The following is a 142,689-nucleotide window of genomic DNA, read 5'->3' as shown; positions in this document are numbered from 1 at the left end:
AGTGTGAATCATTGTATATAGGATAATAAAATTAAACGCATAAAGATATTTGAAGTTTGGGTCTAAAACTTTCAGTTTATATATTTATAATCTCAAGAACATGACAGACATTTCAGTATTAGGATAATAATTTGTACTGTATCAAGCTGATTAAAGGATATGCTGGCTGTACTTTCAGGAGGAGAGGCTAAAATCTTTTTAGATTATGGATTAGCCTATAGAAAAATGTCTGTTGTAAATCAAACAGTGAAGGGGTAGATGAACAGGAATCACACTTACACAACTTAAGTAAATCATAGCTCTCTGAACAGATGAAGATAGGTCTCTTCTGTATCCCAGAATCTAATATTTATATTATATTATATTATATATATATATATATATATATATATATATATATATATATATATATATATATCAGCTATTATTTGGCTTAAAAGGGCTTATAGGGAAATGTTATCATTTTTACTATTTTCTACAGAGAAGATTATTTTCCTGTTTCAAATAACCCTGGACTTTTGAATTAAAACCTGTTTTTATGTTCAAGTTATCTGTGTATTATTTCTCCTGCAGTTGTACATAAAATGTTTTTACATTAAAAAAGGACAGATACTAAAAAAAAATACACTGTTGGTGTCAGTGATTATAATGGCACTGTGAAACTTTTGGGAAAGGCAGTAAGATACACATGGTAAATCAGTTACACTTTGTGTAAATTTATATTTAAAAATAAATATAAATATTTTAAGACATAAATTTTTTTAAAAAAACAAACATTCAATATACTGAGTAAATAAATGCTTTTTTATTCTTGGCTATGTGGTGATGTAGACAGAGGCATATATATTTTTGAGCTAACTATATGTAAAATGCCTTGTCACTGTGGACAGGACTGCTCAAAATGTTAAGCTTACAAAATTGGGAAACTAAAGATTTATTACCTGTATATTCAGTTAGAAGGAAAATAGTCAGTGTATTCAACAAAATTTTAGCACTTAGAAGAAAACCAGAATTGGGGACAATTCAAGGATTTAATTTTTTTTATATTTAAGATACTTTATGTGGTAAATAACATTGCATTCATTAAAAGGTCAAAGATCTGGGACAAAGAGACAAAGGCACTTACAGTCAACCCTGACAACTTGAGATCAGGATGGACAACAGAAACCAACCCCTGTATGTTTTCCTCTAACTTCCTCATATGCACTGTGGCATGTTGTGTATGTGGTCCTTGCCACATACATACAAAATACATAAATGCAATAAGACATTTAAAAATCATCAGTCCATATCTTGTGTGCATGGTTGGTTGATGTAAATCAGCATACATACATACATATTTGAAATGTATAAATCATAGACTTGAAGTATACTCACTAGTCAAGCATATATGTATCTATCAAAACTTTTGGCCTCTTTAAGTTCAACATTTCCAGTCTTTGATAAGTGGTATTAATGGAGATTTGAGAGGTAATAAGTAGATAAGGAGTATTGACATGTATATTGCTTTGTTAACTTACTTCTATTCTTTTTATACTATTCTGAAGCATTTCTAGTTGATTTCATAATATGATATAGAGAAAACTTTCAGTATGTCTAGAAATCACAAATGACGACATTGGAAAAAAAACTAAAGAAACAGAATTCTAAGTTTAAAAATTGAATAATCATGGGCTGGAGAGATGATTCAGCAGTTAAGAGCACAGGCTGCTCTTCCAGAGGACCCAGGTTCAATTCCCAGCACCCTCATGGCAGCTCACAACTGTCTATAACTCCAGTTCCAGGGGATCTGACACCTTCACACCAGTGCACATAAAATAAAAAGGAAAAAATTGAACAATCACATATTTATAATTTTTAATGTGTTTACGGTTACTTATTGGGGTGAGGGGATATGTCAGGAGAGAGGATAGATTGCAGGTTATCTCTTTCTACCACACAGGTTCCAGGGATCAAATGAGAAAATGATAACAAATATGGATGGTTTAGGAAATATTCGAATGTGTTTATGATATAGACGAAGAAAAGCCAAAGAACAGAGACTAAAAACACTAGGTGAAGAATGGAATATACACATAGGAAAGAGCAACTGAAGTGGTAATTTTTTGCTTTATTATACATGTAGACATAGGATGCCCACTTAGTGGGTTTCCTCTAAACACAAACTGTTCTAAGAGCTGTAACCAACCTCTTAGTAATACATCTCTCTCAACTGAACCTCAATGGAGCAAAGTGGATTCTGATCACCTGATGAGAACTGGATGTCAATATGTAAAAGATTACAAATAGATCCATATCTGTCACCATGCACAAAACTCAAGTCCAAGTGGATCAAAGACATAAACATAAATCCAGTTACACTAAACTTAATAGAAAAGAAAATAGGAAGCACTCTTGAACGCATTGGCACCGGAGACCATTTCCTAAATAAAACACCAACAGCACAGACCCTGAGCACAACAATTAATAAATGGGACCTCTCGAAATCCAGAAGCTTTTGCAGGGCAAAAGACACAGTCAATAAGACAAAAAGACAGCCAACAGATTGGGAAAAGATCTTCACCAACCCCACATCTGACAGAGGATTGATCTCCACAATATATAAAGAACTCAAGAAACTAGACATCAAAGTACTGAACAGTCCAGTTAAAAAATGGGCTAAAGAGCTAAACAGAGAATTCACAAAACAAGAACTACAAATGGCTGAAAGACAAAGAAATGCTCAACATCCTTAATCATCAGAGAAATACAAATCAAAACGACTCTGAGATACCACCTTACACCTGTCAGAATGGCTATGATCAAAAACACCAATGACAACCAATGTTGGAGAGGATGTGGAGCAAAGGGAACACTCCTCCACTGTTGGTGGGAATGTAAACTTGTACAACCACTGTGGAAATCGGTATGGCGGTTTCTCAGAAAATTAGGAATCGAACTACCTCAAGACCCAGCCATCCCACTCTTGGGCATATACCCAAGGAATGCTGATTCATACCATAAAGATACATGCTCAGCTATGTTCATAGCAGCACTATTTGTAATAGCCAGAACCTGGAAACAACCTAGATGCCCATCAACGGAAGAATGGATGAAAAAAATGTGGTACATATACACAATGGAGTACTACTCAGCAGAGAAAAACAACGAAAGCATGAAATTTGCAGGCAAATGGATGGAACTAGAAAAAATCATCCTGAGTGAGGTAACCCAAACCCAGAAAGACAGTTATGGTATGTACTCACTCATAGGTGGATTCTAGATATAAAATAAAGAACAATCAGACCACAACCCATAGAACCATAGAGGCTATATATATATAGCATGGAGGTCCCTAGGACGACTGTGGCATATAATAAATTTCAGTTTTACTCAATTATTGAAAAAAAAATAGCCAAATGAATGGAAACACATGAACTATGAACCAAAGGCTGAGGGGCCCCCAGCTGGATCAGGCCCTCTGAATAGGTCAGACAGTTGATTGGCTTGATCTGTTTGGGAGGCAACTAGGCAGTGGGACCAAGTCCTGTGCTCATTGCATGAGTTGGCTGTTTGAAACCTGGAACTTATGCAGGGACACTTGGCTGAGTCTGGGAGGAAGGGACTGGACCTCCCTGGACTGAGTCTACCAGGTTGATCGCAGTCCTCGGGGAGGACTTGTCCTGGAGGAGGTGGGAATGGAGGGTGGGCTGGAGGTAAGGGGAGAGGGCGGGAGGGGGGAGAATAGGGGAACCCATGGCTGATATGTAGAACTGAATGGTATTGTAAAATAAAATATATATATATATATAAATTAATTAATTAATTAATTAATTCAAAGATTTGACAGGAAAAAATAATAATAATAATATTATGTGATACCAAGTTTTGAAAGCTTTAAGATTCCTCATTAAGATACTTCACTCACAGCTTCTACCCAGACTGAAATTGGGTCATTAGTGGTGTTTATTTAGAGTAACATGGTACATCGAGTAAAGAATGAAAGCTCTGGAGAAAGGGGAAAAATGAAAAAAAAATCCAATTTATTAAATTTATTTAATTTAGGGGTTGGGGATTTAGCTCAGTGGTAGAGTGCTTGACTAGCAAGCGCAATGGTTCGGTCTTCAGCTCCAGAAAAAAAAAATTATTTAATTTTAGAAAAACAAGTGTAGCTAGAGTTTTCCTGCCTTGCCCACAGTCAGGACAAGTCTCTGTCACCCGCCAGTCCCACAGCCGCTCAGACCCAACCAAGTAAACACAGAGACTTATATTGCTTCAAACTGTATGGCCGTGGCAGGCTTTTTGCTAACTGTTCTTATAGCTTAAATTAATCCATTTCCACAAATCTATACCCTACCACGCAGCTTGTGGCTTACCGGCATCTTTTCATGCTGCTTGTCAGGGTGGTGGCTGGCAGTGACTCCTTCTGCCTTCCTGTTCTTTTATTTCTCCTCTCTGTTAGTCCTGCCTATACTTCCTGCCTAGCCACGGGCCAATCAGTGTTTTATTTATTGACCAATCAGAACAACTTGACATACAGACCATCCCACAGCACAGCCAAGTGCAGACCATTTCAGACACCTGCACTCAGGCCCATGGTCCTAATCATCGTCTATGCAGACCTGCTGGGTAAAGTCATGAGGAACCCAAGAACGGGCTCCCACAGGACATACAGAATATCCCACAGCAAACAAGCAACAAATTACCATATGTAATTTTTAAAGACAATTTAAAGAATGAAGATTATTCCATTTAAACTATCAGTTTTATTTATAATCACTTGCTAGTTAATATTATTCTTGTTTACATATTTCTTTAGACAGTGTTTATATTTCATCCTTGTACAGTAGCTGTTCTAACTCTGTAATATTCAAGGTGTTTATGAAATACTACATTGAGATTCCCTGGGAACCCACCTGCCACACTGGCCAGGGAAGGTGCTAATTAGATAAAACTAGAAAAAAGATAATCCTGAGCGAGTTAACCCAGACCCAGAAATACAAATATGGTAAATATTCAGTTCTATGTGGATGTTAACTTTTAAGTCAATAACTAAGTTACAATCCATAGAACCACAGAGAGTAAGTATAGAATAAGGGACTAGGAGTGGACAGATTCCTGAGGAAAGGGAAACAGAATAGATAGTTATGAATGGGTGATGGGGGAAGTACTGGAATTAGAGGCTTAAGTAGGAAGATGAAGGGAAAATAGGCTGGGGGGGTAAATACAGAGAGACAGATAAAATTAAGGACCATTTGAGAGGTACTATGGAAAGTTAATATAGTAGAAACTTCTTAAAATATATACATATATGAAGGGGATCTAAATGAAATCTCCGAATAACACAACAGGACATCGCCTGTCACCAAATAAAGCTTCCAGTACTAGGAACAGATTACATCTAATTGAGTTATTGGCCAAAGGGGTACAATGGAAATCCCCAAACAGCCCAGGCTGTTGTCAGTACTGTAGGTTGTTCTCCACAAACTTTTAGTCCCCTATTGCTAAAGACAATACCTACACAACTCATTGAACATGGAGAAGTTGAGCCGGTGCCTCCCTAAAGCCTTCATTCCTACACACTAGTGTTCTTGGTACTTGAAGGTACTCTGCATACAACCAAGGGAGAAATGTAAAAGCCAACCCAACTACAAAGGTTCAATCTACAAAGGTGTCCTGCCTCTAAGATATGCTAGTCCAATAGTGGAACAAAGCTTGTGGGTGTAATCAACCAATATCTATCTGATTTGACTTCAGGTCCACTCCACAAAATGAATCACATATGCTGCTTGGGTGACCAAGAACCTGAGAGTAGATAGGTTGGGGGTATCAGGTAAAACTAAATAACACTGTTCTAAAGGAATGTAGCAGTAAAATGACTCCCAAATGACATTCTTCTGTACTCATTGATCAGTGCCTTGCTCAACCATCATCAGAGAAGCTTCCTTCTCCAGCAGATGGGAACACATACAGAGACCCACAGCCAGATAATAATCTGAGAATGGGAGACCGCTGAACATTCAGCTCTAAATTAGATGTCTCCAACAAATCCCTCCCCTCCGGGCTCAGAGAACCCTGAAAAAGAGGAGACAAAAGGGTGTAAGAGCCAAAGTGAACAGAGGACACCAAAGAAACAAGGCCTTCTAAACACGGCAGGATCAACACATATATGAACACAGTGGCTGAGACAGCATACACAGGGCCTGCACAGGTCTGCATCAGATGGGGTCCTAGAGCCAAAAGGAGAAATGGGCACACATGCTTCCATCCCTAACCCAGAAGCTATCTCCAATGGACAAACCTTGCAAATGGAAATTAGGTTTCTCCAGGGTCGTTTCAGTGGGGGAGGCAAACTACTCTTAAGGGCAGAACACATGCCCAGCTTTAGATGGCCAATCGAAAATGAACTCAACAGAATCTTTGGCGTTTCCTTGTCACATAAGGTCATGTTGACCAATTTTCTTTTGCAAGATTTATCATTTTTAATTTTTATTTTTATCTCTTATTTTATCATACTGTTCCTTTGCATATATATTATGGCTTCTAGTTTTGTGTTTTTATGGGATTCCTGAACATGATAATGAATGGGTCTCTGCATCTGTAGCTGTTTCTTATGCTTCTTCTTGGGCTGTTTTCCTTCTGTTTGTTAGTTTTGTCCTGTTCCAATGTGTTTGTTTCTGTTTTATCTTATTTCATTGTACTAGTATCCCTTAGAAGCCTGTTTGTTTTCTAATGAGAGACAGAAAGGGAGTGGGTCCAGATGGGAGGAGAGATGGGGAGAAACTTGGAGGAATAGAGGGAGGGGAAACCATAATCAGGATATATTCTATGAAAAATAATCAATTTTTGAAAAAGAAAAAACACTACATTGAAACTTTTATTGCATGGCACTTATTTTTAATAACATTATTCGTAAATGAAGTTTGTATTGGTGTTTCACATTTATTCCTTTTTCTAATTTTAGTTCCAGATTGATCTGTACAAATCCACTTATAATTGACATTACAGTAGAAATAGTAGTATTTTTATCTCACCAGCTCTATTATTATATATTGGTTTGGCCTATGAAAATCAAATGCCCAAAGCTGACTGGTTTAAATTTAGAAAGAAATGTATTTTCTCATGATTATGAAGATCAAATTCCCAAATCAAGGTTTTGGCAAGGCTGCGTTCCCTCTGAAAACACTAGTGCTGAGATCTATTATTTACTTTATTACCCTTCACATTTTTTTTTTATTCCTTTGTATTTAGTCTCTTAAAGTAGAAGCTGTGGCTATTGACTTACGACATTCCTTTTTCTAAAAGTTTTGTGGGAATTTTTTCCCTAGAGTTGTTTTAAATATCCCAGAAATGATTATATGCGTTTCATTTTCATTTCTGTTCTACTTTCTGTTGAGTCCAAACAGAAAAGCCCTAAGCACCCCAAAAGGGCAAGCCCACTGACTGGGTGCCATCTGGCCTCAGTTCAGAGCTTACCAGGACTGTGACCTGAACACAGCATTCCTCAGAAATCTTGTAAAGTGGGCTTCTGTTGTCCAGGAAAAGCCAGTACTTTCTTATACACTCCTATAATGCCCAACCTCTGGAAAGGACATCTAGTTTTCTGTTAACTCAAACAAGCTTCCAACAGACCAAAGCCGAATGCCGGTTCACAGGCTGCTGTAGCTGACTTTCCATCCACCTTCTCTAATATAACCCTTTATGATTGGCAAGACCCCCACCCCACCCCTGTGTGCCACCATCCTTGCTCTTCCCTCTACCCCCAAGAGAGAACCATGGCAACTTTGAATTTCCCTAAATAAACCTGGCTTCTCACCCATGGAGCAATCCACTGCAATGGTTTCACTGAGCTCTAACATCTGGTGCTGAAACCTGAAAACAAGTAAAGTTTGTTTAAAATCAGGTATACTTAATAGATTAGATGATGGTCCTGAAACCCCTCAGATCCGTTGAATATTGTATTTAAGGTGTTTAAAGAAAAAGACTTCCCATGATAGACAGAAATATCAACTTCTGACAGCAGCCATTACCAAAGATGTCCTGTGGCTATCTCCCAAGAAGATGGGGTACCTATGGACTCTACCCAGAGACTGCTTCAAGTGTGGTAACACTTACTACTGGACAAAGCCTCGCCCACTGCAAGGGCCTTGCTCCAACTGTAGACACTGTAGGGTTGAGTGTCCCACTCTGCTTCACCAAGATGGATGGGTCAGTCCCCCAAGTTCCTTCTCCGCAGGAAACTCTCCAGTCTTCTGGATCTGGTGTCTGAGACAGGTGGTACCCTAAGACTTCTGTCCCCAACAAAGCCATAGAGATTACCATGGAGGACCCCAGGCTGACTGTTCAAGCAGCTTGTAAGTCTCTGTTGTGTTGGTCTATACTTCCTGCTCACATTTAAATGTCTCATGTCTTGAAGGTTGTGATAGTGGGTCTCATCTCGTCCCAGGCCCTAGCTTTATCAGAGACTTTAGCATTCGTACCACCTACCACTACAGCAGCAAACCCACCTCAGCCACCTCAGCCAGCCCCTCTCCCAAGCTCCCCAAGGCTACAGCTGCTTGGTTAGTCTATCCGTTAGTGAAAGCCTAAGCCTGCTTCTTTTTCTCTCTGCTCTGAACTCTTCCAGATGCTTCTGGCTCCTCTCTCTCTCTCTCTCTCTCTCTCTCTCTCTCTCTCTCTCTCTCTCTCTCTCTCTCTCTCTCTCCCTCTCTCTCTCCCTCTCCCTCTCTTCCTGTCTCTCACTTATCTACAATAAAAACCTGACCCCCACCCACGGAGTGGTCATTTCAGAGATTTCTTTACTACACCCTCTCTTGAACTTTCACCCATCAGCATGAATCAGAGCCCGGCATTGCTCAAACACTATTCTGTTGTTGTTGATCTTGTTCTTGTTGCGCTGGTTTTGCTCTTTTGAGGTAGGGATATGGCCTTAAACCAACCAATCCCCAGTCCTGAGGTATCCGTGTCACCCAGCCGGTGTTACCATACCAGTGAAAATAATTGTATTTATTTTCAGTGCCCTTCTTCAAAACCAATGTATTAGATATTAAATATAGGCCAGCATTGTGTGAGCATTTCTGAGCAGACAAAGAAACCAATAGCAGTGCATATAAATGACTCCACCCAAATCTAGCTTTAGTTACTTACAGAATTGGGGGTAAGTGGTTATTTACAAGAGCGTGAGCAACTTACAAAGGGTCATACCACTAGAAAAAAAAATTCTTTCTCAGAGAACTGTACCTGACTATACATCCTCAGGGATGGGCAGAGTCTTGTGGAACCTGCCCCCCACTCCAGGACGAAATGTATATAGGCTCAATTTTGTACAGGTTTCATGTGGGTAATCACAGCCATAGAGCTCAAGAGGGCAAATACTATATTGTGCCCAGAGTATAGCACTCCACAGCACTCTGTCCCTTCCTCCAGTTCTTATAATTGTTTAAGCTCTCTTTTACAATGTTTACTAAGCCATAAAGGGTTGATACAAATAGCTTACTTACCCTGAGCATTCATCAATCACTTATTTTCAACATTGCTTTAGTTGGGCTTTTATTGCTGTGAAGAGACACTATGACCACAGCAACTTTTACAAAGGAAGATATTTAATTGGGGCTGCCTTACAGTTTAGTCCATTATTGTCATAGTGGGAAGCATGGTGTCGTGTGGGCAGACTTAGTGCTAGAGAACCAGCTGCAAGTTCTACATCTGGATCCGTAGGCAGCAGGCAGAGAACTGTGAGCCACTAGGCCTGGTTTGAGCTTCTGGGACCTTAAAGCTCACTCTTTAGAGACACACTTCCTCCAACAAAGCCACACCTACTCCAACAAGGTCATACCTCCTAATAGTTCCACTCCTATGGCCAAGCATTCAAAGACATGGATGTAGTGGGTAGCCATTCCAGCTTGGATCTGGAAGTTCCAACCCCCATTGAGACTCTGGCAACTGTCACGCAGAGCGAGGGGAGGCGCCTGGGGACCGGAGAGCTGGATGGGCCAGCGCTCTCTGTGTACTCGCTCGGTGCCAGGATGCTGAACGGTGAAGGTGGACTGTGCAGAGCTCCGGAGAACACCGCTGGACTGCGTTACACCTTCCCCAGACCCTGCGACCTACCCATTACTTAATTTGTGAGTTACGCCATTAAATAAATATCCTTTTAACTACGTGGAGTGGCCAAAATAATTTCACCAATACATGAGTCTATGGGGACCATTCCTATTCAAACCACACTTTGACGAGTTGTGAATCTATGCACATTCACTGAGGAAAAATGTTTTCTTGACCAAGGATAACACTGAGAATAGCCTATGAGCATAAGCAAGATCATCACAAGGTAATGGCAGGCACATCATATCCATTTAGCAAACCACCACAATGTTTACCCTCTAGGACCCATGGGTTCTCATCTGCTGGACTTTGCCCTGTTTTATAGTACTGAGTGGGGAGTCCCTCTTGTGGTGCATGTTTTTAAATCTGATTAGAGCTGGGTGTGATGGGTGTACACCTTTAATATCAGCACTTAGGGGGCAGCGGTAGGCGGATCTCTGTGAGTCTGAGGTCAGGTTGGTTGGTCTACATAGCAAATATCAAGACAGCCAGGACTCCATAGAGAGACCCTGTCTCAAAAAAATATCAAATTAGAAAGCAATTGATTGTACCCACATCAACTGTGCCATAGATTACACCAGTGGGCACATCCAGCCTTTCATGTTTATAGCATAGCACACAGGGGCCACAGATGAGTAGGATTATGATGGCAGTTTCCCCCATCTGACTACATATACCTTCTGGCACTATGAAGGCAAGCCAATAGGGAATAAGATTCCAGCCAAATCCAAGCTTGACTTCTTCAGAGCATGCAGTGCCTTCAGCAATGGGGTCTTAGTGTCTAGTTCTGTTGGGAACTAGTGGCGTGAGCCTGTATAGTTTCAGGGCCAAACATCCTCCGTGGCCAAAACCTCTTAAGAAGGTAGCCCACCCCTGGGACTGGTACTCTTAATAATAACCTTATAGTTTGGGGGAGTATCGTTTTTATATCCACACAAGGCACCTTCTTTCAGTTCTTTAACCATTGTTTTAATATTTTCAGGCACAGGTGTTGGAATTCCTGGCCACTCCCCCAGCTACATGACTGCACATGTGCAGTTCAGTAGCCAAGTAGAGGGCCTTACATCCTACATAACCTGTGCTCCATTAAGTCCATATGCTCATGTGCAGGGGAATCCATAAGAAGCAGATTCCTCCCCCTTCTCTCTTCCTCCTCTCTCTCTGTGCACGTGTCTTCCACAGGCCTGGTCATGTTCTTTCCTGTCCCTCCCTTCTCCTAATAAAACTCTGATATTGGATTTTGTCGTGCCTTGTGGCCTTCCTCAAATGATAACAACGTCCTTTAATGAATAACATTTCACCGCCACATTAAAACCAACAGGCCATTGAATGACTTTTCTTGCTCACCCTGTTGTATACGCTCTGAGCCTTACTCAACTACAAAGTTCCCAAGGATTTTATGGCTGTGCCTGGTTCTCACAGCCTGTGTGCCTGGATTTCACATTCTTTTTTTTTTGTTGTTGTTGTTGTTGTTTGTTTGTTTGTTTGTTTTTCAAGATGGGGTTTCACTGTGCAGCTTTTGGAGCCTATCCTGGAACTCACTCTGTAGACTAAGCTGGCCTTGAGATCTGCCTCCCCAGTGCTGTGATTAAAGGTGTGCACCACCACCACCACCACCACCACCACCACCACCACCACCCGGCGGATTTTACATTCTTAATTGTTGTGTGCTTGCACAACTTTCAGATACTTCCCTATGTCCATAAAACACTTAAGAGTTCAGCATCATATCTATGAAATGAAACCATTTTGGGTGTCAGTAAGATGGCTTAGCAGACAAAAGCATTTACCACACAGGCCTGGTAGCCTGTGTTTAATCTCCAGAACTCAATAAAAAGCTGGATGTGGTGGTGTGTGTCTGAAATCCCAGTGAATTGAAAGGTAGGCTGGAAGCTTGTAGGCCACCCAACTTGGAATAGGCTACACAGGGACAGAAACAGACTAGGCCCTGCCTCAGCATCGCAGAAGGCAATGAAACTGACCCCAGAAAGTTCACAAGTTCACACACACACACACACACACACACACACACAAATAAATGAAGTCCCACAACCCTCCCTAGAAAATTCCAGTTAATCCCAGCTAAGGGAATAAAAAAGAAAAAGAAAAAAAAAAAAAGGTAGCAAAGTCCAATAGAGCATGGAAAAATTTCATCACTTGTATCAGTTGTTTCCTCGAAATATCAATGTTGAGTATAGTGGCAAAAATGGCAGGCACCCCACATAGCAGCTACCCTCCCAGAGTCATCCTGCCTTCTCAACTTGGGGTGCTGCCACACCAGGCTGTCACGAACCTTCCAGCACTTTCAACAGGTTGGATGGCCCTGCGATGCCTGCTGTTGCTCTGACAAGCCGAAGGCAAGGCAGAGTGCAGCCAGACTGTCACCTGCTGTGTCCGGACCCACAGGCTCCCCAGATCCGATAGTCTCAGGGCTTGAGCTGCAACTGGCTGTTGTCCTCCATTGATTACCTGCCTGCTGAGAGGACGCTGGGCTAGGCAAATGATTTCCACACACATCCGTTTTCCTGCAGGAGAGGAATGTACACAGCTTACTAGGCGGGGGTGGGGTGGGGAGGAGCTGGGCATAACTGCCCATCCCTAGAACAGGCTTAGTCTTTTCCCTGCACTGCATTAGCACTTTACAAATTTGATTGTATGCCAGCCTAATTCATACAGGTCTACTCGAGTCTCTCCTAGCTCATGAAGATCATGTCATAGGCTGGCGTTCAGCTGTACCACTTCTGGAGGTGGTGTTTGGTGGCCAGTTCACTAGACCTGACAGGATTGTCACAGGCGACTTAGGAAAGGGGTTGCTTCGGTGCTGAGTTCATCACATAGGACGCAATCGGGAGTATATAATTTCTATTAAAAAAGTGAAATTTGGGGGCTGGAGAGATGGCTTAGCAGTTAAGGACAGTAATGCTCTTCCAGAGGACCCAGATTCGATTCTAATTCCCAGCATCACATGGCAGCTCGAAACTGTCTGTAACTCCAGTTGCAGAGGATTTGACAACCTCACACAGACATACATGCAGGTAAAACACCAATGCTGGAGAGACAGATGGTTTAGAGGTTGAGAGCATTGAATGTTCTTCAAGCAGACCTGAGTTCAATTCTCAGCAACCACATGGTAACTCACAACCATCTATAATACGATCTGATGCTCTCTTCTGGCATGCAGGTAAATATGCAAACTATGCACATAATAAATAAATTAATCTTTTAAAATGCACATAAAATAATTAAGTTTTTTTTTTTTTTAAAAAAGACAGTGAAATTTCTGGGTCAAACTCTTACGTTTGTGGTACCTGAGATCATAGAACTCTTTTTTTTTTTTTCTTTCTGAGACAGGGTTTCTCTGTGTAGCTTTGGAACCTTTCCTGGAACTCACTTGGTAGCCCAGGCTGGCCTTGAACTCACAGAGATCTGCTTGCCTCTGCCTCCCGAGTGCTGGGATTAAAGGTGTGTGCCACCACCGCCTGGCTGCGCTTCACCTTTTTAAACAAACATTTATAATCATTTTTTTATACAGATACAGATATGTAAATATAACATCGAGTTCAGTGGTCCTTCAGCATTTTCCACTTCAATGTTTTTTTTTAAAACATAAAAACAAGTTATAATTTCAAAGTCCAGAGTTATTTGAAATTGGAAAATATTTTCTCTGTAGAAAATAGTAAAAATGATAACATTTCCCAATAAGCCCCTTTAAGCCAATTAATAGCTGAATTATACATAAAAATATTGATTAGATTCTGGGATACAGAAGAAACCTATCTTCATCTGTTCAGAGAGCTGTGTTTTACTTAAGTTGTTTAAGTGAGATTCCTGTTCATCTTCCCCTTAACTGTTTGATTTATGGCAGACATTTTTCTACAGGCTAATCCATAATCTTTTTTTTTTTTTTTTTTAGTTTTCCAAATCAATTTATTCGTATCCTGACAGTTGGCAGCACCAATGTCAACAAAACAATTAAAATTAGCCAAATATCTAAGAAGACAATGTACAAAAGATATACAAATTAAAACCATTTAAAAAGCAATGGATACCATAATTTGTGGCTATACCATCTACATTCTCAAATGATTGTAAAATTAAAACTCAAGATAAAAACTGTACAGTGTGAACTCTGAGTGACTCTCATTTTAAACAAAGGTAGTCTTTCATTCTTACACTTTTAGTGTCTCTGGTGGGTTGAGAAGAGAATCATCATAATATTTTGAATGATTTTACTTTTCACTAATTGACTGTTGGGCATGCTGTGGTGCTCTGAGGTAGGTCTGGTGAAGGTCCATGAGACAAGTCTTAAGACTTTCCAGGGTATATCCAGCCTTTTGTACTAATGACTCAGGCCAGCTTTGTCCTGTGACTGTATAGAGTGCTAAATGAAAGGCAACTGTTTTGGAGACTTTCAATATCAGGATATGGAGATTAGTATCATTCTCTTTAGATCTGTACTTATCACATTATAGAAATATATCTAATATGTCCCAAGTGTTGATGTTTCTAGCCTTTTTTATTGTTCAAATATACAGAATTGTGTTATAGTAGATAATAAATGTAATACAATGTTGATGGATTCGTGTGTGTATATTTATATATGTGTGTATATATATGTCATATATATATATATGTATATATATCTCAAAGGGTTAAATGGATTTTCTTTTTAAAGTAATATTGAGGCTGGGATGGAGGTAAACATTAGACTTGCCTAGAATATGTGAAGTTTTAGGTTTGGTTCCCCAGGACTGGGAAAAAATATTTGTAATGTTAATCTTACCTTTGAGGATTTATTGTTCAGTTTGAGCTGCCATAAAAATACAAGAGATTTCAGGGTGTACAAAGGTCCAAGATAAAAGGTAGCAGGTTTGTGGGCAGGTAAAAGCTCTCCTCCTGACTTGAAGGTGGTCACACTTATGTAACTGTGTCTTTAAGTAACATTTCCCCTCGCATGCTTGATGAGAGAGCAAACTAATTAGCGCTACTGCCTTTTCCTAAAGGAATGCTATTTCAAGCCAGAGATGGCTCAGCAGTAAAAACACAGCCAAGAAGCCTGAGGACCTGAGTTTGATTCCTAAACCTCTCATAGTGGAAAAAGAATTGATTCCTGCCAGGTGTCCTCTCACCTACACACATGCATGCACACAAACAGGTAGATGTAACCACCCCCATCCCCACCATCCCCCCCACACCCATACTAATTTTGTTCAATTAGGGCTCCACCTTATTATACCATCAACTTCACCATATCCTAAATGTCCTTTCTCTGAAAATATATGTACCATGGGGTTGAGGCAATTTCAAGGAGAGAACATTATTCACTCACAGCTACATTAGCTCACTCTTTTTTATACAAAAATAAAAACCTATTATTAATGGTGTCCAAGAGAAGTTTTATAAAGCTATTTTGATAGGTTTTCAAATGCAGGCCAATATTAGTCAAATTACATATGACAAGAAACACTTTTACACAAGTGCAAATTCAAATAGAACTCTGCATTTACATGAAATGTATTATTACAGTCACTTGGATGATATGCATGACTCAATCAAGATAAAGTACCATTTTTCTGGGCTTTGTTTTGTTACTTCTTGGCTTTGGGGGGTTTTGTCTTTTGTTTTTTGACAGGATCTCTTGTAGCTCAACAGGCAATGAATTCTCTATGTAGCTGAGGATGACCTTGAACTCCTAATCTACCTGCCTCCACCTCTGCAGTGCTGAGATTATAGGCACAGGATATCACATATTTTGTTTATGTTAAGATAATACAGGTGTTTAGCAATGTACTAGGATAGGTTAAAAGTAAACAAGTGTATTGTATATCTCCTTGACTAGCATTGCACCTTTTCTTAGCTTAATTCACAAGTATTTCTTTTTTAAAAAAAAAAAAAGATTTATTTATTTATTATGTACACAGTGTTCTGTCAGCATGTATGCCTGCATGACAGAAGAGGGCACCATATCTCACTATAGATGGCTGTGAGCCACCATGTGGTTGCTGGGAATTGAACTCAGGCAAGACCTCTGGAAGAGCAGCCAGTACTCTTAATCTCTGAGCCATCTCTCCTGCCCCACAAATATTTCTAAAGATTTTGAGAATACAATAAAGTAAACTAATAACCAATAGGAACATTATTCAAATTGAGAGCATTTATTTGGAGAAACTAACAAAGAGGCCAAGTGGTTAACAATAATACAACAAAACAATTTGGGAATGAGAAAAATGTTCTGTTCTAAAAGTTAAATATTTCCATAAAGAAAAATATTTCCTCCTAACAATTCTTTTAAGCTAGGTACAGTGGCTTATGTCTACAATCCTAGCATTTAACTATCAGAAATTGTAAGAGTGCTGTGAATTCAAGGCCAGCCACAGTTATACAGTGTACTAATCAGGATTCTCTAAAGAAACAGAACCAAAAGAATGGATATATGTTAAAGGGGGTTTTATTATATTGGCTTACACAATATCTGTCTGGGTTGTCCAACAATGTCTGTCTTCATCCTGGAAAGGCTAAGAACATGGTAATTGATTACTACACTAGGCTAAGTGCCTCAGCAGTTCCACTTTGGTGCCAAAGGCTAGGAGGGTTCATGGAAATTCACTGTCTATCAGTCTATGTTGAAGGGCTGAAGAATCTAGTTCCAGATGTCAGTGAATAGCAGAAGCAGCAGCAGCAACAGCAGCAGAGTATGTGAATTCACCAGCAAGATACAAAGGAAAGCAGGCAAAAACCCAAATGCTTTTCCATAGGCTTTCCTCATATCTAGACCACTCCCATTTAGGTTTGGTCTTCCTGCTTTCATGAACTTAATTAAAAAAATCATTCCCAGGCATTCTCAGTGGCTAGCCCAATCTAAATAATCTCTCAAATGTGTGTCTGCTGGCTTTTCTCATGGGTGATTCTAAATCTTGTCAAGTTGCCATTCAACATTTATTTACCACACGTTGTAAGTTCCAGGCCAACCTCGGTACAGTACAGTGAAACAAACCTCAAACAACAAACAACCTGAAACCTCAAACAAAAATCTCTTTTAATTATAAGATATAAACACAGATTTCTGACAGTGCACAGACTGCTTGGCTTGGATAACTGTGGTATAAGACTCCAATATTGCATCTTCTATTCCTGCAAAACCTGTACCACGAAAAAGACATCATCAAGTTCTGCTGCTACCTTAAGATGGACCCTTGGGTCACAGTTGCACCAGCTTCTGTGTGCTGATCCTGGGGAAACAATTCTCTAAGCAATTGCTTTCCAGAAGCAGGAAATCCCACCTGCATTCTGAATTTAAGGTCTTTCCTTTCAAATAAATTGCACATTTTAACTATCTTTTTGCTGCTCCTTTTCACTAGACCTGGATCTACAGTGGTAAACAATAACCATTCCACAGCTTAGAGGATGTCCGGCCTTGAAATGTCCTCTGCCATGCAAATTAATCCCTTACTCCTAAGCAGCAGCCTCACTCATGTTCTCAAGACAGTGCAGAGGAATAGTCCACATCACTTCCTGATTGAGTCTTTGCTCCTGTCTGAAAGCTCATGAACCAGCCTTCCACTATACACATTTTTTTCAGCCTTTCCGGCCTTTCAAATTCCAATCAGAATATCCCAATAAGCTTGGTTGACAGCACTTAAGAACTTTTTCTTTTTAGTTAGATGTTTGAAACTCTTCTACATTTCTCTTGAAAACTAGTTCCAAAACCTAAAAACCGCATGTTCAGGTCTACCACAATGATCCCACTCTCAGTAACAGTTTCCTGTGCTAAGCTACTTTTCTCACTAGTGTGACAAAAAAGCCTGACAAGAAGCAACTTAGCAGAGGGAGGGGTTACTTTGGCTTACAATTCAAGGTGATACAGTCTATTGAGACAGGGGAACCAGGACAGCAGGTGCAGGAGGCTTCTAGTCATGTCCCACTGAAGTCAGGAAGTAGAGACTGTGAACTTTGGGAGTCTGATGCCATGCAGTTTACTGCCAGCATTTTTAAACACAGCACAATTTGGGGGAAAAAAAAAACCCAAACAAACAAAAACCCAAAACAACAACAAAAGCCCAACCTTCTGCTGTAATACAATCCCCAGTGTAGCCATAAGTTTTCTCAGGTCCCGCCTGGCCCTGCAGTCCCTTGTTCCTCCAGTCCCACCATTCTTAGCTGCTTATAAAATACTCACTCAGAGACTTAATATTAATTACCAATTGTATGGCCTATGGCAGGCTTCTTCCTCTCTAGCTCTTATAGCTTAACCCATTTCTATTAATCTATACTTTGCCACATAGCTGTGGCATTACCGGTCTGTTGGCATCTTGCTATTCCTTCAGGGACAGCTGGCATCTCTCTCCCACATCGCCTCTCTTTTTCCTCTTTCTCTCCTTGGATTTCCTGCCTGCCTCTAAGCTGACTTGCCATAGGCCAAAGCAGTTTATTTATTAACCAATGGGAACAATATATATTCACAGTGTACGGAAAGACATCCCCCAGCACACTAGTGCACAAGGACACATAATTACATCAACTCATGGTACATGTCATTTCTTCCAAGAAGATGGGTCCTAGAGATAGGCTACCTGTATTAGCTCAAGGGTCAAGGGAAGGCTCTAGTGTGGACTCAGTCATATGATAGCACATAGGTTATTTAGGCTGTTAGTCTTTGTTGTGGGAGCTTGAGGGTGCTCCTGGATATACAGATAAGGTAAGGGTCATTTAGGCTACTAGCCATCTCTGGTCCTGGTTGTGGGAACTTGAGGGTGTCCCTGGCTGTACAGATAAGGTAAGGGTCATTTAACCTACAAGCCATCTCTGGTCCTGTTTGTGGGAGCTTGTCATGGCCTGGCCCTACAGATAAAGTAGATTACCAGGCTATTATCCCAGCCTTCTGGATGGAAAAACCAGTTATACACCTTTTTCTTTGAAAGGACAATCCTTCATACTTAACATTCCTGGTTTCCTTGGTGATCTGTGGGTACAAGGACCTTCATGCTCCCAACAAGAGGATCAACAGGAAGTGGGGCAAGTTTGTAAAACATCAAGTTCTACTCCCAGTGACCCCAGTTTCCTCCAACACAGCACCACCACCCCCTTAATGTTCAATAGCATTCTCAAAACGCACCACTAGCTGGGGGCCATGTTCAAACACATGAGCTTATAGAGGGTATTTCACATTCAACAGGGAATTATATAAATATGGATTTAAAGGGACAGTATCAAATGAAAGGAGTCCTTTGTGACTCCAATTCTCTTTTGGCAGCAGGCAGGCTGAAAAAGCCACTCAGCTGTCAATAGGAGGCATATGTTACAGAAAAGAATGAATTCAGTGGAAGACCAAGAGGGATGGAGAACAGTAGACAGAAAATGGAATAGCAGAGGAAACAGAATTGTGTCCTAATGAAGGAGAATCCTGTGCTGATCTACACAAGTGAGCAGTAACATGCTCGCCAGTACATTTCAGAATTCTGCTCTCCCTAAGGGGCTGAACATGTAGAGTCACATCAAAGAGCTTTGTGTGAACCTGAACTGGACATAGGTGACAAGAGACACCAAGTTGATTTGGGTAATTTTCTTAGTTTATTTTCTGTTGCTGTAACAGAATACCCAAGAATGGAAAATTGGCAAGAAACAAACAAATAAACAAAAATAAAGAAAAAAATACCCAAAACAAAAAACCAAAAAAGTTTATTTTGGCTCATGTTTCTGAGTCTAGAAAGTCCAAAGTTGAGGGAGCGCATTTGGTGAGGATAACTTTGCTGGTGGGGACTGACAGAGGCCTGAGCTAAACTGGCTTCTATACTAGATCCAATCTGGGATGGCACTAACCCCTTAATTCATCAGGGGGTTCCTGTGTAGGCTCTTAGATGTTACACTGCTTCCGTCTCTATACCTCACAATGGAGACTAATTAAACCTCCACATTAGTTTCTGTAAGGACTTCCAAAACACAGTGTGGGTACAACAAACTTTTTCTAAGTTGCCTTTTCCTGAAGAGGATGCAGACCATTGGGAAAGAAGACAAACTGTACAAGTGCTTCAAACAATCATGTCCTCTTATGTTCCATGCCCCTTTGCAATGTGATTGCTGGTTCTCCCACCAAGAAACAGTGCCTATTCCTCCACTGGCCTTGTAACCTGGACCACAAAAGGAGACCTCTAGGCATCCAACTGTGGGCCAAAGGCAGGCTGAGAAAGCAGCTGGTGGTGGAAGCAGGTTATGGAAGTGACATTGTTTTGACCTCTTTGGCTTCCTCTTGGAGTACCAACAGACACATGAGAAAGTCTGGGATGAGGATTATGTGAAGATGCCAGCAGCCTCATATGTTCCAACTGAAACCAGTCATCAGCAAACTTGCCAGCTAAGCTCAGCTGGCTACGTTCAGGCAAGTCTGACCAGATAATCACCAATCACCCTACAGAAAGTCATGAAAAACAAGTCATGTTGTTTAAAGCCACAAGCTTTTGATGTGGTTTGTTATGCAGCAAATAATTAGGGTAGCAGTTTAGCAGTTTAGCCCCATTACAATCTCATATATTCTTGTGTGGACAAAACCTTTTATTCTGACAGATGTATTAGCTTCTCTAGTGAATAAAGATAATAGATGTCATAAAAATGAAATATCATGAATTGGTGAGTGTTTTTTAACCTTTATTGAGTAACTATAAGTCATAGTTTATCCTGCAACCAGAATGAAGTTTAAGAAATTTTTTGTCTGATTTGGCATTACTGTAAATACAATCTCCATGTATCTACTACTTTTTTTTTTTTTTTTTTTTTTTTTTTTGGTTTTTCGAGAGAGGGTTTCTCTGTGTAGCTTTGTGCCTTTCCTGGAACTCGCTTTGGAGACCAGGCTGATATCTACTACCTTTTACAGTGTAGGAGTAACTGCCATTAGCTTCAAATAAGTTCTAAGTTTAATGGGGAAGCTGTATAACAGAGTAAAGAAAAATAACCATATAATGAAGTAAAAGGGGAAACATTCTTCAGACTTACCACTCTTCTAGGTACAACTATAGTTGGAGAGGCACAATGCAACAATAAAAAAATATTATTTGGTCAAATGGCAATACTGTCATCTTCATTAAAAAACCATGAAGGGACTGTAAAGATGGCTCAGCATTTAAGAGCTCATACTACCCTTGCAAAGGACCCAAGTTCCGTTCCCTGATAGGTGGATCACAACTTCTGATAACTCCAGCTCCAAGGGATCCAATGTTTCTGGAATCTTCAGGCACTTGCATGCATGCACATATGCCCATGCTGATACAGAATTTTTTAAGTCAAGAAATGAGCTGGCCACAGTGGTACACACTTAGAGTTTCAGATGCTTCAAAGGTTGAGACAGGACACAGAAGGATTGCTGGATCCCAAGATATCTCAACCAGCTTAAGCACAGGGGATGCCCCCACCCTTACCCTGAAACAGAATATCATCACAGTCCACGATGGCCTGCACCTTGTTATGTACTTGAAGCTGGCTTTGAACTTCTTTCTGTTACTGCTACCTCCACCTGCTTAGTGCTGGGATTACAGCCCTGTACTACCACATCCTGTTTATGTGGTACTGTGGATTGAACACAGGGCCTTGTACATGGTGTGCAAGCACTCTACCAACTAAGCTATATCCCCAGCTCTGATCTTGACTTTTCCATGTTGAAGAATTTTATTAAGATACTGGGATTGACTGGACGGTGGTGACACATGTCTTTGATCCCAGCACTCAGGAGGCAAAGCCAGGTGGATCTCTGTGAGTTCAAGGACAGCCTGGTCTACAAAGCGAGATCCAGGACAGGTGCACAGAGAAACCCTGTCTCGAAAAGCACCCCCCCCCCAAAGAAAAGGATACTGGGATTTTGTTTATTTGTTGTATTTGTTTATTCAATCATTTTCTTATTTGTTTGGCAAATAGCATATGCTTGTTTATGTGCTAGGCATTGTATTAGACATTGGAGACATATTGTGAATAAGATACATGGCTTCTTCCTCCCCAGGGACCAGCTTTCACAGTACCAGGAGGTGCTTGCTATTCCAGCTGCCAAATCGGGGAACAATCAATAGCCCTCCCCTGTAGTCGGAAGTTTTCCTGTGTCCCACCAGCTGGCTCCTGAGGTATTTTGTTTTACTAATAAGACCTTTTAAGATTCGTGCTACACTACCCAGAGGAGACATCTCTGAGCCACAACAAGGACCAACATGGTAAGAGGTTCCAAAGGTGCAATTGTGGTCCTCATATCCTGGTGGTAAGCAATAGAAGTCTGACTGGACTTATTGTCCACTCAACAAGAGGGAAATCATGCTTGGTACTGGAAACCTGCCCAACTACCTGGGGCTGGGGAGGTCATGGACCTTAGTGGAGACCATACCATCTCCACTTTCTTAGACCAGTATAATTCCAAATTTCATTCTAAATACTAATCCTGATACTCACATATGAATGTAGTTTTCACTACTTATCAGAGAAGCTTCTCTTGCAGCCTACAGAGACTGACTACCCCAGAAAACCACAAGCCATCAAAATACAGAGAACTGATGGTGAGTGCCCAGCCCTGCAGGATACAGCTACAACATAACTCCTGTACCCCAGGCTCAGGGAATTATATCTCTTAGAAATGACAAAGAACCTGTACCCATGATTCCTCAACAATATGTCTGTCTAAACAAGATCCAATCAATGACAATAATAATAGACATACTAACATGGAAGGGAGAACTCTCAAGGGGCCCCATTCCTAGACAAAGAATTACAGTCAATGCTGAGAGGAAGAATTAGTCTTCCTTAGGGATGAGCCACTAACTGATTATATAATACGATTGGTTGGCCTTGAAATCATGTACATACAAACAATAAATAGACTCAGCTATTTGTATTTATAAATTATGCATAGATATGCAGTAATAGTAATCAAAGAAAAAGGGGCCATGAATTTCAGAGGAAGAGAGGGTCTGGGAAGGGGTTTGAAGGAGGAAAGGAAAGGGAGAATGATGTACTTAAAATTTTAAAAAGGACCCTCCCTGTAGCTAGAGTTTTTCTGGTCCTGCCTGTCCCATAGTCAGGACAAATCTGTCACCTGCCAGTCCCATAGCTGCTCAGACCCAACCAAGTAAACACAGAGACGTATATTGCTTACAAACTGCATGGACGTGGCAGGCTTCTTGCTAACTGTTCTTATATCTTAAATTAATCCATTTCTATAGATCTATACCTTGCCACATGGCTCATGGCTTACCAGCATCTTCACATGCTCCTTGTCATGGTGGCGGCTGACAGTGTCTCTCTGCCTCAGCCTTCCACTTCCCAGAATTCTCTTCTCTGCTTCCTGCCTGGCCATTGACCAATCAGCATTTTATTTATACAGTGATATCCACAGCACCCTCCCAAAAAAGATATATGTCTTCTGACTTCATTTGTCAACTGGGGGTAGAGAAGAGGATAATACAAATGCAAATATACTATTAAAATGGAGTTTGAGCTGGGCGGTGCTGGTGCATGTCTTTAATCCCAGCACTCAGGAGGCAGAGGCAGGCAGATCTCTGTGACTTCAAGGCCAACCTGGCCTACACAGTGAGGTCCAGGACAGCCATGTCATGCAGTGAAACCCTGTCTCAAAAAAACCAAAAATAAAATAAAATAAAATAAAATAAATGGAGTTTGAGGAGTGGAGAATATGATATTTATTGGTCATCTTTGCATTACTACAACCAAATACACGAGGCAATTAACTGACAGACAGAAGGCTTATTTAGCTTACTCTGCAAATTCAAATACAAGGCATTAGCTGTCCTCTGATGAGGGCTGTGGATGGCAATGGAAAAATCAACTTTGGGAGAAACTGTCTATATCGCACATGATGCAGTGTGGAGACCAGAAAGTTATAACTCACCAATGCAATCTCTTTCAAGGCTATATACCTTTGATGACTCAAAGGCTCCACATCTTAACCCTCTACAGCACCTCCCAATTCTGCTAGTGTGGGGAACCTTTGTAGGACAAGCCAAACCATAACTAGGGTATGAGTAGGGTTCTTTGGATTTTTTGTAACTTTCTTCAACTCAGTAGTTTTCAGACTCCAACTGTGAAGTATTGCCACTCCTTTTGCAAGGGATAAACTATTTTTTGCAGGGAGTGCTACATCTTGAGTCTTCATATCCTAGGCTACTAGAGACCCATCTATGCCCGTAGGGAATCATACCATATGGGGATACTTATATGTGTTGTATCTTCTTGTTATTGACCATCCAAAGATGCTGCATGAAGGAAAACATCATTCTTTATCTTCCCTTAGGGTTTCCAGCTGGTACTTAATTGATTAGGAAGAAAGATATGTCTTTAGAGAGCAAATTGGGGATTCTGGGTGTGATTTCAAATGTCTGATATCTGCTGCTTATACTCATGGTAATGGAAGGGTGCAACTACCAGCTCCCTGCATAGCTGTTTTCCTGCAGTGCCTTTCAGCCACCTTGAACACAGACCACTGGATACGTGAGGACACCCAAGTAAGTGAGTAACTGACTCTTCCCAAGTGACCATAGCAGGAAAGCTATCATCCCAGGGTACAATTTTTATTCCTGTTGCATTTTTATTTGGTTGTGTTCTAAATTTTGATTTGCTTTTTTAAAAAATGTAAACTATGTTGGACTCATATGGCAAGCCATCAAAAGAAGAAAAATGTAAATAGAAAGAAAATAAGACAGTAAATACGCTGAATGTTTTAAAAAGATTATAAGTAAGGCAGTGGTGGCACATGCCTTTAATCCCAGCACTTGGGAGGCAGAGGCAGGTGGATCTCTGAGAGTTTGAAGCCAGCCTGGTCTACAGAGTGAGTTCCAGGATGGCCAGCGCTGTTACACAGAGAAACCCTGTCTCAAAAAACAAAACAACAACAAAAAAATTGTGTGTGTGTGTGTGTGTGTGTGTGTGTGTGTGTGTGTGGTGTGTAGGACAGAAGAAGACATTAGATTGCGTGTGCTGCAGTTATAGGTGTTTGTGAACTACCTAATATGGGTGCTGAGAACTGGATTTGTGTCCTAAGCAAGTCCAGTGGGCACCTTAACCATTGAACCATCTCTTCATCCCAATGGCTTTTTAAAAAATTACCTTTTGTGAGAAAAAGATTTAATTGTCTTACATAAGTCTCATTACTGTAAAAACTGAAATGACAGCCTATTTTGTGAAACAAAAGTTGGGAAAATCAACATCTATGCTTAAAGTGCCGAAATCAAATGTCAGCACTGATATTGCTAAAAATTCACCAAGGAAAAGAGGAAACCCAACGAGTGCGCACAAATCTTCCTTAGTCGACAGATACTGGGCTATGATTCACAACAAAGGAGAAACTTCCAAGAAGGAATTGATACCCAAGAAATAAACTTTCTTTATCCAACTGCAAAGTTTATCAGCAAAGTTAGACCCCCCCCCTCCTTCCTGGAGGAGCTGAACTTGATTGCTCTAATTTTCCCGTAATCAAGTACAGGCCTTTTCTTTTAGTGCTTTTCAAAGCAGCTCTTTATCCTCTTTCTCTAAGTTTAAAAGATTCCTTACCCTCTCATGCCATTGGTCCCTCCTCGTGCTTACTTGATCTCTTCCCCTCCCCCATTTCCTAAACAGTCCTAATCTGTTCCCTCTTTTCTCAGACTGGCTGGGTGCCCCTCCACCACCTCTTCCCTTCCTCCTCCTCCTCCTCCTCCTCCTCCTCCGGGGCTCTTTCTTCCCTCTCCCCTCCCCTCCCCCAGCCAGCCTCCCGGCGTGCTTCCCTTCCCCCCGTCCCTCGGTCCCGCACCCTCCCCTCCCCCGCCTCCTGCCTTGTGACACATCCTGGGCCCTCCCGGAGGCCGTAGCTGCAGCTCGGCAGCCGTGCCGGCCACCACCTCCTCCTCCGGAGCCGCAACCCAGCTCAGCCTGCGGCGGGCCTGCTACTGCTGCTGCTGCAGTCATGGCCGCTGACGGGGTGGACGAACGCTCGCCTCTGCTGTCAGCCTCCCATTCCGGGAATGTCACTCCCACCGCCCCGCCGTACTTGCAGGAGAGCAGCCCAAGAGGTAAGGCCCGCATAGACCTTCCTGCTGCTCACGGAAAGGTCTGGAAGGATGAATGCCGGGGAGCTCTGGCGCGGGGGCGGAGAGCCTCTCACTTGGGCTGGGGGAGAAGGATGCGGACTGTTGCCTTCCCAGGCGGTGCGTGCCGGCCCGAGAGCCTCGCTGCAGGGCTTCGCTGCTGCTGCTGCTGCTAGTGGTGTGGGGAGTGTGTGCTTGAGCACTTCTTACCCGGGTTTGGGATCTGACGTGAATCTCCCGGGCTCTGTGCTGCTGTTTCCCAAGCAGCCCCTAAATGTAGCTGGGCGGTGGTGCAGATCCTTCAGTCATTCACAAGTGCTTTGGGTTGCTGAAAAACCCGGGGTACTGCTCACCTTGGCATCTGTCCTTGAGAGGACTTGAGCACCAAACATCTTCGTCTCTTACACTCACCCCACAGCCCGATGCAACCAGGGAAGTGCCTAACCAGAAGGGACAGAGTTAATCAATATTCCTAATATGTCTGAAATCCCTAGGCTTTGGGTAATAGTCCTGCCTGTGAGGAGAAGTGTGTGTCACGGCTTCAGTGGTGAATGAAGAACTTGCAGATAGAAGGGAAAGTGAAGTATTTTTTATATACATATCTGGGTGAGGTTGAAATTAACTTCCAAAAAGTTACCCAAGTTTATACTGCATATATTTTTATTTTTGTTTTCAGTGTAGAATAAATAGGAATTCGGGTAAATGGTGCGGTGAGGAAAAAGAAGTCTGTTTACCAAAGGATTCGACTTATTCAAAGATCTGTCTTTGTTCAAAGCCTTCTGGATGATTACTCCAGTAGTCTGGAAGGCAAGCCTTGCAGAGACCATTAAATATGGCACGTGCAAACATAGCTTCCTTCGTCTTTCTCTTTTGGCTGAATGTGAATGAAGTGTAAAAACCTAAGGAGGCAAAAGCTAATGCTTTTGAAATATAAGCAGGTCACATGTCTTGTAACACAACTTTTTCTAAGTTCGTGTCTGAAATTGGAGACACACTGGAACAGGTTGAAGTTGTCTGGCATTTAGCATTTCTATTTAACATTGTATAACTTGAAAATAAGCTCCGAGGATCCCAGTCCACCCCAGCAAGACAAAGGAAAACTATGGTTAGTTGGGAGTATTCAGTGTGATTGACAGCTTGAGAGGAAAGGGGAAAAGTCCAACAGAACTCACCCACAGAAAACCTACAAGTTATACTTGTTGGTCAGAATTCACCAGGTACCAAGTTGGGGATTTCCCTTAGTGGGCTAGTTCAATATTAATATTGTACTATTCAGTATTGTAATAAATATTGAATAATATTTATTCACCGATTCCCTAACGAATGTTTCAATTTCATTAACTTAGTCATCTAAGAGAAAGTATTTGACAATTTATTAGGGGACTGAGTTTGGACTTAAATTACTGATGGAGGACATGTTTTCATGCTCTGTCATGGAGCTGTCTTTTCCTACCTTTAGTCAGGCTGTAGTTACAACAGTACATGATTGATACTCATACACACGGACCTGCATAGACCTTCGTTATTTTCTATAGATTTCCTTAATTTGATCAGATTCCTCAAACCACAAAGGAAGTGTGATACTTATAGATCAACCGCCGAAGAGAAGTAATTTCACTCTAAATAACTTTTAAACCAGCACTTTTGAGGGTGTGTTTAATCAAAAAGCCCGTTTGGCCTTACAGTAGAATCATTTCTTCAGTACTGATGAAGGAGATAGGTGAGATATTTAAAACACTAATTTCATATGGCCAATACGTATGACGCAAGAAACATAAATGTGAAATAACGTCGTTTTATTTGCATCTCGACAGTATTTTTTTCGTGATTAATAACAAATAACTGTTTGCACACTTGAACTCCATCAGCATTCATTCATTCAGCAGCTTTAGGGCAGCACAGTGTGCCACGTGCTGTACTGCCCTGAGCAAGCCTGACCAAAACTGTGCCTTCATGGGGCTCATGCAGTGGGGAAAGAATAAATAAACTTCAGGCTTAATCAGTTCAGACTTAAGATTTCTGTTATCACCAGACTCTGTTAATAGATGAAAACAGTAAAATTCTTAGTTGGAATCCAAAGACAAGAAATTGAATGCATGTTTTGATGATTAACTTTAGTTTATGATACCATTTATAATTATTCAGACTGTGTGTGTGTGTGTGTGTGTGTGTGTGTGTGTGTGTGTATGTGCGCCATGTCTTTGCAAGTGGTCGAGGATGCCAGAAGAGAGCATTGGATGGCCTGAACTGAAGTTCCAGTTGATTGTGAGCCACCCATTGTGAGTGGTGGTAACCAAACATGGATCCTCTGCAAGAATAATGTGTGCCCTTAACCACTGGGCCCCCTTTTCAACTCCTCTTTTCCTCACTTTCTAAGGAACATAAATTTTAGTTCCTGTCTCCTGTGAAGAAATAGTGCATTTGGGTTGAAAGTTATGGTGTGTTTATTTCTAGGTAGACTGTTAATAATGTAGTGGAGGGTATTTAACATTGGACACTAGGTTTTGCCCCAAAAGAGTCACATGTAGTCCTTGGAACTATCCACCTGAGTTTCTAAGTAGAAAGCTAGTGGTCTCCGCTGTCAGCACTGGGTAGCTACAGAGTGCAACTTCTCTCCTGTCTGCAATGCTCTATGGTATATCGACTAGCTTTTGTTCAGGCATAGAAATTAAAATCAAACACAGCTTTAGTCTCATTTGAAAGGGAAGTAGGGACGAAAAATACCACAAGCGTTAATAGTTTGGCTATATTAATTGATTCTCTTACAGATCTACTAATACTTTCGACAATGTAGGGGAGAATGACATAACTTGTGCATTTGTATTCTAGTTTGCTTCTCTGTTGATGTAATAAAACACCATCACCAAAAGAAATTTGGGAGGATAGGGTTTATTCTAGCTTACAAGTTACAGCTCAAGGTAGGAATCTCTTGGCAGAATCTGAAGCAGAGACTGGTGGAGGAATGTTGCTTATTGGCTCATTTTTTCCATGGCTCGCTCAGCTTGCTTCCTTATACAACCCAGAACCACCTGCTCGAAGGTGGTACTGCCTGCAGTGGGCTGCTACTTCCCATAGCAATCATTAATTAGGAAAATGTCTGACAGACATGCCCACAGTCCATTCTGGGGGGAGCAGTTTCTCAGCTGAGCAAAAATTAATTGGCTCACTTTGCAAAATCTGTGAAAATGTTTTGAATTCCAGATTGTCTAATTGTGCAGAGTATTGACAATGGGAACGTGACTTATTGCTTGAGTGTAATTCAGAAAGGGAGGAGATACTTGGTTACATACAGAGGGACAGGTCTAGGTTTGTTTCTTTCCTTTATTCATCAACGAATCCTACCATGCTAGCCAAGCTGTGGTAGGAAAGGGAAAACTGACTAGTTTCCTTTCTCTTATGATGTAATGTATTTCACTCACAGAAATACAAAATGCAAAGGGGACAAGGACTGTGTTAGAAACATGTCTAGTACAAAGATACATGCTCAACTATGTTCATAGCAGCATTATTCATAATAGCCAGAACCTGGAAACAACCTAGATGCCCGCCAACTGAAGAATGGGTTAAGAAAATGTGGTACATATATACAATGGAGTATTACTCAGCACAGAAAAACAATGACATCATGAAATTTGCAGGCAAATGGATGGAACTAGAAAATATCATCCTGAGTGAGGTAACCCAGACTCAGAAAGACAAACATGGTATGTACTCACTCATAATCGGATACCAGATACACCAAGGACCATCAGACTGCAACCCACAGATCCAGGGAGGCTACCTAGCAGGGAGGATCCTAGGATGACTGTGGCTTATAATAAGTTTTGGGTTTGCCCAATCACTGGGCATCTTTAGTGAAACATTTCACTATTACAATAAGAATTTGTACTGTATCAAGCTGATGAAAGGATATGCTGGCTGTACTTTCAGGAGGGGAGGCTAAAATCTTTTTAGATTATGGATTAGCCTATAGAAAAATGTCTGCTGTAAATCAAACAGTGAAGGGGAAGTGAATAGGAATCTCACAACTTAAGTAAAACATAGCTCTCTGAACAGATGAAGATAGGATTCTTCTGTATCTCAGAATCTAATCAATAATTTTATGTATAATTCAGGTATTATTTGGCTTAAAAGGGCTTATCGGGAAATGTTATCATTTTTATTATTTTCTACAGAGAAAATATTTTCCAGTTTCAAATAACTCTGGACGTTGGAGTTATAACCTGTTTTTATGTTTAAAAAAAAATTAAGTGGAAAATGCTAAAGGACCACTGTACTCGATGTTGTATTTACATATCTATATCTGTATAAAATAATGATTATAAATGTTTGTTTAAAAAGGTGAAGTGTGGGGTTGGGGATTTAGCTCAGTGGTAGAGTGCTTGCCTAGCAAGTGCAAGGCCCTGGGTTCGGTACTCAGCTCCAGAAAAAAAAAAAAAGGTGGAGTGCAAATATGAATTTAACAAGAAGTTGTAGATTTTCAACACTATACACTCCTTTGTTACAAATAAATATTTATGCTTTTTACAAAAAAGAAAGAAAGGAAGGGAGGGAGGGAGGGAGGGAGAGAGAGAGAGAAGGAAAGAAAGAAAGAAAGAAAGAAAGAAAGAAAGAAAGAAAGAAAGAAAGAAAGGAAAAGAAAGAGAGAAAGAAACATGTCCAATACATTGTGATTTAACCTGGTTAAAGGAGACTGGAAAGGCTTTCCTGAGCTTTGATTGGAATTTAAAGATGGGACAGAGGTTATCTAGATGAAAAGCATACCAGATTGTAGGCAAAGAAAGTATGGAAAAAAACTTCAGCAGAATGGGGTAATGTAAGCCCTAGTGGGGAAAGAAGTCCAATGTTGCTAGAGTGGAGATAGATGTAGGGCACATGCTGTGAAATGAGATCAGAGAGGTCAATTTCACCAGATCCTTCGTTCTTCCAACGAAGAAAAAGATGGAAATCAAACCCAGTGGCATAGCATTTAACTAGCAGACAAGAGGCCATGGGCTTAATTCCCAGTCAAAACCCAAAGCAAATCTAAGAGTAGATGAGATTGAACTTGTTGGTGGATGGCTCTTAGGAGTGAGATGGCGATGGCAAAGATCCAAGAATTCTGCTTCTATAGCTTTATGGTTTATTTGTCTGCGCCGAAACAGAGAACACCAGAGGACTGCACTTTGGAGAAGATCGATCCCGAACTTAGCTTTAGATGTGAGGCATTTTAAAGGAGCTCCTCGGAGTCCTATGAGTGTGCCAGGGCATATGCATGTGTCCATGTAAAGTGTTATGTGAAAAAAAAAATTTAATTGCTTGAGTGTTTACAGCTCTAGCTGGTGGCATGCAGGGCCTAAAAATAGGGTGCACTAAAGTCTCACAATAGTCAACTGTGCTCGAGCGTCAGGCAATTTATACTCAGTTAATTTATACTCTGAGGATTAAGGGCAGTGGTGGTACATGCTTTTAATCTCAGCACTTGGGAGGCAGAGGCAGGGGGATCTCTGAGTTTGAGGCTAGCCTGGTCTCCAGAGTGAGTTCCAGTCAGTAACGGCTACACAGATAAAATCCTGTCTCAAAAAACAAACAGAAAACAAAAACAAAACCAAAATCACATAAGTAAGGTGTTCAATCACAAGGACAAGCCACACATGGCACAAACATGTTTTTCCACAGAGGCCTATGAATAACAGCAGTTGAAGTCAGCTCACTCCTATCTGATGCCGCTGGGAGGGGCACAAAAGCACATTCCAAGAAAAATTCCCTGTTTTTGAAGAAAGTGAGGTCACGAGACTTTTTTCTGGGACAGGGTTTCCTTGTATAGTTTTGGTGCCTGTCCTTGATCTGGCTCTGAAGACCAGGCTGGCTTCAAACTCACAGAGATCCGCCTGGCTCTGCCTCCCTAGTGCTGGGATTAAAGGTGTGTGCCACCACTGCCTGGCAACAAAACTTTTATCTTGTTTTCTAACAAGCGGTTAGAATTGCCCTTGCACGACCCCATTCTTGGACTAAGATTGTTAGGGTCTGTGAGAAGTCCCAAGAAGACCACCAGTCACAATTCAGTCAGCAGGAGCATTTATTATACCACATGCATGTTGGGTCGCTTACCTGTACAAAATGTCGATCAGACCAAAGGAGACGTGTAAGCTCCTTTTAAGCACAGCTGAAGGAATTCTAAAAGCAGTGTGACCATTCTACCTAGCATTGGCTTACACAAGTGGCAATCATATTAGTACATTTCTGATTGTTTAGGGCTGGCAGGGGTGGGCTAAGGCTAGAGCTTTTACATTCTTGGCAAGACTGGACAAGTCCAAGGCTTTTGTCCTTGTTTGATTATTAGTTGGGGGAGGGGTGAGGAAAGGGAGTTGCTCAGACATATGGCTTCATCCAGTGTCAGGGGCATTGGTGATTGATTGCCCCTTGTTTGTGAACTGAGGCCTAGTTCTTAACTGAGTTATTGGGGGCCTGTCATGATATTTGCCTGGCCCTCTCAAGGTCGGAGACTGGAGGACATGTTTTCAGTGGTGAAATGGTAAGTTTATTAATCTCATTGGGTGAGAATAAGACCACTACCACAGTTTTGAGCCAAATTTGAAGCAAGCTTTAGTTAAACACTGACCAGGTGCGGCGAGCTCCTCGGCCAGCGAGGAAGAACGACCACCATGCGAGGATTCTTCTCAGAACACACTTTATTGGAGCACCTCTTGGTTAAGGGAGAGCGGGAGGTGAGGGGCCCCGAGGACTAAACTGCAGCTGCTTATATAGGGAATCAGGCAAACGTGCCGTACTGTGATTGGGTCCCGCCAGAATGCCAGCACGGGGAGCCACGGGATAGGCTGAGGACATAAGGCCAATTACCATACTCGTGCATCATAGCCAAATATGGAGTTGTTTACAGCTAGGCTACCAGGAAGCCAGCGCCATCTTTGAATAGCGGCTCCCTACTGCCAGGATGATGGACTCTGGCCAGGTCCATTCCAGGGTTCTCAGAAAATGGTGAAGAGTCACATTTCAGAGGCTTAAAAAGACCAGATCCAATCAGGGGCAAGCATATATCCTGACATGCTTCCTGTCTGCGTACCTCCTGCTTATATTCGATTAAGCACATCCAGTGTAGTTGGGTCAAACAAACTTGTTTAGGGGATCAAAAACATGTGATTTGTTGTCTTACATAAATAGCCTCCATCATCTCAGAGAGTATCTGTCCTTGGGCAAGGGGCTTACAGATTAGAGGCATTTCTGTTTTATGGATCTCTTAGGCACAGTAATTAAAACTTCAGACATAAATTTAGTTCTCACAAGTTGTCATTTATTATGCACTATTGTGATCTTTAGGAAATACCTCTTGGTTTGGAAGTATGTTCTTAGTGACCCTCTTACGTCTTATCCTTGGAAAAATCTGAATTTAGAGAGTGTACCTTAGTTCAAACTGGATGTGTAATCTTAGTTCTTTCGGAACTGCATTTTTCTATATTTCAGTAGACTGATACTGAGTCTTTAGATGTACTTTGTCATTTGAATTTCCAAATCTTCTTGCATACCTGAAGAACCAAGATTGGTTATGTGTTGATAAGAAGAAATGATTTATATGCAAGGCTCTTTTCTGCACACACTCCCTGGGGAAGTTTATTTAAATGTTCATGTTGTTTGCCAAAGACCCACTGAGAAGTCACATTGTCATGATAAGCAAGAAATGTGAAGCGTTTTGGAGAAAAGTGTCATTAAGCTCCTTCAGTGTCCTGGCACAGCGCATACCTTCTATGATGCTGAACAAACAGGGTCTTGATGAACATGAAAACTTGACTTTTGTGTTAATATAACCCACTTATGCCATTTTAGGGATGTCTTTCATATTGTTTCTTAAGTCAAACTTTGCTTCACTGAGACCAAATCTTCAGTAAGGATGAAGTGTACCTGCTCCTGGCACACTAGTGGAACACCATGCCCATTTCCTGTTAGAATCTTACCCCTAGTTCTGTAAGCACTGGCCTTCAAGGTTCTTTTATTCTGTTTTTATAATTCTCACATTTCACTCAGGTTCTTTCCGGCATCTTTAAATGTTAAATCAAGACCCCCTCCTGCACTCGTCCATTCAGCCATCCTTTCAAATATTTGAGTGCTTATTTTGCTATTCATATGCTGAAGAACTTCCATTCATTTGAGCTATGTACAGTAAGCACTGTAATTTAAGAATAATAAGCAAGGAACAAAGGCAGAAAGTATTTCAGATGGGCGACCAGGAAAGACATTTCAGAGGTAACAATCAGAGCCCTGAAAAATGAGTCAGAATCAGCCATCAAAACTTTAAGGGAAAGAAGAGTTTTCTGGACAATGGGGACAGCAAATGTAACAGCTGCAGTTTTTCAGAGCTGGGGATACCATGGGTTAGAGCATGGAGATTGGGGGAAGAGCAGTAGAAGAGGTCATAGCTATAGACTGAGACCAGGAGGCTTGGTGAGTCACCATCCAGGGAGGGATTTTGAGGGTAATGAGAGTGAAGGAGACACCTAGAACTTTGACTTTTTAAGACTGTCCTGATTTGCATATGGAAAATGAATACTTAGAGATGATGAGGAGAAACTAATAAGATACAACACTAACTAAGGGCTGTCAGTTGTGGACTGATGTTCTCAACTGTGGTGGACGGGATTGAGAAACTGAAAATGCTGAGATGTGGTTGAAGTCAGTGTCCATCCATCTACTCATTCATGTTCATGTTTGGAGACAGGGTCTCACTAGGTAGCTCAGGCTGTCTGGGAACGTGTGCTTCTCCTGCCTCAGCCTCCACACCTGTCTAAGCACAGATCAAGTGTAGAGCACTGCCACCTGCTGATGGCGCTGGCGGATGGGCAGAGGTGTTGCAGGGGAGAGCTAGCAAAGTAGTTCATAACTGTCTACCAGGGTAGTAATCCTTGGGAAACGATTCGGGGATGCAAATGAAAACCGTAATCCTATTATGGGGTGAAGTAGGCAATTCTGGAGAAGATTTTGGGCTCATTTCTTTTGCATTGTATTTCATCATCACTAAGAGGTATTAAATATAATGGGAATAACATCATTTTCATAGTTTCTAAAAGGAATAAATACGTGCTTTCAGAGTTTGGGGTTTTGTTTTTGACAAAGCTTCTGTACTTGTGTGGGTAGGGAAGGAAGAGTTCTAATGGATTTGTGTTGCATTTATTATTTATTTATTTATTTATTTATTTATTTATTTATTTATATTTATTTATTTTTGGTTTTTTGAGACAGAGTTTCTCTGTGTAGCTTTGTGCCTTTCCTGGAACTCACTCTGTAGCCCAGCCTTGAACTCACAGAGATCTGCCTGCCTCTGCCTCCCAAGTGCTGGGACTAAAGGCGTGCACCACCACCGCCTGGCTGTGTTTCTTTTATATGTTTCTAGATATGTTTCTTTAATCATGTTGCTGTTATAAAATAACCCCATTGATCCCTTTTTATGTTCTATGAGAATAAAAATAAGATATGTGCAAAGACTTGCTCTTTTCCCTGACTTCAGGAGAGTCCCAGGCACCATGGAACTCCATTCCTTCATAGCCTCAGAGTCGTTCTTACTGCTGCTGGGTGCTACCTATTTCATTTCAGAGCCCTGGTTTCTCATACCAGAAACAGTATATAGTGTGACCTTTGTTTGGCTTTTATGTTTTATGGCCCAATTGTTTTGTTTTTTGTTTATAAGGAATTGGAAGCACCTGGAATATACCTACACAGAATATCTCTCATCCAAAGTTTTTGGGATGAGGAGTGTTCTAGTTAATTAATTAACTAATTAATTAGAATATTTGCATAGGCTCTATAGATTGAGCATCCCTAATCTGAAAAGGTAAAATCCGCTATGCTCTGAATCTGAAATACTCTGACTGCCATGCTAGTGTTCAAAAAGTTATATATTTCAAAACATTTTAGAGGTTAGATTTTTGTTGTTGTTAGAGATGCTCAAACTGTATTTACCTTAAAAATATATGCTTAACCCGTATTACCTTTCTTATCTCACACCTTTACTTCCAAAGTCTCATCTTTGTTTAAATTCTTTTTTTTTTTCTTAAAGATTTATTTATTTTGTGTACAAGTGGTCTGCCTGGATGTATGCCTGCATGCATGAGAGAAGAGGGCACCAGATCTTATTACAGATGGTTGTGAGCCACCATGTGGTTTCTGGGAATTGAACTCAGGACCTCTGGAAGAGCATCCAGTGCTCTTAACCTCTGAGCCATCTCTCCAGCCCCTTAAATTCTAAATGTTATAGTATTTAGAAATTGGAAAGACAATATGTGAATCTTTTAGAACTATTACACATTTCTTCTTTTCAGAATTAGAAGTCTGACTAGCATGGAATATTTCATTTCTCTGTATATGTATACGCTATGTGACTGATTAGAGAACATTTGTTCTCAGCATGGGTGGGTGCTTAGAGGGAGTCGCAGATTATTTCTTCTACTCCTGTTTTACTGAGTTATTTAAACTTGGTTGATGCATAATATGAATTTCAAAATAGTTTATAAGAAAGGCCCTAATTTCCCTAGATTTGAGTATATGATTTCAGTAAAGGAAGAAGTTGAGGATGGCATAGTACAATATAATAACCTTATGGTGTCAAAAATTAAGAAAAGTACTAAGATTCATCATCCAGAAGAGAAGTAATATGTAGAAATGAGAGTGATTTAAATAGAAAGATTTTCATGGGATGTTACCAAAACAAAACAAAACAAAACAAAACAAACCCAAAACCAAAAAAACCAAACCAATCCAAATCAAATCAAAACAACCCCCCCAAACCAAACCAAACCAAACCAAACCAAAACAACAACAACAACAACAAAAACTCATTGATTTCTATTGAGCTCTGTGAATTCTATACATGAATACAAAATTATTTTAAAATTTGATAGTTTCCAAACTCATAGAACTGTCTTTGTTCTCTGTATAGGACACTTTGCTAAGCTCAGCATAAGTAAGATTTGCTACCAATCTCTAATGAGAACAAAAATCATAAAATCTCTAAGACATGCTTCAATACAGGATGCTCCAAGTGGAAGCCAGATAGTATGTATGACAGAGGCTAAAAGTCAGATGATCATCACATCTGCCAACTTATTGGTTTGTAATTACAAATCACCTGGGTTCAAAATGGAGGAACTTTATCTTTTCATCCTAAGAGTGCCTCAGAACTCATGGCCATGTTACAAAACCACCACAATAAGCCACAACATATATATTGAGAATAAAATGCTTTGCAGCTGGAAAAGTAAGAAGTTTTTGTTTTGTTTTTCTTTCTTTCTTTCTTTCTTTTTTTTTTTTTTTTCTGGAGCTGAGGATCGAACCCAGGGCCTTGCGCTTGCTAGGCAAATTCTCTACCACTGAGCTAAATCCCCAGCCCCGTTTTGTTTTTCAAGACAGGGATTCTCTGTATAACAGCCCTGGCTGTCCTGGACCGTGCTTTGTAGACCAAGCTAGACACCAATTCACAGAGATCTGCTTGCCTCTGCCTCCAGTGCTGAGATTAAGGCCTGTGCCACCACACCTGGTTTGCAACTGGAAATGTAAATGAGGCACCAGTATATACCATTAGCACACTAGTGAGGGAAGATTGCCAGAATATGCTGTGAGGTGACAAAACATGAAGTATAGTGTAAGGCACACATCTTGTGTGTGTACAAATATAGGGCAAATGAGAATGTACATATGTGCATAGTATATGCAATAGCCCAGAGAGACACAGGAAGGGTATTTAAAAGGTGTGGCCCCTGTGATCTATAGTGAGAAGACTCTCATACCAGCATATAAATAACATTGATATGATAATGGTAGACTACAGTTTTTTAAAATAAAAGTTATGGCAATATAAGCATAAAATAAAGTTTGCATGGGGGAGAAAAACCCACTATTACTAACAAGCACATGATAATAATGACTCTTAACATGAAAAGGAAAACTTCATAACTTTAAGTTAATGAATATTATCTTTTAAGGGATTTTAAGGTATCTGCACTTTCTCGTCATAATTATGAATTAAAGCAAGTTTACAAGTTTCAGATGTTTTCCCTTTTCCAGATTGAGATTTACATTTTCCTTCCCGCGGATAGACAAATGGGAAGGCAACTGTGGAACTATAAAAAGTAAAACTGAAGTAGCCCAGCAAAGCTCTTTGTTTTGTGAAGGTTTTGCCAGGACTACATGTCCCCTCAACAGTGTGTGTCCAGTTTGTGTCCTAATACTTGTGTGTGTGTGATCCTACAGAAACAAGGCACGACATAGGATCCCTGTCTTTGCCATCTCTTTCGTGTGACCTCGTACAGCCTCCACATCTAGACACTCAGAGTCTCCATCCCTAATGTGAATAAATGGGTGACAGGGTGGGACATCACGGTGACACTGAATTCTCTGAGGGACTGAAGGTGCTGGAGGGGTGCAGGAACAAAAGGTGGTGTGATCCAGTGGAAGAGGTGGACACATTGGTTGCTTCCCCAGAAATGTCCACAGGGTGGAGGAAGGCACTCCAAGGCTGTCACTCCTGTCAATAGTGAAGACCTGCCACTTTAATTGCTCTATTTCTTTGTGAATTTTTATTGGAAATGAAATTTAGCTGATCCATTAGCTAAAAATGGGATTTGTTTACTAATATGTTTTTTTTTTTTTTTTTTTGGCAATTACTGTATGCCTATAAAATAAGTATTGATCCTAAGGGTCTTATTAGCTCTCTTGTATTCATCTGATTTTTCTAAGATGTAGAGTGAATGACTCAAATTATAAAGTTATCTAATTATTTATTTTTTTATCATTCTTTTTTTATTAAGAAATTTTTTATTCATCCCACATACCAACCACAGATCCCCCCTTATCCCTCCTCCTGTTCCTCCCAGTCTTCCCCCCCATCCCATCCCCCATCCCCTCCTCCAAAAAGGTAAGGCCTCCCATGGTGAGTCAGCAAAGCCTGGCACATTCAGGTGAGGCAGGTCCAAGCCCCTCCCCATGCATCAGGGCTGTGCAAGGTGTCCCACCATAGGCAATGGGCTCCAAAAAGCCAGTTCATGCACCAGGACTGGATCCTATTCCCACTGTCAGGGGTCCCTCACACAGACCAAGCTACACAACTGTCTCGCCCATGCAGAGGGCCCAGTCCAGTCCCATGCAGGCTCCACATTATTGATTTTTTTTTAAAATTGGTTAATCACTGATTCACTTAAAATTCATTAAAGGTAATAATTCATAATTAGAAAGATGCAGAGTATAATATACTAGTTTACATATTTATACTATCTAATACCATGAGATCTTAACAGAATGCCATACCGTGTAACATCTTTTTTTTTTTTTCCCCGAGACAGGGTTTCTCTGTGTAGTTTTGGTGCCTGTCCTGGATCTCACTCTTTAAGCAAACAAAACATTACTAAACCAGTTTGGCTGTTTCCTTTTCCCATATACTTGGTTTATCTTCCCCTTCCTCTCCCCATATCATCTCTCGGTCTAACATGTCTTTAAACAGACCTGGGATAAGTAGACTTTATTATTAGTGACTTATGAATACCTGTGGTTAGTACACACACACACACACACACACACACACACACACACACACACACACATATACAGTTAGGGTTTCTATTGCTGTAAAGAGACATCATTACCATGTTAACTCTTTTTTTTTTTTTTTTTTTTTTTTTTTTTTTTGGTTTTTCGAGACAGGGTTTCTCTGTGTAGCTTTGCGCCTTTCCTGGGACTCACTTGGTAGCCCAGGCTGGCCTCGAACTCACAGAGATCCGCCTGGCTCTGCCTCCCGAGTGCTGGGATTAAAGGCGTGCGCCACCACCGCCCAGCACCATGTTAACTCTTATAAAGGAAAATATTTAATTGTGAGGTTCAGTCCATTATCATCATGGTGGGACATGATGGCATGCAGGCAGACATGGTGCTAGAGAAGGAGCTGAGGGTTTGTTCTACATCTTGATCTGCAGGCAACAGGAAGTGGTATGAGCAAAGGAGACCTCAAAGCCCACCCCCACAGTGACACACTTCCTCCAAAGGCCACACCTACTCTAACAAGGCCATACCTCTTATAGTGCCACTCGATTTGGGGCCCATTTCCTTTCAAAATACCACACCTAGTTATGTACAAAGGACAGTCATACTTTCTCTTAGAAAATACAGTTTGTCATCCTCAGTGAAATGTGATGGATGAGAAGAGTAACAGCAGAGGAGTCCTTCACCTGCTTAGGCAGGAGAGAAATTTCTTTTCTTTCCTTCTTTTTTTGTCATGGAAGTAATTATTTGTTCTATGCAACAAAGGAGAATCTTCGTATTTTTTTGACACATGTATCTGAAAGCAATATTATAAATGTCAAACTGAGAATGGAGCCATGCAAATAATCAGTGTGATTCTACATAAATCAATGCCAGAAAATTTTGTATTTCTGGAAATAGCAACAAATGGAATAATTGAAAAGCAAGATAAAAATACATTGTAAGACATCATGTCTTGGAAGCAATTGCAATGCCACAGGTGAAATGCATTGTTCAGGTCCAAGGAAAGCAGAAATCAGAGCAGAAGCTGTTGCTATCTAGAACCTGGTTATTGGCATGTCATTAAGTATTTCTTGCCAGGATCTCCAATTATGTGGCCGTTCTTTGACACAGTCTATAACCTGAGACCCTAAGACAGTGCAAGATAGATGATAATAGTTCATAGAAAAATTTCACATTCATTGTTGACTGATAGAAATAGCTGATTTGTTGGTGCCTCAGGTCTACCCTGGCTTCATGTAAGCACCTATAAGGAGGAATAATGCCCTGGGATGTAAACTGATGTTGGTCTCAAGCCGTACGTAAGGTGTGGCTGTTTTTCTAGAGATGTTGATTGGAGGACGACATTAATGGTAAAGTTATATGAAAGTGTTGCAGTATTTAAAGGAATAAATGTAAATTTTGCAGAAAGGACTGTGCTCACATCCTTTCCCTCTCCACTTGCAACCCTGGCACATGCTCTGCCTTCATCAGATTTTTCTTTTTCTTTTTCTTTTCTTTTCTTTTTTTTTTTTTAGCTAGTCTATTTTTATTTTATTTTATTTTTTTCTGAATGCCGTTTATTGAAGAAGGGAGGAGGTCTTAAATACAGGCTTACAGCATAATGGGAGAACCCCAGAGGGCAGAAGTTCACTACTGATGTTTTACAATCTTGGATCTAAGCTGTTAAAGCCCATTATGCAGGATACACAGACAAGGAACTTCCCTTAAGCACTCAGGAGGGTGGAACCTGGCAGGGAATTAGCATAGGGAGGATATCAAGGTCAAGGTCAGCAAGCAAGGCAACAATTACCCAAAACGGGGTGGGGGCAGGGAAAATGAGCTTCTGACTAGGGTTGAGTGGGATGTCAGCAGGTTACCTTACTTGTCATGGAGATGCCTGCCCAGGCCTCACAGGTGCTCTGTCTTAGGTTGGTGAATGCCCCTCAGGAATTACCCATCTCTGAATACTCATTATCATACAGGCTTAATCATGTGTGAGCTGCAGAGTTAACTGCTGCCAAAGATCTCAAAGTGGCACTGGGCTTGCAATCTCTCTCTCTCTCTCTCTCTCTCTCTCTCTCTCTCTCTCTCTCTCTCTCTCTCTCTCTCTCTCTCTGTGTGTGTGTGTGTGTGTTTTCATTTGTAGTTAGAGTTTTCTCTCCAGGACCTGCCAAACCCTGCAGTCTGACAGCCCACTTATAAAATAATCACTCAGACGCTTATATTATTTAAACTGTTTGGCCTAATGGCTCAGGCTTCTTGCTATCTAGTTCTTCTATCTTAAATTAACCCATTTCTACTAATCTATACTTTGCCACGTGGCTCGTGGCTTACCTGTACCTTACATCTTGTCGTGGCAGCGGCTGGCAGCATCTCTCTGCCTCAGCCTTCCACTTCCCAGAATTCTCTTCTCTGCTTGTTCTGCCTATACTTCCTGCCTGGCTACTGGCCAATCAGCATTTTATTTATACAGAGCGATATCCACAGCACTTCCCCTTTTCTTTTTTTTTTTAAAGGAAGGTTTTAACTTTCACATAGTAAAATTACATACAACAAAATAGTTATCTAGCAAGAATTACAGTTACAATCTCTAGTCTATTTATAATATCTAGTCTATTTGTATTTGGCAAAATCAAAGAAGATATCCTATCTATCCTATATTTGTGAGTCTAAGGTTTCATATATAACTTATCTTTTATCATAACTGAGGAAATAACAATCTAGTCTTCAACTACATCAAAGGCCCCAGAAGAACATAATATTATCTGAGAACCGGAAGGACACAAGCAACTTTCAGGAGTCTTGCAGAGTAGACAGAGACAGTTGGCGGCCTGGACAGTCACCTAATGCTCCATTGTAAAGTTGGGGCATCCGTCTTCAGCCCACAGGCCTAGAGTCTCTCAGTCATTTCTCTCTGTGTCCTGTAAAATGTCTGGCAGTTTCCTCTGTGAAGCAGGAACCTGAAGGACCATTTTCCCAAGCAAAATTCAGTGGTCACATTCCTATGAGTCCTGCATGTCCAGTTGATCAAACAGTCCAGGCAAGAACAGTTTCTTGCCCAAATGGCTATTTTTGCCAAGAAGAAGATAAACAACTCGATATAGAGTTTCTTCAATGCCCATCCTCCTCTCTGAAGTAAATTGGTGCTGCCAGGAGCAGACATGTTTCATTGTCCAGAAAGTCTAAATTTTTTAAAACATTTTAAATGCCATATTCTGTAGGTCTTTTAAGTATTTGAAGATTACCTATCTATCAAAAATATACCTATATATACCTAGAAAACTAATATGCTACAAGTTCGACTATCATAGAAGACTAATTATTAATCTGTTTTTCTTTTTTTAATTTAATTTAATTTAATTTTACAATATAATTTAGTTCTACATATCAGCCACGGATTCCCTTGTTATCCCTCCTCCCACCCCCTCCCCTTCCCCCCAGCCCACCCCCCATTCCTACCTCCTCCAGGGCAAAGCCTCCCCCGAGGATTGAGATCAACCTGGTAGACTCAGTCCAGGCAGGTCCAGTCCCCTCCTCCCAGGCTGAGCCAAATGTAAATTTTGCAGAAAGGACTGTGCTCACATCCTTTCCCCCTCCACTTGCAATCCTGGCACATGCTCTGCCTTCATCAGATTTTTCTTTTATAAAAAAAATTATATTTCTGTTACCATACAAAGTAATGATTGTCACTGTGGCATTGTTATACATATATAATTGTTACGCTTTGCTCTAATTTGCTCTCTCACTGCCTTCAGTGATCCTTCCTTCCCCAAATATTTTAATGCCACATATCTTCTGTTAGCTTCTTGACCTCTTACTTGCTCCATTTAAACCTCTTCTACATCTTTCATAGCCCTGTTTCTGTTCCCATCTCATATATATGTGTGTGTGTGTATACATAAACATATATGTGCATAGATACACATATATTTAAAGTCTAGATTCTGTAAATGAGAGAACATGACATTTCTTTTTCTGAATCTGCTTTATTTCACTCAACATAATGATCTCTAATACAGCCCATTATTCTGCAAATGTCATAATTTCATTTACTTTATGGCTGCAAAAATTTTGTTTTGTACATGTACATTTTCATTATCTATTCTTCCATTTAAGGACATCTAGGCTGATTTCATAGCATATCCTGGATACTGTGAACAGTATCATAACATGGATGCTCAAGCACCTCTATGGAAGCTGACTTAGGGTCTTTCAGGTCCATACCCAGGAGCTGAATAGCTGGGTCAATAGAAGTTTTAGTTTTAGCTTTTAAGAACTGTACTGATTTCGACAGTGGGTGCACCAGTTGATGATATTCCCAGCAGTGGATTAGGTTTCCTTCTCCAGATGCTCACCAGCATTTGTTCCTTCCTTCCTTCCTCCCTCCCTTCCTCCCTTCCTTCCTTCCTCTCTCCATTCTCATCCCCCCCTCTCCTATCACCACCTCTTCACCTTTCAAGTCTACCACAATGGCTCTAACACCTGCTATTCTTCCAGGGATGTGGTATTGCTTTCTGTGAAAATTCCAGAGACTTCCACTCAGCCTTCTTCGTGAGCCAGAGAAAAAAGTTGGCAATTAAATGGTTGTCAAGATGTTTGCTTAAATTATGTTTTCAAGAACTATTAAAATACCTTTCGAGTGGGTTCCAAGATATACTGGAACTACTGTGAATTGTGTCCAATGAAAGACTCCATTATCACTTGATGGCCATTTTGAGTCTATTCACAGTGAACATTATTTGAAAGTCAGTTTAATTGCATTTTCTTTCCTCTGTAAACAATCAAATTACTTACTTCAGCTTTCTTTGCAGAAGTTCATAGCAAGACTCACAGTGTATATACTAAGGCAGGTGCTTCCTCTCAATCACAAGTCACGCAGTCCGTATAGATGCTCTGGTTCTGTGAAGCTGCTTTTATTGGAAACCAGTTGAAAGACTGTGGTTCTGCTGTAGCTTCTGAAGTTACATTGCTGGTTAGGATACCTAGAGTTTTTTCTATACAGCCAAGCAATATTTTTGCAGATTAGCTAACCATTTAATCCCTGGCTAATTTTAATTTGGCAATTAGTCATTGCCAAAGGTTCCCATGAGTCAGTATTTGAAAATGCATGACCTTCTGTAGCTAGAGTTTTCCTGCCTTGCCCACAGTCAGGACAAATCTTTGTCACCCGCCAGTCCCACAGCCGCTCAGACCCAACCAAGTAAACACAGAGACGTATATTGCATACAAACTGTATGGCCGTGGCAGGCGTCTTGCTAACTGTTCTTATAGCTTAAATTAATCCATTTCCATAAATCTATACCTTGCCACGTGGCTGGTGGCTTACCGGCGTCTTCACATGCTGCTGGTCATGGCGGCGGCTGGCGGTGTCTCTGCCTCAGCCTTCTGCTTCCCAGAATTCTCCTCTCTCCTTGTCCTACCTACTTCCTGCCTGGCCACTGGCCAATCAGTGTTTTATTTATTGACCAATCAGAGCAACAGATTTGACATACAGACCGTCCCACAGCAACCTTCCTTCATAATCCATGTACTCCTGTGTCTTTAGTGTGGATGTCTGCTAGTTTACAAGTTATTCTACAATCCTTGTTCCCTACTGACACCAGACATCCCATCTGTGAGGGTAGTGTTAACTGTCAACTTCATGAAATCTAGAATTACCTGGAACACTCTGGACATGCCCTGGACGGGGTGGGGGGGGTGGGGGGGTGGGGGGGAGTTATTTTGATTTCATGAATTAAGGTACAAAGACCTACCCATTGGGGGTGGCACCATGGCCTGGATAGGACCCTGGACTGTCTCCACAGAAAAAAGATGCTGAGCTGCAGGAATTCCTAATTGTTCTCTGATTCCTGATGTTGATGTGATGTAACCAGCTGCTTCAACTCCTGCTCTCTGAACCCTATTGTAGTAGTCAATATCCTTGAACTAGTCGTCAGAATAAACCTTCTCTCCCTTAAGGTGCTTTTGCCACAGCAACACATACACACAACTAAGACACATTCTAAGTGTATTGTGCCATACAGTGTTTTTTCTGTATTGGAAAGTAACCACAAGGATGCCTGATTTTCTATAAATGATGCTTCATTTATTGGTTTATCTATCTATCTATCTTTCTATATCTATCTATCTATCTATCTATCTATCTATCTATCTATCTATCTATCTATCTATTTTGGTTTTTCAAGACAGGGTTCCTCTGTATAACATCTCTGGTTGTCCTGGAACTCACTCTGTAGTTCAGGCTGGCCTCAAACTCAGAGATCCACCTGCCTCTGCCTCCCAAGTGCTTGGATTAAAGCTGTGCACCACCACCACCTTTGAAATGATGGTTTTTGATTTCTTAGTGAAGGGAGGAGCATGTTGTGAGCCATCTTAGGAGATGTAGCGATGTACACTTATGTGTACAGCTTTCTTGTGAGAAATCCACTCTAACATTCTCAACTCTCTGAACCTATGATTGCTTCTTCAGAAACATAGTCCAAATGTTTTGACATTGTATCAACAGCAAAGTAAACTCTCAGAGCTAATTCTGGTGATATATACATATATGTGTATATATTTTTAAAATTGAAAACAAATTCTTGTTATACAGTATGTTCTGAACAGTTTCCCTTCCTCCTAGATCCTCCCCACTTTCCCACTCTCCCAGTTCCAAGTTCTTTCTTTCTCCCTTTAGAAAACAGGCAACCAACCAAACAAAAACCAGTCAAATCAGAATAAAAAACAAAACAAAAACAAAAAAGCATAAGAAAGGCACACACACACACACACACACACACACACACACACACCTTAAAAATACAAAATTGGAAACCATAAGGTACAAACAAAAGACCAACAAGACCAAAAAAAAAAAAAATACCCAAACAAAACCATATGAGACCAAAAGTCTACAAAAATAACACTGAGTTCATTTTGTGTTGGCCAACTACTGCTGGGCATGGGGCCTACCTTTGAGTGTGGTTCATGCACCCAGTGAAACTCCACTGGACTAAACTAAATTTTTCTTTGCAAGTAGCTGGAGAGAATTTTTTGGTTAGGTATGGGAGCTTGTGTCTACTTCTCCCTCCCAGTTCTGGAACCCCATCTGGGTTGAACTTATGCAGGCCCTGTGCATGCTGCTATAGTCTCTGTGAGTTCATATGTACCTCAGCTAATTCCAGCTTTTAAACAAGAAGTGAGTCTAGAAAATCTGGCTCAATTCAGCATTATATTTTATCTACTTTTGCTCATTCCTTGAAGATCTACTCAAAAATATTTTCAGGTTTGAGGTGATACGTATCACCAGAAATCTTGCAGTTCTCTTAATGTATAAGTCAATTCTGTTTTAGAGTTTGATTTTACTTATTAAATTATTTTTAAGATTCATTTAATTTTACTTTATGTGCATCAATGTTTTGCAGTATGTACATGCGTGTGTGTGTGTGTGTGTGTGTGTGTGTGTGTGTGTGTGTGTGTGTGTGGTGCCTCTGGATCCCCAGAACTGGAGTTACAAATGCCTGTGAGCCACTGTGTGGATACTGAGAACTAAACCTGGTCCTCTGCAAGAGCAGCAAATGCTCTTAATCACAGAGACAGCTCTCCAGCCCCCATTTCATTCTTTTAAAGCACGCTGAGATTTTGCCATCATGCTGGATCTTGAGGCAATAAGGGATTTTAATGGTTGATCGTAAGGAAAATGGCCAGCCATCTTCTTGTAGGTCCCACTCCCTCAAGGGAAGGCTGGTCTCCACAGATACTGAGAAAGCTATTTTCTACTTGTGAGAGTCTTAGGGTCAGGGTTGTAATCTCAGCTCTGCTTGCATACATTCCAAGTTCCAGAATTCCACTCTTTTGTAACCAGCACTCTTCTTGGCTTCAATGGCAGACTCAGCCTGTGGATTTACCTGACATAGTTTTTAATCACCACAACTAAATTTTGTGTTTGGTTTCTAATAAGGGCTTCACACTTGCCTGCTTCCTTTTGTTGTTGTTGTTGTTTGTTTTTTTCGAGACAAGGTTTCCTCTGTGTAGCCCTGGCTGTCCTGGAACTCATTCTGTAGACCAGGCTGGCCTTGAACTCAGATTCACCTGCCTCTGCTTCCCTAGCGCTGTGATTAAAGGTGTCGCCACCATCACCTGGCACTTCCTTCTTTTGTTCTGAGGAGTAGGAAATTTATTAGAAGATGTATTAATACCATCAATTGAGAAACAAAGGGGCAGAGCATGCAAGCTCTGAGAGTTTAGGTCTCATCACTAGAGACAGACAGTCTGGCAGGGTCTCTGAAGAGAATCAGACTTCATGTGCCAGGGGAAGGAGTCTCTTTGTATGCCTTTAGTAATCATTTTTTAATTAAAAATACATAATAATTTTAAAGCTGTAGCAGTTCTTTGCTTCTCTGATGAGCTGAGAGTTTGAAGATTTGAGCCTTCTTTTCTTCAAGGACCTGTATATTCATGTAAATTCTTTCATATTCCAGCCTGTATAGTAGTTATTACTGTTGTAATAATCGAATGAACCAGCCATAGACATCAGCTGTAACCCCAGGGTTAATCAGGTTCATCAGAATGACACTATACATTGTGGATGAGTACCCTCCTGTTTCTCATCGATGAGGAGTTCAGCATGCTGGTCAAATCCAGACTCATCCAACCACTTCTCTTATTCCATCCTTGTTTCTCCTGAGGTATCTCCTTATGTTAGTTTCTGTAGCAGTCAAGATCTCATCAGAATATGGAAACAACTCAACAGAATTGAATATAAAGCATCGTTAGCTAGGTATGGCATTGCTAACTAGACAACTGAAAGGTAAGTATCTTCCTCTCAAGTGCCCAGGAGGTAACAAAATGCAGTGATCACTGTGAGGGCCCAGGGAACTGTTAAAGCTCCTGAAGAGCTGAAACACGGCTTCTGAAGACGCCCCAAACAGCTGGCCCTGGTGTCTCTGAATGCTAGAAAAGACCATGCACTCCAGGGGGGAAGCGCTGTCTGGAAGTTGGGGTACACAGTGAAGTTAGTAGTTGAAGACCGCAAACAGGATTCAGTGTTGCCGTGGGAAAGTGCTCTAGCCACTGTGAAGGAGTGCTCCTGGCCAGACATTGAGATGACCAGCGGGTGGTTTGGAAGCAAACAGGTAACAAACAGAAGAGACAAGTCCCTTCCTCCTCTGGTAGACTCCCTCAAGCACCTACTAACCGAGCACCTGCAGGCAGCTTACAGAGTCAGGGGGTGGCTGCCCAGTTTCAGCTCTGTAGTCACAATACAGGACAAAGGATGGTGAATGTAGGTCCCTGAATAAGGGTCAGGAACCTGACCACCAACGCACTGTCCTAGTCGGATTAGTGCCAGATACCTCCTCCAAACAGAGGCATGGTTCTGGGAGAGCCCGAGAGTCTCTAGAAATGACGTAATTTCTTTGGTTTCTGAGAAGGGGAGGAAGAGGAGCATCCTTTCCCTTTCTCTGTGTTGAACTGCATTGGAGAGAGTGGCCACTGAAAGCAGATGTCCCATGACAGCTCAGCTGACTATGTCTTTAACCCACATTCTCCCAATGACCATGAAGAAAGTGATCCTGAGATGGAAACAGGGGGAGGATAAAGCAGACCTTTCTCTCAGGCAGCTCCTCTGTAGTAGGTTCCTAGACCATCTCAGACTTTAATCTGATGTCATTTTTCTGTTATTTATTCATGCATTTTTGTCAAGGGTCTGTAGGGCTGGATATAGTGAGTGTCTGGGTGAAGGAAGTGAATGCAGTGGGCAGGCATTGAAGGGGAGTGATTTAGATAGTAAAGGTCAGAGCAGCCAGGGAGGCAATGCCAACCTTTAAAATACAGAGAGATGTATCTGTAAACAGAGAGTACAGGTTAATACACTAGGATGAATTGGCAAAAATGAATTGGGCTGTTTGGTGCAGAATGGATGAACAGTGCTGATGCTTGTGATGGGAAACTGCAATCTGATCACTTGTGGGTTTGCAGGGTGGTTCTGCTTCCTTCTGAGTGTTTCAGGAGCAGCATGATGCATGTCCTTTGATCCTTGGCTTTCATTCTGTCTTTTCAGAGTCTCAGTTTTTCTATGAAGTTTTTATTACCATGAAATGGTTCCTTCATACTATTCATTTTTTAACATCCCCTGACTTTCATCTTTTTCTTTATCCACTGTACCCCAGATCTGACTCTTCAGAAGCCTTCACTAAAAGGTTCTTGCCTGTTTCCATCACCTCCCTTGTCTTCTCACCTTTCCCCCACATAAAGTCTTTGCCTATTGAACAGTGACTGTGTTCCGGGAGTGGCGGAATCTCTCCGGAGTCCTGCAGTGGTCAGCATCTCTAGGCTTCTTTTTAAAGAAAACATTAGACTTCATAGATTGATTCCACTTATAATGTGGTACAATCCTGAAGATTTGATGGGGTGGTTTAGAATTAAGGGCTGCAAATACATAGAAAGACAAGATCTTTCATTTAATATAACCGCATGGAGGAAATGCCCATTGTTTAAGTGTCTACCAAAACTCTGAAAAATGAAGAATTTTTGACTTGAAAATTAGTGAGCTGCAATTCTGAGATCACTCTACCCTTTTTATCTAGAAATTTCACGGAAGTACAAGTGGTTTCTTGGCTGTTTAAACAGTGAAAATAGATGATGTGAGAAAAATCTAAATCCCAATTGTTGGAGTAACTGACTACATTTCCAGAATTGCAGGTCCCTTATGGGAGGAGATAGAGCTGTGGGTGAAGGTTTCCTTGGGGGTAAATTCCAAATGAGAGCTCAGTGTCCCTGAATTGCCTTAGGACTAGAATGATGCTCAGACAATGGGAAGGAAAGGCCTAGAAGTGCTGGCTAGTGGAGCAGTAGGTTGCAGTGTCTGCCATTCTACTGACTGCATTTGTGTGTTGGGTCAAGCTGGTGTTCCCAGCTTCCTCACCTCCGAGGGCGAGGTTTGGAAGGACCATTTTTCCACAAGGAAGAGAGCTTTCTTCTTTTCCCCCTTCTAATGTTGAGCCATTCTTTTGTAAGGACCCTAGCTCCTGTATGAGAAGACTGGCAGTTATTTATTCATTTAGTCTTATTTTTCCGAGAGACATTATCAGTAACCATGTAGTGAACGTCAGCCACATATAGGGCATCGTGGCAGTGTTAGGGACTGAGCTATTAACAAACCAGGCATGCCTATCATCACTGGTTACTCCACCATTCTTCCAAAAGAGCAGACTTGAACTTATTTTTGTCATTAAGGGCTTTTCCTGTTTGGCAGATTAAAAATTATAGTGCAAGTCCTTGAGGATAAATTATAGGATTTTGTATTTCAAGTGATTGTTACAACACTGATGTTTTATTCTTAAAAACCAAAACCTGAACCAAAAGAGACACAGGAGCTCGAGAGTTGACTTGGTGGTTGAGAGCACTGGCTGCCCTTCTGGATGACCCAGGTTCAGTTCTCAGCATCCACAATGGCTGGTTACCACTGTCTGTAATTCCAGCTCTAGGGGGATTTGATGCCCTCTTCTGGCCTCCTCAGGTACCAGGAATACATGGGGTGAACAGGCATACATGCAGACAGAATCTCTATATACACACAAATAATGATAAGATACTAATAAAAAAAAACACTGTATTTTGTTATTTTCATGTATGCATCTGTGTGAGTGAAAGCCACTTGTGTGCAGGTACCAGGGGAAGCCAGAAGAGGGCATCAGATCGTTTGGAGCTGGAATTACAAGTGGTTATGAATTGCCCAGCATGGGTGCTGGAGACTGTAGGCCCTCTGAAAAAGTGCAAACATTCTTCGCTGCTCAGCCACCTCTGCAGCCTGTCCTTCCTTCTTTCCATCCTTTTTTTATTCTCTCTCACAATTTTGAAAAATGTGTGTGTGTGTGTGTGTGTAAATTGCAAGGCCTTTACTCACTATGGCTTTGACCTGCTCTTGTCTTCTTCAAGCATGATGAGTCACTCTAGACCAACTTTAATGTTCTTTCAAGAATTTCAAACTATTTTTGTGATTTAAGACATGTATAGTTCTCTTTCATATTCAGTCTTGGGCAGAGCTCTGGCACAAGCTTCCCAGAAATGTAAGTGATAGTGTCATTTCAAAATGGCCGCTTGCTTAGAACCTTGACTGCCTCAGGAATCCACCTCAGGGATCATTTGACTGCACAGCACTTGCCGCTAAATGTCTGAAAAACAGTCACTTTAATAAGGCTATGCAATAAAAAAACCACATGTGGATTTTGTTGATTTATTTTATTCATTTTACATACCAACCGCAGATCCCCCTCTCATCCCTCCTCCCACTCCCCTCACCCCTCGACCCCCGACCCCTCTTCCCCTCCTCCAACAGGGTAAGTTCACCCAGGGGGAGATGGGGGGACAGCTAAGCCTGGTTCATTCAGTTGAGGCAGGATCAAGCCCTTGCCCACTTCATCAAGGTTTCCGACCATAGGAATGGGATCCCGAAAGCCAGCTCATGCTCCAGGGATAGATCCTGATCATGCTGCCAGGGGCCCCTCAAACAGACCCAGCTACACAACTGTCTCCCGTGTGCAGAGGGTCTAGTCCGGTCCAAGGCAGGTTCCCAGCTGTAGGTCTAAAGTTCGTGACTTCCTTTGAGCTTGGTTCCATATGTGGATTTTAAATGCACCGATTGTACTGTTCTCCGACACTTTGAAAAAAACGTCACATGATTCTGAATCTGAATTTCAAAAGTAGCTCATTTCATGTAGTTGTTTTCTGTGTTGCATTCAGTTTTCTTTGGCGATGCTTCAGTCATGTGTTTGGTGGGTCTTTGTAGACGTCCTAAGATAATCCCTGACACCAAAAAGGCTTTCGATCCTAGAGGAGACGTATGTCCCTTAGTGATAGAGTATTGGCCTACCTTGTGCAAGGCTTTGATCTCCAGCACCGTTAAAAAATATCATATAGTTAGAACCAATTTGATAGCCTTGTAATCCCAGAATTTGAAAGGCTAAGGAAAGAGAATCATGAGTTCAAGACCAGCTTGGGCTAAATAATGAGTTAAAGCATTGGGCCTAACATACAAAGGAGCAAACAGAAAACACACAGACTGGGGCCAAGCATTCCCTGTGGAACCCCTTTCCTAGAGTGCCATATCAGGACCCTTTCTCCAGCTGACTTTTTTTCTTTTGAAAAATAAATGTATATTTGATTATTTGAAATTAAAATATGATTGCATTATCCTCCCTTCCTTCAACCCCTTCCATGTGTACCCTCCCTGCCAACCTCCTCTTAAATTCATTGCCTCTTTTTCTTTGTTATTTGTTACCTATATGAATAAATGTGCAAATACACACACATATTTGTACATACACACATACACACACACATATACGTAAATTGCTAAGTCCATTTAGTGTATGATTACAGGGCTGAAGTGGAATAGGATAACAAATCGGGGCCTCATTCCTAGGGAGGACTGTTTCTCATGTTCTCAGAGGCTCTCTGTTGCCTGTCGTCCTTTGTCTAGGGTGCAGCCCTGTGAGATTTACTTCTAGAATATCAGATGATTGTAAACTAGGCATAACTCTTTACCCACTCAATCCAATTTAGACATCTCACAAAGCAAAGCTACAGCAGCAGGAAATAGCTGTGTGTATGTTTGTGTGTCTCTTTGAGGTGTGGGGATTTTCAAAGGTTTTACTTTTCTGGGTACTTAGGTTTATAAACCTGCTGCCTTCTTGCCTCATATTTGAAAAGAAATTGGGAAACAAAATTTGGTAAAGGAAAAGGGATGTGTTTGCAGTTTGCCCATCAATAGGTAGGGATGCCTAATTTCCTGCTCATCTCACCTGTGACCATCTTGTAATTTATAAGAAGCCATGAGAAAAGGGGGAATTTATCCATAAGACGGCAAAGCAGTTCCTGGAGGAAGGGACCCAGACGCCAGGCTCTCTGTTTTCTGTTATGATGTCAGCTTTTTATCTAATCCCTGGCCAAAGAAAGTAGAATCTTAAAGATGCTTCATTTTGAAGGGAAAGGAATCTGGGAGCTTTGTGGTTCATAAGATCTCTGTGTATACCTAGAACGCCGGTGCTTTTCAGCTTGGCGGAATTCTTTGTCCATTCTTTCACTGTAGCTCCATTCACATGGAGGCAAAAAAAAAGACAGGTGATGACCGAATAGCTGGAGTGAGGGGCACAAGTATCTTCTTCCCTGCCAAGTCTTTGGCTTAAGATCAAGGTTAAAAAATATGTGAAACACATGTTCTTTTGTATCATTATATTCACCAGCTGTCATTGGTCACTCATGTGTTTCCAGTCCTTTTTGTTGTGATTGTCCCTGGATTACCTTGTCTCAGGCGTCATTTTATTTTACTCATAACTCCTACGTCTTTTAATGTTCTCAATGGTAAGTAACCACTTGAAACTAGGAATTGTTAAATTTACTTCATTTTGTTTGTGTCTGAAATGTGGATAGTCCCCATCTTTGACTCATCCTGTTAAGTTCAGTTTGCCTGGGTTAATTTGTCTCTCTTTAACTTTCTCATAATCCTTATTTTATTCTGATCATAGTCAGTCATTTTACTGGCCCAGTATATAGAGAAAGCACAACAGTATTCAACTTATGCTATGTGTGAGTGATTATAATACTTCAGGGTGTTGACTATTTTTATTTTCTAGTAGTGAGAACATTTATTTATTTATTATTCCCCAAAACAGTCTTTTATGGCCATGTGAAACAATGTCTTGAGGGCTGGACATGACATGAATGTGGGTAAAAAAGAATTTACCAAGGGTCCAAACAGCCAGAGCAAAAATTGATTGACGTATACTTCACGAAAGGCAGGTTCTTAGAAAGGATGTAGCTGAGGCAATCTTGGCTGTAGGAGGGAATGGGGATTTTTTAATGACAGTATAATAATTAGCAGAGAAGTTACTTGGTCTTATTCTTTGAGCTGTTTGCAGGCATCCACATGTGGCAGGCTTCTTAGTATCTTAAGGAGTAAATTTTACAGTGCTGTCTCTGATCATTTAGAGTGTTGGGTGTCAGCTGTAAATGTCGTTGTAAGTCACTGTGATTAGCCTCCAAGTAGGTCACAGCCCAGTTGTTAAAGTATGGGACTCTCCAGCCTTTTGTCCCTTCACCCATGTAGTAGTGCTGTTTGGCTTTGTTTTTGCAATCCTCCTGTCTCAGTTTACCAAGTACTGCAATTACACGTGCACTAATATATGATTTTCAGTTAGACACAAACTGCTACTACCACCTATCCAGATGAATGCAGAGGAATGGGGTGGATGTTTTGAGTAAAGGAAATTCCCCACTGTAAGAGACCTAAACCATCAAAATTCGGGTTTTATCAGAGTTAAGAATCATTCTGCTTGACAACATGGTCACATGCATGTTTACTCCCTGCAGCTAGGACAGGTCAGCTAGTGTTCTATCTTAAGTGTGGAGGAAATGTTTTCGCAGTTTCTACTGCATGGCTAATTCGTCTATGCCCAAACTAGCCACGGCAATTTTGAAGACTCTGACTCTGTGTCAAATCCTTTCAGCTGAACTCCCACCTCCGTACACAGCCATCGCCAGTCCAGGAGCCAGTGGCGTTCCCGTGATCAACTGCCGGGTGTGCCAGTCCCTCATCAACTTGGATGGTAAACTTCACCAGCATGTGGTTAAATGCACAGTTTGCAATGAAGCTACGGTAAGTGGCGATTTTCATCAAAATCATAGCTCACTAATGGATGTCTTATTTCTAAAGGAAGCCCTTCGGTAGTGTTATTTAAGTGCCAATGTGGGCGTGTTATATAAGGATGCCTCTACATGTTTAGGATAACAGCACTACAGTTTTTCTTGGTTAACTATAATGTCTTTTTCATTCTTTACATATGGTAGGTATTTATATTTCTCTTTAGTATCTGTCCATTTTTATTTTAGTACAAATCTTACTGGGCTTTACTGTAAATGTGGTCTGCATCTATTTTGTAGAAAACTGTTTATTTAATATCCATATAATATCAGCATTCTTTTTCTTTGATTATAAATTTATTATTTCCTTTTGTGCCAAACTGCTTATTTTTTTAAAAAAGATTTATTTATTTATTATGTATACAGCATGTATGACTGCAGGCCAGAAGAGGGCACCAGATCTTGTTACAGACGGTTGTGAGCCACCATGTAGTTGCTGGGAATTGAACTCAGGACCTCTGGAAGAGCAGTCAGTGCTCTTAACCTCTGAGCCATCTCTCCAGCCCCTACAAACTGCTTATTTTTAAATAGCCTAGCATTTAATCTGTTTGCTAGATATTAATGCAATGAAAATTTTAAATAATCGAAGAGTGCTTTTAAAAAACTGATCTTTGGGAAGAATAACTAAATCTAAGCAAAATTTATACAGTTTCAAATAGAATGTGGTAAGGGATGTACTATTTAGTTGCTCTCTGTTCCTACTTGTATAGTTAGACTTTAAAATTTTTCAGTCTCTTTTGAAATCTGCAATTAACTATGAATCAAATTTTGGTGTTTGTATTTTATTCCTGTTTGGAAAACTGTTATGAAGTTTGCTAGGGATCATTGTCTGTAATAACCACAAATCATAGATACTGGGCTTCATATGTTTGATAGAAAGTTGTAAAATAAAACTAATTTGGAAAGCAGTGTATTTCATTGCAATTTTTTTTTCCTGCAAGGTATAGCCCATCATTTAGAGAAATTTGTCATGATAAATAGTCATAACTACAAAGCTAGCTAACATGTAAGTTGATCAATGACCGGTGAACTTAATTAGGATCATCTTCTGTTGTGCTCTATGTAGGCTAGGCTAGCAAATAAAAGTGGTCAGACATAAGTACTGATTTTAAAAGGCAGAGCTTTGAAGCTTTTCTTGGATTTAATATTTTCTCCCATTCTGCTATATCTATCCATGTATATTTGAGATGGTGTCTGTCTTAGATGGTTTCTATTGCTGTGAAGAGACACCATGACCATGGCAAATCTTAAAGAAAACATTTAATTAGGTGGCTTGCTTATAGTTTCAGAGGTTCAGTCCATTATTATCATGACAGGGAGCATGGAGGCGTGCAGGCAGACATGGTTTTGGAGAAATAGCGGCGTGTCCTACATCTTGCAGGCAACAGAAAGTTGACTTACCAGTACACTAAGGGAAGCTTCAACAAAAGAGACCTCAAAGCCCACCCCTACAGTGACACACTTCCTCCAACAAGGCTACAGCTCCTAGTAGTGCCACTCCCTTTGGGGGGAATTTTCTTTTATCTTTTCTTTTTTTAAAATTTATTTATTGTGTATACAGTGTTTACTTGCATGTGTCCCTGGAGGCCAGAGGAGGGCTCCAGATCTCATTATAGAGGGTTGAGAGCCACCATGTGGTTGCTGAGAATTGAACTCAGAACCTCTGGGAGAACAGCCAGTGCTCTTAACTACTGAGCCATCTTTTCAGCCCCATAGCCATATATCTACTTTTTTTGTTTTTTAAATTATATTTATTTATTATGCATACAGTGTTCTGCCTGCTCCCTACAGGCCGGAAGAGGGCACCAGATTTCATTACAGATAGATGTAAACCATCGTGTGACTGCTGGGAATTGAACTCAGGACCTCTAGAAGAACAGCTAGTGCTCTTAACTTCTGAGCCATCTCTCCTGCCCTTTCTTTTTCTGTTTGTTTTTTGAGACAGGGTTTCTCTGTATAGCTTTGGAGCCTTTCCTGGGACTCACTCTGTAGACCAGGCTGGCCTCAAACTCACAGAGATCTGCCTGCCTCTGCCTCCCAAGTGCTGGGATTAAAGGTGTGTGCCACCACTGCCCAGCAGGGGACATTTTCTTTCAAACCACCACAGTGATTTGGGGATGTGGGTGTGGGTGGGGGTGTGTGGTACATGTGCATGTGGAGGCCAGAGAGGGAGTTAGGATGCCTTCCTCTGTTACTCGGCCTTACTCCCTTAGACAGGCTTTCTCACTGAAGCAGAAGCTCAGCCTTTCAGCTAGGCTGACTGTCTAGAGATTCCTCTACCTCTGACTGTCCCTGCACCCTACAACGCTGGAGTTACAGGGGTGTGCAGTCATGCCTATCTCTTTATGTAGATGTTGGGAGTGCGAATTCAGGTTCTCAGGCTTGCACAGCAAGTACTTTTACCCATGAGCCATCTCTCCAGTCCCTTTAGGCACATCGTCTTACTACATAGTTCAGTTTCCCTCAAGGTCGTGATCCTCCTGCCTCAGCTCCTGAAAGTGTTAGGATTACAAGAATGAGTCACCATGCCTAGCTTTTGTTAATGATAGGAACACACACACACACACACACACACACACACACACACACACACACACACACACACAGTTTTAAGGCTTTGTGTTTACTCTTCGGAAGTAAACAGAACAAAGTAGGTCGTTCATGCTGAAACAAAGTTTCTGAAGGTTCAACAAACAGGATCAGTCGGTCAGTAATTCATTTGTACAGGACCAGTGCAGTTCAGGACTTTGGTGCCTAAAGGAAAGTATGGCGATTCTTTCCCCTGTGGAGTAAAGAAATGTAAACAATCATGGAGACACTAGACTAGCTAATAGCATGTAAGCAGACTGACTTGTTTCCTAGCTCTAACTTTACAAAAGAGGACAGAGGTGAAAAGAAAGTTTGGAGGAGTGCCTTGACGTGTGACTCGATAATGTCCACATGTAATTTGATCATAAGCTTGTACATGAATTGTTGTGAGGCACCCGAAACTGGTTTCAGAGAAAATGTCAGAAGTAATGAATGGAATGGGCTCAGGTCCAACAGTGAATCTCTGCACCCACTGTCTCTCCCCTACGGCATTCCCTTCCCAAGCACCTGAAATGGGGCCCCAGAGTCTGTTCTTTGTGGTAGCCACTCTGATAAGAACCTGGTATGTCTGTCAAGATTAAATGGCCCAGAGCTAATTGTGGGCGTGAGATTCAAAGGCAGACAGCCTGGACTGTGAGTCCCTGTTTTCTGCTCAGTAACTGTATCTTGGGGGACTTCATATCTTAAACTATGACTTCATAAAATAATACCAATTTGTATAATTGTTGTGGGAAACAGGAGTAAAATACCCAGCATAGTTATTGACAAAGCTACTTTTAATATTGTTATTGTTGTTATTTGAGACAGGATCTCACTGTGTAGCTCTGGCTGTTCTGGAACTATGTTGACCAGGGTGGCCGGGAACTCAGAGAGATCCACCTGCTTCTGGCTTCTGAGTGCTGGGATTAAAGGCATGCGTCACCATGCCCAGCTAGACAACTTTGTTTTGCCAAATAGTAATTTTAAAACATGTGCTTGGGCTGGAGAAACGGCTCAAAGGCTGTTCAACCACTTGTTGCTCTTGCAGAGGACCTGGGTTCAGTTCCCAGCACCGTTTGGTAGCCAGCAAGATTCTATTGTAACTCCAGTTCCAGACGACCCTGGAACTGTGCTCTTGCAGAGGACCTGGGTTCAGTTCCCAGCACCGTTTGGTAGCCAGCAAGATTCTATTGTAACTACAGTTCCAGATGACCCTGGAACTGTGCTCTTGCAGAGGACCTGGGTTCAGTTCCCAGCACCGTTTGGTAGCCAGCAAGATTCTATTGTAACTCCAGTTCCAGACGACCCATTGCTCTCTTCTGGCCACAGGCACTGCACACACGTGCTGCACAGACACACCTGCAGGCAAAACGGCCATATACATAAAATAAAATAAATAAGTCTTATAACAAAACAAAAGTGTGCTCCAGGGCATGTCTCTCCCCGTTTCCCACGCAGACCAAACACGACACGGCGAGGGGTGGCACTGAGGGCTAGGGCTCAAAATCTTTCTTGCCGCGTGTTATAAGCGAAGGGACTGATGTCTAGAAGTGAGAAAGTAATAAAGTGTGTGTGAAAAATCTTATCCATTGTCAAACATACATTTTATTTGCCAAGCAAACATACATAAAAAAGTAACAAACATAAATAAGCCCAAATTCTGTTTTTCTGGGTGCTTTTCATACTATAGATATACATATCCTTGATGTTTGTGAGCATTAAATATTCAGATTTAGTTACCTGAAATATAATTTTAATTAATTATAGATTGTTTTTTTTTTTTTTTACTAACATTTATGTATTTCTATCACAGTTCTTTGCTTAAAATATTTGGAATTCTTTTTGCATTTTTTTAAAGAATAAGTGTTAAAAAAATGTGCTTTGTATGGATGCTTCTCGAGTTCCATCACTTATGTAACAATATGCCCATAGGAAACATTTAGTACACATACGTGCTGAGCATCCCAGCTTGCCTGCACAGTATGCTCACTGTGCAGTGTAGGGTTCTTCCCATGCTGATCAAGGGGCTGAGAGCTGTAGCTTGCTGCTGATGCCCAAGAACTTCTTCAGAGAATCTCATACTTCATATTGCTAGCACTGAAAAAGATTAAAAAAAAAATCAACATTCTAAGAATGCTTTCTACTGAACACAGACTTCTTTCTTCACATCACCAAGTTACTGACAAGCTGCAAGTGGGACTATTATAATTTAAGGACTCCCTGCAGTTAAATATGAAACATTCCCAAATGCCCATCATCCTATTCTACAAATGTTAACACACTATACATGCTTTTCTTCCTAAATAAATTTTACTAGAATAATTTATCAAATGCAGAAAATTAATATTGACATCATTTTGCTGTCTAATCTTATTATTTTTTCAATTTTATTTATTTACTTTTCTTTTTCTCTTCCTTCCTTCTTTCATTCCTCCCTTCCTTCCTTTTTCTCTCTCTCTTTCTTTTTTTCTTTATGTGTATGAGAATTTTGCCTGCTTGGGTATCTGTGTACCACATGTGTATAGTGCCTGTAGAAGCCAGAAGAGGGAGTCAGATTCTTTAGAACTGGAGTTCTCGATCTCTTTCTCTCTCTCTGTCTGTCTGTGTTTCTGTCTCTCTTTCTCTGTCTCTGTCTCTGTCTGTCTGTCTGTCTGTCTGTCTCTCTCTCTCTCTCTCTCACACACACACACACACACACACACACACACACACACACACACACACACACACGGTCCTCTGGAAGAGTAGCTAGCTAGTGCTTCTAAGCACTGAGCGTCTCCCCGGCTCCTGCTGTACAATGTTATGACCTACTCCATGTTTCCCAAACTGTCTCATTAGTGTCTTTAGGAAAGAAAAATTTCTGCTTCAGAAGTAAAACCAGAATCACATGTAGCATATGTTTGTCATATTGCTTTAACATTCTTTTATCTGTAATTTGTTCTCTTTTATCTTTCTATTTATTGCTTTTATGTTTGGATCAGTTTAGGCAAGATATTTTGTAGACTGTCTCCCAGTTCGAGCTGTCTCCTGTTTTCCCATGCTTGGCTTCAGGTCATGTGTTTTGGAAGGAATATCACAGAAGAGGTCTGTTCTTTTCAGCATGACCATTCAGTTGAGCAAGCCCAAGTTCTAATATTGCAAGGAATGTTTGCTTCTATGCTATTTATTCTCACTTTAAATTTACTGTAAATTAAAAAAATATATATACTAGTATTTGGAACAGTTGCATTTTTTTTTTTTTTTTTTTTTTTTTGAGACAGGATTTTTCTGTGTCGTTTTGGTGCCAGTCCTGGATCTTGTTCTGTAGAGCAGGCTGACCTCGAACTGACAGAGATCTGCCTGGCTCTGCCTCCCGAGTGCTGGGATTAAAGGCATGTGCCACTGCCGCCCAGCCATAATTAATTACAAATTTTTAAGTTAGATATGCCATTAAAATTAATCACTTGTATTGAGTAGTTGAAGAAAAGGTCAAATGAGCCCATTTTTCTCTAATATTGCTTTTGTTGAGCGTGGGCCAGGTATGGTAGTCCTGTGTATGTTTCTACTTAAGTGGCCAGGTATGTGACCTTCATTTGTGAACTTTAAGGAGAAAACAACCAGCATGCAAGATAACTGTTCTTACCCTATGTAAAGGCCAGCTCTAACTCACTTTGAAATGGGTTCTTTACAATCAAATCCTCAGTCCCTGAATTTCTGAGTGCTTGCCAGCATTTGAACCATGTGCTGTGAGCTCTTTGTTAGACTGTACCTTGGTAGTACTGTGGGGCCTTCCATGGTCAAGTCATTGTTTCCTCCTTAGACACAAATGATTTGTGACAATTTGTATTTTGGTTGATTTCCTGTGTTTGCATTTTCTCCATTATCTAGCCAATCAAAACCCCCCCAACAGGGAAGAAATATGTTAGATGCCCTTGTAATTGTCTCCTCATATGTAAGGACACATCTCGGCGAATAGGATGTCCGAGACCCAACTGGTAAGAGATAAAGATTCCTTCCTTCATTCGTTTGTTCATTGAACAAGTGTTTGCTAAGGCTCATTATGTGCCAGGCTTTGTCCTCAGTCACTACAGAGCATAGATTTTTCTTGTTAAAGAGATTGTAGACCTAGAACCTGGCAGTCAGAAGTATTTGTAGATTTGTAGGATATGATGTTTTTAAATGGACAATGGATAGTCTCTTTTTCATATGTGGGTATTTAATGAACTATAATAAATCGGTGGCTCACTTAAGTTACTTAAAAATAACTACTTAGCTTACCTTTGATATAATTAATTTTTACCCAGGAGACTTTTTTTTTTATTGTGCATCTCCTTGTATGCTACATGAGTATCTATATAATATGTATTAATGGCTGGGGTTGTTTCCTATACCAAATGCCATTATGCATGTGCTGACATGCAAGTATATAAACACCTTCACCATTTTCTTTTTCCTGCAACTTCTCTGGCCTTTTGACCATCAAATGCATCATCTGAAAGACTGGAGAGTAGAAAGGAAACATGGGCCCCACTTTACTTTCGTTACATCTCTGAGTGAATAATTATTAAGGACTGCTAGGTTTTTCAGAGAAGTTTGGTTTTAGCTCAGTGCTGGGTCCTTTCATGACAGATGTATTTATTAATGTGGAAAATATTTTGTGCTTTCAGTCTTCTTCCAAATTCAAGTCACCTGTGTAGATTAAGAAAAAAATGACCTTTCTGATTTGAAGTTATAATAATTTGGAAATAGTAGTTAAATTGTTCCCAAGGCCATTGATTAGAACTGATGACACAGTATGACTTATATTTGAAAAACATATACTTTTTGCTTTACTTTCGAGGGATTATTGATACCAGCTGTGATTTGGGGCCCAGGGTTTGCTACTTGATTCAGTTAACCTGCCTTACTGTCGTCTGTTTCTGGCCGTGTGTTCTGGGTTTGCCCTCAGTCTGCTTGTGGATTCATGGGTTTGTTTGCCTTTTCTTTCCACAGTCGGCGCATAATTAACCTTGGTCCTGTAATGCTCATTTCTGAAGAACAACCGGCCCAGCCTGCATTGCCAATCCAGCCAGAAGGCACAAGGGTGGTGTGTGGGCACTGCGGCAACACTTTCCTGGTAAGGAGCTGTGCCTCGGTCACTGGATCCTAACCTGTAAATCTAGGCCATGAGCTCGTAGATCTCAGGACTGTTTATAACGGTATGGTTCTATCCAAGTGTACAATGGTCAAAATGTTAAGATAGAGCCTGGTTTATGAAGATAAGGAGTCCAGCATATAGCAGGGATATGTAACATCCTTGTGCATTAGACAAAGATGCATCCACTTTTAGCTCCATGGGGTATCTTATGAGCAAATAAATCATCGCTCTCTTACCTTACTTAGTGGCAAAGTACACATGTTCAACCTGGTTTTTGGCTTCTAGATTCAAGAGCCATTCTTATTATGATTTATGAAAAATTTTCTGAGTTTAAAAATTGTACTTGGTACCGTGCAGTGATGGCACATGCCTTTAATCCCAGCACTCGGGTGACAGAGGCAGGTTGATTTCTGTGACTTTGAGGCCAGCCTGGTATACAGAGCAAGTTCCAGGACAGCCAGGCCTACACACAGAGAAACCCTGTCTTGAAAAATAAAACAAAACAACAAAAACAAAAATTACATTTGAATTAAAGGAAATTAAATTCTGATACTTATGATTAGAGTAACCACTGAACAAAATCTAAACTGGAAGTATTTGATATGAGCAAATCTATAGCTGTTTTCATACTTCTAGTTTCACCTCACAGTTGATTTCTAAAGAATTATTTTCATCATGACTCACCCATCTGGGAAGGTAAGAGGGGATTTCTATTGTTATTCAACACCTAGGAGAGAAGAGAGTTATTTTAGGTCCTTAATACTAAATACTTTCTTGAGTCTTGGAAAGGAAATCCATGAATGCTGCCATGGAACGAATAAGCTTAAGACCTGTGATTGGCTCTTTTCCTTTTAAGTGTTTTTTGTATTAAAGCAGTTTGTGTGCATACATTCTAAATGTCAAATCAGGCTTGGGACCACCTCACCGCTCTGATAGTGTTCCTCAAATGCTTTCAGCTCTTCCAGCGACTTGACTAACAGTAGTTCTCTCTGTTCAAGCTGTTTCTTTTCCTGTTTCTTTCTGACTTGTCGAGTTTGGGTCTTAGTCACTACTTTGTAAGATGGAACTTGAACATTTACACTCGCACCGCCTTCTTTGTATTCCCACCCTCAATTCCTTTCCTTATTTGCAGTGGACTGACTGGGTTACTTAAGGTTTGTGGACTTTACATGATTAGGGTAATTGTGTTCATGGCTGAGCCAGTGATGTAGTACATTTTCCTCACATGACTTTTAGCATTTTGTTTGATCTGTAAATAGTTGGCCCTCTGCTTTGGTTTCTTTAGTTTTCTATGTCTACATTCCTTGTTCCTTACGTGGTGTCTTAGATCTATAAAATTGCCGTATCTAGTCAGATGTAGCTAAGATCTCCTGCTTTCTGCTCCGTAGCTATCATCTTGGGGCCTCCTCCACCACCATCCTGAAAGGTCTTTTTCAGTCTGCAGATTTGTCCTTCATGCTGACTTCGAGACTGTTGACTTTGCCCTGAGAAGAGACAGGAAGTAAAACTTATTTCTTGGGTGGTTTTTAATCTAATGTCAAATTTCCATAATGATTTCTTTAGATATTGAATTTGAAATTTCTGTTGTTCTTTCAGAAAATTACAGACTTTCCCATTGATAATGAGATTTTTACTGTTTTGATTCCAAGTTCTTCCTATTTGGCCTATTCTCTATTTCTCCTTCTTTTCTTTCATTTTCCTCATTGATTTGAAATTTCATGAGGCTGTGCCCGGGGAGAGTATTTTATGGGCCTTTGGATTTATTTTAGATGATCTAACTTAATTTTAAATACCCAAGAGGCCTTCCAAATTCTGTTTCCTTTTGACTGTAATCTCTTCCTCATTCAGAAAGGACTAATTATACTTTTTAGGAGGTGTTATTTTTCTCAGTGCTTTTTCTCTGCTTCGTCCTCATTTTTCTGTTTGTGTTTCTTTCCTAACAGAGATTTTACTCTAGTGTTTATTTAAGTTCCCCTATTGGACTCTACATGTAGATAGAGGAGGCTAGATGATTTCTTTTCCATTTTCTCTGAAAATTTGTTATTCATTAATACTTGTAAATCTGCTGGGGGGCCAGTTTCTCTGGGGAAAGTTAGATCTGGGATCCAGCATTCTAGGCACTGATAGAGCAAAATTCTTACCTCCTGCTCAGACGGTAGACTTTAATTCCTTTGTTTTTAGAATACTTCTGCTTTTCGTAGAGTTTCGTAGGCTTGACTGCTCAATTTCTTTTCAGAATAAATCATTCATTTCTTGCATGTGTTGAGTGAAGAGTGCTTCTGGCTTTGTAGTTTGGAGAGAGAGTTTACAAGGAATACTTGGTTATTTGGTTTTCAGCCTTGTGATATAACCGACAATGCGAAATCATATGTATTTAGGAGGTACAAGTTATATTTATACACATGTGTACATTAAAATCATCACAATCTAACTAGTGGACATTTAGATCACTTGGTATATTCCCTTATTAGTGTAAGTATCATAAAAAAAACAGCAGTTCTACACTTAATATCTGCTTTCTTCATAGATTCAGGAAGATGAGACAGTACCTTCCTATCTACTGTAGTTCCACAATAGACAGCTCCTGATTCTTCTTCATCCTTCTGGAGCTACTGGAACAAAGCTTGTCTTCTCTGCCTCCATAGGTTTCATTGTTTTCAGTTCTGTATACAGACATGGTCACACAGAGTTACTCTTTCTATGTCTGGTTTATTTTGTTTAACATAATATCCTCCACATTGACCTATGTCATCATAATGTGCCTTCCTTTTTAAGACTGAATTATTTCATTTCATGTGTGTACCACCATTTCTTGATCTGTAAGTGAATTTATGAGTTGCTTCTGCATTTTGGTTATGGTGACTAATGCTTCAGTGAGCACAGAAGTGTGATGCTCCTTGCTTTTATCACACCCTCTAACATCCAACTTAGAAAGTAGTTCAAGCTGGGTGGTGGTGGCGCACACCTTTAATCCCAGCACTCAGGAGGCAGAGCCAGGTGGATCTCTGAGTTCGAGGCCAGCCTGGTCTATAGTGCAAGATCCAGGACAGGCACCAAAACTACACAGAGAAACCGTGTCTTGAAAAAACAAAAAACAAACAAACAAACAAAAAGAAAGCGGTTCAACTACCTGAATTGCTATAGGACTCCTATAGTTCAGTGGGAACCTGCCTGCTTTCCCTGGCATGTCTCTCTGCAGGTAGTTAAATTGCAGCATCCTGTTCACCAAGTCACTTCCTAACCCTTTGATTTCTATTGTACACAAATTGGAAGCCATTTGCCTTCTGATTTTGTTGTTGTTATTATTTTTCTTATAGTACCTTAAATTTTTTTGAAAAATTAATTTTATGTACATTGGCGTGAGGCATCAGATCCCCTGGAATTGGAGTTATAGACAGTTGTGAGCTGCCATGTGGGTGCTGGGAATTGAACCCAGGTCCTCAGAAAAAGCAACCAGTGCTCTTAACTGCTGAGTCATCTCTCCAGCCCCATGGATCTTACATCCTTAAATTCACTTACTATCACTTTAGTCATGCTTGGAGAAGGAAATAGAAATTCATTCACTCATCTAATTGTGTGCATTTCATCGTAATGACTCTGAATTTTCCTGATCTAGGATGAAATATAAATCTCCTTACATTATACTTTATTGATAAGAACAGCACTTATATAAATTATGGAATATACTTGGGATAAACCACAGCTTTCTGTTTACAGTCACTTCATATTGTCTTAGTACAGATTAGTGTACTTTTCAGATGTCAGCAGACATAAAGTAAATTGATTTGGCTAAAAACATATTTAACACATTTGTTGCTCTTTGTCTCACATGAAGAAACTGTCTTTTGAATGTAAAAATAATTTTTTTAAGATTTATTTATTTATTATGTATACAGTGTTCTGTCTGCATGTATCCCTACAGGCCGAAGAGGGCAACAGATTTCATTTGAATGGTTGTGAGCCACCATGTGGTTGCTGAGAATTGAACTCAAGACCTCTGGAAGAGCAAGCAGTGCTCTTAACCACTGAGCCTCTCTCCAGCGCCTGTAATAAGCATTTAAAACTCTTCAGAACAGACTTCTTTACAATTTACTGAGGAATCTCCTTCTAGGATGATCTTGCATTCTTTAAGTTTTATATTCCTAATCTTCCCATGGCTTATCTTTGTAGTTACCCTACAAAAGAGCTAATGTGATTTATTAAAAAATACTGAGAGTGTGTGTACCAGGTGCTGGGCAAATCCCAAGGAAATCATGGCAAACAGGAAGCCATCTCTGTTTTCATAGAGTTTTCTAACCTAGTAGGAAGGGAAAAGGATTTAAGAATCATGTGAAAAGATGGGCATGGTAGTGCGTGCCTTTAATCCCAGCACTTGGAGGCAGAGGCAGGCGGATCTCTGTGAGTTCGAGGCCAGCCTGGGCTACAGAGTGAGTTCCAGGGCTGTTACACAGAGAAACACTGTCTGGAAACAAACAAACAACAACAACAACAGCAAAGAATCATGTGGAATGTATTTGGAATAGAGCATGGAAATACATTGTTTTAGTGCGGAGATGCTAAAAAGGCATGGCAGTATCCAGGAGTAATGGAAAATTATAAAAGTGCCTTCTGCAAGGCTGACAAGATGGCTGAGCAGGTAGAGGCACTTGCTGCCAAGACAGATAACCCTAGTTCAATCCTAGGAAGCCACATGGTAGAAGGAAAGAACTGATTCCCACAAGTTGTCTTCTGACCTCTACAATGTGAGTGCACACAAATAAATCACACACGGAGGTTTATTCTTAATTATAAATGTCCGGCCTTTTCTTGTGTTTTTTTTTTTTTTTTTTCCCCTCTGAGACAGTTTTTCTCTGTGTAGTTTTGATACCTGTCCTGTATTTCACTCTATAGACCAGGCTGGCCTTGAACTCACAGAGTCTGCCTGGCTCTGCCTCCTGAGAGCTGGGATTAAAGGCGTGTGCGACTGCCACCGCCTGGCCTCTTGGCTTGTTTCTTGCCAGCTTTTCTTAACTTTAAATTATCCCATCTACCTTTTTCCACTGGGCTTTCCCCATTGTCTTACTTCTGTAAATCTTACTCTGTGGCTTGCTGTGTAGCTGGGTGGCTGGCCCCTGGGGTCTTCCTCCTTCTCCCAGAGTTCTCCTACTATATAGTCTCTTTGCCTGCCAGCCCTGCCTATCCTTTCTCCTGCCTCGCTATTGGCCGCTCAGCTTTTTATTAGACCATCAGGTATTTTAGACAGGAAAAGTAACACAGCTTTACAGAGTTAAACAAATACAACATAAACAAAAGAACACACCTTAATATTCCCCAGCACACACACACACACACACACACACACACACACACACACACACACACTAAATAAAATAAATAAAAAAAAAGTAAAATACTAATAAAAAAAGAAGTGCTTTGCACTTTAGATATATGGATGATATGCATAGAGTGGACTGCACAGGGCTAAACAGATGTTCAGGTTTTATTCAGAAAAGTGATGATGATGATGGTTAGAAAAAGTATTAAGAATTTGAGAGAGAGGAAATTAATGATAGTCTTAATAGTGTGGGAAAGAGTGGGGAAAAGTTGAAGAAAAATATTATACAGACACATAGATATATTTAAATTTAAATTGCAGTGTAATATGTTAGACATTGTGTCGCTAGAGTTTTCCTGCCTTGCCCACAGTCAGGACAAATCTTTGTCACCCACCAGTCCCACAGCCGCTCAGACCCAACCAAGTAAACACAGACACTTATATTGCTTACAAACTGTATGGCTGTGGCAGGCTTCTTGCTAACTGTTCTTATAGCTTAAATTAATCCATTTCCATAAATCTATACCTTGCCATGTGGCTCATGGCTTACCGGCGTCTTCACATGCTGCTTATCCTGGCGGCGGCTGGCAGTGTCTCCTTCCGCCTTCCTGTTCTTTCTTTTCTCCTCTGTTAGTCCCACCTATACTTCCTGCCTAGCCACTGGCCAATCAGTGTTTTATTTATTGACCAATCAGAGCAACACATTTGCCATACAGAACATCCCACAGCAATGTCGTTATGGCATTTTCGAACCAAGTGTGTTTCTGTGGTTCTTCCTGTCATCTCCCCCACCTCCCTGTTACCCCGCCCCTACCAGTAACTTCCCTCTCCCAGTTCTTTGTCCTTTTCCTTTTTTATGTCCTCTATTTAGTACCGGGGGATCATCTGACAGTGAATTCTAGAGAAATGATCCAAACTGAGAATTTAAATAGATATGTAGGAGGGAGAATTTTTATAATCTTAAAATATAATTTATTTATTTAGATATTTTGCTATCTGAAACCATAGACTCACGTCTACAGACAAATCTTCTACTTAATATATAGGCCAGGCAACTGAGTCAGATGTTCAAATTAGCATATTTTCCACAATAACAATAAGTAAAAACTTGAATTCTTTATCTAAAAGAGATGTTCAGTTTAAAATACAGAATGTAAAGATGATTTCAAAATTTCTGGGAAGTTATTTTTGGTAATAAGAGAGAACATTGCTGGTATTTAAAGGATGGGAGCTGAGTTTGACAGTTTCAGGTTAATGAGAGAAGCTGGATGGGATTGGGAGCACAGTACAGCTCACTGGGGGTTCTGAAGCAGAGGGGGCTTGCCTGAAAGTTAGGAGCCCTGAGTTCCATCCCCAGCCCACCCGGGGTGGAGAGTAAAGATTGCTCAGTGTTCACAAGCGAGCCCTGGCTGCCAAGCTCTTCTTCCTGCTTGTGGCCTCATCATTATTGTGCTGGACATGAATGATCTTGACTCTTTTCTACTAGTTCTTTGTCCTGAGTGGAGTAAACCAAGAGAAGAAAAATGCATCAGAAAAGAATGTGAAAAAGTATGCAGATACTTAATCCTGCAGAGATGAAAAGCTAAGCTGAACTGTAGTTGAGTTTTCTAGAGACAAAAAAAGAAAAAAAAAAGCCATAATATCTTAAAAGATACTTATGACATTTTAAACAAAAAGATAACAACAATGAAAAAAAAGTCTGTCTCTGGACTCCTGAGACCAGAGAGGATATTACTTTTGTGGGTTCAAGATCACTATGATGACCTTGTTCAACAGGTTCCTTCTGTTTTTCGTGTCATCTTCTAATAGGTTCTAATTCCTAAGTTAAGTTGGTTAGGAATTTACTATTTGACACTGTTTCAAGACCTACCTGGACTCATTGAGCGGTTTAGAAGAATGAGAGTTGTGTTTGCAAAGTATATTTAATGCCATATTTATTTCATGGGACCATCAGTTATTATTCTATAAATACTTTCATAAATATTGGGAAGGGATAGGCTAAAAAAAATTGGGCAGAAGTTTTTTATAAGTGTATTCTTTAGTACTTTCCGTGTGTGTCACTGTTGACATCTGAAAGGGAGTTTTTATGTTGCGTGTCCAAATATCCTTTGTCATCCAGACTGTTTTGAGAGAATCCTGTGGTCAGATAACAGCGATTATTTTGAGGGGCATGTGGAGAAAACAATTTCCTAGGAGAATAAAGTGATATGCAGGCTTAAACCAGTCCACCAGGAATATAAAGACCTTTCTTAATGTGCAGTAGAGGTTAACACTGCGTCCATATTGGAGACAGCTACGCACTTGCTGATAAAAGGCATATTTATCCTATTGAGGCTAGTGTTCTCTGACAAAACTGCCCAGCTCACCCCATGTGCTGAGTCACAGACAGTGGTGCAGACCCCAGCTCACCCCATGTGCTGAGTCACAGACAGTGGTGCAGACCCCAGCTCACCCCATGTGCTGAGTCACAGACAGTGGTGCAGACCCCAGCTCACCCCATGTGCTGAGTCACAGACAGTGGTACAGAGCCTAGCTCACCCCATGTGCTGAGTCACAGACAGTGGTACAGAGCCCAGCTCACCCCATGTGCTGAGTCACAGACAGTGGTTCAAACTTTTCTCTGAAGTGGGCCAAGCTGGCACATTCTGACATTGTCAGATTTTTACTTGAATACAGAGTTAGTGCCATAGCTGAGGGAAATGATAGTTTCAGTGTAAGCATATTTCCAGGTGTTTCTCATTGTCTATTATATCCATTAAAAATATTCCAGTGAGGTCATAGTAAGTGACTGATTTTATGCAAGAAAGCCTTATTTATGAGCTTTCTTATTTGAAAAATACATCATGGGGCCACTGAGTTTATCTGTCCAGTAGAATGGGTTAAAAACAAATGCAAAGAGAAGTCACTTTTAATTTTTTGACAGAAGTGAGATTTTTTTTTTTTTTAATGAGGACCTTGTTATTTAACTAGATTTGCCGTGAAAAGGCACCAACCTTTACTCACCGCTTTCCTTGCTGTTGTATAATCAGCATAGGAGCTGAAGGGCCGGCCTCCCTGCCGGATTCCTCACGTGAATCACGGGGAAAAATGCTATTAAATGGACTCCCCTGTGCGTCAAAAGAGAATGAATAAGTGTCCCTTTATAGGGAATTTTTCTGTGCTGTTACTATCTTAGGGTACAGTCAGGCCAGAGACAGAAGCAAGGGCGGGGGTCAGTCTAAGGGTCTCTCAGAATTAACCTGAAAAGCACCGAGCCCAAGGATACCATCACAAAGGCAGTTACATCCAAGGAGGCCAGGCCAGGAACTGGCTAGGCTGAGAGCTTTTCTCAAGTGTTTAAGTTTGAGAGCAAGGGCTGCTAAGAGTCCTTTTCTCTTTTCTGCATGTCTCCCTTAGTTTCTAGATCATGGACAGAGGGTTCCTGCTTGGGACCAGACTCAGCTCCCCTAGAATTTCATGATTCCCTAAGCTTCCATCAGGCCGGGAGTGGAATCTCTCTCTCTCTCTCTGTGCCTGTGTCTGCAGGATGTCAGAAAGAGATGGAGCTCCCTTGACCAGTTCTCTTGCCAGACTGTGAACCTCTTCCACCAAATTGATGAAGATCTCAAGAGTCGCATGCAAACAGCACTTGGGAACCCTCACAAAGTTGTGTAATTGATGTTGTAGGGGTACGATCACAGCCAGACCTATATTGCTGTGTGGCTTTCTCCTGACAAATTGATCGCATCAAACTTGGAGTCAAAGTCTACCACATGTCCTTTCCCATCCACCATTGGCAATGCTGAGACTTGGCACCATGTGAAGACACTCAGAGCCGTGCAGATGAGGGTGATAGTAAGGGCTATAGCCATATGGGCATAGGTACCAGTCTGTAGCTTTTCTAAAGATGTAGTCAGGAATTGTGGCATGAGACCTCAGTGATAGGGAATTTGAGTAAGGGGATGTACGAAGCATTGCTTGGTACTGGTCCAGTTACTGTACATCTTGTTTTAATTAATGAAGAGATAGCATCAAACAAGCTGGGATGAGGAGAGATGCAGACAAGTGGCGTAGAGGAGCCCTGGAGGTATGATAGTCTTCTGGTTTCTGTGCTGTGCTTTCCAAGCTCATGGATGTGTACCCAGGACAGCTCAGCTGTAGCAATGCGGCATCTGTGAGAAACCATGGTGGTCGTCAGGCACGCCAGGCTTCTTCCCATCTCACCACAGAACAGCACACACACCACTAGTCACTGGGAACGATGCTCTCCTCTGCACCCAGGAGCATGGCAGAATCAGGGCAGAGCAGGGCTGAGCATTCGTGCAGGGAGGTAGTCATGCTATTCTTTGGATTCTGGAGTCTCCTGCAGGTGTCATGCCCAAGGTAGGAAACTACCTGAGGTGACCAAGATGCCAGAAAGTAAGTTTGTTCATTTTGTTTGTTTGTTCGTTTGTTTGTTTGTTTCTATCAGGACTTCAAGGTTTAGCCATTTTAAGAGTACAGGCATAGCATTTTAGATAAGGAGACTGTAGAAAGTCAAGTTCTTTGCAAAAAAATTTCACCCATTTAAATACATTGACAGAAAATCAAGCCCGGCTTTAAAATCTTTTCTTTTGTGAATTTGAGAGACCGCACTGGAGATAGCAGCAGCACCGTTTCTGTCAGGGTGCCAAGCTCATAGTTTACCTCCTTCACAATCAAGTCTCAGATGTTAGTTATCGATGAATTCGCCAAGATTAACCTGTGCTCAAACACGCACTATAAGACAATCATGTTGAGATGAGCAATCCTCTTTGGCTAGTCACCTAAAAAATTCGAATTCTGCAATGTGTCAACCTTAAGTCTTGGGTTTGGAGTTACCCTTGACTTAAGGGTTTTTTAATTCCCTCTTCAGGCTGTTTTCTGGTTTTAAGTATAAAAAATCATTTATGAAAAACTGTTTATAGATAACATCTGAAATGATATTACAAGTCCAACACCTCATCTGTTGATAATACAAAAGAACACTTTATTTTGTGTTCTGTTCTGGCATCTGTGTACATCTCTGTTTGGCACATTAACTCCAGAATCTTTTGCAGATAAGAGTAACTGAAATAAACTAATGTGTTACAAAGTGTAAGTAGTCAGAGGAAGTTTGGTTGCTGCTTGAAAATGGTGTGAGTTTGGTTGACATTCTCCGATGTTGAAAATAACGTCTCTGAAAAAACTGAGTATTCACATAGTTTCATTCCTAGTTTATTTCCCTTGGGACTGTGTGTCCTACTGCGATGGAAAGAGCATGTGAAGGTTTTGTTAAGGTTCGTGGGGTTTCATGAAGTTTGAATTAAAATGAAGAAACAGAGCACAGGAAATCCACACTCTTTGCTCATTTTTTTTTTTGATCTGGGAATGAAAGAAAAATGTAAAAGAAAAACCCATAAGATATTTTCTTAAAATTATCTTTTGTTATTTGGAAAACATTAGAATATACATAAGTTATTGAAAACTCACAACAATTAGAAGTTGGACACCTAGAATCCCAAGCAAAAATTAATTCTTATATGGGAGACTAGTTTTGAGACAAATTAATGACATATTTATATCCCTGTAAAACCATGAAAGAAATAGACAATTATCTTACTTAGAGCAAGATGGATAATTAGATTGTTGGGGTGTCATAGAGAGCCCTGGACCCCACGCTTGTTCAACATCAACAGAAATTCAGAGCAACAGCCACACCACCCTAGAAAGCCCTTAGAAAATACTTTCATGAGACAAAGATTTTAGCTTAAATTTATAGGAACTTTCTTTGAAAAACTTTGCCCTAAGGTCTCTAAGCTATTTTGAGAATCTGAGCAATAGTTTTATGAGAACGGTTACACATTCTATTACATTTACTGGTAGATAGAGAAGAAAATTGTACCATTGGATTAATGTGGTTTTGTTGCATTTTACGAACAAGAGGGAGCAAGATATTTTCCTGGTTGCAGTTCTGTTAGAATTTCATTTGGTTAGTTTATTATGTGTGCTGTGGCTTCTCACACAAGTAAAACAGAAAGCTGAAAGAAGTTATAAATCAAAATATTCAAGCATTTACAGGTTGGTCCTCAGGGCTTAAAGGAAAATAAAGTTTGAAGGTACATGATCTACCTCATAAACAACTGAGAAGCGCAGAGGAAAGAGGTGACATGAGCGTAAAACTGCATTCTCTTTTCCTTGCGAGGCAAGTCTAGATGGCGTCAGAGCCCTGAGAGAGGCGTGGGAACCGGTTCAGACTGGGATCCCAAAATGTGTTTTCAGGGGATGAGAGAACTGTGGAGGTGAAAAACTATGGAGCCAGGAGAAGGCAATTGATGGCTGCTGTCATGATCCCTGGTGACATTTAGACTAAAATAAACATTTTCTCAGATTGGCTGGTTTTCAGTTGTTTTTCTTTTCAAATCCCTCTCTATTTATTTTACAGTGGATGGAACTGAGGTTCAACACTCTGGCAAAATGCCCACACTGCAAAAAAATGTAAGTTCTCTGCTGCTGGAAATACCATTGAGAAGTGCTTGAGCTCAATCTACAGGGTTTGGGATTCTCACTTAAGTAGATTTGATTTTTAAGTCGTGCTATGAAGTGAGTGAATGCTTAATATATTATCATTTTCAAGACAAAGACAAGGCGTCTTTAGGCTATTATAGTCCATTTTGAAATTAAAATAATTGGGCTTGATTATTCTTTAAAGGGAAATCCATTTCTAAGAGAGCAAAATTAATAAATTGTTAGTTACCTGAAGAGTTTTCCTATGTTATAAAGGTTATAATCTCTTGCGACTAATCTACAGTTTGTAAGAAATATTGTAATCAAGGAGAAAACCTATATTGTTGTGAGTCTGTAATTAGTTAGAAAATGGTTAGTTTTCTGCTCCCTTCCTAATGAGATTATTACTATGGCAAAGTTTATGTAACTGTCTGTTTTAACTATGAAGTCTATTTATCTATGTTTCTAACTGGTTTGCTTAGGGAAAAGAACAAAAAGCAATATGACCGTGGGAAACCAAAAAGATATTTTGATTGAAAATATTTTATGGCTTAAGTGTTGGGGATTCTGAGGACCAAGATTCCGACTGAATCACAGGAGTCAGTCATTACTACAGATGATGATTAACTCTAGCTGAAGAATATTAAGCACACTCAGCGAAGGGAAAAGACAATGGGGAACAAACCTTGGAGATGTCAAGCAGCAGCTTCAAAGAGGCCTTTCCAAATGGAATCTTCTGTGAAGGATTGGTACCACTTCAGTAATGTGTGCCCACCAAGGGTGTTCACTTGAGACTTGGTGCCCTGGGGAATATTGACACCTATTGCCAAGCACATACCCACATTCCAAGTGCCCAACAGGAAAGTTCATATTCGGTATAACCCAGATCACTCACAGAGAGAATGTATACCCTCTAAGCCACTCTTACTACTTATGGAATGCTGGGAACTTTTTAAAAACCTAAGCGCCCAGAGAGCAGCTAAGGACCAACCTCATAAGAAGGGTTTTTTAAATTATAGTAGTCTTAGGCTTGATATGTTAACCTTTCCACACATTAATTTTGATAATGAAAATTTAAATAAAAATCATTATCCCCTTACATGTGTGAATTATAATGTAAGCAAAGTAAATTAAACTGGAATGTTTTTACAATTCAATTTTTAAAACAGAAAATATGGATTCATACTTTATATGACCTTTACTATGACCTAATTAACTTAATCTATTTTGACAGTAGAAGAATCCCAAGGATGGTTTCTCAGAGAAAATAATTAATAAGTGAGACTACATAATAAAATGTCTCCATTCATCACTGCTAAATGATTTCAGTTAAATATATTCCTAGGATAATTTTCTTTATCATTCATTTTTAACTTTAAGAGATTTTTTTTGTAAAATAAATCACCTACATTTTTAGGTTTATTGAATCTAGTGGAAGTCAGTCCATTCATGGATAAGAAAAGTAGACAACACAGAAAAAAAGTCATGTTGGGGAGACAACTCCTAATATGTGAATACAAATGCTACCCAAAATATGTGAATATGGATGCTATCAATACGAGTTTATGCATGTATAACAAATGCACAAAATTAAGTGGTAACTGTTTTTCCCAAGGACATCAAGGAGTATTACAAAGATCACAAAAAACAAGAAGCAAAGGATCGGATGCTCTAAGCACGGTGACAGCAGCCTTCCAAGCCCTGCACACGTTGTCCAGAACTTCTGCAGGAATGCAGGGATGGTTGGCCTAGTTTTCCAAGTTAGAAACTGCTGGGAGAGGGCAAGGGTTGTGCTTAAGGAACTTGGTGCTTTAACTACTTCGGAACAAGGGCACTTTTTTTTTTTTTTTTTTTTTTTTTGGCTGATAAGAAATGTTAAATTTCTGATCAGAAGGTGTATTGATATAGAGAAGAATTTGTATTAATAACTTAGGGAGCAGTGTGCATAGAAATTCATGTGGATTAAACCAGCTTAAACATCATTCTCAGAAGATGGTGTGTAGAATTAGAGTCATATGCTAACGATGAGAAAATTCAGGGCATTTGTTACTTCTGAGTGGTAAGTGGGCAGATACTGCCATGACATGAGCACCCATAGCTGGTTTCTAGATTTCTTTCTTTTTTTTTTTCTTTTTTTTGGCTTTTGTATGTGATTAAGCTTTATTAGAAACTTGGAGGGTCACATGGGAGCATCCATCCGACTATTATTGCCACTCTTCCAGAATCTTAGTTCCACTTTGATCCATGGTAGACTCATGACAGACTCATTCCTGTGCAGGTAGTGGTGGCCTCAGTAAGTTCTGTGAGATTGTGATTGTATTGCCTGTGTCACACCCAGAATGCAACATATCACAGGCCTTCTCCATCTGTTCTGGCTCTTACATTCTTGCCTCACTTTCTTCCAAGACATTCCCTGAGGCGCAGGGGCTGATATAAGGTCCTGTTTAGGGCTGAGCATTCAAGTATAACTTATTCTCAGAATCCTGAGGATCTGTGAGTCTCTACATTCACCAAATCACACAGACAGTCCTAGTTGAACTCTGTTGCCTTTACATGTTGCTCCCTGGACAGCAAGCTGGTGTCTCCTGGTTTCTAGATTTCTTTCGGCATGTTTTCTTTATAGTGACATGATGGGTCTATTAGAATAGGATGCTGAGACAGAATTTTATTTCTTTAAATATAACTGTCCTAGAATTCCTTTCTATTTATAGGGGTTTTAAAGTCATTACTCCAAAATGAGTATGCCAAGTGTTGATCTCACAAACCCTTGGGGACGGCTTTTCCCACAGCTCCATAGGCAAAGAAATGTATTCTCCTATCCCGTTTCCTTGTTCATGTAGAAGTGTAGGCTATTGCAGCTGACAATGTGTTTTCCTTCCATTGTGGCTGGTGACTGCCATCTGGATATTCAGTTCTAGCATTCGGAAGTAGAATTTGGGCTGTAGTCCCCCACTGAAATGCTATAACGATCTACGACTAACAGAGACATAGTCTCATTAAGTATCAATTCTACGCCCCCTGGAACTCCTTTGTGAATGCCTTTCTGCTGTTTTCAGTTATGATGGACTCTTCCTCTTGGATGCTGTCTTTAGATTTTCTAAGTCAGACCCTTTACTTCAGTAAGCACTCCAGTGTTACTGGGAACTTGAAGTAAAAGACCAAAGTCTTACAGTGATGCACATTAGTTTGGTAGGCAAAAGGTGGGGAAGGGGCAGAACAGAAAAGCACAGGAAACCGTTTAAGTGCTGTCTTGGCAATGTTTGTCCTGCTTGGAAGATTGGAGGGAAAGCGATCATGAGAGGTGGCCCTCAGGAGAGGGTGAAATGTGATCCAAGTTGCATAGACAAGGGGGGGTTGTAAAGAAGTCAGCATGGTCCACTGCAGAAGCAGTCACTTGTTGAAAGAAGGGAGGACTCAGGGTGTACTGAGCATGGGTGGAGGCAGGCTGGGGCCAACGAGGACCTTATTTCCTAGATGCTCTGGAGACTCTAAGGAGAAACTCGGATTCTAGAAGACATGCAGCTGGCAGGAGATAATAGGCTCCTTTTTTATCACAGTGATCTAAAGAGACTCAGGTTTGCTAGAGTCACTGAGTCCATCCCCTATGCAAATGACGTTTTGGGTCAACATGGCGGTGACATTCCCCTTCTTTCACCAGGATAACTGAAAGCTGAAAATTTTGGTGTTGGTTGGCCTTTTACTAATGTACAGCTTTACCCTTCATCTAAAGCTTTGCCTTTTATTCTTTGTTGAGGGTCCTTCCTTAATTTCTACCACATTGTCCGAAACCACTTACGTTCAGATCTTCCTTCTCGCTCCGCTTACACCCTTCGGTTCAGCCTCCTCGCTCTCCCCGGCTCCTCCGCTGATGGGCTGTTTTCCCGTCTCTGAGATGACTGGAGCTGACTGTGAAAACTTTGGCTTTAAGTCCTGTCTATGAGCTTGTCTTTGTCTACGGCCACTCTCCTTCTCTTGATGGAGGGTGGGGGGCTCTTCCGCGGAGGCTTCACCTCATTCCCTCCAGGGGGTGGGAGGGTGGGGGGAGCACCATTCGCAGTTACTCTCCAGAGAGCCACTGAGGAGAGTCACATCTAGTTCCCAGTTCCAGCCACTCAGCCCTTACCCACCTGTGTCCTCAGAGCAAGTTTGACCTTTCTGGTTTAATATTTGTTCTGCTCTTGGTTATCAGAAACTGCTTTCTTCTGAGTTTTTCCACTCATGAGGACACTCCTTTGTTATTAATTTTCTCGGTCTCCTTTCCTTTTGTAACTTGTCACGTATTGGTGCTCTCCAAAGCAGCAATTTCAGTGTATTTTATGTGAGTTTTTATGTGTTGCGCTGTCATCTGGATGTCATCGGATCAGTTCAGATTTCTCTCACAAACTTCAGATGTAGCTAGATAATCTCCATTCATAATCTCATCTACAATTACTTCATTCTAGTATCCAGCTGACGTCACAAACACTTTAACAATTTCCCGAGCCCACTCTGCACACCAATATTCCTTATAGAGGATGGATATATCAGTGGATCTTACCCCATCTCTCTAGCGCACCCAGAATTCTGATTGTATCTTTTCTTTAGTCTCCATATATGGATGCTGATATCATATCCGTTATGTCTCTTGCCACTTTACTTTTCCCTCCATGGTCTTACCATTTCAACTTTGCTTCACTCACTCAGCACCCTGTGTTAGTGCTCTGGCAGTGGCCTTCTGATGAACCCTTTAGCTCCAGCCTTCAAGCGTGCCCATATCCACATATGATTTTAAAGTCTGGCTTCAGATCTTCCAGTAGTTCCCATGGCATGCAAATGTGTGAGTTACATGCTGTATAACTCAAGAAGATGCCATGTCCCTTCTTATCTTAATCCTGTTCATGTTTTCTTAATTTTGTCTTCCTAGTCTCTCTCTCTCTCTCTCTCTCTGAATGTTTTGTAGGAAGCTTTATACAGTCCCTAGATTTAAGTCTCTACCTACCTTCTAGAGCTTTCTTTGTTTTTCTCTATACCTACAAACAACCCCTATGTGTTAACCTCAGCAAACTCCTTTACTTCTGTAAACATCCGCTGCAGTTCCTCGATTCTTTCCTTTTTTTCTTGTGTGGGAGCCATGAGCTGGCAGCTGTGAGATGGCCTGGCTGCTTTACTTCCTCTCCCCTGCCTGCCTCAGAGATACCCATTAAACCCCACAAACTAGCTGAAATCTCCTTTGCTCCTCTTATTGACTTGTACAAACTTCCTGTCGGAGAATGGCTGGAGCATTGTTTTTTCTCTCATTCTTGTTTTTGGTTTGTTTGTTTGTTTTTTCTGGCTCTCACTCTGTAGACCAGATTGGCCTCGAACTCACAGAGATTTGCCTGACTCTGCCTCCTGAGTGCTGGGATTAAAGGAATGCGTCACCACAGCCCGGCTTTTCTCTCATTCTTGAACCATACTATTATAAACTAAAATGGCCCATCCTTCTATCTATTCACATCTTGCCCTGCCTTCAAATCTCTCTGTATTGGTTCATTTTGTATTGCAATAATGAAATATTATAGATTTCAGCATTATAAAAACAAATAAGGCTTATTTTAGCTCATATGATCAAGGGTTAAGAGCCGATATATGGTGGTGGCCTTGTTGCTGGCAGAATTTTGGGATGGTACAGAGTTTCACAGGACTAGTGACTGGGAATGTACACATGTGCTTCTTTCTCTGGTATTTCTGACTATTCTTTAAGAACAAAACAAGCATAAAATTCATTCATGGGCATTATATATAATGGTGACTATATCACCATAGGCAAAGAAATGTAATCTAATCCTAATTACCTTTCTAAAGCCACACACACATCTCTACACTCTCCCAATTAAATTTTCATCTTCTAAAACCCTCACTGTGAAGATGAAACTCCAACCTGAGTTTCAGAAAGGAAGAAGCAAACCAGAGCACTTACCTTCCCCCATTACCTCATCTGAAATGAAAAAGAATATTGCTTGGCATAAAAAAACAAACAAAAAAAGTTTTCATAACAGCAACCACACCACACTTTACATGTGTCCCTCATAAGACTAGCATTCCATAAAATGGTTTTGTAAACAGGGAAGTTTGTAATTTTAAGCATAATTAGCTGCTTGGGAACACCAAATAATCTCTCCTCTTGCAAAGTCACTGTGCACACTTTTTAATGTATTTTTAAATAGCTATAACAAACATCCTCTTTGATGCATAGCTTAGCCAATAGGAAAGTTAAAAAGAATCACTGAGGTTCCACAAATGAAGATACAATGATAAGTGGGGCCATCCTGAGGCTTTAGTGTTCAGGTAAAGAGAAATGGACTTTGCCTTTTGGGAGATGGAAACATTGGAATACTGCTCCCTCCCAATAACCTTCTTAAAATATGTTCTCTCCAAATGTGTAGGTAATGAAAAACAGCCTACCAGAACAGGAAGATGTGGAAAAGATAGCTTGTGTCAGCAGGCATCTTAATAGCAATATGGAAGTCAAAAGAGAGGGTTCAAAATACAACAGTTGGGGGCTGGAGCGATGGCTCAGTGGTTAAGAGCTCTTCCAGAGGTCCTGATTTCAATTCCCAGCAACCAAATGGTAGCTCACAACCATCTCCAGTGGGATCTGATGCCCTCTTCTGGCATTAAAGTGCACATGCAGATAGAGCACTCAATCATAAAATAAATAAATAAATAAATAAATCTTTAAAAGAAAAAAGTGTTAAAATAAAAAAAACAACAGTTGAGCATGGAGTGAAAATAAAAGGACAGAAGAAGATGTAACGATGAAACACTAACCAAAGGCAAATGCACATCAGGCAAATGCTAACGAATGCCGAAACATCCATGAGTTTAAACAGCAAGTCTTTCCTGCTTTTCTTCCTTTTAGTAACTGAACTCTGTCCCATCCCCACCCCCAGCTGTACCCTCTCTTACAGTGGGACAGCTGTGTGCTTAGGTTGGGAACAGTGGAATCAACAGTGGTGAGTACAGCTTCCTGGCGCGCTCCTCAAACACAGAATTGATTGACTTGCTCTTCTCTTGCCTCTCCAGCTATCTGGACAGGTAACTGCAGCAGGAACCTTGCTACCAATTGAGTGGAGTCTGCCAGTGCCAGTTAATCACAGCATAGGGCCATTGGTCAGCTCTAGGCTGGGTACCTGCATCGGACTTTATGTGCAAGAGAAACAAACTCCCTTAAGTTACTCTAGTCGTGGGCTTCCCTTGATGGTCTGTGTTTCTCTTTTATCACATGTACTATGTAGTATAAAAATATCATCATGGCCACTTCATCAGAAACATAAATTTCATATTTGTATGCACCATATACTGCATATAGTACATATATAAATATATTATACTATAATGTCACAGTATGTAAAAATGGAAACTGGCGGTTATAATGACTATGTCCTTATGATTTAAGATACAAAGAAACACAAAATTTTAAGACTTTAAAAGATAAAGTATTTTTGTAATGGATAAGAAAGAACTTTCTAGATAAGGTACTTAAAGGAAGATTGGTAATTTTGAATATACATAATTGGACTGGAAAGATGGTGCAGTGGTTAAGAACATGTATCAGTCCTGCCAAGGACCTGAGTTCAGTTCCTAGTTCCTACATTGGGTGGCTCATAACCAGCTGTTAACCTGCTCCAAGGGATCCAACTCATTTGGCCTCTGTAGACACCTGCACTCATGTACACAGGCACATACACCTACACATAATAAATCTTAATAAATATACATAATACCTACACATAATAAAAATAATAAAAATAAATCTTGAAAAAGAATTGCCTTATATTACATTGACTTTCTTGATTAAAAAAAAAACTCTCAAAAGATGTTATAAGAATGATGTGTTTTTAATCACAGTGTGAGATATATATAGCACATATATCCGTACATTTATATGCCAGGAATATTATCTATAAATACCATCTGGGAATCAGCACACAAATGACAGTCTGAGTTAAAGACATGAGCACACACTGAGTAGAAAAAGAATAGCCAACTATCAGTTGAAATGTTTCCCCAACTTTAAAAATCCGGGTTATATTTATTCAGTAAAATGTGTATTACTACAATAAAAACCCTTCTCAGTAAGCCGGGCGGTGGTGGCGCACGCCTTTAATCCCAGCACTCGGGAGGCAGAGGCAGGCGGATCTCTGTGAGTTCGAGGCCAGCCTGGGCTACCAAGTGAGTTCCAGGAAAGGCGCAAAGCTACACAAGAGAAACCCTGTCTCGAAAAAAACCCAAAAAAAAAAAAAAAAAAAAAAAACCCTTCTCAGCATGATAAATAAGAACAATACTAAATGTTACATGCTGGCAAGAATTTAGGTTGAATAATGGCATCTATCATACAATTTTGTGAAGACATAAATTTTATATTTATTAGGGTTAAAGGCATGTTTATGATATAACTCAACACTCTATTTTTAGGAACATGTTTGAGAAATTATTACACATATAAATGACATAAAATAGTGCTCAGTTCCCAGGTGGTCGTAGTGTACCCCCTTTAACCCCAGTACTCAGGAGGCAGAGGTAGGTGGATCTCTGTGAGTTCAAGGCCAGCCTGGTCTACAGAGTGAGATCCAGGACAGCCAGGGCTTTAAACAGAGAAACCCAGTCTTGAAAAACCAAAACAAAAATAGTGCTCAGAGTAGTGGTATAATAAAAAAAATTAAGAAAATGTTCCATTCATAAGATGAAAATTTATTATGACCTAGATAGTCTCATATCCATATAGATTTCCCTGTCAAGTATTAAACAAATGAAAGGTCAGCTCCTAGACAAACAGTTAACACACACATCTGTAAAGGTTTCACAGATGCAGACAATCCTGGGTACCACATATGTACTAAATACTGAGAAGGTTTTCACTTGTGCAGTGAGCAGTCTTTGGTCCTTGCTTCATCCCTATGGTGGGTTAGCACTTAGGCTGTGGAATAGCGGTGGTTTCTGCCTTAATTTAAATGATTAAAAAAGGCATGGGTTTTCTATACAGGATTTACACAGGAAGGCTAGTGTAACTGAGTTATCCTCTTGGTTCACAGAAAAGCTGCTCTCATTTCACTCAGCATCTTTGACTTCTACAGTGGGTAGTTCTAATCACCTTAGTGGGTTTCTCATGCATGGTAAGTTAGAGACCACCACAGATTGCTATACAGGTAGTAATGAGAAAGAAGAATTAGCTGTGGGCTATAAGGCAGGAAACAAGGGTTAGAACCAAAAACAGTGTGAGGCCAAGCAGAGCGTAAAGGCATTGGAACGTACATGTCCCAGCAATTGCAGACAGCCCTCTGCACAATGGAGTGTCAGTTGTCCCCAGGGCACCCAGATGTTTTTGTTAATGTTTAGTTCAGGAAAATTGGTGGTACATAAATTGCAGCAAAATTCGTTAACTTCTAGTAAGATATGGGTACTGAAGGAAATTATTATGCTAAATTAACCTCTTTAGAGTAGCATGTTTATAAATTATGTCTAACAAGTGGCCCGGTCCTCTCTTTCACTCATTCAGAACAATCATTGATTACACATGGTCTCGACACTGGCCATGCAAAGGTGACACCTCTTTCTGTCATTCACTGACGGTGCCTTCTTATGGTATGTGTTAATAACTACGTGCACATTAGCGAACACTGCCCACTGGGCTTGAGTCACTTGCTCTCTCTATGCTTCCATCACTTTGAAAATTACCAAAGTTAGGAGTGGAGGCAGGTAAATATTATCGGATTTGGATTTCACTGGAGAAGCATAGTCACAGTGTATGCTTTGATGAATTTTCTACAGGCTTTTCGACATTGTTGAGACACCTTAAAAATTTAACCCCTACGATGTCATAATTCTAATTCTAAAAAACATAAGACAATGATGAAAATAAGCACAATGCTTTTAAGTGACGGTCAGTTGCCAGGATTTATAATGATGAAAACACTTAGGTGTAAGCGAGCGTGGGAGGTTGTTGATTCCACTGCTTACATATTAGAACTCTGTTTTGAGAATGTTTGATAACAGGAAAGCGTTCGTGCTGCCTGTGGGTCAGTATAAAGACGGGCAGGAAGAGAGTATGCTAGGACACTGGGAGATGGTTTTATGGCAGCAGAATTACACATTCTTCCCCTTTTCATTCATGTCTCTATTGTCCACATTTTCTGCACTAAATATAAACCATAAGCAAGCCAAATGTTACTTTAAAGCCAGCATTTATTCACCATTCTGGAAAAGACCTTTGGATGTGGACATTCATGATCAAGAACCATGGTGATTTATTGTTGTTATTTACTTATTTGTTTTGTTGTTATTTATTTGTTTGTTTATATATTTATTTATAGATGGGTATTGTCAGTGAGCAAGGAAGGCACCATATACCTTTGTCACTTGTTACAAATGTTATTTTATACACACTCTCTGTCACTTTCAAGAAACAAATGAAGCCAGTAAGTTAGTGAAGCCAGACATAAGAATTCAAGAAGATGTGATGGAAAATCTTGGCATGATATTTCATATGTCCCTTTGGTCTGTTCTTTACAGCTCTTCAGTAGGTAGTGCACTTCCCCGGAGACGCTGCTGTGCCTATGTGACCATCGGGATGATATGTATTTTCGTTGGAGTTGGGTTAACTGTGAGTACTGCCTTTGTTTGTTTCTTTGTTCTGATACAGGCTTTCATGTAGCAGAGACTGGCCTTCAAGCTCAGGATCCCAAGTGCTGGGAGGATAGGTGTACTGGGATTACAGGTGTACCCTGCCAGGCCAAAAGACTCAACACAACTATTAGAATTCTTTCTGAAGCTTTATCAACTTTAATCTGTCGTGAGACTTGGGACAGCCATCAGAGATCCCCAAGATGGTGGCCACTCAGCATGACAGGCTCTAGAGCTTCTGAAGGACTATGGTCAATCAGATAGGTAATTCTTGAGTAGAGGCCAGTAGAGGGTTTCAGATTCTCTGGAAGTGGGGTTATAGATGGTTGTGAGCCCTGATGTGGGTGCTGGGAATCCAGTCTAGGTCCTCTGGATGAGCAATTAGTGCTTCTAACCTCAGAACGATCTCTCCAGACCCATTTTAAAAGATTTCATGACATTATATTAATTATATAAATCAAGATTTCATTGTTGATGAATTATTCCTAATGGAGTCTGCCTACCCAAAGAAAGCTATGTTTGTGCCCCTCTGAAAGTCTTTAGCACTGAGAAATTCGCTATTCGTTTGCTAAGAGCCCTCTTACTTTTGTTGAGTGGGCAGAACCAACTTTGCATGGTCATGGAGTATCTTATATCCAAAACGACACTTGCTTTCATTTACCGAGATCTGAAAAATCGTTCTCTTTATCCATGCCAAGTAGAGATTTACGTTTGCTATGAGGCTAGGTTAGTTTCAGAGAGACTGAAGTTGAGCGGTTGGCATGGGGAGAAAGGAGTGGAGTTGATCTGTTTTGCTTTCCATGCTCTGTGTTTTTTGGTCAATACACCTGGTCCCATGTTATTAGTAATGCTCTACGGTGCCATATGAGAGTAAATATTTACATGGATTAAATACCTTACAGAGATAGCATCACATGAATTTTCTTCTTTACTTTTTTTTTTTTGATACCGAGTCCTGAGATTTATAGGCATTCACCACCATATCTGACAGTGTGCTTTTTTTATTTACTTCATAAAATTAGTAGTTAATACAAGTAGCATTGTTGTCTGTCAGTTAATCAAGAGGTACACATAGTCTTAGAGGGACTTATTGGCTTTAGTTTGGGGACATGTTTCATGTAATCACAAACAGGGAGGGCCAACACAAATTTTCTCAGCAGACATTTTCTTAAAGTTTCTAATCTCTTGTTTTTGTATTATTTTTTTGTTTCAGGTTGGCACTCAAGATTTTTCAAGGAGATTTCATGCAACCTACGTATCTTGGGCAGTTGCTTACCTCTTAGGTTTGATTTGCCTTATCCGAGCTTGTTACTGGGGTGCAATAAGAGTCAGTTATCCAGAACACAGTTTTGCTTAAATCTGCCCCTGAATCCTTGACGCAAGTGAGAGTGTCCAGTAGTTCTTGATAAGCTCTTTTGGACACCTTCAAATCATGTATCCTAGTGGATTCCATTCTGCTTTGTATAATAGTTTCAAGACTTTGTGAGTCTTTTCTGAACAGATACTCACTACAGTACATTATATGCAAGTTCACTTTGCTGCTAGGTTATCAGACTTGGAAAAATTAAGTGTGTCTTTGTTCTTTTAAATCAATTAAAATTATTTTTGGATTTGTCAACACATGTTACATCTAATATCAGTCTTTTATTATGTTTAAACCATTTATTCCATTACTCCTGTGACTATTCCCAAGAAGTGTTTATAAATGTTTCTACACTAGGTTCACATTTATACTTACATTTTCAACAGAATTGCTTGCTTTAAAAATCTAAGCAATATGCATTTTTGCTTGAACTGCTTACTGTAATTTTAACCTAAGATTATAGTTACCTTATTCAGGAAAAAAAATTGAGTGTACTTTCGAAAACTTGACATTCTTGTCAGAGAAACATTTCTAGATATTATATGCTTGTTTTTTTTTTTTGTTGTTGTTGTTTGTAGAAAGATACAATATTTTGGTAGTAAATTAAAATACTTAGGATGGACATACTTGTTCACAGTTGGATATGTTGGATAAATGTCTTTTCTCTAAGATTACAGAACTTTTTGCCTTTCATTTTTTGTCTTTTTATTTAGCATTTACAAAAGTCTAGTCTGGGTTTATGGAATGTAATGTTAATCTGCTGGATGTATTCCTTTATAGACTGGAGGAAGTATTTAAGAAAACATATTTTATAATACATCATCATCTCATCAAAGATATATTTACACTGGGTTGCACTTCCTTTCTTTAGATCATGGCAAAACTTTCTTTTTGAGATCCTTGTGCACCCGTTTCTCTGTGAAGAGAACCTATGGCATTTTATATTAGCTGAAATGTTAGAATTAGAGATTCTCTTACCATTTCTCAGCTGACCAGATAATGATTCAACTTATTCAAGAAAATGGATCAGAGATAAAGAGCTTCATGGTTTCCTAAAACTTTGCTTGAGATTCATGGAATCAGCTCCTACACTGCCCATTTTTGCAGTTTCGAAGGAATTATTTGAGAATTAATGGTCTAAACTCTTTCAAATTGTAAAATTAGACAATGAGATGACCTGAATAAATTAGTAGGTGATTCCAAAGAACAAGACTGGTATTTTAAATTATTTATGTTCCTGATTAATATAAAAATGTACTTACCATGGAGTTTGGAAAGAAATTACAAGTAAACCTCAGAGAAAATGATAAATGTATAAATGCAGTAGCTCAGGATTATATGTATCTTTAAAAATACACTAATAAAGATTATTATTCAAAAGTTACTTTGTCCTATTTCATCTTAAAAAATAAGATTTAGTTTCTAAAATTTACTTTGAGATCTTGCTCTGAAATATTCATCTTAAAAAAGACATAACATTTACAATGTTAATTTATCATTGTTGTGCTATTTTCATAACTATGTTTTTCAAAAGTCATTTTGCATGCCATGGCGTTGGTAGCATACTTGACATGGAGTATCAGATAATCGACTTTGTCCCATCTCAATGACAGTCGTTTGTAGTAGTGCAGGATGTTGATTGTCAACCCATTCTTCCCCTATTGGTTTGAAATCTCACATTGTGTTAGATGCTATTGGACAATATCCTTCTGAATATGACTCTGGGAGATGTGTGACAGCTTGTTCACATGTTCATCCCCATTGAGATCTCTTCCTGGTACACATGGACTGTGTCTGAATGGAAGGATGAATGTGCACTGGGATAAGTGACTGGGCTATTTTTAGTCCTTATGTACACTCAGTCAGTACATGTGCACGAGGGATAAGTGACTGTGTTATTTTTAGTTCTTCTTGTACACTTGGTCAGTACATGTGCCTGAGGGATAAGTGACTGTGGTATTGTTAGTCCTTATGTACACTCGGTCAGTATATGTGCATGACAGATAAGTGACTGCATTATTTTTAGTTCTTATGTACACTTGGTCAGTACTTAGTGTTTTGAGCTAGAATATTTCGGTAGATATTATAATGTTAGGTTAAAGAAAAAAATCCAAATATTACCTAGAAGCAAACTATGTAAAAGAATAGTAAGTGATTGAAACCAAGACCAACACTTCAAAAACTAGTGTATGAAAAAAGTAAAATTTATAAATAAAAGCAAAAAGACAAATTGGTAAAGATATTTTCAAGATAGTTGAACCAATCTCTGAAATATGGGAAGGATCTAAAGGCAGGAAGAAGCAAGTTATAAGAGGAGAAATAAAGCCAAGCATGATGGCACCACCTCTAATCTCAGCCCTTGGGAAACAAAGGCACAGACTCTGATTTGATGCCAGCCTGGTCTGCACAGCAAATCCAGGCCAGCCAGGGTTTCATGGTGAGAACCTGCTTTGAAAGAAAGAAAGAAAGAAAGAAAGAAAGAAAGAAAGAGAGAGAGAGAGAGAGAGAGAGAGAGAGAGAGAGAGAGAGAGGGAGGGAGGGAGGGAGGGAGGGAGGGAGGGAGGGAGGGAGGGAGGAAGGGAGGGAGGGAGGGAGGAAGAAAGAAAGAAATGAATTAATATTAATATCTTTTAAAAAATTCATTTCTTGTTTTAAGATTAATTTTTTTATCTTTAACTGTGTGAGTCTGTGTGTGCACATGCATGCAGGTACCTGTGGAGGACAGGTTTTTGTGTGTGTGTGTGTGTGTATACATGCACACAGGCTCCTGTGGAGGGCAGGGTTATCAGATGCCCTGGAGCTGGAGTTGCAGGCAATTGTGAGCTGCCAGACCAGGGTGTGAGAAATCAAACTCAGCTGTCCTGTCAGCGCTTGTGAGCTCTTAACCACTGAGCCATCTCTCCAGCCCAACAGGCATGCTTGTTTCTAGTCAAGAATGTAGACTAAACCAAGAGATGGTATTTTTTCCATTAACTGATAATGAAAAGAGCAGTAATATCCCAAGAATTTTTAGAATATGAGAATCTCAATCCCCCCTGCTCCCCAAATTCTTTGGCATTGTAATTCTAAGAATTTATACCAATGGTGCTAATATTAGAGCAAATGTGTATATGGATGATGCTTATCACATTTCTGTTGGTAAATATTAAAAAGAGGAAATAGTTGTTTTTCAAAAGAATGGGTTAGGGCCAACCAATTACGGCACATTTAACTTGTAAATAAAAATCCACCACTGAAAACATGAAAGAGCCTGGCAGTGGGGCACACAGCTCGAATCTGAGCACTCAGGAGGCAGGGTTAGGTGGATCTCTGTCAACTCGATGCCAGCCTGGTCTACAAAGAGTTCCAGGACAGCCAGGACAACAAAGAGAAACTCGAGAACCCATATAAATAAAATAACAAATAAATGAATAAAAACATGAAAGAGATGAAGTTTATCAGTCACAAAGTAATGCCTGCATTTTGATCCATCGGGGAAAGTATGTGTCTGTACTCCAAATACCAAGGAAAAAAAGAACAAAATGTTACCTCTGGATGGCAAGAGAAAAATGATTTAAACACTTTCTAACTACATTAATAGCTGGAAACTTCAAACTTTGCTCTTGAAAAATTAAGAATGGTATGATCACACCAATATTTCTTATATTTTCATTTAGATTTGTATACATATTAAAGCTTAGTCTTAAATAAATTACAACAAGTTTGCTGTCCATCCTAAATTTTGAAGCTTTATATCCTGTAGTATCACTTCTTTTGTGTGCATGCAGCTCACTCACTTCTCAGTGCCCATTGAGTCCGGGGCTAATGTGTTTTCTCAAAGACCTTGTCAGTGTGACTAACCAGAGCACAAAGAACTTGTTCGCCCCCTGCTGCCCAAAGTGCTAAAAATTCCGTGGTTTTTTTTTTAATATTTTATTTTATTTTTTTATTTTACAATACTATTCAGTTCTACATAATAGCCACAGATTCCCTTGTTCTCTCCCTTCCTGCCCCCTCCCCTTCCCCCCAGCCCACTCCCCCATTCTCACCTCCTCCAGATCAAGGTCTCCCCCGAGGACTGGGATCGACCTGATAGACTCAGTCCAGGCAGGTCCAGATTGAGCCAAGCGTCCCTGCGTAAGTCCCAGGTTTCAAACAACTAACTCATGCAACGAGCCCAGGACCTGGTACCACTGCCTAGATGCCTCCCAAACAGATCAAGCCAATCGACTGTCTCACCTATTCAGAGGGCCTGATCCAGTTGGGGACCCCTCAGCCTTTGGTTCATAGTTCATGTGTTTCCATTCATTTGGTTATTTGTTCCTGTGCTTTATCCAACCTTGGTTTCAACAATTCTCGCTCATATAAACCCTCCTCTTTCTCACTAATTAGACTCCCAGCGCTCCACCTGGGGCCGCTGCCGTGGATGTCTGCATCCAGATTCTTCAGTCCTTGGATGGGTTTCTGGCACAACTATTAGGGTGTTTGGCCATTCCATCACCAGAGTAGGTCAGTCCCAGCTGTCTCTCAACCATTGCCAGCAGTCTTTTGTGGGGGTATCTTTGTGGATTTCTGTGGGCCTCTTTAGCTCTTTGTTTCTTCCTTTTCTCATGTGGTCTTCATTTACCATGGTCTCCTATTCCTTGTTCTCCCTCTCTTTTCTTGATCCAGCTGGGATCTCCCACTCTCTTTCCATCGACCCTCGCCCTTCATTACTCCCACTCATGTCCAGGCTGTTCATGTAGATCTCATCCATTTCTCCGTGTCTTTCTTGGGGTCCCGTTTTCCAAGTAGCCTCACTGGTGATGTGAGTAGCAGTCCAGTCATCCTTGTTCCACATCTAGCATCCTCCTATGAGTGAGTACATACCATATTTGTCTTTCTGAGTCTGGGTTACCTCACTCAGGATGATTTTTTTTAGATCCATCCATTTGCCTGCAAACCTCATGATGTCATTGTTTTTCTCTGTTGAGTAGTATTCCATTGTGTATATGTGCCACAATTTATTTATCCATTCTTCAGTTGAAGGGCATCTAGGTTGTTTCCAGGTTTTGGCTATTACAAGCAATGCTGATATGAACATAGCTGAGCAAGTGCTCTTGTGGTATGATTGAGCATTTCTTGGGTATATGCCCAGGAGTGGTATAGCTGGATCTTGGGGGAGATTGATTCCCAATTTTCTAAGAAAGCGCCATATTGATTCCCAAATTGGTTGTACAAGCTTGCATTCCCACCAGCAGTGGAGGAGAGTTCCCCTATTTCCACATCCTCTCCAGCATAAAGTGTCTTCAGTGTTTTTGATCTTAGCCATTCTGACAGGCGTAAGGTGGTATCTCAGAGTTGTTTTGATTTGCATTTCCCTGATGATTAGGGATGTTGAGCAATTCCTTAAATGTCTAGAAAGAATAATACTCAACTTCATATGGAAAAACAAAAAACCCAGAATAGCCAAAAGAATCCTGTACAATAAAACAACCTCTGGAGGCATCACAATCCCTGACTTCAAGCTCTACTATAGAGCTACAGTAATAAAAACAGCTTGGTATTGGCATAAAAACCGACATGTGGACCAATGGAATCAAATTGAAGACCCTGACATTAACCCACACACCTATGAACATATAATTTTTGACAAAGAAGCCAAAAGGGCACAATGGAAAAAAGAAAGCATCTTCAACAAATGGTGCTGGCATAACTGGATATCAACGTGTAGAAGGCTGCAAATAGATCCATATCTGTCACCATGCACAAAACTTAAGTCCAAGTGGATCAAGGACCTCAACATAAATCCAGCTACTCTGAACCTGCTAGAAGAGAAAGTAGGAAGTAGTCTTGAACGCATTGGCATAGGAGATCACTTCCTAAATATAACACCAGTAGCACAGACACTGAGACAAACAATCAATCAATGGGACCTCTTGAAACTAAGAAGCTTTTGTAGAGCAAAGGATACGGTCAACAAGGCAAAGTGACAGCCTACAGAATGGGAAAAGATCTTCACCAACCCCACAGGTGACAGAGGACTGATATCCAGAATATATAAGGAACTCAAGAAATTAGACATCAAAACGACCAACAGTCCAATTGAGAAATGGGCTTTAGAACTAAACAGAGAATTCTCAACAGAGGAAACTCAAATGGCTGAAAATTCCGTGTTTTTAGAGGGAGGAAATGAACTTTTTTTTCTTTTAAAAAGTATTTTATTATTGCTGTATGGTGTGTGTGTGTGTGTGTGTGTGTGTGTGTGTGTGTGTGTGTGTGTTCATTATTTCATGTGCCATGATGTATGTGGTAGGTTATGGAAACTTTTGGAAGCTGATTCTTGCCTTCATTATTCTGTGGATTGGCTCAGGTGGTCTGGTTTGTGATTCTGTGGATCGGCTCAGGTGGTCTGGTTTGTGCAGCCAACTTTTCTCCCCGCCGAGCCATCTCACCAGTCCTGGTTAGGTATTTCTGACCATCTTTTGTGAATATCCCTGTTATTTTAGAATAAAGGAATCTATCTTACCTCCGAGGAGAGAATAGGGCGTGGTTTGTGGGGGTGGGGTGGGGAGCCTGGGGGGTGGGAGGAGGGAAGAGAGGGGGATCTGTGGTTGGTGTGTAAATTGAATAAAAAATTTCTTGATAAAAATATACATCAAGTGAAAAAAATTAAAATAATTTATATTTATAAAAAAAAGGAATAAAAGAATCTAATAATGATGTGGGCCAGGTACTGTGCTAGAGTCTCAAAACATGTTGTGTACTTACAGGTGCCTAGGAGGGGACTATGCTTTCTGTTCTACAGAGAACATGGACATGTTCTCCCAGAGTCAAACAATCTGCATTCAAAACAGTCATTGCTAGGTCATTCTGGTATGTTTCTAGATTACTCCGTTTAAAATACTGTACACGAGATTGAACCCCCCCTCCCAATTTCCTGTTATGGAAAAACTTCTAATTGCATTTGAGTAATTAATATAGTTCTTTAGTTTTGGCATGGCTGTGTTTGGTTGCCTATGCCATTGTGAAATGCTATGGCCATTTTCATGTTCAGAATCCACATAATTGCTATAAAGCCAACATTTTCAGCTACTGTGTGTATGCTCTGGCGCGTGCACATAGGTTTATATGTAACAAGCAATGAAGTAAGCCCTAGTGTTGAGTGTTATATATGTGTATATGTATGTACACATACATTAAATGCCCATCATACACATGTGATTCTGAAGAGGTTGAGTTGTTGAAGGCCACTAAGTGATAGTCCTGGCTGGCATCAGTTGGTCTGCTTTCAAAGCTCATCTGTCTTCTATTGTATGAGATTTTTTTTGGAGGGGGATGGTTTGAGACTGGGTTTCTCTGCATAGCCCTAGCTGTCCTGGATCTCACTTGGTAGACCAGGCTGGCCTCAAACTCCTGCTCTGCCTCTCGAGTGCTGGGATTAACGGCGTGTGCCACCACTGCCCAGCTACTGTATGGGATTTTACTGTGCCTCACTTTGTAGTTAATGACTTTTGGGCTTTATGTCCCTTTTTATCAAAATTAATAGGAGTGTTTAATGAAAGTAGTTATCCCAAAATAATAGTTCAAAAATCTATGAATTTGAAATATACAACTGAATCAATTTCAATTTAATTTATATATTTTCATTTTAATAACTAACATAATAGGAAGAGTGAGTAGGAATATTATTAAATGAGAAAACTGACAGGAGTTAAGCCTTAAATAACTTAGCTTTATTCTTGTAATGCTAATTAAAATGGTTACATAATAGTTTGTAAAAGGTTTTCAATTCATTTTACATGCTGACTCATAAATTTACATTTTATGCTCTTTGTTTTGCTAAATGTGCATGGCTTGAAGTGAAATACTCTAGAAAAAGTGAAAAAACAAAACCAAACCAAGTCTACTTCTTTTGAAGGTTGCCTCTCAGTAATGTGTCAGGTATGTCTGAAGACCTGTGAAGGACATACAGCTTGCCCCTGGCAGGTGAGGGGTTTCATCTGCTGGAGCCCTGGTTTTGTCAAGAGTTGCCTGAAGTAGCTCTCTAACAGGATTTGCTTATGTTGAGTTTTTGAATATTTCAAGTGGTCTATTCCTGTTTGTGTGTTTGGATTTAAACTGTAAAAAGGAGTTGGAAGTCTTGGTGGTTAAGATCCTTAACTGTTTTGTTTTGTTTTTTGAGATATACTTTCTCTGGGTAAACAGCCCTGGCTGTCCTGGATCTCACTCTGTAGACCAGGTTGGCCTCGAACTCATAGATATCCACCTGCCTCTGCCTCCTGAGTGCTGGGATTAAAGGCGTGCATCACCATGACAGGTAAGCATTAACTCTTACAAAGTTCTGGAGTTCCATTTCCAGCACTCATGATTGGTAGCTCACCCACATTTTGCAACTCATAAGCACTTGTAGTTACAACTAGCGGGGATCCAGCACCCTATTCTGCCCTCTGAGGACACCTACATGCTTGTGTGTACATGCATGTGCTAGTGAACACACACACACACACACACCCACACCCCCCCCCCACACACACATTTTAAAAAATCTTAAAACTATTCAAAGTTTCCTAGTGTATCAATAACATTTTCTTAAAACCTTGGGATGTCTGGTATTTCCATATATCTTTGGCTTTAGATATTGCACATTTGAGCAAGCTGGAGACTTTTCAGACTTTAGCCTTTTTTAACAGGACGTGTGTGAAGAACTCCTTAGTCTGGGTAAGGCTTTTCTTCTGGTCTCTTCAATCATACCCGCTTTACTCATTACATGTAGCTTCCTCTCTGCCATCCACCACAAGTCTCTCTTCACATCTTCATAATCAATGGAGATTTCAGAATGTGTTTTTCAATCTTATCACATGGCACCATGTTAAATGTGAATGATCTAACAGTACTGTAGTCTAGATCAGTGCCTCTTAGACTTTTGCCATTCATGAATCCTTTTCTCCTGACATGACACTAAGTATATACCCATATAAAATAGTCATGCAAATAAAACATTTACTGACAATAAAACATGAAGAATTTGATTTTGGCACACATAAAAACTTAGCACTCATTAATGATAGAAGCAAATTTATATACATGTGATTATTTTTACATAAAAAATTAAAACTTGGAATATTTGACAACGCATGGCACAGAACACCCTCAATATTTTCAGAGTTGAGTTTAAAGTCATTTCAAAAATGGTCAATTTTATTGTAATATAAAGACAAAATGTTGATTTGTATGTCTGTAGTATGCATGTGTACAGGTATGTGCACCTATGACACACAGGATAGAGAAGAGTGTCAAGTGTCTTGCTCTTTCATTCCCCACCTTATCCCTTTGAGACAGGGTCTCTCACTGAACATGGAATTTGTATTGTTTGGCTAAGAGTCAGCAAGGGCTAGCAGTCTCCGACTCCCTCATAACCCTGTGTAGGAGTTAAAGGAGCCCTCGGCAACTCCTGGCTTCTATGGGACTCCGAAGGATCTAAAATTAGGCCCTCATGTTTACAAAACAAGTGCTTTTATCCACTAAGTCATCTCCCCAGCCTGTGAATAATCTATGAGACTCATTTCAGCAACTCAAAACTGAAAATCAAATATTATAATGTGATATAATTAAAAATATGAATTTGATACATGCTGAGGAATGGAGCTAGGAAAATATTAAAAGTCCATGTTTTATGTAGCCTAACCATGGTTTACATAGAGCAGAAAACTTTAGTATTACTTTTATGTGTATGTTTTGTGTAAGTTTGTGCATCTGAGTGCCAGGGCTTGGCAAGACCAGAGTGTCAGATATGAATCTGAAGTTATAGGCAGTTGTGAATCACCTGCTGTAGGTGATGGGTGATGGGAACTGAGCCCAGGTCCTCTGAAAGGGCAGTAGGTGTTAACTGCTGAACCATCTCTCCAGTCCCCCAGAACAGGGAACTTTTCCATACAGTAAAAGAACTACAATTCAAAGCATACACAACAGTCTTGTTCATTGACATGTGGCTTGAGGGCATGAAGGGTGCACATACTGTGTGTTCAGAACTCGTTAGTTCTATATAACATAAAGCTATATATTCAACATGGGTGAGTACTGGTGGATACACCTCAGACTATGCTTTATTAAGAAGGAATTTTTCGTCATTGTGCATTCAAAAACCTTGTACTCTTGTTGTTTTCAGCCCCACATTTAGCTATGCGACCCTGTGTGGGTCGCATAGCTTCAGCATCTGGGCTCTAGACTCACAGTTCTTTGCTTCTGTTGGAACATTAGTCCTGTTCCCTTCCATCCTAGATATCTTTCCCTTTATAGCCGATTCCTGTGCCTCCTCAGAGGAACCACACAACTTGATTTCTATATTCAACAGGGTGCCCACATCAATAGTTGGTTTTACCAACTGTTCATGTCTCATTCTCATACCATCTACATTCTATCAGGTTTTTAAATCTCAGCCACATGCACTTTTCTTTCTTCATGAACACTACTGTCTGTGCAAAGCTCTCTAATATCTTACTTGGGTGACTGTAAAAACGTCTACCTCTCTTACCTTGTGTCCTTCCTACCATTTTCCCAATTTCTTTCCCATATTGCCACTTTCCAAATTATCACAATGAACCTAAAATCTTTTAATGCCTTTTGGTATCCTTATAAAAGAATAAGAGATCCTTCATCTACAAAGCAGTCACTTGTATTTATGCTTCTGTGGGATTGAATTGCTGTTATTTGTATTGATTCATGTTTCATTTATAAATATGTGCGTAACATATAAATATATATTTAATCATTAAATATTTGTATTGATTTGTGTTTCATTTATATGTGTGTAACATAAATATTTAATCATTAAATAATACATACCATTAATATTATATACTAATATATCACATAATAATGAAATAATATCTCTTGGTGTTTGTCTTGTCATTGCAAGGATTTAGCTTTCCAATGGATAAAACGTTTCATGTTGAAAAGTCTCCTTAGGCCTACTTGCCCTATGAGCCCTTCCCTGGGCCTTTTATTCCTCTGCCCCTCCAACAGTGTCTTTCTTTGTAACACGTTGTTTCCATGTCAACACTTCCACTACATATGCCAACCCCTGCTTTGTTAGTCCATGGACACTATTGACACATTACTAATGACTACCATTTCTCTTCTTGTTAAATGTGCTTCAGCAACCCTAGTCTTTCCCCCGTCCCAGTTTGTATTCTTAATTTCTAGCATTTAATATGCGTCCGCCATCAAAACTTTCTTCTTAAGCTGATGGATTCAAATATTTAACACACTGATGCAATTCTACCCCTGTATCTGTGCAGGTTCTGTGCTCTGTCCCAGATTCCTTGTGGATGTCTGAAACTGTGAATAGTGCTGAACCCTATCTGTACACTATGTTTTTCTTATAAATACATACCTATGACGATATTAAAACACAGTAAGAGATTACTACTAACAACTATTCAGAAAACAGAATGGAAGAACATGCTATTATAAAAATTCCAGAATCATTGTTCTTGGGCTTTGGGAACATTATTGGTAAAATAATACTCACTTGAATATAAAGGCAACTGTCTTATCAATCTAGCCACTGAGATAGATATGAAATAATTAAAGGGCATCTAATATATACCAAATTAATACAATGGACAGAGGAATGAATGATTCAGCAGTGCAAGAATCCATCAAATTACTGAGAACATACAATTTAAACCTTATAAATTATTTCTGGAATAGTCTGATTAATATCTTTTATATCCTTTTTAAATTTAATTTGTTCATTAAAATTTTTTAGTACTATGTATTTTGATCATATTCTTTCCTCTCCCCCAAGTCCTTCCCAACTCTCCATCCATCTAAGTTCATATTCTTTTTGTCTTTTCAAAAAATATTCTAGCCAAAACTCAACCAAGCTAAACAACACAAGCAAAAAACAAAACAAAACCACCCCCCAAAAAACCTCAAAAAACCCAGAAACCAAAACAGTGCACCCTGGAATGTCCAGTGTCACCCCACTGCGAAGAAAACAGATTTTCCCTCTCCCAGAAACTATTGACTGTAAATAGCTTCTTGGTGGGAAGGATGACAGATACCAGAAAAATTATTTCAGAAAATATTTAATTATCTTCCACAATGCTTTATATTTTAAAATTTATATATGCATATATATGTTACTCTATCATTTGCAACAATATTTTGGTAATACATTGTTTAATATGAACAAAATTGATATCTCTTCAAACATTTTTTAAATTATTGAAGTTTTATTTCAGTTTCAGAGTTTGTTAACTATAATATCAATTTTTAGTACTGCTAAATTCGGTGAAACCTGTCACGAGTTTTGTGAGCTCTGAGATTTCAGGGCAATGCAATTCTATGGTTATGTTTGAGACAGACTCTCACTGTGCAGCCCTGTTTGGGCTCAAACTCAGGGTCATCTTGTTTCAGCCTCCTAAATGTTCAGGATATAGGTCTCTGTCTCCTTACCTGGCTCATTCCAGTTCAGGGCCAATAACAAACCTTACTCATTTAGTTGGAGCCATTTGTTTGTTGTCAAGGTTTCATGGTGGATATTTTGAATTTTAGACTATAGTTATCTCTCAATAAGGATTCTTTAAAAAGGGCCAACACAATTGCATGGCTCCTTTTCATCAATTATGAAAATAATTCAGGAGTCTCTTAATAGCATTTAAAAATTAATCTTCTCAATAAATTAATGATCCTAGTTTTACATGAAAATATCTTGCAAATAACATTTTTGTCACAAAAATTTCTATGGATTTCATGTAATATAATTAAAAATTTTATTGTAAGATGCATATAAAGTTATACATTGTTTAATGTATTTATGAAAAATATTTTGAATAAATGGATGAAAATTGAATACTCTACAGTTTTCTACATGGGGGTTGGAGGATATGTTGTCTGTATTGCCCATAACTTCTAGTGCTACGTTGTAAGCCACATTTTTATCAGGATAAATCCATTACCTGACCTGAACTTTAACCTTTGATGCCAAGTGAGATACTGTCAGTGGATGGTAAAGAGTGTTCCTCAAACCTACTTCTACACCAAGATAACTAGCAATGCATTGATTGTACATAGACGTTTGAACCAGCTATTTTCTTTGTGGGCCATCAACCAGCTCCCGAATCATGACACAGAGACTTAATATTAGTTATGGATACTTGGTCTTGTCTTCGCTCTTATTTCCTGCTAGCTTTTATAAATTAACCTGTTTCTTTTCATCCACATTTTGCCTTGGGGATTTTTACCTTTCTGTCTTTATAGCTTACTTTCCTGCTGAGTCTATGTCTGTCTGTCTGGCAGCTGCCTGGCTGGCCCCTGGCGTCTCCCCCTCTTTCTCCCTTGTTTTCTCCTTTCTTCTTCCTCTTGTTCTCTTGAGCCAAGATTTGTCCTCCTACTTATTCTCTCTGACCGCCAGCTCCACCTATCCTTTCTCTGCAATTCAGCTTTTTATTAGACCAATCAGGTGCCTTAGGCAGACAAAGTGAAACAGCCACACATCTTTTCATAATTAAACAAAAGCAGTATAAACAAATGTAACACACCGTTACACAGTTAAAGATTCCACAGCATAAGCGAAAGTAACACACCTCTACTTAATTCCACAACAGAAGTGTTATAGACTTTCATATCTTTTAAAGTGGTAAGCCATATATCACATTCCAGATCAAGATGTTTGTTTCTGAGAGCTTTAAAATAAAATTCAATTCCCTTAAAACCATGCACAAAACACTGATTTTTGGCTTTTCCCATTCTCTAAACTTGTCAACATTATCGTTTTGTTTTCTATAGTCCAATTATATCAGCCTTACCTCAGTTTCTAGAATATGGCAAATAACAATTTTCTTCCCAGGCTGTTCTATCTAAAACCCCTTGCTTGTTCTCTACTGACACTCAAGCCTAGATGACCATCCTTCTTCAGTACCCCACTTTTGTCAAACATTGACTTGCCCCCCAAGTCTCATTTCCTTTGGAAGTTGTTTTACCTTCTGAGGTTTTTTCCCCCTAAATGCTTCCTTATGAAATGTGCAAGTTTTTCTTAAACATATTTTCCTAATTCTCCAATTTATAATGCCCATGAAGTATGTGTGTATGCATACAGTATACATTTTCTGCAGTTTTTGATATTACAAACTAAACTTCCCATTGTAATCTCACATGTAAGTCTCAAACTCTTCCTTTCCCAGGCCTACTTCTTGTATTCCATACATACACATATATTCCACCACCACTGACTCAGTTCATCCTCTATCAGATATCCAAGACACCCTAGTGTCTCAGTCCCCTCTCCGACCAAACTGGCAATAACTTCACTGCTCTCTTAAGATCTCCCTTCTCTCATACTTAATGCAGATGTCTCCTTTCTTTTTTCTTGCAGTGTTGGTAAATTTCTTCAAATGACTTGTGTTGCTGTGTCTGCCTCTTCCCAGAACATCTACCCTCCACAACACTGTTAGAATGGTCTTTAAATAATCAATTTTGATCATGTCATTTTTCTGTCACTTAAAGATAGACCATTAAGGCTGGGCGGTGGTGGCGCACGCCTTTAATCCCAGCATTCGGGAGGCAGAGCCAGGCAAATCTCTGTGAGTTCGAGGCCAGCCTGGGCTACCAAGTGAGTTCCAGGAAAGGCGCAAAGCTACACAGAGAAACCCTGTCTCGAAAAACCAAAAAAAAAAAAAAAAAAAAAAAAAAAAAAAAGACCATTAAATAAAGCCTCAAAGTCTGGTTTAATGTTTCATTTTCCTCTTCATGCACCTCTGCTTACTCCGCGCTAAAAAAACATTTTCCTCTCTTTGTACTTTCTCTCACGTTTCTTCCAGGTAACCGACAACACGGAAGCATTACCTTCTCAGAAAACTTTGACCTGGGCCTAAGCGTCAGCTTTGGCATGTTTCTACTGGACTCCCAACCTAAGTGTTGTGTTCCAGTACCAGACCCACAGAACGGGCTACTCTGTGTCGCTTTGTGTAAAGCCCTATGAGGGCTGTCCTTCACACACACACACACACACACACACACACACACACGTCCTTCAGCACGTATGGACACCCTGAGATGGCAGTGAAAAAAGTTGATGAGAACGGAAAGGAAGGTGGAAGAGAGTGGATTTGGACTGAGTTTCGTTAACTAATTTTGATCTTTTCAGGGCTGTAATCTGCTGAGTGGGATGTTGTCAACTCGATTGGATCTGGAGTCATCCAGGCAACAAACCTCACGATAGGTCTGTGAGGGAGTCTCCAGACTGGGTTCAGGTGAGAAAAGGAGCATTATAAATGGGTAGGGCTTGCAGGACTGCATGAATGGGGCGAAGTGAGCTGCTTTTGACTATGATTGGCTACGACCAGCTGCCTCACGCTCTTGCCGCACCTTCTTCACCGGGATGGACAGTCTATAGCCTCACACTGTGAGCCCACACAGATCCTCTTCTTTAGTTTGTGCCAGTGCTCTTTTGGTCACAAGAACCAGAAAACACGGTGAAAATATGTATTCCTGCTGGACGGGCACCATTTCTCCACCACCGTCCTTGTCGACAGCTGGAATCCAGAGGACATACCCTTTACACAGAAAGGAAAAAAAAAAAGGATTCGGGCGCCTGCTCCAGAGCTTGGGTCACAGACGCGGCACCCACCCCCCGGACCCCGCGTCCCTCCCTGGGCTGGCCTCCCTCACAGAGGCGGCTTTGCTCACAGAGGCGGCCTCCCTCACAGAGGCGGCCCGGGCCCCACCCTCGGGCTCCACGCAGCGCAGACGGCCCTGCCTGACGGTCCCGCGACGGTGGGGCTGAGGACTTGGGTGCCCGAGGCGGTCCAGGCGGGCGCGCCCCGTCCAGGGCCAGCTCGCTCGCCCCGCTCGCCCCGCCGGTCCGCACCTGCCCGAGGAGGAGGTCGCCGCCCGCCCGCCCCGCCTGCGCGCGCCGCCCCCGGCGCTGCCCCGGACGCGCGCGCCGCCGGTTTAACGGTCCTGGCCCCGGGGCCCCGCCCGCCCGGGCCCGCGCCCGCGCCCCGCCCCCTGCCCGCTGCCGCGGCGCCCCAGGCCGCGAGCCCAGCCGACTCGCGGCGGGAGCCGTTCCCCGACGGCAGCCGGGCGCTCGGCCGCCGTGTCTGGGCTGAGCGCCGCGACGCCGCGCCGGAAACCCTCCCGGGTCTTGAGGCGGTAGGTGAGGGGAGGCCGCCCGCAGAGCCCGGGCGCCGGGTGGGCTGCGGGCACCGCGGAGGAGCGGGCACGGGGAGCGGAGGCAGCGACAGCCCCGGAGCCTCGGTGCTCGCCCGCTCGCCCGCCCGCTCGCCCGCAGGTGCCCGCTGGAGAGAAGGTCCAGGCTGCTGGGCACACACCTGTTGCCTGGACATCCTGGCTCAGCGATTCGTTCAACTGTGTCTCTTATTGACAGACACTAAACCAGACAAAACCAAAATCCCAAACATAAAACAAACAACAGCAACAAAAACTCTTTTGTCGCCCACCCCCTGGGCGTGTAGCTGTTGGATAGTTTTTGATTTTTTTAAAAACCAAATAGGCCAGTTAGATGTATGGAATATAAAATTCTTTTAACTACCTAGTAATCGATTCTGTCTCCCGTTCGCATTTGTTTTCTTACTTTTCATTTATTATTTTTTATCAGGACTGGTTGTCTTAACAAGCAGCGTTTGGTTTTAAGAAATATTCTGTAGTGTAGAATTTTGAAGTAGGAAATTGAATTTAAATCTTAACGAGTTTTCACATGAGATATATACGGAAGGTAAATAAAAGCGATCTTGTTTTTAAATTATACTAAAACTCCGCCTCACACATCCTAGCGTAGCGCTTTCCCGCTGAGATACATCCTTATCCTCAAGACGCCCAGAATTTAAAGGGGAGGTTTTAATTTTAGTGCTCAGTGTGTCTAGCCGTGGCTGGTCTCTCACTCTGAAGCCAAGATGAGTTTGAATTCCTGATCCCAAGTGCTGGGATTATAGGGGTGAGCCATCATACCAGGTTTTTTGCAGTGCTGGGGATTCAAACCCAATGTTTCATACGTGATAGGCGAGTACTTTACCACCCGAGCCACACACCCAGCCCTATATATCTTAAACTCTGAATTATGATTAGTATGAGGAAAATGTAGTAATGAAATACTCTAAGAAAAAAATGTAAATTGAGGAAATGGAAAGTGTTAGCATATACAGTTTATTCACCAGGGCTTTATACATGAATGTGCCGTCTCCTAGTTAATTTTTTCATCAATACATAAAATAATTGCATCTAACAGTGGAGTCATGTCTGAGCAAATTAAGCAACTTTGGAGACTGATGAATTGGCTAACTCTGTGGACTGGGTTTTCTGAACCTCATGTTTCTCATCTGTAAGGTGGGACTAATCATTTCAACAGTTAATGTATAGTTCAATGTTGAAGTAACATAAGTAAGGTATCTAGGATGTAGTAATAGCTAAAGAAATGGTGTTTTAATTTAAAACATCTCTATACAGATTGCATCCAAATTTTTCAGTGTACGTGCTTATTCTACTCTATTTTAGAAAATTCTAGTTAATTTGTAATCTCAGAATTGGTGAGGACAGCTTCTGCAAAACAAGAAAGGACCTGAGGATGTAGTTAGTATTGGCACCTGTGGAATAATAGCCACAATGTGCTTCACTAATAGGGCTAGTAAGTCCACTGATTTCACTCCTAAGCAACTGGTCCTTCAAGAGGATACATTTTCCAAACTTGAAAGAAACTATTTAGCAATCATTCTGAGGAATATATTAAAAGAAATGAATATTTTTGAGATATTATGCCAAATGAGGCATAATTAAAAATATCTTTTAAAAATATAATGAGGTCTAAGTCACAAACTGTACATTTGCATTCTAAAAGAGAACCTTCTTAGGGGCCTGCCCTTTGCTACTCAACGTTACCAGTGGGATTGTTTCTTTTGCAGCTACTGTCCTTTGTAAAAGTCGAGGAGATAAATGCATATTCTGGGTAGCGCTGGCAGCGTCAAGGAAGCTGTTAATCTCTAGGATAAAACAGGCATTACACACTGAAGTTATTTTATACACCACCTTAGTAGTTCAGCTAAACTCCTGTTATTTTTAACTAATGGAAATTTGGATTGTGGTTCGTGGAGTCCTCTCTTGATTAGCATCTGTAGCCCAGATGTGTGTGGTGGTTATCTTGTAAATACTTAGCCCTCTAATTAATAAATGATGATAGCGTGATTTCTAAATCATCCTCTATCATGTCAGTGTGTCTGTGAAAACCGAGTTTGGTTTTAAAAGAAAACATACATTAAAAAGTATGTGTGCAACCATATTTTCTAATTTCCTGATTGATGTGAATTTATATATGGGAAGTCGTAGGTGTTTCTTTTCTACTGCCGACTGGAAGGTAGGTGGTACCAAAAGGGCTTTCATTTTCTGTTTAGTGTTTTGCAAGATCTGTAACTCCCAACTCTTGAAATTCCCCAGTTTGAATACTGTGGATTTCCCTTGCTCAGCAGCTGGAAGAGACTTCACAGTCTACAGCTCAGTTTCAGCTGAGCAATGGAAAACAAGGAACTGTGTGCCAAGGTCTTCTATTCTTTTGTGTTCTGATTCACTAGTTTTATGTGGGAAACAGGGAGGACAGTTGCTGTGTGGTATTACTAGAGTCCTCATCAGAACTGTTAGGATGACCATGAAGTGAAGAAATACATATTATAGTTAATAATTCACATTAGACGGCTTTTGACCCTTATTTTAAATATTCCGTATAGGAAACAGTCAATATATATTTGAGGTTTTTTTCTTCCTGTTAGATCAGTGTTGTGTCATGAACAAATGCAGTATTGATTTGTTTAGAAGGCTAATTGCTATGTTAAGACAGCGCTAGTTCATATAAGAAAGCAAGACAGGCACAGATGGCTACTGGTTGGTTTTTACCCACACTTCAGTAAAAATTAACTCTGAGATGAGTTAGCATGACTAAGGAGTATACTTATTATTGTAATATTGGAATTATGTATGTCCAGACTTTTAAATAAGAGAGAGCATCTCTTAGGACAAAACAGTAATTAGTAATCATATCTTATGCTTGAGGAAATGTAAGTATGGCTTACAGATCATAATTAATTTTTGATGACCCGTTTAAAGTTAAGCAAGGTCTGTACACCAGAATTTAGGAAGCCATGTACTATGAAGATGTTTGGAGATTTTAGTTATAATAAGAAAGGTTTTTTTGGTTTATTTACTAAAACTAATTATGTTGTAGATAATAGGATGAAAAGATAAATGAAATCCAGTTCCTGTGGCATCAGCCAATTATTGGTATATTTAAATAAACATATATTTACATGCTATATTTTAGCAGAAAGAATAGACCAATGGAGAAGGAAGGTAAGGAAAGCAGAATTATTATTATTTTACTTTTGACTACTTATCAGAACATTGAAAGCTGCTTTGCTTTAAGCTATGTGTTGAGACTCAAAGATACTCTGTGAGGAAATAGCAACACCTTGCTTTTGGTCCAGAAAGATTAATACCTTTTGGTTGAAGAGCAGCAGGTAGAGGGAAGAGTCTAGAGACATAGTTGGATTTGCATCTACGCTGCAACAGAATAACATTCATTCAACAACTTAGTGAATATCCACATTCACAGAGGAGTTGGCTCACATTAGATGCGTTCCTGAAAGGGAGAACTGGAGTTTAATAGTTGGTGAGGGACTGAGAGTGGAGGAGTGTAGAGAGGGTTGATATGATCATATACATTGAATATGTGTATGAAATTCTCAATAAATTTAAACATTGATTAATAGGTAGTTGCAATGTGTGTAATAAGTACGGGGTTGGAAGAGGTTACAGAAGTGTTTTGTGAAATCATAAAAAGGCTTCTTATTGAGAATCTGAGCAGTTTAGCCTAAGTGTGGGAAGGATAGAAGATTGTCTCCCAGAATGGGCAAAGCCTAGCCATCACTTCCTAATCTGCTGACCTTGTGTGATTATATTCTCTGTCTATACCTGAATTATAAAATGAGAATGACACATTAACTTCTACTGAATTATGTAACAACATTTCTCAGTGATTTCTGTAAGTTATACTATTTAGTATTTACATCAAGCTGAGGGAGTATGACGGTTATTTTCTACTGTCATATAGGTAGGTGTTAGAAGCATGATATGAATCCAGGCATGCTTGCATAAAAATCATTAATTCTGAGACACAGCCAAGTAGCTCAGGATGGCTTTGGATTTAACTAGGTGACCCAATGTGGCCTCTAACTTGCCTCAGCTTTCTGAGTGGTAGGATTACAGGGTATACCACTCTTCCTGACTTCTATGAATGGTATAGAGTTATTTATAATACTATGTACGAAAGTAGTTTGTTATACATACCATGGATATAACCTGCTTCTATTATTATTAGTGCAGAAGATTTGTAACTGGTGGGCAATATATTTGTTTTGTTTTGGTAGTGTCAGGTAATCTAGATCCTTGCGCAAGGTAGGCAATATATCTATCTACCCTTAAGATATATTTCAAGGTATTTTTAACTTTTTTATTTTTCACACAGGATCTTGTTAAGTTGCTTAGGGTGGCCTTGCAATTCTCCTGCCTTATTATCCAAGCAGTAGTGGTTACAGTCTTCAGGCATGTACCACTAGTCACATGTTCATGTTTTTAAACTTTAGGTGTATACAAAAGGATCACAGTTCTTAAGATGACAATATTTATCTAGTTGCTCAAGGGACAGCCTGCTTTATCCATATTTTATATTTTTCAGAGGATATTGGGTAAATTAATGTTTCTTCATTAAGAAGAACCTATTTTCTACTTTTATCTAGTATGGAAGAAAAAGTATACTATAATGTCCTCTAAATGTTATAATGTAGACATATTCTTGGTGTCACAAGGTCGCATGTGGGAATCATTTACGTCTATTTAAGGTGGTCAGAGAGATCAGTTAAGAACTTCTATGGCCAGACAGTGGTGGCGCATAGCTTTAATCCCAGCACTCAGGAAGCAGAGGCAGTTTGAGGCCAGCCTGGTCTACAGAGAGAGTTCAAGGACTGCCAGGGCTGTGAAATTAAGAGAGTAGATAAGAATGCATGAGGAATCTTTGGCAGAAAAAAATGGGCAGGAATCAGAGTGACTAAAACCATCAAACTGAGGGTGTGTCTAGTAAAAGGGTATTTAAGGGAGTTAATGATTAAAGACTTCAGGAGAAGAACATTTTTGATACCACAGCTCTTAACTCCATTTTAGAGATGTTTAATTGACATCCCAATGGTAATGTAGAAATGAAAATAACGGGCTAGAAAGGCTAAGGTACACATCACATCATTATTTTCATGTGTCTGTGGATAGCTGTAAATATGAATATCAATGAGTTAGTGAAAGGACTAAAGCTAAATGTAATCATCCGTAAATTTATAATTATAGAGTAGAAGAGGAATCAGTTAAATTAGAAGAGGCAGCCAAAGACACAGGAAACAATACAAGATAATAGAGTCACATAAATTGAAGGAGGAAGTCCCTTAAAGAGGGATAGTGTACCTATGGTGAAGACTGTATGGAGGTTGAATATTTTAAATGAGTTTCATGTGTGTTTCCACTTTAATGTTTTCAAATCAGTATTGTTGTTTACATATATGGAAAGGGTATAAATGGTCTTTATTATTTTGTCTAAAAGATAAAAATGTGTTTTTCCCTATTAAAGTATGGAACCTCAAGGTCTTTATGACAATGGAAACCAAAAAATTGATTGGCAAACCGCTTCAACCAGCAAGACCTGTTCGTCATCTCTCTTCTTCTCCAGGTAAGTAATGGAGTATTTAATTCTTTAAGTATTAATTTATTAACTATTAATTAGTATTTGAAAGGTTAAATTATTTATAAGCAATTATTTGAGGTGGACTTAAAAAGAAGTAATAAAAATTAATGATTCCTTCTGTTGGAAGAGTTTACAAATGCTATTTAATGGTAAAGAGATTATTAGTATCTGCTGACCCTGAGTCTTCCACATCAGTCAGGGAAGGGAAAATAAGCCCTTACTTGGAAGTAGCTGACTTTGTTTGTTTGTTTATTTTAATGTCTTATTGCATAGTTAACTGGTCTCTGGTTAAAGAAACACCCTCCATATAAATTATTTGTACCTTGTGATTATTGCCAGTGCATAGTAGTCATGTTGTATAATGTCTTTTTAAAACACGGAAAATAAAATGACCATTTTTGTAGCAAACAATGCTTAAAGGTTAACATTACATTGTGCATGTAATGCCAATAGGAGTTGGGGACATGCTTGAGCTGTTCAGAAGTCAAACAATAATAACAGTGTAAGTAAGCCAGGACTCATGGCTGAGGCCTGTAAACTACCTGAGACATTAAGGAAATAAGATTGCAAACTCCAGGCTTATTTGGGCCACAGAGACAATTCAGGTCTGATTGGACAGCTTAGTAATGACCTACTTCAAAATAAAACCAAGGGGGCTGACAAAATGGTGCAGTGGATAAACCCCAAGCCTGAAGACCCAACTTTGATTCCTGGGACCAATATGGTAGAAGGGAGAAGTGACTCCTGCAAGTTGTCCTCTGTCCTATACGTGTGTACTATGGTACACACACACACACACACACACACACACACACACACACACACACACAGAATAAATAAATGCATTTAGAAAGAATACAAAACTGGCTAGAGATATAACTAATTCATAGAGCCTGGAACATGCGAGGTCCTAGGTTCAATCCCTGGTAACACATCTCCCAATCTTAAATGTTTTTCTTCCTGTTCACGAAAGTGTTCTTGGACACAATCTTGAAATATGTGATTCCTTGCTGCTAGAATGGTTTCGGTGGTCTAAATTAAGTGGCACACATATAAACTACTTCAAAATTTCTTTAGTCTAGTTTGTCCCACTGATTTAATGGATTGCTTAATAAAGGAAAAATATATTCCCTTTATTTCTATAAAAATGAAGCAGGAAATGTAGACATGTAACCAAACTGCTCCCATCCTTGGTTCCTCCAAGAAAATGGTCAGTGCGTAGTCATGCTCCCTTTCAAGAGAGTTGTGCATTAACACAGACAGGTAATTTACTGGATCTTCCAGGTCAACAGCATTGGCATGTGGATCCCATGTCCTCTGAATTGGAAGCTCTTGAGTAGAGTCAGATTTCCAATTTATCATAGAGTGAATGGCAGATGTTCCTTCCTATGATCATCTTTTAAAAAATTATTAATTTATTTTACATCCTGACTGCAGTTTTCCTTCCCTCCTCTCCTCCCAGCCAGACCCCCAAATGCATTCCTCTTCTGTTTCTGTTCAGAAAAGGGCAGGCCTCCCATAGGTATCAATGAAGCATGGCATATCAAGTTGGAGTAAGACTAAGCACCTCCCCTTGTATTCAGGCTGGGCAAGGCAACCAGAATGAGGAGTAGGTTCCCAAGAGCCTGCCAAAGCATTAGGGACAGTCCCTGTTCCCATTGTTAGGGAGTCCCATGAGTACACCAAGCTACACAACTGTCACATGTATGTAGAAGGTTTAGGCCAGTCCCATGCAGGCTCCCTGGTTGTTGGTTCAGACTCTGAGTTCCAATGAGTCCAATTAGTTGATTCTGTGGGTTTTCTTGTGATGTCCTTGACCACTCTGGCTCGTTCAATCCTTCCTTTTTTCTTCCTTCCTTCCTCCCTCCCTCCCTCCCTCCCTTCCTTCCTTCCTTCCTTCCTTCCTTCCTTCCTTCCGCAGGATTCCCTGAGCTTGGCTTATTGCTTGGCTGTGGGTCTCTGCATCTGTTTCCATCAGTTACTAGATAAAGGTTCTCTGATGATCATTAGGGTAGTCACCAATCTGATCCCAGAAGACGGCCAGTTCAGGCTACATATCCACTATTGCTAGGAGTCTTAGCTGGGGTCATCCTTGTAGATTCGTGGGAGTTTCCCTTGCATCAAATTTCTACCTGACCCCACGATGCCCCGCCCCCATCAAGACATCTCTTTTAGTTCTCTTCCCCTCCATCCACCTACCAACCAGATCCCTCAGTTCCCATCCCCACCCACTCCCAGTCCACCCAGGAGATCTCTTTTATTTCCCCTTACCAGGGAGATCCATGTGTTCCCTCTTGGGTCCTCCTTGTTACCTAGCCTCTCTGGCTCTGTGGATTATAGCATGTTTATCCTTTACTTTATAGCTAATATCTACTTATGAGTGAGTACATGTTTGTCTTTCTGGGTTTGGGTTACCTCACTCAGCATGATTTTTTTCTAGTTCCATCCGTTTGCCTTTAAATTTACTGATGTCATTGTTTTTAACAGCCGAGTAATACTCTATTGTACATATTTTTTTAAATACATTCTTAGGTTGAGGAGCATCTAGCTTATTTCTAGGTTCTGTCTATTACAAATAAAGCTGATATAAACATAGTTGAGCAAGTATCCTTGTGGTATGATTGAGCATCATTTAGATATGTGCCCAAGAGTGGTATAGCTGGGTCTTGAGGTAGATTGATTCCTAATTTTCTAAGAAACTGCCATATTGATTTCCAAAGTGGGTGTTGAAGTTTGCACTCCCACCAGCAGTGAAGGAATGTTTCTCTTGTTCCACATCCTCTTCAGCATAAACTGTCATCAGTGTTTTTTGATCTTAGCCATTCTGACAGGTGTAAGATGGAATCTCAGAGTCATTTTGATTTGCATTTCCCTGATGGCTAAGGATTTTGGACATTTGTTTCTCTGCCATTTGATATTCTTCTGCCATTTGAGAATTCTCTGTTTAGGTCTGTGCCCCATTTTTAACTGGATTATTTGGTTTGTTGATATGTAGTTTCTTGAGTTCTTTATATATTTTGGAGATCATCCAGCTGTCCTATGTGGGGCTGATCTTTTCCCATTCTGTAGGCTGCTGTTTTGTCCTATTGACAGTGTCCTTTGCCTTACAGAAGCTTCTCAGTTTCATGAGGTGCCATTTATTAACTGTTGATCTTAGTACCTGTCCTACTGGTGTTCTATTCAGGACGTTTTCTCCAATGCATTCAATGCATTCAAGGCTCTTCCCCACTTTCTCTTCCATCAGGTTCAGCGTAACTGGGTTTATGTTGAGGTCTTTGATACACTTGGTCTTGAATTTTATGCAGAATGATAAATAATGATCTATTTGCATTCTTCTACATGCCAACATCCAGTTATCTGTTGTAATCAATATCTACCATTTGTTGAAGATGCTTTATCTTTTTCCATTGTATAATTTTGGCAGCTTTTTCAAAAATCAGATGTCCATAGGTGTGTGGATTTACATCCGGGTCTTTGATTTGATTCCATTGATCTTGTCCCTGTGATCAGCTTTTGTCAGCACTCTTCCCTATCTCGATTTTGAAGGTCCAGATTCTCACTGACCCCTTTCTTCTAAGGCTGTGACATAGAGGAATGGGAAGGAATGCGAGGTGACCCTGATCTGTAATTGAAGTATAATACATTTAAGATACAATGAACTAGAGGCTTGTTAGATAGAAAGCTAAATTAAAAAAAAAAATAAATCTTGAGCTTTCACAACATATTTGCACACTTTGCACAGCTCAGGTCCTCAGAAGAATTTTCTTTTCCCTCAAATGCAGGTTAAATTACTTCGTTTGTGAAGCCTTCTTGGTACCCTCAACCAACTAGGGCACCCCTGTGATTTCTCAAAAGCTCACAGTAAGAGTATAGTTTACTGTGTGTGAAATTATATGGTAACCAATTACTTATGAGCTTGTTTTTAGACTGTGAAGATGTCTCATGCTTGTTACCTTTCTTCTAACAAGCTATGACATCACAGGGTGGAATAAATATATGTTGGATAATGAACCATCATAAGCATTTTGTAACAATGCCAAAGATGTCACAAACGTGTGCTTTTTAGACTGTGGTATATCATTTATTGAACATGTGAATATTTAAAATAGTCTTTCCCTCTTCTTACAGGACCAGTATTCCCTTTTAACTTTCAGAATGAATATCCATGTAACACTCAGTGCTTACAAAGTGGAGTTGGCCGAGTAAGTCTTAGAGATTATAACAGATTGAGCTGGAGTAGCTCAGTGGCATAGTTCATGCTTATCCAGGGATTTTGTGTGTGTGTGTGTGTGTGTGTGTGTGTGTGTGTGTGTGTGTGTGTAATAGATGTACACACATGATAGACTATAAAATGATATTGCTAAATGGCTGTATGCCAGATCTTATGTTGAGAGCATTGTTCTCTTTTTTTAAAAAAAGTTAAGATATATATCATACATATATTAATGATTGCATGCCACCCATATACTTCTCACTTAGCATTTTAAAATGTAATATTTTTCCTATATTTGTTTAAAAAATTAAAAACAAAAGCCTGACAATTTCAAAACTCACTGTATATTTTTCTAAATTTAATTCCCTTTTCTTGTTATCCTCTCCAGAGCTGGATGGAAACATCCTGGATGTTATTTTTTCCATGAATATATTTTGAATTTTTGCCATAATAGAATTATTTTAACTACTTTATTTTTTTTTAATTTTCTTTCACATCAATGTTTGTGTTGAAAAATTAAATTCACGAAGTGATACTTAGTGAAGCTTTCCTTCTGGCCTACGGCCCTTCCTGGTGGTCCATTTCCTAGTAACCTAAGTAGATATCCTGATGCACATACATCCAGAATTAAGCTGTGGGTACCCAAGCATTGACAACTGGAATGCTAGGCAACTGTCTAACAAACAGAGCAGCTCCTGCTGCTGATGGAGAAAAACACTTCAGCTTACACGAACAGACCCCATTGTGAGTCCGTTTTCTTTTGATGGGTAGCTGTTTCAATTTCATACCAATGTAACAATGGCTCTCCAGTGCATTTTTCACTTTTTCAAGTTTGAAAGGTTCTCTGTGATAAAACAATAAACAAACAAAACCAGGAAGAGAATTGCTGTCTTAAGCAATGTTTTCACAGGTGCAGGCCTTTACACCTTTAATCCCAGCAGGGAGACAGAGGCAGGTGGATCTCTGAGTTCCAGGCCAGTCTGGTTGACAGAGCAAGTTCCATGACAGCCAGGGCTACACAGAGAAACCCTGTCTGGAAAATCAAACTAATAAACAAACAAATAATAAAACAGAAAACAATGTTCTCACCTTTAGCTCTGTTAGCTACTCAGATTATGCAGTGAGGTAAATTTTCTATGTAGGACATGGAACTCTGTCACCTAACCAAAGTCCTTATCTTGTTATTATCAGACATAACATTTTTTTCTTGCTAAGTGGTTGCAAATTCTTGTGTTGCTTTTAATTTTTATCTCTGTGGCCTGAGAATTGGAGTATCTTTTCATGAGTTTAGTTTGACTCAAATAGTTTTTGTATGTGCAAAGAGAATTGCCAATTCACATCATTGCCCAGTTTTTTCTTGTTAACTTCTTTATATTCCTTTGAAATATATTTTGGGTTTTGATATTGTTCCTATATACACAGAAGATATTTGAAGAACATGGTCTATGAGAAAGTTGTTTCATATTTGGGAATTTGTGAGTTCCTGAAAAGAGATGTCATGTTTTTTTTTGTATTTCCATTTCAAATCACAGTGCTCCTATTTCATGGGTACCCGTGTTCCTTAAGTAACTGCATTCATTAGGGTGATTGCTTACTAACTAGCATCTTTGTAAAAATTAGAAGAAAACCAATAATATTATTGAAAAATTACAAGATGGTTATATTTTGTTCCTATTCATTAAAAGTCAACATCAGTATGACGAAGGGCACTCCTTTAGGTACACACCTCATAGCTGTGTATACTAGCACCAGTCTTCAAAGCCCACTTCAGCTAACTCTGGCCTGGCATTTGGCTTGTCACTGAACTCATCTGGTCTTTACTTTGACTGTAAACATGATGATCTTGCTTACCTTTGTATGATTATGACATGTCACAGAATATATAATCACTTTGTAAAACTTTTAGTAAGTATTCTTTTTACAAGTGTGAAATATTTTAGATAATGGTTATTTAAATGTGGATAAGCATGAAAAAGTATAATTTTACCTTTGATGTTAGGCCTTGCTTTGAAGTGGCTGTTTCAGAGTTTAATGATCATCCACTAAAATTTCAGATGTGAGAAAGAATTTTTTACACATGTTTATTTGTGCAAAGTGTGTGCCTGTGTTATAACTCACTGAGTGTAGTTATTGTTACTTGCATGTGTGTGGGTGTGGGTTGCTTAGTGGGTCATGAGCACCTCACCAGTGGCTGAGCCTCTAAAGGAGAATAACCCCCTCTCTTCCAGCTACCATTAAAGCTAATAGTCTCCATCTGGTCCTGGAGCTCATGTGCCCTTCTGCCCCCATGCGAGAATGCTGAAGGGCTCAATTGTGTTCAGGTCTTGTGCAGATGGCCATAGCTTCCCTGAGTTCATGTGTACAATGCCATGCCACATCCAGCAGCAAGCATCTCACAGCATCTTTATATCTTACATTGTTTTCCCTCCCATCTTGGGGATATTCCCCGAGTCTTGAGGGGTGGGAGAGATACTGGTGTTCCACTTAGGGATGAGAAGTCAACTTCACTTTGGCCAGTTATGAATCTTTGAATTAACTACTCCCCATGCTATCAGAATGTGGTTAGTTAACTGCAGAACATGCATGCCACTGTTTCACTACTAGTCACATCTCAACACTGGCAAGTCAATATTACATAGCACATGGGGATGGTTATCTGTAGCTGGAGTTTGCTCCAGTCCTGCCTGGTCCGAGGTCAGGACAAATCTCTCTCACTGGCCAGTCCCGCATAGACCCAACTGAGTAAATGCACAGAGACTTATATTGCTTACAAACTGTATGGCCATGGCAGGCTTCTTGTTATCTAGTTCTTCTATCTTAAATTAACCCATATCTATTAGTCTATAAGTTGCCACATGTCTTGTGGCTTACTGGTACCTTACATCTCACTTTTCATGGTGGCAGCTGGCAGCGTCTCTCTGTCTCAGCCTTCCACTTTCCAGAATTCTCTCTCTTTGCCCCGCCTGTACTTCCTGCCTGGCTACTGGCCAATCAGTGTTTTATTTATTAACTAATCAGAGCAACACATTTAACATACAGAACATCCCACAGCAGTTATCACTGTATCATCAGGATGAAAGTTACACATCTGTGACCAAGGATGAGAGTATGAGTAGTTAGGAGTGTAGGCATAAAGATTTGGAAAGACTTAGACATGTCCATTTAGCAAAGCAACAGCAGTAAATTATCCCTGTAGAGTATATTACCTCAAAAGCCATGGGCTTTTGACCAGGTTTGCAGCACCACACATGAATTCCCTTCTGTGAAATGGGCCTGAAATCTTAACAGAATGTGGTTAGTTAACCGTGTAACATGCATGCCACTGTTTCACTGCTGGTCACAGCTTGACTGGTAAGTCACTATTATATAGCATACAGGGTTTATTAATGCATAAGATCATTGATAATTTGTTCCACAGTAGCATGCAAAGCATCTTTTGGCACTATAAAAGGTAGCCATAGGGGAGAAAGTTTTCAGGTCAGTTATAGTTTGATGCCTTTGTGTCCTAAAACCAAATGTGTGGTTTCAGAATCAGAGTCTTACCATCTAGTTGTGTTGGGTAACCAAGGACAATGGTAATAACTATATTGTTTTTGGGAATTCTGCCCCCCCCCTCCTGCTTCACGCAGCAGCTCATAGTTGAGCTGAGCTTGACTTGGAATACTGTCTCCCTCTGTACCAGGCTGACCTTGAATTCACAACCCTCCCACCTCTGCCTCCTGAGTGCTGGAGCTGTAAGTGTGCAGCAGAATACCAGCTTTCTGTTGTTCACTTGAAAAAGCAAAGTTATAGCTGGAGTTTATTAGTTAGCTCCAAGTATTCTGTGATTAATATTTTAGGCCTTACAAAATGCCTCTGGGTGGTAAAAAGAAATGTTATATAAATGCTTCAGTCCCAAGTTTAAAAGTATGTTTTCTTACTCAACAGTGTAAGACGAATGGAATGCAAGCCTTTTCTCAAGGTCTTAATGAGCAACAGCAACACCAGTCTCCAGTTAAAAAAGGTACACTTTTGCTAAAATTCTCAACTTTAATCACAGAGTATCCTCAGTATTCATATAAGGTTAACTCTCTTTGTTATTTTCCTACCTATCTATACATAAGAATTTTATTATATTTTAGGTTGATTTGTTTGTATTCATAATTACATTAGTTTTTCTTCTCTCAAAGAAACATCAGAATAACAGTTACTTCAATGAGATGGAAGGTTATATATTTTATCAAAATTTTCGTTGGGTGGTTTGTTTGACTGACTTGTAGTATACATACATATGCACATACATACATATTCTCTTTCCCTCCCTCTCTCTCCCTGTCCTCCCTTTTCCTGCCCCTCTTCACTTTTAGTGGTTAACCCCGTAAGGTTCCAGATACCTGATTTCCAAGTGTTTTCCCCTGTGCTGGAACACATTGTCTCTGTTCCTTCTTTCAGTGCTCAGCATTTTAATTAGATGACTCCCGACTTGGAGTGTTTCTCTTTTGGTGCTGTGTTTTAGGATTAGATGGAAAAAGAAAAAAAAAAAGACTGTCAGCTCTTATGAATATTTACCCTTGGTCCCTTCAGGGTTTGATACTTTTATAACTTTGGGGCTTTTGATCCACTTTGAATTAATTTATGTATCTATTGTGAAATTAGAATCCAGCTTCATTCTTTTTTTTCATGTAGCTATTCAGAATTAAAGACACATTTTCCTCATTGAATGTCCTTGGAACCTTTCTTGGGAATTAGGTGATGTGGACATTGGTGTTTATTTATGAACTCTCACTTCTAATCCTTTATCCTATATTTTTACCCTATGCTGGTGCCACACTGTTTGAGTACTGTAGTAGCTTTGTAGGAACTTTTGATTGTTGGAAGTATAAACCCTCTAATGCTGTTCTTTTTCAAGATAGTTTAAACTATTTGGGGTTCATTGAAATCCATATGTTTTTTAAGATCATATTTTCCATTTATGTAATAGACAATACTAAAATTTTGGTAGTGATGGCATTGAATCTTTAGATCATTTGGGAGGAATATTACCATCTTGCAATACCATCTCTTCCAATCAGTGAGCAAGGTATGTGTTTGTTCCAGCTACTATCTCTTGTCCTGGGAATGCTTATCAAACATTAAGTTTTTAGTGAAATTATAGGGTTCAGAGAAAGTTGATTCTTCCAGGTGTTTACCAGCTTTTTCCCAGCTTGGCTCTTTTCCATGATGTCACTTAGGTTTTTCCTCGATTTTCATCTTGTCTTCATTCACCGTCTCTCTTTGCTCAAGTACATTCTTCAGAAAATTTAGGAAGAAGGAAAATTTAGGAAGGTGTTGAACAGGTGTTTGAAAATGACTTTTTTCCACTTTCACACATGATTGATAGTTTGGCCAGATAGAAAATTTCAGTTGAAGATGAACTTTCAAAATGCATGTTTTTAATAAGGTAGACACAAAATCTGAGCTATTTTAAGTTCTCGTTTACATGAAACAATTAGAAAAGGCAAGTCTGTAGAAACAAATGAGACAAAAGTGACCTTTCTCAATATGAAGATATTGTAGGGTCCTCAATGTGGAATATTTTTTGCACATTTCTTTGGTAGTTTTTCTCCACTCCATTTTTCTCTCTGTTCCTTTTCTAAAGCCCCTATTTGGGTCTGTTGTTAATAGCATTGGCTCTCTAGTGTGTTTTATATTTCCTTAGTCATTCTTTACCTTCTGAACACCCCTTCCCCACCATGCGCACATGCTCACCTTGCTAATAGCTTTTCTCGTTTTTTTCTCCTGGGGCAGCACAGCCCAATGTGAAGTTACAAATCCTTAGTTTTCAGCCACTGGCTGTTCCCATCACGGACGGAATTAATCCCATCCTATGAGCTGCTTTTACACAGCACTGTTTAAAGCAGCAACTATCCAGTCTCTTCCTCCTCATCTTATTATCCAAATTTAAATTTTTTTCGTCTCAGAGAATCTATTCCTTAGGAGCTTTACCGAAAGGTACAATGTAGATATTGTAGAAGTCACCATTTTAAGTGGGTGAATTATCTGTCCTCTTGCTAAACTGCAGAATTGTGTAAGCATTGCTGCATTTCCATCACAAAACACACTCATTTGTTGCACATTTGCCTCATTCCCTATTTCCACACTCAAGCAGCGAATACTAACTGCTATCTTTTTCTGTTGTGTATTACTTTTTTGTTTTTTGTTTTTTCTTGAAAAGTGGTGGATAGGAATTTCACTATATGGCTATACAACATTTTATTTATCCTTTTGCATTTTAATGTTTGATTATTGTTGATATTGATTGTTTATATAAAAAGTTATTGTTTGGATTTTTTTACTTCTCTGGAGTAGAAGTTGGGTTGATGTACCATAGAAGAGGTAGATGCATAATTTCATCATACTGTTTTAGAGTGACATTGTAGCTAGATGTATCTGTGACTCTAATTGCTTGACAGCACTTGACATTCATAGCTCATCATTGTTATTTCAGTTGCAGTAATTCTAATAGACTCTAATTTTCAAATGGCCATATCAAGGAAATTTAAAACCTGTGTTCAAATATGTATATAGCCCTTTCATCATGTTGAATGTTGGTAGGAAGTTGCTCATCCTATCTCTTTATTTTATAATTAATGTTTGATAAGAACTCTATTCTTTTTCTAGACAGTGGTCATTGAGGTTGTTTTTTGTTGATTAATCAATCTACTGAGATAATAGAAAGAAGCAGCTTTGTCTTTAATTGTTTTGCTTTGTCTTTGGTGATTGTAAATTCCTTTGTGTTACTTGGGGTTTGTTTTATCCCCCACTGAACCCCAGCATTTCAGTGTAGCTTATTAGGTCATTACTTGTATATATTTATTTTCTTAATGATATGATTTGTCTCCACAAACCTCTTATTGAGGCTCAATTCCCCATGATAGTAATAAGAATGGGGACCTAGTCTTTAAAATAGATTAATGCCAGTCTCTCTAACATGTTCACACCTCCTATGCTAAGATGCCTCCTTGCATGTTAAGATGAAGTCAACAGTTCCTTCCTTCCCAAATGCCATGGTGTTTGGATTTTCCAGCCACCAGAATAATCAGCTGCTTTTCTTTCTTAATGATCTAGAGTCAGGTATACTGTTAGAAGAACACAGAAACAGAACAAAACATTTCTTTATATGTTTTATGTTTTATTACATATGTTTAAAACATACATGTATTATTAGTTGAGAATTTTGTACAAAGTGCTTTGATCACACTCACCTTCCTCTCACAACTCCTTCCAGATCTCCCCCTACCCTCCACTTCCCTACTAATCCAATTCTGTGTCTTTTTACTCTTTGAAACTCATTAAGACAAATTTCTGCTACCCCAATATTCTTAGATGTGTAGTATTCTACTGGACTGTGGTCAGTTTATCAGGAGCTATAATCTGGAAGAAAAAATGATGAACCTTTTTCCAACTAACAGTTGCCAAGAGCTCCTTGGCTAGGGAAGGGACTTCATGCACAAATCCCTCTCCACGCCGGGATTTGGCATGACTTGGGCTTGTATTGGTCCTGTGCAGGCTGTCATAGCACTGTGAGTTCATATGAGCCCTTCTGCCCTTCTCTATCCAGAAGACACTTTTCCTATGGTTGTCTACAGCCTCTGGATTTTACACTCTGTCTGCTTACCTCTTCTTCTTCAATGACCTCTGAACCTTTGGAGGAGGAGGTGGAGTATGTCAGTTCCATTTAGGACTGATCATTCTGCAGTATCTTATTCTCTACACCATGGCCAGTTGTGAGTCTCTGTGTTCATCAAGTAAATAGAAGCTTCTCTGATAAAGAGATGCATTAATCTAAGTCATTAGCAGTCACTTTAATACTGTGTTCACTTAGCAGAATAAAAGTAGTAACTTTAGGGATGTCTGCTTGGTATTGATAACCGATTGGAATGTTCTTCTCTGGGAAGACTACTTCTCCAGCTCTTATTATTTCTTAGTTACCAGTAGTTCTTACTGTAGGGTCAAAGCCTGTTCGCTTTCCTCTGTCGATATTAGCATGTCTATTGGTATTGTCCTTCAAAAACAATTTATTTTAAAGTAGTAACTTCTCCCTTATGGCCTATGAATTGTTCAACTATAGGTCCTTGGCCCGATAATGGTGCCAGGTGTGGGTTTCATGTTGTGGAACAGGCCTTAAATCCAATCTCAAAGTGATTGGTAACGCTTGTTATGTTTATGGTACTACTGCCACAGTGGGCATGGCTTGCCAGCCTAGTCATTGTTATGGCTCCCAAGGTGTGAGATGAGTGAGGTAAGATTGATGGTTAACTTTTCTCCTCTCGTAGTGTTCATAGCACCTTCCAGTACTATGAAAACTAGCCAGTAGGGTGAAGCTTTTAGATCAGTACCAGCTTGATTTCTATGACTCAAATATGTGATGTCTTCAGCAATAGAGTTGCCCAAAACCTTTGATGCAATAAGAATTTGTTCCCATTGAAGCTACATTTCAGCCATATTGTACATATTTGAGAAAGACTTATGTTTTAAATTTACATGCATGAATTTTTTTGCCTGAGTATATATATCAGGCACCAAATGTATGTCTGATGCCTATAGAGGCAAGAAGAAGATGTCAGATCTCTTGGACCTGGAGTTACAGACAATTGTGTACCATCAAGAGAATTCTGGGAACTGAACCCAAGTCCTCTGCAAGAGCAGCAAAGATTTTAACCTTTGAGCCATCTTTCTAGCCCCACTCTACAAGTTTTAAATGCTATATTTGAATTGTTTACTTTAAAATATTTTAATTGGGCTGGAGAGATGGCTCAGCCGTTAAAGGCTAGGCTCACAACCAAAAATATAAAATATTTTAATTGTATTTTATGAATGTATGTTGAAATATATTATTTGACTTGTTAGAAATTTGAGATTTTATAAGTATTACAGATTTATAATTTAATTTTGTTATTATATAGACTTTAATTTATTAAGACTTATTTATGGTCTGACTTATAGCTGCTATCTGTATATTGTACCAAATATATTAAAAAGGAACTTATGTTTTTAGGTGTCATGTTTATAATTTTAGTTAGATAAAATATTTAATAAATCTCTTGAGATTGCTGCTGATTTTTGTGCTTAATTTTCTTACTTTCTGAAGGAGGGTTTTATAGTACTTGATGTTATTGTCTAAGTTTACCAATTTATTTCTCTTAAAGTTACTTCATGTTTTTTAGAAGTCCATTATGTAGAACATAATGATAATTACCTCTTTGTTTGAGAAGATAGCTAGCCACTTCAGATTTCTTTTTCCTAGTCTTGGAATTATATATATATATATATATATATATCTCACATGTATATACAACATACACACATATATGTATATATAGCTTCCACACAAATATATTTGTTTAATGTGTCATTTGCAGGCAGTACAGAGTAAGAAGAAGGTCGTCTTTACCCAGTGTCAACTTGTATGCATTTATGCAATGCTTTTCATAGGAGTCATAAAACTATGGCTTATGGATCAAATGTTTCTTTTAGAAACAAAATTTGTTGAAATAGAGCCACACTCTTCATTATGTATTATTGGTGGCCACTTTTGTGCTATGACACAAAATTGAATAATTGTAACAGGTTGTATGATTCCATGATTCTCAAATATTTGTTAGCTGACCCTTCCTAAGAGAAGTTCTTGTTTATTTAGAGCATTCACATTTAAAGTGATTGTTGATATACTTAGGTTTAGGTCTATTATTTTATTATTTGTTTCTGTTGATAATAGATGATTTTTATTTTATTTTATTTTTTCTTGCCTACTGTGTTTTTTATTTTCATTTTTATTTATTGACCTGATTTCTGGTTTCCTTTTCTTTCTTAGTTATAATCTAGGGATTATAATATCTAACCTTGTTAACCTTGTTACTTATTTTTAATATTGTACTATTTCAAGTATATGGTGATGATAATACATTTCTGGACATGTATGCAGGCCACTCTATACATCTATAATTTAGAGACACACCAGATCACAGTAGAACTTTAGCCTTTAACAGTGACACATATTTGAATACAATTTAGAGGAAAAAGCATGAGTCTGCTGCACCTGGCCAGTTTATCATTTCTTGTGTTCTTGCATTTGAAGAGGAAAGTTTCCACCTAGGATCATTTCTTTTCAACTTGAATGACCTCCTCTAACAGTTCTTGCTGATCAGGTCTGCTAGTGAATTCCTTTGCTTTCCTTTATGAGAGAGTGTCAGGAGAATTCCTGTGGGGTTTTCTCTCCACACTGATAAGAAATATGTCAGTTCTTTTCTTTTAGTTCTTTTACTATATTATGGCCATTGCTTTCAACATCAGCATATGGTTAATATTTATGATAGTTCTGAATGATTTATGAGGAGAAATTGGCAGATATTTGAATAGTTGGTTGCCTTAAAGATAGGGACCCTGTCTTGGAACTCTTTACCATCATCTAGCATAATTCTTGATATAAAATAGGCATATAATAAATGTTTTTAATTAGTTTGGTTATATTAAAATTATAGTATTGATTGAGATTAGATAGGATCACTGTGGTTCCATTTTGGCATGATCTGAATATTACAATAGATATTAATAATATCCATTGGCATAGTCAACATATATTGCTGCTGTTACACTTTATAATATTAGGTCACCTTGCTATACCTGAGTAAGCCCTGTATTACATATTTTTCCATCCGATTCTTCTTTCCTTTTTTCTCTTCCTTGGCTTTCTTTCCATGTGAAAGGAAAATTTGATAAGCTTTTTTCCCTCTATCTTTTCAAAAGATACTGCCTGCCATTTAATAAAATAGTGGACAGTTTAGAGACATCCAAAACCAAGTCGAAGAGTTATCTAGAATAGTATTGTTTTATAATTATGTTTAAATTTTACTATCTACAGAGAGAATTAAATACAGCAGAGATTTCTTGTTGAAGCTTTCAAGTGTTTCCATCTGCAGAAAAAAACCAGACTTTCTGCCTGATCATCCCATTGTACTTCAAAAACCAGTGAGTCATTTGCTGATCTTTTATTGCACAATTGTGTCCCAGGTGTTAGTTTTTAACATTTTTAATTTGATTATTATAGATTAAGAATTTTGACATTCTGTATTGTAAGGTAATGGTAGTACAAAAAGCACAATAATTTAAATGTACCCATGTAATCAATCAAAATAATCATCATTCTACTTAAGAGATAAAACAAAATAATTTTTATTTTCTGAATGCTAAAACTCTTCAGCTGAAAGATTCTGAAAATATCATCTTGCAGCCTAAAAGTTCTAGCTTAGTTTTCAATTAACTTCTATAATCTACCTGAAATTTGAAATTTATTTACAACAATATGAAGTGAGAATTGTTTTAATTTTTTTTCCTGTGTGGATATCTAGTCATCCTAGCAATATTTAAAGAAAGGCAGTGCCCTGACACTGTGTGGTAATGTGTCCCTGGCCTATTTGTAGGCTTCTATTTGTTCAATTAGTCTTTTTTTAAAATACAGGCCACTCGTGTTATCTCTTTACTTTGCTACTTAGCTCCTTACATTTCCACGCCAAACCAACTATAGAAAAATACACACAGTAGTATATACTGTACCCTGCTGGATACTTATTGGAAGGGACACCGGTTTCCCTATCACACTTGTGGTAGAGACAATTGATCAAATTGTTGCTTGACTCTGCATATTGCTAGTTCAAGCTTGGGCAGTAACTCTCCTTGAACCTCAATTTTGTAATTAAAGATGAGGCTATTGACTTCTGTGTGGCTAGGATTAAATCAAATAACATATAAAAATACAAATAATGTGCCTACCAGTCATTTTGCATTCCATAACTTTTTATGTTCTTTTTCATCTCTACTAATTTTTGCCTTTTTTGCTTGTTCTCAAAACCACTATTTGCTTTAGGTAAAAGTAATATTTTTTCTTTTATCATTAAAAATTTTTCACTTATATATTACATCCCAACTAGTTTCCCCTCCATCCCCTCCTCCCAGTCCCCCAGCACACCCTTCCTCTCCCCAGATCTCCTCCTCCTCCATTTCCTTAAAAAAAAAAAAAAAAAAAAAAAAAAAAGAGTAGGCCTCTCAGGGATGTCAACCGAACATGGCATAACAATAAGACTAGGCACAAACCCTCATGACAAGACTGGAAGAGACAACCAAATAGGAGGAAAAGGGTCCCAAGTGCAGGCAAAAGAGTCAGAAGTACCCCCATTCCCACTGTTAGGTGGTCTACAAGAATACCAGGCAAGTGTCCTTGTGGTAGGATGGAGTGTCCTTTTGGTATATGCCCAAGAGTGGTATAGCTGGGTCTTGAGGTAGATCAATCTCCAAGTTCTGAGAAACCACCATAATGATTTCCAAAGTGCTGTACAAGTTTGCACTCCCACCAGCACTGGAGGAATGTTCCTCTTACTCCACATCCTCGCCAGCATGAGCTGTCACTTGTGTTTTTGATCTCAGCCATTCTGACAGGTATAGGATGGAATCTCAGTGTTGTTTTGATTTGCATTTCCCTGATGGCTAAGGATGTTGAACGTTTTCTTTCTTTCTTTCTTTCTTTCTTTCTTTCTTTCTTTCTTTCTTTCTTTCTTTCTTTCTTTCTTTCTTTCTTTCTTTCTTTCTTTCTTTCTTTCTTTCTTTCTTTCTTCCTTCCTTCCTTCCTTCCTTCCTTCCTTCCTTCCTTCCTTCCTTCCCTCTCCCCCTCCCTCCCTCCCTCCCTCCCTCCCTCCCTCCCTCCCTCCCTCCTTTCTTTCTTTCTTTCTTTCTTTCTTTCTTTCTTTCTTTCTTTCTTTCTTTCTTTTTAGAATATTAGCATGTATGTGTACCATGTGTCTGCCTGATGCCCTTGGGGACTCAGGAGCTAGAGTTACAGATGGCTGTGACCATGTGGGTGTTGGGAATTGAACCTGGGTCCTCTAGAAGAACAGTCAGTGCTCTTAACCTCTGAGACCTCTCTCCAGGCCCTGAACATTTTTTAAAGCATTTCTCAGCCATTGGAGATTGCTCTGTCGAGAATTCTCTGTTTAGATCTCTACTCCACTTTTTAATTGGATTATTTAGTTTGTTGATGTCTAGTTTCTTGAGTTATTTATATATTTTGGATATTAGCTCCCTGTCATATGTGGAGTTGCTGAAAATCTTTCCAATTTTGTCCAATTGACAGTGTCCTTTGCCTTCCAGAAGCTTTTCAGTTTCATGAGGTCCCATTTATTGATTGTTGTTCTTAGAGCCTGTACGATTGGTGTTCTGTTCAAGAAGTTGTCTCCTGTGCATGTTTAAGACTATTCCCAATTTCTCTTCTATCAGGTTCAGTGTATCTGGTTTTATGTTGAGGTCTTTAATCCATTTGGACTTGAGTTTTGTGCATGGCAATAGATATGGATATAATCACATTCTTCTACATGCTGGCATCTAGTTATTGAAGATTCTTTTTTTCCATTGTGTATTTATGGCATCTTTATAAAAAAATCAGGTGTTAATAAGTGTATAGATTTATGTCTGGGTTTTCAATTCAATTCCATTGATGAACCTGTATGTTTTTATGCCAATACCATGTGGTTTTATTACCATAGATCCATAGTACAGTTTGAAATTAGGGATGGTGATACCTCTGGAAGTTCTTTTATTGTACAGCACAGTTTTAGCTATCCTGGGTTTTTGTTTTTCCATATGAAGTTGAGTGTAGTCCTTTCAAGGTCTGTAAGGAATTGTGTTGGAATTTTGATGGAGTTCACATTGAATCTGTAGACTGCTTTTGGTAAGATGGACATTTTTACTATGTTAATCCTACCGTAAATCCATGAACATGGGAGATCAGTCTATCTTCTGATATCTTCTTCAATTTCTTTCTTCGAAGACTTCAAGTTTTTGTTGTATAAATCTTTCACTTCCTTGGGTAGTTACCCCAAGATATTTTACATTATTTGTGGCTTTTTGTGAAGGGTGTTTTTTCCATGATTTCTTTCTCAGCCTGTTGGTCATTTGTATGTAGGAGGGCGAATGATTTTTTTTTTTAATTAATTTCACTAAAGGTGTTTATCAGCTGTAGGAGTTCCCTGGTAGAATTTTTGGGGTCACTTAAGAATATTATCATGCCATCTGCAAATAATGATACTTTGACTTCTTCCTTTCCAATTTGTATCCTCTTGATCTCCTTTAGTTGTCTTATTATAATTTTAAGATGAGACTCAGCATTGTAAGTTTGCCTGGAAAAGCTCCACTATGGGGTATAGAATACTTTCTCATTTTCCTCTTTTTGGAATTTTAAGTCTTGAAAATTCATACTATTTCCACAGTCATGAGGCTGGGATGATGGTTCATTGGACAGGAACACTTGGCACACAGTCATAGAGACCTGAATTTGAACCCCCAGAACCCATATAAAAAGCTGGGTGTGGATGCATATGGAAATAGGGGGTTGCTGACTGTCAGCTGAGTTCCAAGTTCAGTGATACACCATATCTCAAGAGAATAAGGCAAAATCATAGAGCAAGAAACTTCACATCCCCATTTGGCCTCCATGCATGTGTATCTGTGCTTCAGTTGGCACACACATACAAACTCCACTGTAAATAAATATATTTCCTTGGCTATAAGTTAAAATGTTTTATATTCATTGTTTCTATCAATATTCTATAATTGAAACTTCCTAACAGCTTAGGTGCCTCCAGCCAGTTAAACACTTTTATCACATTTGTATTTTATCTACAGTGCATGTGTGTGTGTATGCCTGATACTGCACATGCATAGAGTCAGAAAATAACTTTGCAGGAGTCACTATTCTTCCCACATATAGGTCCCGGGGATCAAACTCAGATCATCAGGATTAGCAGCAAGCACCTTTATCCACTTAGTCATCTCACTAACTCATAAGCCATTTTTTTTTTCAAATTAAATCAGGAAATACATTTTTTTTAAAAGAATTATTTATTTATTATATATACAGTGTTCTGCCTGCATGTATCCCTGCAGGCCAGAAGAGGGCACCAGATCTCATTATAGATGGTTGTGAGCCACCATGTGGTTGCTGGGAATTGAACTCAGGACCTCTAGAAAAGCAGCCAGGGCTCTTAACCTCTGATCCATCTCTTCAGCCCAAAGGATAGACTGCTTTTTTTTTTTTTTAAACATTTTAAATTTTTATTTTTTTATTTTTCGAGACAGGGTTTCTTTGTGAAACAGTCTTGGCTGTCCTGGAACTCACTCTGTAACCAGGCTGGCCTTGAACTCAGAGTGACAGAGATTCACCTGCTTCTGCCTCCTGAGTGCTGGGACTAAAGATGTGCGCCACCATTGCCCAGCTAGGAAATAATTTTTTAAATAATACTCTTAAGAAAGGAATATTTGGTGAAGGTTTTAAATACTTGATTTTCTCACCTGTTTAAAGATTAAGGGAACATATAATTTCTTGGTTTGTAAGAATAAATATAAATTCATAAAACAAATCAGTCTTTATTTCCAGGCTTAAATAATTCATTAACACTTTATTTTGTTAATAAAAGCTTGACAAACTTATTTTGGATAAGTATACATTAGAATTGCTTACTTTTGTTTTATGCATTAACAGCATTTATAAAACTAGTTACCACAGAAACAGAACAACAGACTTAGAATACAATTTATTATATTTAAAAATGGATTACATAAGTTTATTGAAACACAAATGTATTTGATAGTTCCAGTTACTTTGTTTCTATAGTAACATGCATTTACATAGAAGTAGATTCATAGTATTTGATTGAATAAGCTAATTTGTGAAAACTGTTTTCAGTTAGTCTAATTGATAAATTATCTTTCTTCTATATTACAGGAAAACAACCAAAGTTATAAGTAGCATTTTAAGAACAGATGAATTTGAAGATAAAGAATTATTCATTTTATATTTTGGACACCTGCAAATGAAGTGGACCTAGTAACAATAACTAATGGACTGTGACGATTCAATTTATTTTTACTTTTTATGGTTGGCTATTTGGCTTCTCATAAAATGAGAAAGAGATATTTTAAACTATAAAGAATTTTTCTAATCAGTTTCAGCTTTGCAGGCAGTTCCTGCAAAAATTGGGAAGTAACACTCAAAAGTGGGGATGTTGTTGGCGAAGTGGGAAGACTGTATTATAATTTGCATGCTACTTGCAATTCTTGTTTTTCATCACTTGTAATAATGGAATGGAAATGTAAGCTGTAAAGATTCTCAAATATAAAGTATTTGCTATGATGTATACATGGTACATAATTTTTGTTGCCTGTAAAGCCAGTGTTCCTTTTTTCCCCACTGATTTCACACCACCACTGAACAGGTCATAAGGATGTCTCCAGAGGCTCAGAATGATTCAGGGTGTTCAAAGCAGTTATCAATGGTGGTGGAAGAGGGAAGGAGACTTTCTGATAAACATTTCAAATACATGATTGATTGTTCTCTAGGTTCTTAATAATAACATGGTCTTAGATCCATAACTACTAGTAGAGATAAACATTTTGAAAACAATGATAGTTAATGAAACTGATGTTGAAAAGTAGCTGATACTTAATGACACTCATCAGATTATATGACTGAGAGTCAAGCAGTTGGAAAATAAAATTGAGATTGCTTCTGAAGGAGGACAAATTCAGGAATTTGCAAATAATTGAGGTATATTAAATTTCAATTCTGTAATTTCTCATAATAGGAATATATATGGATAAAGAATTTTAATGCATAAACTTTTAATTCCTAGGAATTTAGTGCACTAAGTTTCAGGAATACTGCAGACAGAAAGGTAAGCATAAACCCAGTCCTTCACACTTGTGTTCGGGGCCACTGGGAAGTCACTCGAGGTCACTAGTAGCAGAAACCTTGTTTCTCCTGAGTGTGAAGTACTAAAGCCAGCACCTCTGCTGCAGTAGATTTCCCAGCTTGCTCTTTTAGTAGCTTTTTTTTTCATTGTTTTACTCCTCAGAGAAAGAATTGTTTTTCAACAGAAAAAAAAAAGACACCTGTTCATTAAGCATAAATGCATTGTTTGTTTGAAAGAGATATTTATACTATGGAATCGTGTGTGTGTGTGTGTGTGTGTGTGTTGCCTCCTATTGTTTCCATACATATTTCCATACATATTCATACACACATACACACACTTAAAAACACATAAATATATGCATAATAGCTAAGATTTACCATAGAGTTAAATTGGTTAATTATTTGCTTTTTTTCTTAAGTATTTTTGATTTTAGTTTAATATATTTACAAAACTCATTCCAATTTGTAAGCAGAAGGACTTTCTCCAAACTCTGTTGCTGGGCAGAGATCCTCTTCAGTTATACTACTATGCTACTTTGAGAACTGCCTTATATGCAATATACTTGGTAGGATTTTAGGGTTGAATATAAAGTTGGCCAGCTAAGACAATGTTTGGATTGGTTGTAATTTGTATTTTGAAATCATTTATAACCAGCATTTCCAAACAGCATTTGTATGTTGAAAGACCCCTGGTTTCAGAACTTAACAGTGTATAATCAAAGTGAGACTACAAAAACTGCCCTGCTGTCTCTTTGCCTTTCACACAAATGTATAACTTTTGTTTCAACAATCATTTTATAAAAAACTCCATTAATGTTTTTGCCTTGCATATCTATATCAAAAGTGTTGAGTCAGGCATTGTTTCATAGTGCTTGAGGAATATACATATACACTGTGTGTGTGTGTGTGTGTGTGTGTGTGTGTGTGTGTGTGTGTGTGTGTAGAAATTTGCTCATTTGGTCTAACAGAAACTATGAAATTTTACATAGATTTTTAAGTACTGAAATTATACAAAAGCATTCAATAAATCAATGTCCCATAAATTATTTGAGATATTTTAGATTGAGTCTCATATTTATGAAATGAAACTTTCATTCAAGTCTTTCTTTACTTAAGTTTTCTGTTAAAAATACCATAATATTTTACATGTTTTTTTTTCCTTAAGACACAGAGTTTCAAAGGTATTTATATGAGAGAATAACATGGTAACAGTTCTATGTGTATTTTCATAGCAGAGTCTATAACAAGGGTTACAGAGTTTTTGAGTAGATAAGCTGTGTAGTTGTTATCGTAGGGAAGTATATAAAATAGGTATATTCAGTACTAAAGTTTTGTGCTTATTTTAAATTTCTTTATTCAGTTGAGTTGAAATTTTAGACTTAAAGTACTGAATTTGAAAATCTTCATTTAAATGCAAGTGTCCACTTTTCATAAGAATAGTTAGCTATTTGGCTCATATGTCAAAGCCTTCTGCCATAAACTTTAATTTCTCCAGTGTTTGCTCAATAATGTTTAGCTTATATATGAGAGTCATACAAGCAAAGGTGTCACATTAGTAAATGCTCTAAGTTACTACAGAGTGTTCACTTGCAAAATACCACTTTACAACATGACTCATGGACAGAGCCTCTGCAGGCTACAACCAGTTTACAACATGACACATGGACAGAACGTCTACAGGCTACAGCCAAGGTTGTTTAGTGCATTTATGTTAATATTAAAGGAATTATAAAGAGAATAGTTGGAGGACCACGTGGTGAGCAGGTGGACCTTATTGAAGAAGAATGTGTTAATGAAAAAGTCACAAAGCATGGATGTGATTCTTTAGAGCATATGCCAGTTTACAAACCCTGGCCTATGATACAATGCGCTAGAAGTTTTCACTTAGTATTTTTTTTTAAACATAATTCTCACAATTTCATCACTTAGTTTATATACCATTTTTATATATTAGGATTTTGTTATAATTTTGATTACAATGTAACAAATCAATTAGCATCAATTATCAATAGTAACAATAAACTTTGAAAATAGTTACAGAACACACTTCAGAATAGTATACTTATAGTAAACACCTTGAACAAAAGTGTGCAGCCAATTGACAACCACAGAGAACTTTACAGTTTGCATTTTAGATAAGAACACTTGTACTGGGAACAATGAAGACAATGTGTAGGGACATCTAGTTGTTGTTCAGGATCCACCATGAAGCTGAAAGAAGAAAAACAATAATTAAAATATGTGTTTTTTGGGCAGAGAAAGTCTAAACTGAAAAGAGTTCATTCCCTTCGTCTTCAGTATGCATAACTACTTTTCTAGTTTTCAGTTCTAGACTCTTTGGGATATTGATTTATTCCCGTATAGTTATACTGTAGTTTTTTGTACTTTGTAGGCTAAGATGTTTATATATATATATATATATATATATATATATATATATATACATACATATATATATATATATATATATATATATATGAATAACATTTGTTATAGCAAGATTATCAACACCCTGATGGTGAGTCATGTTGTTGCAATCTACCCAATAGTAGCAGTTGTTAGGAAATAACATAGGGTACTCCTACATACATGCTTCAGGAAGTTTGAGTCTAAACAAATAGATGTATTATAAACAGTATTTTTAATAGTTTTAAATTTCAGCACTAGAAATGTGTTCCCCAATGAATATAAACACCTAAACATAACCTATGGCAAAGAAGTATGGTTGTTGGCATGCTGTGGTAAAAGGCAGATGGAAGGGAGTAAGCTTGTGTTTAAAGCTGCTGGCTTGCTTGCACACAGACCTTACTTTCCTGTGTACTTCTCCCCTTTATGGTACCATAAAGACATCCTGGCTCCTGAGCTGAGCACTTAACTCCTGTTGTCTGCATGGTTTATGATGGTTAGTGGACCTGCATCACTGTTTTCTAGGATGCTTCATTTGACACTTGTATTTAATAGCTTATAGGGATATACTTTGGTGTGTACTTACATCTAATGGTGTTCAGCTTGAGATGTGTCTTCTCTGTTTCTAAACACCACAGGTACTGCCTTCAGTGTTTAGACTTAAGTTTGTGCAGTGACTATGGTTTTGTTGTCATTTCTAACCTTCATTGTTTTATACCATACAAAATGCACAAAACTGGTCATTAAAACTTGTATTAGAAATGGTATGGAGCACTGATTGGACTGAGAGGAGAGTCTTTGTCCTCATAGATGAACACCCCAGCCTCTAAGCTTTGGGCCCAGGGGTATAACCCTGTGCCCCCACACCACCACCCTTTGCAGTCCCAGTTTCAGGCCAGTAGGCAGGTCTCCTACAGACAGGTCAGACTACCACCATCCCCCACCAGACCCTATAACCCACAAACCCCACCCCTTCCAAACTCACCAACCCTCTAAGACTTCAGCTACTCCCTGAGACAGAGCCTGCCAGTGCCAATTAGACTAAGAGCCCTGATTAGAACAAGAGCTTCTATTGGACCAAGAGTATTGATTGGACCAAGAGAGGCTCCCTCAGACACAGGGAGCTTGCACTGAGTAGAGAAAGACATGGGTAGATGCCAATGCAAAAATACAGTCAACAACATAAAGATCAATATGGCACCATCAGAACCTAGTGGTTTTACATCAGCAAGGCCTGAACATCCCAATGCAGAAGAAACAGAAGAAATCAACCTTAAAATGACTTAAGATGATGGTAGAGGTCTTTAAAGAGGAAATAAAAAATTCCCTCAAAGAAATTGAGGAAAAGACAAACAAAAAAATTGGAAGAAATCAACAAATCCCTTAAAGAAAGCCAAGAAAAAGCAAACAGATGAAGGAAACAGTTCAAGATTTGAAAACTGAAATGAAGACAATAAAGAATACAAACTGAGTGAATGCTAGAAATGGAAAATCTGAGTAAATGAACAGGAACTACATAACCAACAGAATGCAAGAGATGAAAGAGAAAAATCTGGCATTGACAATATGATAGAGGAAATAGGTTCATCAGTCATAGAAAACACTAAAGCCATCAGTCATAACACAAAACGTGTAGGAAATTTGAGACACCATGTAAAGACCAAACCTAAGAATAATAGGGATAAAAGAATACCAACTCAAAGGCACAGAAAATATATTCAACAAAATCATAGAAGAAAACTTTCCCAATCTAAAGAAGGAAATGCCTATGAGAATACAAGAAGCTTACAGAACACCAAATAGACTGGATTAAAAAAAAATTCCCTTGCCACATAATAACCAAACCACTAAACATACAGAATAAAGAAAAAAAATATTAAGAGCTGCAAAGGAAAAAAGGCCAAGTAACATATAAAGGCAGACCCATAAGACTAATAGCTGACTTCTCAATGGAGACTCTAAAAGCCAGAAGGTCCTGGGCAGATGTTATGCAGACACTGAGACCATGGATGCCAACCCAGACTATTTTACCCAGCAAAACTTTCAATCACCATAGATGGAGTAAACAAAATATTCCATGATAAAACCAGATTTAATACCTATCCACAAATCAGCCCTACAGAAAGCACTAGAAGGAAAAATCCAACCTAAGGAAGTTAGATACACCCATGAAAACACAGGCAATAGATAATCTCACACCAACAAATACCAAAGAAAAACACAACACTACAAACAAAAAATAACAGGAATTAACAATCACTGGTCATTAATATCCATTAATATCAATGGTCTCAATTCACCTATAATAAGACACAGACTAACAAAATGGATACAAAAACAAGATCCATCCATCTGCTACATACAAGAAACACACCTCAACTTCAAAGACAAACACTACCTCAGAGTAAAAGGCTGGGAAAAGACTTTCCAATCAAATGAACTTAAGCAAGCTGGTGTAGCTATCCTAATTTCTAATAAAATAGACTTCAAACTAAAATCAATTGAAAGAGATTGGGAAGGACATTACATATTTATCACAGGGAAAGTCTACCAAGATGAAGTCTCAATTCTGAACATTCATGCCCCAAATACAAGGGCACCCACATTTGTAAAAGAACCATTACTAAAGCTTAAATCACACATGCCTTTAATCCCAGCACTAACCTTAAAGGTCTGGAGGTCTGTATAGACTGGAAGTGATGTAGCTGGGCGGAGAGAGGAAATGAGATGGCAGAACAGAAATGCATATAGGAGTGGGTATATAGGAAGTAGTCTCTTTGGAGCCTGAGGCATGTGTAAGGTGAGGTTGGCTGTGGCTTTTCCTATTCCTTTGATCCCTCAGTTTTTTACCCCACTATCTGGCTCCGGGTTTTTATTAATAATACTGTCTAGCAATTCATATTACAAATCTTACTCCTAGCTATTCTTCCTTTAGCTTAGGTGGCTCTAGATTTAACTCCACTCCTCATCTTGATCTGAGGATCCACACACTTGTTCTGTTTCTAAGGATCCCTCATCATACTCATTCTGGACTCCCTGAACTCTTTGTAAAACCAGATCACATTACAGCATTTGTATCAGCTCCAGGGTGGAAGTCAAGAGAAAGAGTTTGCAACCTATATAAAGCCTCCATCATGAAATAAACTGGAAAGCTAAGTGTCATTGCTATGAGTGGTTATTGAAAAGGGAAGAGATACTCCAGAAATGCTTTTTGAAGAAATTCTGAGTTATAAAATCAGAACCAGTGACCATCTTGCTTATTGCATTTCTTTGAGAAATACTGTGGGTTGCATTGTGAATGACCAAATGATATTTACACTATGAGATACTGTAATAGCATACTGTTAACATCCTAAAATATTTTATGAACAGATCTGGAATATTAAAACATCCACTTAAAAAATGGAAGCGGATGCAGAGATCCATGGCCGAGCCACAGTTAGAGCTCTGGGAGCCCAATTGGGGGGGGAGAGAGAGAGAGAGAGAGAGAGAGAGAGAGAGAGAGAGAGAGAGAGAGGAGAGAAGAGAGAGAAGGGATTGTATGAGCGAGAGATATTGAGACCATGATTGGAAAAAGCACAGGGACAAATAGCCAAACTAGTGGAAATGCATGAACTGTGAACCAATGGCTGAGGAGCTCCCATGGAACTGGACCAGACTGAACTGTTTGGGAGGCCCCCAGGTAGTGGAGCCAGGATCTATCCTTGGTACATGGGCTGGCTTTTTTGAGCTTGGGGTCTATGCTGGGATACTTTGCTCAGCCTTGGTGTAGGGAGGAGGGGACTGGACCTGCCTCAGTGGAGTCAACCAGGCTGGGCTGACTCCCCAGGGGAGACCTTGCCTTGGAGGAGTTGGGAATGGAGAGTGGATTAGGGAGGACGGCTGGGGGGTGGGAGGAGGGAGAACGGGGGAATTCATGGCTGATATGTGAAATTAAGTTAATTATAAAATAAAGGTATATATTTTAAAAAATGGAAAGATCTTCCATGCTCATGGATAGGCAGAATTCACATAGTAAAAATGGCAATCTTACCAAAAGCAATCTACAGATTCAATGCACTCCCCATCAAAATCCCAACACAACTTTTCACAGACTTGGAAAAAAGAATACTTCATATGGAAAAACAAAAAGCCCAGGATAGCTAAAAGAATCCTGTAAAATACAGCAACCTCTGGAGGCATCACGATCCCTGATTTCAAGCTCTACTGTAGATCTACAGTAATAAAAACAGCTTGGTACTGGCGTAAAAACCAATATGTGGACCAATGGAATCCAATTGAAGACCCTGACATTAATCCGTACACCTATAAACATCTGATTTTTGACAAAGGAGCCAAAACTGTACCATGGAAAAAAGAAAGCATCTTCCACAAATGGTGCTGGCATAATTGGATGTCAACATGTAGAAGATTGCAATTAGCTCCATATCTGTCACAATGCACAAAACTCAACTCTAAGTAAATAAAAAAACCTCAACATAAATCCAGTTACACTGAACTTGATAGAAGAGAAAGTAGGAAGTAGTCTTGAATGCATTGGCATAGAAACCACTTCTTATATGTAACATCAGTAGCACAGACACTGAGGGTAACAATTAATAAATGGGACCTCCTGAAATTGAGAAGCTTTTGTAGGGCAAAGAACACGGTCAATTAGACAAAATGACAGCCTATAGAATGGGAAAAGATCTTCACCATCCCCACATGTGACAGAGGGCTGATATCCAAAATATATAAAGAATTCAAGAAACTAGACATCAAAACACCAAACAATCCAATTTAAAAATAGGCTACAGATCTAAATAGAGAATTCTCAACAGAAGAATCTCAAATGGCTGAAAGACATTTAAGGAATTGCTCAACATCCTTAGTCATCAGGGAAATGCAAATCAAAATGACTCTGAGATACCATCTTACACCTGTCAGAATGGCTATGATCAAAAACACTGAGGACAGCTTATGATGGAGAGGATGTGGAACAAGGGGAACACTCCTCCATTGCTAGTGGGAGTGCAAACTTGTACAGCCAATTTGGAAAGTAGTATGGTGTTTTCCCAGAAAATTGGGAATAAATCTTCCTCAAGACCCAGCTATACCACTCTTGGACATATACCCAATGGAGTACTATTCAGCAGTAAAAAACAATGACATCATGAAATTTGCAGGCAAATGGATGGAATTAGAAAATATCTTGATTGAGGTAACCCAAACTCAGAAGGAAAAACATGGTATGTAGTTACTCATAAGTGGATACTAGATGTAAAGCAAAGGATAACCAGACTACAACCCACAACTCCAGAGAAGCTAGCTAACAAGGAGGACCCTAAGAGGGACACATATATAGCCCAGTGAAGGAGAAATAGATGAGATCTACATGAGTAAACTGGGGTTGGGGAGTAATGGAGGGCAAGGAATGGGGGATGAGAACATAAGAAAATGGGAGATTTGAGGTGGAACCAGGACAGAGTGGAAGAGCGAGGAAAGAGATACCATGATAAATGAAGACATCATGGGAATATGGAGAAATAGAGTGCTAGGGAAGTTCCCAGGAATCCACAAGGATGACCCCACCTTAGTCTACTAAAAATAGTGGAGAGGGTGCCTGAACTGGTCTACTCTGGTAACCAGATTAGTGAATACCCTAACTGTCATCATAGAGCCTTCATCCAGTGACTGATGGAAGCAGATACAGAGATCCATGGCCAGGTCCCAGGCCAAGCTCCAGGAGTCCAATTGATGAGAAAGAGGAGAGATTCTATAAGCAAGGAACATCAAGATTATAATGGGAAAATGTACGGAGATGGCCAGCCAAACTAGTGGAAACCCATGAATTGTGGGCTAATACCTGTGGAGCCCCCATGGGACTGGACTAGGCCCTCTGGATATGTGAGACAGTTGTTTAACTTGAACTGGTTGGGGGTCCCCCAGGCAGGAGGATCAGGAACCATCCCTGGTGCATGAGCTGACTTTTTGGAGCCTAGTGTGGCACCTTGTACAGCCTTGGTGTAGTGGGTAGGGGCTTGGACATGCCTCAATTGAATGTATCAGGTTCATGGGAGACCTTGATTTGGAAGAGGTGGGGATGGGGGGAAGGTTTGGGGGAATGGTTGGGGGCAGGGAGAGGGGGGGTCTGTGGTTGGTATGTAAAATGAACAGAAATTTTCTTTATTATAAAAAAAAGGAAAAAAATATGAAGACGCAGCAAATAAAAAAAAAACAAGAAAAGTTTAAAGAAAAAGAAGTGGTATGACTGCTAAAACTATACATACTGTCTAAATTCCAGATTTCTGTTCAGGGTTTTCTTCCTGCAGTCACTCCTAGGAAACTTTAAAATAGGTTGGGATGCTCCAGTGAATGGTAACATTTTGTTTAAGATAGGTTTTAATTTGTGTTAGAAGACAAGATTAGCTTTTCTTTATGTTCTGTTGAGTTCCATTGTTGAGATTAGGTGTGATGTGGAAATTAATGCAAAGCTGGACAGAACTTAAATTGCATGAAGTTCAGCCTCCATGGATGAGAGTTGATCCAGTTTTATTTGTGCCCATTTTTTCTCTGTAAATTAGGGAACACTGAGAGACAGTGGAGTGGAGTAATGCATGTATCAGTGATGAAATAGTTCATCACATCAAAAGTTCATTCAAAATCATGGTGAAGCTGGATCAGAAAACTTTAGGTTATTTTATATTTACAATGCTTACAATACCACCCGCCCCCAGCTTCTTGTTAACTCATGAGCTCCTTTCTATATTATTTTTCTACTCTATTTTTGCCTACATGTTTTCTGACCTGGATAGACTCAAGACCCCAATAAGAATAAACAATACTTTCACCCTTTTGAACCAATGGGCTTAGTTTTGGGAGATTTGAAAATGGATCTGAAGGTAAACACAAAAATATTAATATCAGATCTTGGAGATTTGCATGTCCAATACTAGTACATTTGGGTATGGAAGTCTTCATTCCTTCTCTTAGAAAAGTTTTACTGTTTTGGGTCATACAGTAGCAGTGCAGCCTTAAAGAAAAAGATGAGCAGATAAATGCTAGCCCTGTTTCCCTTCATTCTATCAACAAAGGCGGTAGTCAGTCATATTTACATCATTGATTTGTATCACAGGCTGAACCTATTTAAAACAGCAAGTTCAAGCTTGCTATAAGAGTGAAGCTAAAACTTTACTAGATACACAGAATGTGGCTGCCTCACTCTCTTCCTTCATGACTTGTCACCACACTTTCCTGGTCTTCCCCCACTATGACACCTTGTAATACAAACTGAGTCAAAGTGCAAAGCCTGAGGAACTCCACCATGTGTGTGGTTTTATTGTTTGTTTGTTGTTTGTTTGTTTGAGGATTAAACAAGCTATACAGTGAGGGATTCTGTACATGTGTGTCCCCCAGAGGCTCTCCTGGCACACCAAAGCTCTGCCTTAGACTGTGAGGATCAGCTACATTGAAGGCTCTCCCACCTAGCTCCTGGCTCCTCAACCGGCTGCGGTTCCAGAATTCATTGCCTGGTCTCCATCTGTTCCTCAGTGCATCAGATCCCTACCACTCCACTAAGACTCTTCTCTTCAGTGGTGATCTTGTCAAATCCAATGTCCTGTGCCATTTTTCAATCACTTCACCCTGAGTGCTCCAAGGAGCATGGTATCCTTGCTTTCCACTCTGATGCTATCTGACCTGTTCTGGTTCTCCCTGGGATGGTGCCCCTTGTTCTTCTTCCTCTGCGTATCTGTTACAGAAAGACATTTCCTGGGCCTCTCTCAGATATTTTGTTCTTATCTTCTCTTGTCCTCACTCAGAATTGATCTCGCTGTGTGTCTGCAGCTGGAATCCCAGCAGGCTCTCGGTGTAAGTTCTTTTATCCTCTGGTCACTGTCCTGCTTGGTTAGTCTCTGCCCCATGATGACTACTTTGTCCATCCGGTCAGTTATGACTGAATGATGTCATCCATTTAAACAGCCTTCAAGGCCTCTAAAGCATTGTTCATATGCCTAATTAAGATATTCTCCACCTTATAGTTGAGTAAGAGAACTTCTTTAAGTCTACAAAGCATGTATTGCCTCTGGTGATAACTACTGTTTTGTGCCTTGAGCTGTGTTTTGTTTTTATGCAAATGTATACCCTTTGTAAACATTTTTTTTTTGTCATACTGCATAGACAGCACTATACCCTTAGAGACTTTGCTTTTACTTTGTACATCAGCTCTTAACAAAATGCTTGGTCAGAACAGGATCCCAATCGGTGCCAATAAATCAGCTAAGCACTTTAGGAACTCCCGGGCCAAGCACACATTATTACCTGGTAAATATATGCACAGTTAGCAACTGAGTGGAAAAGTAGACAGCAAGAGAATTTTCTCAGTGATCTTAAGCTTTGTTCAGCCTTCTTAGGCAATTTCATTCCAAGTTTCTCTCCTCCTAATCTTCTTTCTTCCAGTTATAAAAATAATTTTAGCAACTATCATAATGAACTTTTCTAACATTCTAAAATCTATCCTATGATTACTTATTTCAAATTGCATTCAGCATACTAGTTGAGCATACTAGTTGTAATATAATAAACCATTTAAATAATTTTTGAAGTATATGAATTGACTTATACTTAAATTTTCCTAAAATTGTGGTGACCAAACAGCTATTAGTACTAGGCTTAAAAGAGCTGGAAAAAAATAGTCATTAAGGACAAAAGACAAATGTTTCTTCCCCCTCCCTAAATTTTAAATAAAGAAACAGTAAAGAAAGCACCATTGACAAAGCATGGAAAATCATGTTATCTTTAAAAAAAGGCAGTAGAGAAGCACATAGAAGCATGGAGCATGCTCCAGGGTAGTTACCAGGAACTAGCATAGTAGATGTGAGCTCTGGAGTCTCCAAGAAATCCACATTGCTTCTTTGGAAGGTCTTGCTGTAGTTTGTCTGGAGGTGGCTGTGAAATGGTTGTAGGTTAAAGGTGTGCATTTTTGTTTAAAACGTTCCTAAGTAGACCACAGCAGAGATCAAATTCAACCAAGATGTCAAGATTTGGGGTGGCTTGAGCTAAATGGCCAGATACAGTCTGCTCTTGATGCTTATTTAACTTGAATAGAACCTGACGAGCAATAATTGTCATCAGAAGTTTAGAAGAAAGGGCATTTAAGATAAGCATACAGAACATGCAGCAACAGGAGGCAGGCTAAAATTCCGGAGAAATGTACAGATGAAAGCATTCTAATATCTGCATGTTTAAAGTGCAGGATATCTAATATCAGCAGAGAATAAATGCTTGCAGCTAAGTTGCCCTCCAGGACTCTGCCTGAAAAAATATTGTTGCCATTATGTCTTCATTATAGCACAGAATGCTTCGATTATTTATTTCTGGGTATCAACACTCTACCATTGAGTTACATCCCAAGACTGCTCCTTGAAGGCACACACAGAAGAAATTTAAGGTGAAATACGAATCAGTTGAATTTCCCAGCATTTTTATTTCCATATTTAGCACCCTAAAACACTGATTATTGGAGAGCTGTATTATTCTGTACTACCTAAAACCATCAGAAACTGTTTATGAGATAGAAGAACAAAACATTCCTTCATCACATATTTTTAAATTGCATATTTGTTAGTCATCATTTTTACTTTCAAAGTTGATTTGTAAGCTTTTCCAATGTCTTTATTCCTTTATTTGTAATGTTTAAGGACATTGTAAAAAGTTGTATTAGCCACTGTGTATAGTTTTAAATTTAAATAAAACAAAATGATGTCCACAGAGCTTATATTTTGTGAAGCTTCAAGCCCCATCACTTCTCCTTCCTGAGATGCCCATGACTAATTCCGCTTCACCAAGAACATTAGTAAAATTCAGAAACTTAAAGTGAGATTGTTATCCAAAGCCACGAAACAAATTCCAAAGAGCATAGGATTCAGTGTAACAGGGAAGGCAATTTTAAGATGAGGTAAGTACCTCAGATCTGGTAGTGCAGGTCTGGAATCCTAGATACTTGGGGCTGAAGCAAAAGCATTTCAAATTCAAGGCCAGACTGGGCTACAGAGTAAGTGCAAGACCATCCTGAACAACGTATGCATCCTGGTTTCAAAGCATAAACTTAAAAGGAAGCTGGGATGTATCAGTGACAGAGTGCTTATCTAGCATGCTCAAAGTCTTGGTTCAATCTCTAGCACCACAAAAATAAGCAAAAATACAACTTTCTCAACAGTCTAAAAGTTTCACACGTACATTGCCACACCCCATATTTAACACAAGTCATTTTTCCTTACAACTTACCGATTCCACACACTGCTGTTCTCCCAGAACTCATAAATCATGTAGCGAGATTCATTTGAAAGCTTCTGTATAGAGATGCTGAAATAGAAGAGGCATGATTGGGCCCTGGAACTTAAAGAAGCGGAGAAAGGGGTAGGGGAGACGGCTCAGGGGGCAAGGGGTAAACGACAAGCTGCACGATCCTCATTGCGAGCTGCCTTAGTTTACCTTAATGAATAATGTGGAGAGCAATGAGGGAACACTCCTAACAGCCTCCAGCCTCCATCCATACCTGTGTGCACACATGTATGTTGATACACATATCTGTGACCACTCACAGTGCCCACACAGACAGAAGCGAACCAAATTTTCTAATCTCTATGTGTAGTATACAACAATGTTACCTATATGTATAGGAAACAAAGTAACTTAAGCTGGGTAGACTATCAAATGGATTTATCAAGAATTGAGTAGCCCAGTGCATCTATTTTGGCATACAAGTTTCAGTTTAATATTATCTTTGACCACTTTTATTAAA

The 142,689-nt window shown here is 39.6% G+C and overlaps 3 protein-coding genes across 3 annotated transcripts in view; 2 read left to right on the top strand and 1 right to left on the bottom strand.

The window, feature by feature from the left end:
* The first annotated feature begins 25,848 nt into the window (after positions 1-25,848).
* Positions 25,849-87,042, top strand: Pip4p2 (phosphatidylinositol-4,5-bisphosphate 4-phosphatase 2). Its single transcript, XM_028871617.2, has 7 exons — positions 25,849-26,108; positions 55,106-55,254; positions 61,734-61,840; positions 62,838-62,961; positions 74,718-74,770; positions 85,310-85,400; positions 86,634-87,042. Exons 1-7 carry the CDS (start codon positions 26,003-26,005, stop codon positions 86,775-86,777), a joined length of 774 nt encoding a protein of 257 aa, XP_028727450.1. The 5' UTR covers positions 25,849-26,002; the 3' UTR covers positions 86,778-87,042.
* A 15,725-nt stretch (positions 87,043-102,767) lies between these two features.
* On the top strand, positions 102,768-128,946 carry C2H8orf88 (chromosome 2 C8orf88 homolog). Its single transcript, XM_028871620.2, has 6 exons — positions 102,768-102,902; positions 108,421-108,519; positions 112,663-112,736; positions 116,675-116,750; positions 123,627-123,733; positions 128,535-128,946. The coding sequence occupies exons 2-6, from the start codon at positions 108,441-108,443 to the stop codon at positions 128,556-128,558; spliced, it is 360 nt and encodes a 119-aa protein (XP_028727453.1). The 5' UTR covers positions 102,768-102,902; positions 108,421-108,440; the 3' UTR covers positions 128,559-128,946.
* A 23-nt stretch (positions 128,947-128,969) lies between these two features.
* Necab1 (N-terminal EF-hand calcium binding protein 1) overlaps positions 128,970-142,689 on the bottom strand; it is a 154,632-nt gene continuing 140,912 nt past the window's right edge. Inside the window, exons 11-13 of the mRNA XM_028871618.2 lie at positions 142,173-142,250; positions 140,743-140,834; positions 128,970-131,714 (exon numbers count right to left, since the gene is read on the bottom strand). Of these exons, the coding sequence (XP_028727451.1) occupies positions 131,686-131,714; positions 140,743-140,834; positions 142,173-142,250 (199 nt within the window). The 3' untranslated portion in view covers positions 128,970-131,685. The remainder of the gene's footprint in view (positions 131,715-140,742; positions 140,835-142,172; positions 142,251-142,689) is intronic.

Source organism: Peromyscus leucopus, chromosome 2 (genome assembly GCF_004664715.2).
Source record: "Peromyscus leucopus breed LL Stock chromosome 2, UCI_PerLeu_2.1, whole genome shotgun sequence".
Taxonomy (NCBI): domain Eukaryota; kingdom Metazoa; phylum Chordata; class Mammalia; order Rodentia; family Cricetidae; genus Peromyscus; species Peromyscus leucopus.
Note: the sequence above shows the minus strand (reverse complement) of the source record. Positions and strands in the feature narration are given on the sequence as shown.

Excerpts from the sequence above, each read along its gene's own strand:
- Pip4p2 (XM_028871617.2), top strand. The coding sequence starts at position 26,003 with ATGGCCGCTGACGGGGTGGACGAACGCTCGCCTCTGCTGTCAGCCTCC. Across the intron at positions 26,109-55,105 it reads GCAGGAGAGCAGCCCAAGAG|CTGAACTCCCACCTCCGTAC; the intron begins GTAAGGCCCGCA and ends AAATCCTTTCAG. Across the intron at positions 85,401-86,633 it reads TCGTTGGAGTTGGGTTAACT|GTTGGCACTCAAGATTTTTC; the intron begins GTGAGTACTGCC and ends TTTTTGTTTCAG.
- C2H8orf88 (XM_028871620.2), top strand. The coding sequence starts at position 108,441 with ATGACAATGGAAACCAAAAAATTGATTGGCAAACCGCTTCAACCAGCA. Across the intron at positions 108,520-112,662 it reads TCATCTCTCTTCTTCTCCAG|GACCAGTATTCCCTTTTAAC; the intron begins GTAAGTAATGGA and ends CTCTTCTTACAG. Across the intron at positions 123,734-128,534 it reads CCATTGTACTTCAAAAACCA|GAAAACAACCAAAGTTATAA; the intron begins GTGAGTCATTTG and ends TCTATATTACAG.